This window comes from Chiloscyllium plagiosum, unplaced genomic scaffold (assembly GCF_037043375.1).
Source record: "Chiloscyllium plagiosum isolate Xiang-an unplaced genomic scaffold, Cpla_swu_hap1 HiC_scaffold_40, whole genome shotgun sequence".
Classification (NCBI taxonomy): Eukaryota; Metazoa; Chordata; class Chondrichthyes; order Orectolobiformes; family Hemiscylliidae; genus Chiloscyllium; species Chiloscyllium plagiosum.
The window spans coordinates 29,705,176-29,849,354 of NW_028270178.1; the positions used below are offsets into that span (position 1 = coordinate 29,705,176).

A 144,179-nucleotide genomic window follows, 5' to 3' on the forward strand; every position below is an offset into this window, starting at 1 on the left:
TATCATGTCTATACTTTACATATGCTTCCTTCTTCTTCTTAACCAAGCCCTCAATTTATTTAGTCATCCAGCATTCCCTATAACTACCAGCCTTTCCTTTCACCATAACAGGAATATACTTTCTCTGGATTCTCGTTATCTCATTTCTGAAGGCTTCCCATTTTCCAGCCGACCCTTTACCTGTGAACATCTGCCTCCAATCAGCTTTCGAAAGTTCTTGCCTTATCCCGTCAAAATTGGCCTTTCTCCAACTTAGAACTTCAACTTTTAGATGTGGTCTATACTTTTCCATCATTATTTTAAATCTAATAGAATTATGGTCGCTGGCCCAAAAGTGTTCTCCCACTGACACTCAGTAACCTGCCCTGCCTTATTTCCCAAGAGGATTCGGGATAATCCAAGGTGGAGGACGGGAAAAATTTCTGCCTGCAACAGTTGCTCCTTTTTTGAGGTATTTTAGGTGCTGAAGGTGATTTCCTCGAATTCCAGGAGCAGCACTTCATGTGCTGTTGCATTGTTTTGGAACTTTGGGAAAAAAAGTCAAAACAATAGCAGTTTTAAAAGGGAGAAGAACAGAAAATGGAAGCACATGGTGAGGTCATTACAGAAGAGAGAGAGAGAGAGAGAATCTGCACAGTTACTGCCTTTGCTGTTTGAATTCATATATCGTTGGACGTCGGTGTGCATCTGGGAAAATTAACAAACAATGATATTCATAACTGATCTTGGAGGAACTGTTGGGCGAAGTTCACAGCACAGGATCAGATAAGTTAATCAGATGTGAAGCGGCAAAACATCAAAGTATTTATTAAAAAAAGAACAGAACTGAGATACAACAATATTAATATGAATGTGACAACAACTCAAATAGAAAACAGGAAGCAAGTATGACCAAGAACCGTTTCCAGACACAACCATATTTATATTAACAAAGAGCAGTTCTAATGCTGAACGATATTTATGTTTCAACTAGAACAACTCCAAAGCAAAACAATGTTTAGATATAAACACAAACAGATAAAATGCACAATAATATTTACATGCAAACACGATCAACTCCTATACACAGCAATATTTGTACAGATACACTCAGCTCCAACATATAACAATACTGAATACTTGATATGATATATATATGAAGAATGCAATACTCTGTATATGAATGAGTTGGAGAAAGGAAAAAAAAAGTGCTGTTGCCAAATTTGCAGTTGACACAAAAATAGTTGGGAAGGCAAGTTGTGACAGGTTCTGAGAAAGCGTCAAAAGTCCCGAAGTGTTAACTCTGATTTCTCTCCACGGATGCTGCCAGTCATGCTGAGCAATCCAGAAATGTCTGCTTTTGTTTATGTATGACATTCTTGCTTCAAACATGGACCAAGAGTTCAATCCAAGAGGGGAGGTGAGAGTGACACACCCTGACATCCCTGTGGCTCGCTCAAAATTCACTTGAAGGACAATCGGGGGCACACTCCCTGCTCGTACCTGTCATATCTGGCATACAGGAAGGTGGCTGTCGTTGTTAGAGGAGAGTTAGCTCAGCTCCAGAACATCTCTACAGAAATTCCACGGTGTACTGTCCTCGGACAAGACAGCTTCAGCTACTTCATCAATAAATAGCTGGTCATAATTAATTTGAATATTATTGCTACAAGAGGAGGTCAGAGGCCAGGAAGACCACGGCGAGTAACTCACCTCCTACTCCCCAAAGTCAAAGCAAAAGTAACAAGTGTAACGAAATACTCCCCAGTTTCTTGTTTGGATGCAGCTCCACCAACACTCACAAAACATGACATCACCCAGGATAAAGCAACTTGCTCGAATGACGTCACAACTTCAAACATACGCTTCCTCCACCACTGACACTCAGTAGCAGAAATGTGTCACAAACACATAATTGCATCTCATGAAATATTACCTTGCCTTGTTTAGTTAGTTAGACAATAGGTCTTTAAAACGTTCAGGTTTGAGTAGCTGTGAGGTGGAGAGACTGATGTTTGGATTTTTCCGACGTTCCCACGTCTACTCCATTAAGAACAATCTGTGCACCGTGGCCTGCTGTAGGGTTCATTCGTCCTTTTTCAGGAGAGGGAGTGTTATGACGAGACAGAAATATAACCAGGTCCTGAGAGACACAGAAAGACACCCTGATGCACACACTCGCAAAAGCAAGCCACTCAGATAGAGAAGTGCACCCACACGCCCAAATACACTCAAGTTGAGACGTAGGAAGATACTGAAAAAAACGAAAACAGGAACAAATCCCATTTTGCACCCACAACACATGAACATGCACAGAAACCGAGTCAAACGGCGATATGGGAAACCAACTCCAGACAGAAGTATAAGCCGATCCTAAGTGACATCGAAACACACCCTCACCATCACAAACACACAGAGGATTACAATAACACTAAATTGTGTGACTACACCTACACACTGATACATTAGCACACCCAAATTTCACATACACACGCCCACACAGAAATGCCACCATACTGAGACATGTAGGAACACGCCTGCGTAGATACAAAGAATGCACACGCTTCCACAGACAGAAATACAGTCAGACTAAGGTATACAAGCAGACCAACAGAGATGCAGAACACAAACATACACACATGAAATGTCATCCCAAATAAAGAAACACATGAAATGTCATCCCAAATAAAGAAGGGAAGCCATACTGACAGACATTGCACATCAACCATGTAAGAACTTACAGAAACATTTGTATACACACATGAGCACAGTTAAACACAGTTACAGAACCACATATACAATTATATGTAGACATCAGAAGTGAACAGAGACACGCCCACAGGGAGGAAAACAGAGATCCTGCTGAGGCCATAGAAACATCCTGACACATGGATAGGGAGGAAAACACAGTCTGAACAACACACGCAACTGCTAAAGCAGCAGCACAGGCGGCGAGAGACACAGCCCCACTCCCACAATAATGCAGTGAACGTCAGAGACACACACATATAGAGTCAGCAACCATTAAAACATGCTGACAGTAACACAAACACACAAAAATAACATTGTCACCCGAATGTAACCACACAAACACTGCATACACAGACACAAACACAACAGATGCAATGTCAAAACACAGGCAGATACACATTCACACTGTTACAGTAACAAACAACCACACAAATATACTCCCTATCACAGAAGCATTCCTACATAGACTGACTAACATACCCAAACACATAAACACTGCAATATGTAGTTACCAAAATATTTCTCCAGGTCCACACGCAGGGGGAAACCAAAACACGGGGGCAGAAATGCACTCACAATGTATCACAGGGACATATCCAGAGACAAAACCTGTGAAAGCACACACAGAGTGACATTCCCACAAAGGCAGTGAAACATAGACACACATCGAGACCCTCACAGACGGAAAGTGGATTACACTTTAGAATTGTATGAGCCGCGATATTCTGGAATGACGGATAGACCAGTTCGAAGGGCTGAATGGCCTACTGATCCTCATTGAATGTCTGTCTCCATGTGTGCAAATCCGTCAGTCAATCAGGGATAGCAGTGAGTACCTGAGCATGGTGAATGGTGACCCATCTTGCTTCGCCCCCCGCCATTCACTGCAGGGTGTTCAACTCAATCCATGTGATTTTGTTGATGAAATTCTGTCTGCACATATGCAATTCCTGCATTGGCAACACTGCAGATGCCTGGGGAGCTCGCCCAGTTCTTTTGCTGAGTCATTAAGCAAAGAATTTATGTAACCAATTTTTGCACCGCAGTCTTGAACTTTGTTCTGAACTTGGACAGAGTCACTGCACAAAATAATGTGTTCGTGCTGCAGCTTAAAACCCTCAGCATTTCTGCAGTGTACGCAAAATCCTTTATGCAGCTGTACCTCCAGCGACATTTTTCTTTAAAGCTAAAGTACAAGACGTTAGAACCGTGCACTGTCCACAGATGTATGAAGCTAATGGATATGGTGAAGAGGGAAATCACTGACCTCCTCCGATTCTCCACCTCTGTGTCTTTGTGCCACTCTCCCTTCCTCTGACACCTCAGGCTCGACTGATCAATAAAATGTGTCTGACCATCAGAGTATTCATCAACAGAATTAACACGAATGGTATGAAAGGGGTTAAAATGATGTCAACCCACCTGAATCACAGCCACCTGGGATCTGTAAAATAACTTGACTTTATTCGGCAGTGCCACAGAAAATTGTTAATTATACTGCAAGGTTCAAACCAAAAATAAAAGGGAATGCTGTTTGCAATGAGAAGAATACCAGTTGCATCCATACCCACAGCCAAGGCTTTCTCTGTCCAATATTTTCTCTTCATTTTCAGGCAGCAAATGGCCACAAAACGATCAAAGGTGAAAAGGACAGTGAACCAGACGGAACAGTCTGTGGCTGCACGAGCCATAACATAGACAGGACGGCACACAGAGGTGAGATCCAGGAAACACGTTGGCATGCCAAATAATTTGAGTTTCCACAGTATGATGTCAGTGAGGACAAACAGTCGATCCGACATTGCCACAGCCAACAGGCAGCGCGTTGTGCTGTTAGAGAGACCACATTTTCCCCGTGTGAAAACCAAAATCACCAGACAATTAACTGAAAGAAACAAGAAGTAAAATGCAATTTGGAAATTAATGATCAAGCTTGTCTACGTCGGAGAAGATAGCAATATAAGATCTTCGCAAACAACTGGGGCAGTTGGGAATGTTCAGATGTCGAGTTTGAACATGACAGCTCCAATGGCCTGACCCATTTAGAAGCTGCCTACTCCTGTGTTTAACTAAGGGTGGGCAGGCAATTGTCAGATGTGGGGGGGGGAGTGGGGGGGGGGGGGGGGGGGTTGGGCATACCTTTAAGGTGAAAGTGAAGAGTTTGTGCGGGATCTGAGGAAGAGGCGTTTACCCAGTGAGTGGTGGGTGCCTGCTAATTCAGTGCCTGGGAGAGGTGTAGAAGCAGGAAATGCCACAAACTTTAAAAACGACCTGGATGAACGCTTGAAGCATCATCATATTCGAGATTATGAGGATAGTGCTGGGAGCTGGGATGAGAGTAGATTTTGTGTAGCTTTGTTAGCACAAACGGGAACGACCAAAGGTCCTCTCATATACAGTCTGATTCTATGGTTCTAAGAATTAGTTCTGAGTGGGATTGGAAGTGAAGCATTGTAATGAAATAACTTAAGGCTTTGAATGCTGAAAACATGAAACAGAACAAATCCAACAAGTATGGCAGCATCTGTGGAGAGAGAATTCCTTGAATCACCCGATGAAGGATCGTCACTCCAAAAGCTAGTGTGCTTCCAATTAAACATGTTGGAGTATAACCTGGTGTTGTGTGATTTTTAAGTTTGAACATGACAGCTCCAATGGCCATTTGAAGCTGCTCACTCCTGTGTTTAACTAAGGGTTGGCAGGGAATTGTCAGATGGCAGGGGGACATATTTTTACGGTGAAAGCGAAGAGATTCGGGGGATCTGAGGAAGATGCACTCACCCGGAGATGGTGGGTGTCTGATAATTCAGTGCCTGGGAGAGTTGTGGAAGCAGGAAACGTCACAAACTTTAAAAACTGCCTGGATGAACGCTTGAAGCATCATCATATTCGAGACTATGAGGATAGTGCTGGAAGCTGGGACAAGAGTAGATTTTATGTAGCATTGATAGCACAAACTGGAAGGACCGAAGGCCCTCTCCTATACAGTCTGGTTCTATGATTCGAAGAATTCGTTCCGAGAGGCAGGTTTGGAAGTGAAGCATTTTAATTAAATAAATTAAGACTTTGAATGCTGAAAACATGAAACAAAACAAAACCCAACAAGTATGGCAGTATCTGTGGAGAGAGAAACAGGGTGAATGGAATCATGCTTCATCAGAACTGCACACAATATTCTAAACATGGCCTAAACAATGTCCTGCACAGCCACAACATGATCTCCCTATTCCTATACTCAGTGCTCTGATCAATAAAGGAAAGAATACCAACATTGTCATCAACAACCTCTCTATCTCAGAAATCATTTTCAATGATCTATGATCTTGCACTCCAAGGTCTCCTTGTTCAGCAACAATGTCCAGGACCTTATCAATAACTGCGTATGTCCTGCTCCGATTTGCCTTTCAAAGTGCAGCATCTCACATTCATCTCAATTAAACTCTATCTGTGACTGCTCGGATCATTGGCTCATGTGATCAACCTTCTTCTCTGTCAAATCTCACTTTATATTTGGTGTCATCTGCAAACTTACGATCTAGAATGTAAATTGCCAATTTCAAATCATTTATATCAATGACAAAAAGCTGTGAATCCAGCATCAATTCCACTCACACACCACTGGTCACAGGCTTCCAGTCTGAGAAGCGAGCCAACACCACCACTCTCTGTCTTCCACCTACAAGCCAGTTTTGTACCCAAATAGCTGGGTCTCCCTGAATTCAATGCCAGCTAACCTTACGAATTTGACTATCATGACAAACAAGTTTGAACACCTGCCTGAAGTCCATATCGATCACGTCCATTGTTCTGCTTCATCAATCCTCTGATACTTCTTCCAAAAGCTCAGTTCAGTTAGTGAGACATGATAGCGCATGTACAAAGGCATGTCAATGCCCCAAACAGTCCTTACCACTCCAAATACATGTAAATCCGGAGCCTGCAGATTTACTCTCACAGCTTGCCCACCACTAATGTCGGGCTCACCAGTCTACACTGCCCTGGTTTTCCCTTTCACCTTTCTTAAATACTGGCACTGTGTTCGCCAACCTCCAGTCTTCCAGCGCCTCACCTACTGTCAATGACACAAATATCTCAGCAAGTCCCACAGCAATCAATTCCCCATCTTCCCGAAGAGATTGAGAGGACACCTCATTAGGTCCTGGGGATTTATCCAACCTCATGATTTTTAAGACATCCAGCAGCGCTTTTGATGCAATCTGGGCATTTTTCAAGATGTCACCACCTGTTTCCTTACATCCTGTATCTACCATGCCTTTCTGCGTAGTAAACAATGATGCAAAATGCATGTTTACTATTGCTCACATCTCCTGCATTTCCACACACAGGCTGCCATATGATGCTTCATGAGTCCTGTTTTCTCCTGCGTTACAATTCTGTCCTAACTATATTTACCAAATCCGTTCGGATACTCCTTAACCCTTTTTGCCAAAGATATCTCACGTCAGCTTTCTGCCCTGCTGATTTCCCTCTTAAGTTAACAATTTTTGAGAAGATTTACCAAAACTTTAAAAAAAACAGAAAATGACATCACTATAGGAAATTACGTCACAACAGGAAACTGCATCACCCACCCAAGGAAACTCAAACATGTTCGAAAGTCAGCGAAGACACCAATGCGAAAACACCAGTGCTTCATTCGGAGGCTCGCTGATTATCTTTCTTTGTATGGTGACGACATGTCTGAAAATGCACCTTCCAGCTCAGTGAGCAAGCCTATATCCATTCCCTCTTAAGTATACTCCTACTCCCCTCATATTGTTATAAGTATTGACTCGATCTCTGCTGTCTATCCCTGACATATGCGTCCTTCTTTTTACCAAAACCTCATTTTTCCCATCATCCAGCATTCCTGCACCTACCAGTCTTGCCTTTCAGCCGAACAGGAACATACTGTCTCTGGAACCTTGTTATCTCATTTCAGAAGGCTTCCCATTTTCTAACCATCGCTTCATCAACAAACAGTTCCCTGCAGACAACTGTTGAAAGTTCTTGCCAAGTACTTTCACAATTGGCCAATTTTTAAACTAATAGATTGATGGTCGCTGGCCACAAAGTGCTCACCACTGATACCATAAGACCATAAGACCATAATACACCTCAGTCACCTGGCCTGCCTTATTTCCTGAGAGTAAGTCAAGTTTTGAGCCAGCACGAGTACCTACATCTGCATCCTGAATCAGAAAATTTTCTTGTACACACTTAACAATTTCCTCTCCATCTCAACCCTTAACACTCTGGCTGTCTGAGACTGTGTTTGACTCACTGTTGTAGACTGACACAAAAACCGGCAGCAAAGTTACACTTAAAAACCATGCACTTATCTGCTCCTGTGCTGTGAATTCTTACACACGTGTTACTCCAAGGGCAGCTGTGCTTTTTGCTGTTTTTTTACCCAGATGCACTCCGATGGCCAGAAACACATAGACACAAACACCGAAGGCAGTAGATGTGCGAATTCACTGCTGCATCTCTCTCTCTCTTTCTCTATCTATCTATCTATCCATCTATTTGGGTGACCACGTGGTCTCCAACATTGTCTATCTTCCTTCCTTTTTAAATGGCCTTGCTTTGATATTTCTTTCCCCATTTCCAAAACACTGCACCAACTTATGAAACAATAGTCTTCCAGGAATTCAAGAAAGTCAGCTCTGACACATAAAATGCCACAACTGAGGGAGCAGCTCTGACAGCCACAGTCTTTCCCGTCCTCCATATAGGTTTGCCTAGAATGTTCTGATCAATGTATTACAAAAACATGAGAAGATGGAATGATTTGACGGAGGATGCTAACAGAGCCAAGAAAGTTTGGTTTCATCATTGAAGGGACAAACCACTATCTGTGATGATAAATTGAGGATCTTATAACTCATGGACACCCGCCGAGTTTGTTTCGAGAAAAGAACAATTCCTTGTTATATTTAGAAAATGTTCCATTTGTGCTTGTAAATTCAGTGAACAGATAATGCCAAATGCAAATCAGTAGATGTGACTATTTTATTGCGTTCTCTGCATTGTCTGACTGACATACTCTTGGGGATAGGCTTGTTGAAACTTTTTGAATAAGCGACATAATGCAAAACAGAACAGTCAGTTCACTACTCCAAATACTGAATTTGACGGCTCCAATCCATTGTGCAATGAAATATGACGTTGCAAAATAATCAGGTCACTCTGATTCTCTATTGTGTTCTAATCATGTCAGGTGCAATTAACATAATATAAATTCTCAGCAGTTCATAGACAGTTCAGACAGAACAGAAACACGTCTTTTTAAAAATAAAATCACTTTGTAATGAGAATACCGAAATAAGGTAAGCAATATTAACCTAATGAATTGATTCGTTCTTATTTTCTAAACTTAGTCAGTAATATTCCTCCCCAAGCAAAACTGCTTCATGCAGTGTAAAAATATGAAGCCACAAAAACCTCTTCAGAAAAACAACTGGAAAATAGCCACAATCATCTGAAATTCAATTTAACACTTTGCAGTGTTAAAATGTTGGAAGTGAACAACGCAGAGACAGCCCATTCTGCCCACCGAGTGAATCCACTTTAACAATCCTCAGTCTTTCTTCAATCCCACAGAACTGTAGGAAGGTTATGGCACTGAAAGAGCTTATTCATGTCTGCAACAATGGAGTAAACTGGCTCGCTGCTCTGATCCCATTTTCCAGCAACTGGTCCGCAGCGTTGAAGGTTTCTACACCTCGTGCAGATCCAAGTTCCCTTGAAATGATTGAGGGTTGCCATTTCAAACCACTGTCCAAACTGGAAATTGAATTCCAAATGTACCGTCACCTTCTGAATGAAAGGGTATGCCTCATGTCCCCTACAGAGCTTTCATCAATTATTCACTCTCTGCGTCTCCTGGCAATGGTCCTGTATTTGGGGAGAGAAGTCTCCATTCAAGAGCTTCCTTATTTTGTATATCTCAATCACCTCAATTCTCATTCCACTCTGTTTCAGAGATGACCCAAACATTATCCATTTTTCTTCTTGTAATTCTCTTCTATGCTCTCCTCAGCGCAATTCCGTTCTCACTGCTGGCAGATAACCAGGATTGTGCACAAAACCGCAGCTGGGAGCCAGCCAGTGCATCATGTAGTTCCAGTGTTACAGGTCTGAGGGATTTTTTTTTTTTTGGCGCTGGTACACAGTGAGAAAGTAGTAATGTTGGGAGGAATACCATGGAATTACATCTCAGTGTGAATCTCTGATCGGCGTCTGTGGCATATGATGGATCTGAACGGATATAGTTTGGGCACAATTTATTTGAGGTTTGGGTGTAGTTTATCAGTTTTAGACAATCTACGTGTTTAACAGACTCACTTCTGTTTTGAAATCAGGTGATTAATTACAGAACACGCCTCGATCCTTGATAGAAATCCAAGCTGACGACACATAACCTTGCTTGTGTTGATTTAACAAAGTGATCTCTTGCTGTATCGTAAACACACAATGCTGAAAATATTGCATCCATTAAAAAAAATGAAATTTATTGCTAAAGAAATGACGGTAAAACAGATGAAACCAAACTACGTTTTTATAAAGCAGATAAAAGTCAATGAACACGCCGCAGAAGCAAAAATCATTCATCTCAAAACAACGCATACATGAAACGAAAGGCCACGACATTCATATATTACACAAAACCCGACTCCCAATGCCGTTCAAAACAAAACAGCCCTCAAAAACGATTCATACAAAAATCCCTGTATCTATCACTTGGTTAAATTACTTTTGACGGCCAATTCTCAACTGGAATTGCCGTCAATTTCTTCCTGGAGATACCACACATCTGAACATCAATATACACAGCTTGAAACAGTTTCTTCAGAGCTTTTCTTTTGTCACAACACTACTGTCTGTGACCAACACAAAAGTTTCGCTCTAAGGTCATGTCATTTACTAAAACTTTCATTTCATTTGCATGAGCACAGATCTATGCATCCACTCAGTTTCAGACTCTTACAGGAACAAACCTAAATGACAAAAAATGATAAAATTGAAAGTAAAGCTTTCTCAGTAAGGGTTCCTTCATTAATTGCAAATTCCAGAACTCACCTACAAAGTTTTGAGGCCCCATTAATGCCATGTTGGGTCGCAACCATCAAAACTAAACAAAAGCTAATTCGTGCACAAAGCCATTCAGCCCATCACCAAACTTCAAACGCAATTTTTAAAACAAATTGCTGCAATTACACAAACAAATCCAAGTTAACTATAAACTTTTGATGCACAGAGAAGCCCACTGCTTATTCACTTCAACACCAGACAAAACACACACTCACTAATATTGCATTCTCTACAGAGAATATCACCACTTATATGTTTCCAAAATGATTCATTGCCTTAATTCCATTGAAACTCTCCGTAGTCTCCGATTGAAATGCACATTTCTGGAAGGTTCTCAGATGAGATGAATAATTTCCCAGGCAATTCCTGTGGAATCTGCTATGACACGAATTCCACAGGGTCTCTGTAATCTGACAACAAATTACCCATCTCCTTCCACTGTGTGACGTGTTGGCATAACATGCCCATATATCATTATCCTTGGCAGAGTGAACCCGCAGCCAACCATCCGACAGATTGACACAATTTCATTGGTTTACCGCACTTACCGGGGATTGTTACAGTCGGAAGGGTCATATAAAATAATTTCCACAAATAAAAAAGTGAAAATGCCATTGTCTGCCTCAATCTCTGGGCGCAGGCAATCTCTCTGTACTCAATACGGAGGTGATATAATCTCAAAGCCTTTCATTTATAACTGCTGGCATCGCCTGGGGGACTGTTACATTACAATGTGGTTCACTTCATTTATTTAAGAATTTCAGCAAACAGTTGACAACGGTGAGTTAACTCTCAGTGGACACAGATTATTTTTACAACTGTATAATTGTGCAAATCTCAATCGGTCAGGAGAAAACAGAGGAGAATGTATATTGATTGACATAATAGAATCCTTACAACGTGGAAGCAGGCCAATGGGCTCATCAAGTTCTCACTGACCCGGCGAAAGGTATCCCACCCAGACCCACCCGCTGTCTCTGTGAGGCAGCAGGGCTAACCACTGAGCCACTGTGCCGCCCACTATACCAGCATTGACACCACAATACCATCTATCGAACTGTAAACTCTAATTTCATTCCAGTGTCGTCCTTCCCTTGACTTTCATCATTTGGAAATTAAATTCCAGTTGTTGAGTATCTGTCTGAGAAACATTCTCCTCAACTCGAGGATGTGTTTTCCAGGGTTGTCAGCGCCTGTTCAGGGAAGGGATCATCGTTGGTTAATGGTGAAAACACACTGTCGGTTTTAATGAATACATCACCGCAATACAATTCCTGACCTTGTGCACAGACAGTACTTGTTTCGAACATTATTTCTCCAATCTAGGCAGTAATTGAAACAGGTAAAAATAACTCACTGAAAAATGCCCTCAACGGTTACATAAGCTCCAATCAATACAGAACCTCCTACCAGGGTAAGGGCGCCCTGGACATGTTTCAGAGCTGACTCTGAATCACACACGATCCCTACAGCAAGACATCGGGATGAGATATTCTCTGTTAATCTGCAGTGTACTGCACGTGTACAAAGAAGAAACCTAAAACATCTAAGTCTCACGTCTGTCGTCTGCAAGATGTTAGAAAGGATTCTGAGGGATAGGATTTATGACCATCTGGAAGATGCATGGCTTGATTAAATGCAGTCAACACGGCTTTGTGAGGGACAGGTCATGCCTCACATACCTTATCAAGTTCTTTGAGGATGTGACTAGAAAAGTTGATGAGGGTCGAGCAGTAGATGTGGTGTATATGGGCTTCAGCAAGGCAGTTGATAAGGTTCCCCATGGTAGTTTCATTCAGAAGGTCAGGATGAATGGGATTCAGGGGAACTTAGCTGTCTGGATACAGAATTGGCTATCCAACAGAAGACAGCGAGTGGTAGTGGAAGGAAAATATTCTGCCTGGAAGTCTGTGGTGAGTGGTGTTCCACAGGTCTCTGTCCTTGGTCCTCTACTGTTTGTAATTTTTATTAATGACTTGGATGAGGGGATTGAAGGATGGGTCAGCAAGTTTGCAGATGACACAATGGTTGGAGGTGTCGTTGACAGTATATAGGGTTGTTGTAGGCTGCAGCGGGACAATGACAGGATGCAGAGATGTGCTGAGAGGTGGCAGATGGACTTCAACCTGGATAAATGCGAGGTGATGCATTTTGGAACGTCGAATTATAAAGCTGAGTACAGGATTAAGGATAGGATTCTTGGCAGTGTGGAGGAACAGAGGGATCTTCGTGTGCAGGTACATAGATCCCTTAAAATGGCCACCCAAGTGGACAGGGTTGTTAAGAAAGCATATGGTGTTTTGGTTTTCATTAACAGGGGGATTGAGTTTAAGAGTCGTGAGATCTTGTTGCAGCTCTATAAAACTTTGGTTAGACCGCACTTGGAATACTGCGTCCAATTCTGATCACCCTATTATAGGAAAGATGTGGATGCTTTGGAGAGGGTTCAAGGAGGTTTACCAGGATGCTGCCTGGACTGGAGGGCTTATCTAATGAGGAGAGGTTGACTGAGCTCGGACTTTTTTCGTTGGAGAAAAGAGGAGGAGAGGGGACACAATTGAGGTATACAGGATAATTAGAGTCATAAATAGAGTCGATAGCCAGAGACTATTTCCTAGGGCAGAAATGACTAACATGAGGGATCATAGTTTTAAGCTGTTTGCAGGAAAATATAGAGGTGATGTCAGAGGCGGGTTCCTTACACAGAGAGTTGTGAGAGCATGGAATGCGTTGCCAGCAGCAGTTGTGGAAGCAAGGTCATTGGGGACATTTGAGAGACTACTGGACATGCATATGGTCACAGAAATTTGAGGGTGCATACATGAGGATCAGTGGTCTGCACAACATCATGGGCTGAAGGGCCTGTTCTGTGCTGTACTGTTCTATGTTCTATGATGTATCTGACGGATGATGGGAAAGAACAGTTTCAAGCGAGATGGAGGAGTGAGGTCAGAGAGGGATACAGGATGCAGAAATGTACAATTTTGGAAATGATTGAGAGGGGGTCAATGTTGTCAAAGAGGCCTGTCGAAATAGGGAAATGGGACTTGGTATGAGGACTGATAGAGGACAAAAAACAGAGAGCAGGAGTAAATATGTCATTACCATGATGTCAGGTTGGTGTCAGTGAGTGACACAAGGATCATTTCTTGCGATACAGACAATTATAATCTCTATCAATGACTTAGATAATGGGATCATGCATTATCTTTGGCCAGAACACAATATTAAGTTGACAGTAAAAGGCAAGGAGGACATTGGAGGGCTGAGAAGGGAAAGGGCAGTTTCAGTGAGTAAAGGAGGAGCAAATAGTCTGTGCAGTATAATGTAGAGAAATGTGAGGCATTGTTCATTCATTGCACTCTTGGAAAGGTTTCAGGGCGTCCATAAAGTTTCAGATTATCTTTCTCATCCTAAAGCAAGAGGCAACATGAAGCCTTTCTGTCCATTCATCGCCAGACGTTTCCATTATTCTCTGGAAAACTTTACTTATCTCAGACCTTTCTTAATTCGAGGAATTGAACCATGGGTTTGCGTCATCTCAGTTCCTCACAATTGAACCCTTGTCGTTCGGCTATCAATCTGGTGAATAAATGCAGCACTCAAATGGATGTTGAGCCCCAACTCTCGAGTATTTCCTTTCTGTTTTTTTTTCCCAATATTATAAAGTTAATGCGATGCTGTGTCAACATTAAATGGCAGCAGTGCACAAAGCTAACATGACTCTTTCATAATCATCTGTTCTAACTAAACAGAGTCCAGGATGGTGTATTGTCTCAACAGTGCCTCGCAGGAGAAAGTGAGGACTGCAGATGCTGGAGATCGGAGCTTACCAATGTGTTGCTGGAAAAGCGCAGCAGGTCAGGCAGCATCGGAGGAACAGGAGAATCGACGTTTCAGGCATAAGCCTGAAAGGATATTCCTGAAGAAGCAACACATTTTTCAGCTCAACAGTGTCTCCTGTCGAGAATGTCACAGAACAATTTCAGGACACCTTGGGGTGTGGGGTTTGCTGGGGTGGGACAGGGGTTGGAGTGGGAACGTGTGGAATATGAAGAACCCAAGATCCTGATGCACATTGACAGCAACAATATCTGGGAGTGAAATCAATGCTCAGAGTCTTGAATCTTGTCATTAATCACCCTGTATTTACAAATGCACAGTTTTTGACAGTGGCCTCTCACTGAGTCAGATATTCAACATCTCAATTTCTCTATTGTCGACTTTCAGCAGTTCCTGGTCAAACAACCCTCACAGCGTCGAATACAACTCGGCTGGTAAGCTATCACTTCCACGAGGCGGACTCTTTTCTAAAGAGTCGAGAGCCTTGGTCAGCACCTCCAAAGATAGCGGTAGGTCCAGCCTCTCCCCTATGTTGTCATTTAATACTTTTACAATAGGAAGTAATGACCGAGAGGCTGCGCTATCTGTGAAATTCATGTCATGCAATATGGCGGGAAGGGTTTTGCTTATCCTCTGGATGTCAGGCTGAGATAACGTTACAGAGTAATTTTTCAGGCTGCTGATCATCGAGCTCGCCCTGTGCAATTTCTCAAAGACCAAATGTGAGCGCGTCCCATCCTGCTCCACGGTATGGACCCCGAACCGGGAGATTATCTTGGTGGCTTCGGAGGTAAAGGGTGAGGCTTTCTGGCTCTTCATCTCCTAAAAATCATCTGTGACATCAACACCCATCGTCTGCACCAGGGGTAGATTCTGCACGCTTTTCTGTAGTTTGGACAGTTGTCCCCATTTCTCTCTCACATTCAGAGGACCTTTGAGAATAAACATCCACTTGGTGCTCTCCTTGACTCTTTACTGCAAGTCCGAGGGAGCCTCAAAGAGGTTCTTCACGGTTCTCCAACCATTAATGTGGGAGACTAAAAAATAGGCCACCTTTCTCCAGAACTTAATAGATAGGATTTGTAAAGATAACCCACTCCCACTCTTTGGGGATTCGAGCACAAATGGACATAGTCTGCGATGTCGGGCTAATGTGTTCAGCAGAGATGTTAGGAAGCACTGCCACACAGAAAGGGTGTTGGAGGGTGGGAACTCTCTTCCATAAAGGGTAGTGGATGCTGGATTAGAAGTTAATTTTATATCTGAGGTAGATTTTCTTTTTCTTAAGCATAGTTAGTAAGGAATAAGTCACAAACACAGCTATATGGAGTTTGGCTACAAATCAGGCACTGTATGCTGTGATAAGCTCACGGGGAATAAATGTCCTGTTATTTAGTTCCCATGAGTATTTTCTGCCTCCCACAGCATAGAATACGATCCCTAAAGTGTGGAATTAGGCCCTTCAGCCCAACAGGTCCATGCCTACACTCTAAAGATTAAACCACCCAGCCACATTCCCATGCCCTATACTTACCCATGACGAATGCACCTAACCTACACACCCTTGAACACTATGAGCTTATTTTTCTTACCTGTATATATTTTGGATTGTGGGAGGAAACCAGAACACCCAGAGAAATCCCACGCAGGCACAGGGAGAACGTGCACAGATAGTCGGCCGAGAACAGAATCAAACCCTGGTCCGTGGTGCTGTGAAACAGCAGTGCGAACCACTGAGAAAACATGTCATTTCACAGTATCCACTGCATTGACATGCTTCCGAAAGTGTGATGTGCTGTAGTTGGCAGAGCTCAGGTTTAACATAATGGAAGTCATATGATATTCAAGAGTTCAAATCTGGACTGTTTCCCCCAGCTGTGTCTAAAGCGGTGATTTATACAGGTAAAATAACATTCCCCTTTCCTTTCCATTCCGTTCGACTTTGGATGACTTATTTTTGACAAACGTGCTCAACATTCCCAGTCACTTTCCAAAAAAGAAGTATACACCTCCAAGTCTTGATGTTAAGTCCCCACCAGAATTCAGCCACATAATTTATATTATCTCGACCAAAAAGAATGAATCTTTCTTACTTCCAACATTATCTGCCATTTGCCTGCCCATTTCACTAGTTAAAGGGGTAAAATGCACATGAACATATCCGACGAACTAACAGTGAATAGAGGTAATATCTGGAAAACTGAAAACAGCCTTTATTTAAAATATGGAGAACAAATAGGTAGAGAGTTGGACATTTCACGGACTGATTTTGTTTAAATTCAGGGGATAAAGCATTGCTTAGTTTTCAATGATGAATGAGTCTGCTGTTGGCATGAACACACCCAACAATATTGAATTAGAAGGAGGCCATTCATCCCCTTCTCCGATCTGTCCCACAGGAACAGGGGGAGGCCATTCAACCCCGTCTCCACTCTGTCCTACAGGAACAGGATGAGGCTATTTAGCCCATTCTCCAGCCTACCCCACGGGAAAAAGTCAGCCATTCAGCCCCTCTCCGGCCTGTTAGTCTGGTACAGGAGACCAATCAGATCCTTCTACAGCCTGATCCCTGGGAAATGAGGTCATTCAGCTCCTCTCCGGTCTGTTACTCTGGTACAGGAGGCCATTCAGCTCTGAGTTCTCTGAATAGAAGCTGGAAGATGTGCTGATTTCTTCCTGGAATTTGTTTTTGTTGCTGATTAAGAGCATTAACAGCTCTTTCTGCTCTTATTCAGCCCCTTCTCCAACCTGTTGCACAGGACGAGAGCATAACCGTGGTAGAGCTGATGGCTTAGCAGAATATCGCTGTCTTTATTAAGATAGGTAACCTAGTTATGTTCTGGGCACTCAAGTTCAAATCCCAATGTGGTAGATGATGAAGTTTAAATATAATGGCTATCTAAAATTTAAGAGTCGAATGATGAACCCAAGTCGCTTGTCGACGAGATCATGCTTTTCAGAGAGGAAACTGCATCCTTACCAAGTCAGGACTACACGTGACTAAAGACATACAACAACGTGGTTGACAGCTCCAGTACACAACAATATTTAAATACCAACAGGAACAGCTCCAACACAAAATAATATCGATACACATAAACTGGATCAGCTCCAATTCACAACTTTGATATATAAACTGAAACAGTTCCAATTCACAACTTTGATATATAAACTGAAACAGCTCCAATCCACAACTTTGATATATAAACTGAAACAGCGCGAGTACACAGCAATATTTACATACAGACGTGAACAGTTCTCATTTACAATATTTAAAAATGAACGTGAACAGGTCTAAAATACAATTGATATGCAGAAACATGAACAGTTTTATTCCAAATTCATTGTGCAACAATTTTTATGTACAAACGTAAACACTTCAAAACGCAAAAATATTGAAACATATACATATGCAGCTGAAACGCACCACGAAATTAATATATAATAGAGAACACAACTAAGATGCAACAATACTTAGTTGCAGGCAAGAACAACTCAAAAAGAAAGCAGGCAGCAAATATGACCAGGAACCGTTTCCAGACACAACCATGTTTATATTTACAAATGAGCAATTCTAATGTTTCATGATATTTACGTTTAAACGAGAACAAATCCAAAGTCTTTATTTATAAACACAAACAGATACAATGCACAATAATATTTACATGCAAACATGATCAATTCCTATACACAGCAATATTTGTACAGACACACTCAGCTCCAACATATAATAATACTGAAAGTTTATATGATATACATATGAAGAATGCAATACTCTGCATATGAATGAGTTCGAGAAAGGAAAAAAATGTGCTGTTGACAAATTTGCAGTTGACACAAAAGTAGTTGGGAAGGCAAGTTGCGACAGGTTCTGAGAAAGGGTCACAAGTCTCGACGTATTCAGTCTGATTTCTCTCCACGGATGCTGCCAGTCATGCTGAGCAATCCAGAAATGTCTACTTTTGTTTATGTATGACATTCTAGCATCAAACATGGGCCAAGCGCTAAATCCCGGAGGGGAGGTGGGAGTGACACACCCTGACACTCCTGTGGTTCGCTCAAAATTCACTTGAAGGACAATTGGGGCACACTCCCCGCTAGTACCTATCATATTTGGCGTATAGGAAGATGGTTGTCGTTGTCAGAGGAGGGTCAGCTCAGCTCCAGAACATCTCTGCAGAAATTCCACGGTGCCATGTCCTCGGTCAAAACAGCTTCAGCTACTTCATCAATAAATAGCTGGTCATAATTAATTTGAATATTATTGCTACAAAAGGAGGTCAGAGGCCAGGAAGACCACGGCGAGTAACTCACCTCCTGACTCCCCAAAGTCAAAGCAAAAGTAAGAAGTGTAACGAAATAATCCCCAGTTTCTTGTTTGGATGTTGTTCCATCAACACTCAGATAACTTGACATCACCCCGGACAAAGCAGCTTGCTTGATTGACATCACAACTACAAACATACACTTCAACCACCACTGACACTCAGTAGCAGAAATTTGTCACAAACACAAAATGCACCGAAGTGAAACATCAAGGCTCATTAGAGAGTGTCAATGCTCAGTTCATCAGCTCTGCTGGTGACACCTTACTCTGATTTTTGTTTTCTCCAATGATAAGAGGAGATTGACGTGTTTTTGGAGGGAACCATTTCTGGATCTTTATCTACAACGGATTGTCTCCACTCCTGACCAACTGACCAGTTACACTTATTAAACGCTGTCACCCTCTTCACCTCTCATCAACTTTTTGAAAATTTCTGTGTTCATTTGAGTGTATAGAGTCCTATAAAAGGCCAGAAAGACCTTCCTACACCTATAATCTGCACCGCGACTGATCGAGGCATGTGGTGTATGATGTGCCACCTTAATTATTGTATTAACCTGTCCAGCAACATTCAGGAATCAGTGGGCAAGCATCCCAAGTACCCACTGGTCCTTTGAGATTCCTAGTGCCTTGCATCTCATTAAATATTGCCTTGCCTTGGTTCGTTAGTTAAACAATAGGTCTAGAAACCGAAGAAACAGTTCAGGTTTCAGTAGTTATTAGGTGGAGAGACTGATGTTTGGATTTCTCCCAGATTCCCACGTATACTCCATTGAGAGCAATTGTGCACCATGACCTGCTGTCGGGTGCACTTGTCCTTTTTCAGGAGAGGGAGTGTTGTGACGAGACAGAAATATAACCAGTTCCTGAGAGACACAGAAGCACACCCAAGCGCATACACTCGCAAAAACATGTCACTCAGACACAAAGGTACACCCACACGCCCAAATACACTCAAGTTGAGACATAGGAAGATACTGATAAACAAAAACAGGAACACATCCCATCCTCCACCCACAACGCACGAACATACACAGAAACAGTCAAACGGAGATGTGGAAAACCAACTCCAGACAGAAACATTACCTGATCCTGAGTGACATAGAAACACACCCTCACCCTCGCAAACTCACAGAGGAATACAATCAGACTAAAGTGTGTGACTATGCCTACATGCTGATACATTAACACAGGAGAAAGTGAGGTCTGCAGATGCTGGAGATCAAAGTTGAAACTTTATTGCTGGAACAGCACAGCAGGTCAGGCAGCATCCAGGGAACAGGAGATTCGACGTTTCGGGCACAGGCCCTTCTTCAGGAATGAGCAGAGAGTGTTCAGCAGGAGAAGATAAAAGGTAGGGAGGAGGGACTTGGAGGAGGGGCGTTGGAAATGTGATAGGTGGAAAGAGGTCAAGGTGAGGGTGATAGGTCGGAGTAGGGTGGAGGCGGAGAGGTCAAGAAGAAGACTGCAGGTCAGGAAGGCGGTGCCGGGCTGGAAGGATCGGGCTGAGACAAGGTGGGGGGAGGGGGGATGAAGAAACTGGTGAAGTCCAAGTTCATCCCCTGCGGTTGGAGGGTTCCCAGTCGGAAGATAAGACGCTCCTCCTCCGACCGTCGGGTTGTTGTGGTTTGGCGGTGGATGAGTCCAATGACCTGCATATCCTCGGTGGAGTGGGAGGGGGAGTTGAAATGCTGTGCCACAGGTTGGTTGGGTTGGTTCGTCCGGGTGGCCCAGAGGTGCTCCCTGAATCGCTCCGCAAGTAGGCGGCCTGTCTCCCCAATATAGAGGAGGCCACACCGGCTGCAGCGGATGCAGTAGATGATGTGGGTGGAGGTGCAGGTGAATCTGTGGCGGATATGGAAGTTTCCCTTGGGGCCTTGGAGAGAAGTGAGGGGGGAGGTGTGGGCGCAAGTGTTGCACCTCCTGCGGTTGCAAGGGAAGGTGCCGGGAGTGGTGGTTGGGTCGGTGGGGGGTGTGGATCTGACAAGGGAGTCGCGGAGGGAGTGGTCTCTACGGAAAGCTGATAGGGGAGGGGAGGGAAATATATCCTTGGTGCTGGGGTCTGTTTGGAGGTGGCGGAAGTGACGGCGGATGATGCGCTGTACATGGAGATTGGTGGGGTGGTAGGTGAGGACCAGTGGGGTTCTGTCCTGGTGGCGGTTGGAGGGGCGGGGCTCAAGGGCGGAGGAGCGGGAAGTGGAGGAGATGCGGTGGAGGGCACCGTCGACCACGTCGGGGGGGAAATTGCGGTCCTTGAAGAAGGAGGCCATCTGTGTTGTACGTATTTTGAACTGGTCCTCCTGGGAGCAGATGCGGCGGAGACGAAGGAATTGGGAGAATGGGATGGCGTTTTTACAGGGGGCAGGATGGGAGGAGGTGTAGTCCAGGTAGCTGTGGGAGTCGGTAGGTTTGTAGTAGATGTCCGTGTTGATTCGGTCGCCTGAGATAGAAACAGAAAGGTCTAGGAAGGGGAGGGAGGAGTCCGAGACTGTCCAGGTGAATTTGAGGTCGGGGTGGAAGGTGTTGGTGTAGTGGATGAACTGTTCAACCTCCTCGTGGGAGCACGAGGTAGCGCCGATACAGTCATCAATGTAGCGAAGAAAAAGATGGGGGGTGGGGCCAGTGTAGTTGCGGAAGATGGATTGTTCCACATACCCTACGAAGAGGCAGGCATAGCTGGGGCCCATGCGGGTGCCCATGGCTACTCCTTTTGTTTGGAGAAAGTGGGAGGATTGGAAAGAAAAGTTGTTCAGGGTGAGGACCAGTTCGGTCAGTCGAAGGAGGGTGTCGGTGGAAGGGTACTGGGTGGTACGGCGGGAAAGGAAGAAGCGGAGTGCTTTGAGTCCTTCGTGATGGGGGATGGAGGTGTACAGGGACTGGATGTCCATGGTGAAGATGAGGCGTTGGGGACCGGGGAAGCGGAAATCCTGGAGGAGGTGGAGGGCGTGGGTGGTGTCACGAACGTAGGTGGGGAGTTCTTGGACTAATGGGGACAGGACCGTGTCGAGGTATGCCGAGATGAGTTCGGTTGGGCAGGAGCAGGCTGAGACGATGGGTCGTCCGGGGCAGTCAGGTTTGTGGATTTTGGGCAGGAGGTAGAAACGGGCGGTTCGGGGTTGTGGGACTATGAGGTTGGAGGCGGTGGATGGGAGGTCCCCTGAGGTGATGAGGTTATGGACGGTCTGGGAGATGATGGTTTGGTGGTGGGGGGTGGGGTCATGGTCAAGGGGACGGTAGGAGGAGGTATCTGCGAGCTGGCGTTTGGCCTCAGCGGTGTAAAGGTCAGTGCGCCAAACTACTACTGCGCCTCCCTTGTCAGCTGGTTTGATGGTGAGGTTGGGGTTGGAACGGAGGGAGTGGAGGGCTGCGCGTTCCGAGGGTGAGAGGTTGGAGTGGGTGGGGGGAGTGTGGGAGTTCAGGTAGCGGTTAATATCGCGGCGGCAGTTTGCTATGAAGAGGTCGAGGGCAGGTAGGAGGCCAGCACGGGATACATTAACACACCCAAACTTTACATGCACACGCCCACACTGAAATACCACCATACTGAGAGATATAGGAACACGCCTACATAGAGACAAAGAATGCACACACATCCACAGACAGAAATACAGTCATACTGAGATATGCAATCAGACCAACAAAGATACAGGACACACACATGCACAAATAAAAAATCATTCCAAATAAAGAAACACATTTACACACAGACACATAATCACACACACATCCCTACACACATATAGAAGCGAAGTTATACTGAGAGACATTACACATCAACATGCAAGAACTTACAGAAACATTTGTGCACATATAGAGTCAGTAACCATCATAACATGCTAACAGTAACACACACACACACAAAAAATCACTGTCATAGGAATGTAACCACACACACACACAGCATATTAACAGACACAAACACAGCAGATACAATGTCAAAACACACGCAGATACATACTCACACTGGCACAGTAACGAACAGCCACACGAACATACTCACTGTCACAGAAACACTCCCACATAGACTGAATAACATACCCAAACACATAAACACCGTAATATGTAGTCAGCAAAATACTTTTCCAGGTCCACACACAGAGGGTATCCAACACACGGCAGCAGAAATGAACTCACAATGTGTCACATGGACATATCCAAAGACAAAATCTGCGAAAGCACACACAGAGTGACATTCCCACAAAGGCAGTGAAACAGAGATACACACAGAGACCTTGACAGACCCTGGCAGTGAAACACTTAAACACAAACTCCCTCACATGGACAGGGAGAGAGAGGGAGACAGTCAAAGCGCAGAAGATGAAGGGACACAACATTTACAGAAATGTAACTAATATTATGCCAAGATATTGTTGGATGCGGCAGTGCATTTTGTATTTTCCAAAATCACCTCCTTAGATAAACTCAGTGAAAGAAGAGATATAGAAGTGGTTTGAGACAATTCACATGAGCAAGTGTTAAACTGAGAGAACACGTGTCTGACGTGGTCAACGTGTGAGAATGAAACAGAGCGTGAGACAGAGAGAGAGAGAGAGAGCATGAGACACAGAGACAAGGACAGACAGAGAGAGACAGAGGTAGAGGGATAGAGTCAGAGAGAGACTGACAGCAAGAAATTTAGAAGTGGGGAGAGAGAGAAGCAGACATAGCGATGGAGAGTGAGAAAGAGAGGAAGAGAGTGACAGAGAAAACGACATGCAGAAAGAGGCGGAAAGAGAGAGAAGGCAATATTCCTGTGGCGGAAGTAAGCATAAGAGGGCTCATGGAACACTGTCAAAACTGAACAAATGTGCATGGAGTAAGTAACAATTCAGATGAGGGGATCACCAGCACACGGAGACTTTCTCTTGTTGGAAAAAATGTTTATTTCGAGCTAACAGACAGAGACTGACATTGACCATGGTACAGGAGGCGAAGTTTCTGTCCCTCCTTCTCCTCCCCTGCAGGGGAAATGCAGAAACCCCTCCTGCCGGACTTTATCACTCATTCACAGGGCTCTCCGTGAAGACTCAATGTTCCAGCTGAGTCCATCACTCACAGACAATCCGTCATTTCGAATCACTACTCTAGCCTCTTTTCCTTCTGCACTGCCCCTGACAGTTACTTCTTTTTCCCTTCACTGCTGTACCGTTGTTGCGTCTTCCAATATTTCTTAAAGTGGAAGTGGATGGATGATGTTAAGCCTGGGAGATTAGTATCATTGTCAGGGACAGACAGGAAGGTGGATTACACCTTAGAATTGGATGAACCGTGGTGTTCTGGAATGACAGGTGGACGAGGTTCGTAGGGCTGAATGGACTACTGCTCCTTATTGTTTGTGTGTCTCCATGTGTGTCAATCCGTCAGTCAATCAGGGATAGCAGCGTGTACCTGAGCGTGGTGAATGGTGACCCATCTTGCAGGATGGGTCACCATTCCATTGCAGGATGTACAACTCAATCCATGTGATTGTTGTGATGAAATTATGTCTGTACATATGCAATTCCTGCACTGGGAACACTGCAGGTGCCTGCGGACTACAGCCAGTTCTTTTGCTGAGTCATTAAGCAAAGAACTTATGTAACCAGTTTTTGCATCGCATTCTTGAACTTCGCTCTGAACTTGGACAGAGTCACTGCACAAAATAATGTGTTCGTGCTGCAGCTTAAAACCCTCAACATTTCTGCAATGTATGTAAAATCCTTTATAGAACTGTAGTTCCAACGGTAAGTTCCTTTAATGCTAAAGTACAAGACGTTTGAACCGTGCACTGTCCACAGAAGTATGAAGCTAATGGATATGGTGAAGAGGGAAATCACTGACCTCCTCCGATTCTCCATCTCTGTGTCTTTGTGCCTCTGACACCTCAGGCTCTTGCAGACACGACTGATCAACAAAATGTGTCTGACCATCAGAGTATTCATCAACAGAATTAACACGAATGGGACGAAAGGGGTTAAAATGATATCAAACCACCTGAATCCCAGCCACCCGGGATCTGTAAAATACCTTGACTTTATTTGGCAGTGCCACAGAACATTGTTAATTATACTCCCAGGTTCAAACCGAAAATAAAAGGGAATGCTTTTTGCAATGAGAAGAATACCAGTTGCAGCCATAGCCACTGTCAAGGCCTTTTCTGTCCAATAATCTCTCTTCATTGTCAGGCAGCAAATGGCCACAAAACGATCAAAGGTGAAAAGGACAGTGAACCAGACGGAACAGTCTGTGGCTGCACGAGCCATGACATAGACAGGACGGCACACAGAGGTGAGATCCAGGAAACACGTTGGCATGCCAAAGAATTTGAGTTTCCACAGTATGATGTCAGTGAGAACAAACATTAGGTCCGACATTGCCATAGCCAACAGGCAGCGCGTTGTGCTGTTCGAGAGACCAAACTTTCCTCGTGCGAGAACCAAAATCACCAGGCAATTAACTGAAAGAAACAGGAAGTAAAATGCAAATTGGAAATTAATGATCAAGCTTGTCTACGTCGGCGCAGAGAGCAACATAAGATCTTAGCAGTTGGGAATGTTCAGATGTTGAGTTTGAACATGACAGCTCCAATGGCCTGACCCATTTAGAAGCTGCTTACTCCTGTGTTTAACAAAGGGTGGGCTGGCAATGGTCAGATGGCATGTGGGGTGTGTGGGCATACCTTTAAGGTGTAAACGAAGAGCTTGTGCGGGATCTGAGGAATAGGCGTTCACCCAGAGAGTGGTGGGTGTCGGCTAATTCAGTGCCTGGGAGAGTTGTGGAAGCAGGAAATGTCACAAACTTTAAAAACTACCGATGAACGCTTGAAGCATCATCATATTCGAGACTATGAGGATACTGCTGGGTGCTTGGATAAGAGTAGATTTTGTGTAGCTTTGTTAGCACAAACGGGAACGACCAAAGGTCCTCTCATATACAGTCTGATTCTATGGTTCTAAGAATTAGTTCTGAGAGGGATTGGAAGTGAAGCATTGTAATGAAATAAATTAAGGTTCTGAATGCTGAAAACATGAAACAGAACAAATCCAACAAGTATGGCAGTATCTGTGGAGAGAGAAGTCTTACGAATTTGTCTACCATGACAAACCAGTTTGAACACCTTCCTGAAGTCCACATAGATCACATCTACTGTTCTACCCCATCAATCCTCTTTGATACTTATTTACAAAACTCAGTTAAGTTAGTGAGACATGATAGCGCATGTACAAAGGCATGTCAACGCTTCATCAGAACATCTTCATCTGAACATGGGTCACTGAACTCAAAATATCATCTCAGACTTCTCCCGACACACAAAACCCTATCATTGCAACAAAAAGGCAGGGAATCATTCCAAAAAGTGAAGTCAGATTTAAAGAAATTCAACTACTATGGAACATTTGTTCGATTGTTCTTAGCACTCTGGCCATGGTTAAACACATGGAGTAATATAGCATGGAAACACACCCTTCAGTCCAAATTATCCATGCCGAATGCATATCCTAAATTAACCCAGTCTCATTTGCCCATGAATCCCTCTCAACTCTTTCTATTTATCTACCCATCCAGATATCTTTTACATTTTGTAATTGTCCGAGCAACCACCACTTCTTCTGATAATTCATTCCATAGCCGCACCACGTCCTCTGTGAAGTAGGTGCCATTTGAGTTCCTTTTAATTTCATGCCCTCTCACCGTAAACCTATCCCCTCTCTTTCTAGACTCCCCCATAACAGAGAAAATACCCTCTCTGCTACCACTTTCAATGTCCCTCATGATTTCATAAACGTGTATAAGGTTACACCTCAGCCTACAACACTCCAGGGAAAACAGACCCAGTATATTCAGCCTATCCCTATACTTCAAATATTCCAAACCTGGAAACATCTTTTCTGAAACTTTTAAGCTTCCGACATTCTTGGAGGGGCACTAGAACTGCAGACAATATTCTAAACGTGTCCTAAACAATGTCCTGCACAGCCACAACATGATCACCCAATTCCTATACGCAACGCTCTGATCAGTAAAGCAAAGTATACCAAACATTGTCATCAACAACCTCTCTATCTCAGAAATCATTTTCAAGGATCTATCATCTTGCACTCCAAGGTCTCCTTGTTCAGCAACAATGTCCAGGACCTTATCAGTAACTGTGTATGTCCTGCTCTGATTTGACTTTCAAAGTGCAGCATCTCACATTCATCTAAATTAAACTCTATCTGCGACTGCTCGGATCATTGACTCATGTGATCAACCTTCTTCCCTGTCAAATCCCACTTTAAGTTTAGTGTCGTCTTCAAACTTACGAGCTAGAATGTAAATTGTCAATTTCAAATCGTTTATATCAATGGCAAAAAGCTGTGGATCCAGCATCAATTCCACTCACACATCACTGGTCATAGGCCTCCAGTCTGAAAAGTGAGCCAACACCACCACTCTCTGTCTTGCACCGACAAGCCAGTTTTGTATCCAAATAGCTGGGTCTCCCTGAGTTCAATGCCAGCTAACCTTACGAATTTGTCTACCATGACAAACCAGTTTGAACACCTTCCTGAAGTCCACATTGATCACATCCACTGTTCTGCCTCATCAAGCCTCTTTGATTCTTCTTTACAAAACTCAGTTAATTTGGTGAGACATGATAGTGCATGTGCAAAGGCATGTCAACTGCCCCTAATCAGTCCTTGCCACTCGAAATACATGTAAATCCTGTCCCTGCAGATTCACTCTCACAGATTGCCAACCACCAATGTCAGGCTCACCAGTCTTTACTGCTCTGGCTTTCCCTTCTCACCTTTCTTAAATACTGGCACCATGTTTGCCAACCTCCAGTCTTCCAGCGCCTCACCTACTGGCAATGATACAAATATCTCAGCAAGTCCCACAGCAATCCCGAAAAGATTGAGATGACACCTCATCAGGTCCTGGGAATTTATCCAACCTCATGATTTTTAAGATATCCAGCATCGCTTCTGGTGTAATATAGGCATTTTTCAAGATGTCACCATCTATTTCCCTATCATTCTGTATCTACCATGCCTTTCTGCGTAGTAAACAAAGATGCAAAAAGCTTGTTTACTATTGCACACATCTCCTACATTTCCACACACAGGCTGCCACATGATGCTTCAGGAGTCCTATTTTTACCTGTGTTACAATTCTGTCCTTAATATATCTATGATATCTGTTCGGATTCTCCTTAACCCTTTTTGGCAAAGTTATCTCATGTCCGCTTTTTGCCCTGCCGATTTCCCTCTTAAGTTAAAGAGTTTTGAGAAGATTTACAAACCCTTTAAAAAAGGAAATAACATCACTATAGGAACTGATGTCACCACAGGAAATGACAAAATCCACCCTAGGTAACTCGGACATATAAATAGGAAACCGGTGACAAGACCAATGCTTCATTCGGAGGCTCACTGAATATGTTACCGTATATTGAGTTTTTCTTTTAATAAGTAACAAAGAAGATTGATGAGGGCAGAGCAGCAGACGTCATCTATATGGACGTCAGTAAGGCGTTGGACAGGGTTCCCCATGGGAGACTGATTAGCAAGGTTAGATCTCATGGAATAAAGGTTGAACTAGCCATTTGAATACAAAACTGACTCAAAGGTAGAAGACAGAGGGTCGTGGTGGATGGTTGTTTTTTAGACTGGAGGCCTGTGACCAGTGGAGTGCCACAAGGATCGGTGCTGGGTCCTCTACATTTTGTCATTTACATAAATGATTTGCATGCGAGCATAAGAGGTAAAGTTGGTAAGTTTGCAGATGACACCAAAATTGAAGGTATGGTGAACAGCGGAGAGGGTTACTTCACATTACAGCAGGATATGGATCAGATGGGGTAATGGGCTGAGAAGTGGCAGATGGAGTTTAATTCCGATAAATGTGAGGCGCTGCATTTTAGGAAAGCAAATCTTAGCAGCACTTATACACTTAATGGTAAGGTCCTAGGGACTGTTGCTGAACAAACAGACATTGGAGTGCAGGTTCATAGCTCCTTTAAAGTGGAGTCGCAGATAGATAGGATAGTGAAGAAGGCGTTTGATATGCTTTCCGTTAATGGTCATAGTATTGAGTACAGGAGTTGGGAGGTCATGTTGCGGCTGCACAGAACATTGGTTAAGGCAATGTTGGAATATTGCGTGCAATTCTGGTTTCCTTCCTATCAGAAAGATCTTGTGAAACTTGAAAAGGTCCAGAAAAGATTTGCAAGGATGTTGCCAGAGTTGGATATCTGAGCTACAGGGAGAGGCTGAACAGGCTGGGGCTGTTTTCTCTGGAGCGTCGAAGGCTGAGGGGTGTCCTTATAGAGGTTTACAAAATTATGAGGATCATGGATAAGATAAATAGACAAAGTCTTTTCCTGAGATCAGGGAATCCAGAACGGGAGGGTATAGGTTTAGGGTGAGAGGGTAAAGACATAAAAGAGATCTAAGGGGCAACATTTTCACGCAGAGTTTGGTACGTGTATGGAATGAGCTGCCAGAGGCTGTGGTGGAGGCTGGTACATTTGAAACATTTAAGAGGCATTTGGATGGGTACATGAATAGGAAGGGTTTGGAAGGATATGGGCCGGATGCTGGCAGGTGGGACTAGATTGGGTTGGGATATCTGGTCGGCGTGGACAGCTTGGACCGAAGGGTCTGTTTCCATGCTGCACATGGACGGCATGGTGGCACAGTGGTTAGCAATGTTACCTCACAGTGCCAGAAACCCAAGGTTCAATTCCCACCTCAGGCGACTGACTGTGTGATGTTTGCACATTCTCCCCGTGTCTGCGTGGGTTTCCTCCCGGTGCTCCAGTTTTCTCCCACGGTCAAAAGATGCGCATGGCAGGTGAATTGGCAATGCTAAATTGCCCGTAGTGTTAGGTGAAGGGGTAAATGTAGGTGTATGGGTGGGTTGCAGGTCGGTGCGGACTTGTTGGGCCGAAGGGCCTGTTTCCATACTGTAAGTAATCTAATCTAATCTATCCAAAATAAGCATGACTCTATGTTTGAAACTGAATCTTCCAGCTCAGCGAATAAACCTACATCCATCCCTTCTTAAGTATGCTCATGCTCTTGTAAGTATTGACTTGATCTCTGCAGTCTATCCCTGACATATGCGTCCTTCTTATCACCAAAACCTCAATTCTTCCCATCAACCAACATTCTTGCACCTTCCAGTCTTGCCTTTCAGCCGAACAGGAACATACCGTCTCTGGACCTTTGTTATTTCATTTTAGAGGGCGTCCCATTTTCAAACCATCGCTTCACTGACAAACATTTTCCTGCAGTCAGCTTTTGAAAGTTCTTGCCAGGTACTTGAAAACTTGGCCACTGTTTAAATTGATCGAATTATGTTCGCTTGCCACAAAGTGTTCTCCAGTGACGCCTCACTCACCTGGCCTGCCTTATTTCCTGAGAGTAGGTCAAGTTTTGAGCCTGCACGAGTATCTACATCTGCATACTGAATCAGAAAATTTTCTTCTACACACTTAACAACTTCCTCTCCATCTCAACGCTTGACACTCTGGCAGTCCCAGACTATGTTTGAAACGTTGCAATTCCCTACTATTACCACCCTGTTATTCTTACAGATCACTGATATCTCCTTACGAATTTTTTCTCGACTCCGCACTTACCATTCACGGGTCAATATTACAATCCCAATAAAGTGATCTTTTTTTCTTATTTCTCAGTTCCACACAAATATCTTCCCTGGACATAATCGCAGTATTCTCCTGTCTAATTACAGCTTAATGTTATCCATTATCAAAAACACAAATTCCCTCTTCTCTTAGCTCCCTTTCTATCTTTACATCAGCCTTTATATTCTACAGCATTAAGCTGCCAGTCCTGTCCTCTCCTGAGCCAAGTTTTTCTAATTGCTACGATATTCCTATACCATCTTCCTAACCATCCCGAAGTTCACCTGCTTTCCCTGCTGGTCCACTTGTATTGCACCAAGCGTAATCCAAAATCACTACCCGCAAGCACCTCCTTTTTAATTACTGCCGAACTTCTTATACTCCACATTCTGTATTTTATCCTTTTGCCTTCGTATGTCAATAGCTCCACTGTGTACATGACCTCCTGTTGGTCCCTCTCCCCGTTGAGAACATTCTGCACCCTCTCCGCGATATCCTTGATCTTGGCACCAGCGATGCAACATTCCATTCTGGTTTCTCAATGTTTGTCGTAGAAAACTTTGTTTATGCCTCTGACTAGACAGTACCTTATCACAACTGATCACTTGGAACCTGAAGTGCCCCTGATACACATTAGAGCCAGTATTGGTGTCAGAAACCTGGCGGTTCATGCCACATTCTCTAAGAGTCCATCACCTCCGACATTTTCCAAAGCAGCATACTTGTTTAAGATGGCGATAGCCACCGAAGACTCCTGCACTACCCACCTCCCTGTCCAACTTTTCCTGGAAGTGTCCCATCTACATGATTATATCTGCGGTTTTCGCTTCTTCATGTAAATGCTTGCCATCCCACTCTCTACCTTCTGTAAATTTCTCTTTACCTCTAACTGCTTCTCCAATAGATCCATGGCGATTTGATAGGATTCACAACCAAACACACTTACTGTAGACATAATCTTCAGTAAATGGAAGCTTTCCCTTACCTCCCATCTGACATGAAAGGTGTATCAGTCCACTAAATGTCATCTTTGCACCTCAATAATCTACAGATCCAGAAAATACCACAGCCCTAGAGCTCTAAAAGACACTTCTCCGAGCTAACTTATTTCCAATGACTTCTACCTTTACAATTTAATCAAGAGACAGACCTCAATAAAACAAATACCCAAGAATGAACTCGCTCGACTCGCTGTTGTAGACTGACACAAAAAAGGCAGCAAGGTTACACCTAAACACCATGCACTTATCTGCTCCTATGCTGTGAACTCTTACACACAAGTTCCTCCAAGGGCAGCTGTGATTTTTAGTTTTTTTTCCCAGATGTCCTCCGAAGGCCAGAAACGCATGGACACAAACAGCAAAGGCAGTAGCTGTGCAGATTCACTGCTGTGTTAGACAGCAGTAATAGTTACTCTCTCTCTCTCTCTCTCTCTCTCTCTCTCTATTTTTCTCTGGCTGACCATGTGGTGTCCAACTTTGTCTATCTTCCTCCTTTTTAAATTGCCTTGCTTTGATATTTCTTTTCCCCAAATTTCCAAAACAATGCACCAACTTATAAAACAATAGTTTTCCAGGAATTCCTGAAAGTCAGCTCTGACACGTAAAATACCACAACGAGGGGAACAACTCTTACAGCCACAGTCTTTCCCGGACTCCATATACGTTTGCTTGGAATGTTCTGATCAATATATTACAAAAAACATGAGAAGATGGAATAATTTGACGGAGGATGCTAACTGATCCGAGAAAGTTTGGTTTCCTCATTGAAGGGACAAATCACTATCTGTAATGATAAATTGAGGATCTGTTAATTCATGGAATCCCACAGAATTTGTTTTGGGAAGTGAACAATTCCTTGTCATATTTAGAAAATGTTCCATTTTTGCTTGAAAATTCAGTGAACAGATAATACCAAATGCAAATCAGTAGATGTGACTATTTTATTGCGTTCTCTGCATTGTCTGACTGAAATACTCTTGAGGATTGGCTTGTTGAAACTTTTTGAATAAGCGACATAATGCAACACGAAACAGACAGCTCATTACTACAAACACTGAATTTTGCGGCTCCAATCCATTGTGTCAGAAAATATGACGTTGCAAAATAATCAAGTCTCTCGGACTCTCTGTTGTGCTCTAATAATGTCAGATGCAATTAACATGAAAAGTGATAATACAAATGCTCAGCAGTTCATAGACAGAACAAGATTTCACAACTCATATTTTTTTTTAAAAAAACTTTATTTTATAATGAGAATACCTAAATACGGTAATCATATTAGCCTAAGGAATTGATGAATTCTTACCTTCTAAACTTAGTAATATTCCTCCCGAGGCGAAACTGCTTCATGCAGTGTAAAAATATGAAGTCACGAAGACTTCTTCAGAAAAACAACAGTCATCCTAAATTCAATTTAACACTTCTCAGTGTTAAAATGTTGGAAATGGACAACGCAGAAACAGCGCATTCTGCCCACTGAGTCAATCCACTTTAACCCCCCTCAGTCTTTCTTCAATCCCACAGGACTGCAGGAAGGTTATGGCACTGAAAGAGTTTATTCATGTCTACATCAATTGAGTAAACTGGCTACCTGCTCTGCATCCTTAACAAAATGAAACTTATTGCGAAAGAAATGATGATAAAACGGAATAAATCAAACTACGTGCTTATAAAGCAGATTCAAAGGCAATGAACACGCAGCAGAAGTATAATTCTTGTTAATCTCAAACAATGCATGCATGAAACGAAACGCTACGACTTTCAAATATTACGCAAAACCCGACTCCCAACAATGCCGTTCCAAACAAAACAGCCATCAAAAACCAGAATCCCTGTATATATCACTTGGTTAAATGACGTTTGACGGCCAATTCTCAACTGGAATTGCAGTCAATTTCTTCCTGGAGATACCGCACATCTGAGCATCAACGTACTCAGCTTGAAACAATTTCTTCAGAGCTTCTCTTTTGTCCCAATACTACTGTCTGTGATCAACATACAACTTTCGCTCCAAGGTAATGTCATTTACTAAAATTCTCATTGTATTTGCATGAGCACACAGATATGCATCCACTCAGTTCCAGGGTCGTACAGGAACAAAACTAAATGACAAAAATGATAAAATTGAAAGTAAAGCTTTCTCAGTAAGGGTTTCTTCCTTAATTGAAAATTCCAGAACTCACCTACAAAGTTTTGAGGCCCCATTAATGCCATGCTCGGTTGCAACCAGCAAAACTAAACAAAAGCTCATTCGTGCACAACGCCATTCAGCCCATCGCCAAACTTCAAACGCAATTATCAAAACAAACTGCTGCAATTACACAAATAAATCCAAGTTAACTATAAACTTTAGATGCACAGAGAAGCCCACTGCTTATTCACTTCAACACCAGAACCAAACACAAACTCACTAATATTGCACTCTCTACACAGAATATCAACGCTCTCTGTTTCCAAAGCGATTCCTTGCCATAATTCCATTGAAACTCTCCGTAATCTCCGATTCAAATGCGCATTTCTGGAAGGTTCGCAGATGAGATGAATAATTTCGCAGGCAATTCCTGTGGAATCTGCGATGACACAGTTTCCACAGGGACCCTGTAATCTGACAATAAATTACGGAGCTCCTGCCACTGTGTGAAGTTTGGGCACAACCGATCTATATATCATTGTCAGTGACAGAGTGAACCCGCAGCCAACCATCAGACAGATTGACACAATTTCATTGGTGTACCGCACTTACCGGGGATTGTTACAGTCGGAAGGGTCATGTAAAATAATTTCCGCAAATAGTAAAGTGAAAATGTCATTGTCTGCCTGAATCTCCGTGCGCAGGCAATCTTTCTGTACTCAAAGCCGAGGTGATATAATCTCAAAGCCTTTCATTGATATCTGTTGGCATCGCCTGGGGGACTGTTACATTACAATGTGGTTCACTTCATTTATTTGAGAATTTGAACAAACAGGTGACAGCGGTGAGTGAACTCCCAGTGGACACAGATTAATTTTTAACTGTGGTTTATATGATTGTACAAATCTCAATCGGTCAGGACCAAACAGAGGGAAATGTATATTGAATGACATAATAGAATCCTTACAACGTGGAAGCCGGCCAATGGGCCCATCAAGTCCACACTGACCCTGCAAAGGGTATCCCACCCAGACCCACCCCCTCTCTCTGTGAGGCAGCAGGGCTAACGACTGAGCCACTGTGCTGCCCTCTATACCAGCATTGACACCACAACACCATCTATCGAACTTTAAACTCTCATTTCATTTCAGTTTCGTCATTCCATTGACTTTGATCATTTGGAAATCAAAGTCCAGTTGTTGAGTGTCTCTCTGAGAAACATTCTCCTCAACCCTGGGATGTGTTTTCCATGGTTATCAGCGACCTTCTGTGCATCGTTGGTTATTGGTGACGACACACTGTCAGTTTTAATGAATACATCATCGCAATGCAATTCCTCACCTTGTGAACAGACAGTGTCTGATTCGAACATAATTTCTCCACTCCAGGCAATAATTGAAAGGTAAAAATAACTCACTGAAAAATGCCCACAACGGTTACATAAGCTCCAATCAATACAGAACTTCCTACTAGGGTAACAACGCCCTGGACATGTTTCAGAGCTGACTCTGAATCACACATGATCCCTACAGCAAGACAGAGGGTGAGATATTCCCTGTTCACCTGCAGTGTACTGCACATGTACAGAGAAGAACTCGCACAGAGTCGAATACAACTCAGCTGATACGCTATCATTTCTGCGAACCTTATTGTTTTCTAAGGATTCAGGAGCCTTGGTCAGCACCTCCAGAGATAGCGGCTGGTCCAGCCTCTTCCATATGTTGTCAGTTAAAACCTGCACAATAGAAAGTAATGACCGGGAGGCTGCACTGTCTGTGAGATTCTTGTCATGTAATATGGCGCAAAGGGTTTTGCTTATCCTCAGGATGTCAGAATGAGAAAACGTTACAGAGTGATTTTTCTCCCTTTCAGGCTGCTGACCAGCCAGCACTCCCTGTGCAATTTGTCGAAGACCAAACGTGAGCGCGCTCCATCCTGCTCCACGGTGTGGACCCCGGACGGGAGATTATCTTCGTGGATTCGGAGGTAAAGAGTGAGGCTTTCTGGCTCTTCACCTCCTGAAAATCCTCCCTGACATCGACACCAATCGTCTGCACAAGGGGTAGATTCTGCACACTTTTCTGTAGTTTGGACAGTTGTCCCCATTTCACTCTCACATTCTGAGGACCTTTGAGAATAAAGATCCGCGTGGTGTTCCCCTTGACTCATTATTGCAATTCTGAGGGAGCCTCAAAGAGGTTCTTCACGGTTCTCCAACCATTAATGTGGGAGACTACAAATTAGGCCACCTTTCTCCATAACTTAGAAGATAGGGATTATGAAGATAACCAATTTCCACTGTTTGTGGTTTCAAACACAAAGGGACATCGTCTGCAATGTCGGGCTAATGTGTTCAGGAGAGATGTTAGGAAGCACTGCCACACAGAAAGGGTGTTGCATGGTGGGAGCTCTCTTCCACAAAGGGTAGTGGATGCTGGATTATATGTGAATTTTATATCTGAGATAGATTTCTTTTTCTTAAGCATAGTTAGTAAGAGATAGTGCACAAACACAGGTATATGGAGTTTGGCTACAAATCAGGCACTGTATGCTGTGACAAGCTCACGGGGGCTGAATGTCCTGTTATTTAGTTCCATGAGTATTAACTGCCTCTCACAGCCTAGAATACGATCCCTAAAGTGTGGAATTAGGCCCTTCAGCCCAACAAGTCCATGCCTACCCTCTGAAGAGTAAACCACCCAGCCACATTCCCCTGCCCAATACTTACCCATGACGAATGCACCTAACCTACACATCCTTGAACACCATGAGCAGCTCAGCCTGGCTCATTTTTCGGTCCTGCATATATTTTGGATTGTTTGAGGAAACCAGAACACCCAAAGAAATCCCACGCAGGCACGGGGAGAACGTGCACAGATAGTCTCCCGAGGTTAAAATCATACCCCGGTCCCTGATGCTGTGAAGTAGCAGTGCGAACCACTGAGAAAACATGCCATTTCACTGTATCCACTGCATTGACATCCTGCCTAAATTTCTGTGCGCTGGAGTGGGCAGAGCTCAGGTTTAACCCAATGCAAGTCTTCTGATATTCAAGAGTTCAAATCTGGGCTGTTTCCCCCAGCGGTGTCTCAAGCGCTGATTTATACAAGTTAAATAACATTCACCTTTCCTTTGCATTCCATTCTACTCTGGATGGCTTATATTTGACAAACCTGCTCAACGCTCCCAGTCACTTTCCAAAAAAGAAGTATACACCGCCAAGTCTTGATGTTAAGTCTCCACCAGAATTCAGCCACTTATTTTATATTATCTCTCCCAAAACAAATGAAGCTTACTTACTTCCAATATTATCTGCCATTTGCCTGCCCATTTCACTAGTTAAAGGGGTAAAATGCACACGAACATATCCCACTAATTGACTGTGAATAGGGGCAATATTTAGAACACTGAAATCAGCCTTCATTTAAAATAAGGAGAACAAATAGGCAGAGACTTGGACATTTCACGGACTGATTTTTTTTTAAAAATTCAGGGGATAAAGCTTTGCTTAGTTTTCAATGCTGAATGAGTCTGCTGTTGGCATGAACACACCCAACAATATTGGATTAGAAGGAGGACATTCATCTGGTCTGTCCGACAGGAGCAGGAGGAGTCCATTCAACTCCTTCTCCAGCATGATCCCTGGGAAAACGAGGCCATTGAGCTCCTTTCTGGCCTAATACTTTGGTACAGGAGGCCATTCACCTCTGATTTCTCTGCATAGATGGTGGCAGATGTGTTGATTTCTTCCAGGAATTTGTTTCTGTTTCTGATTAAGAGCATTAACAGTTCTTATAGCTTTTACTCAGCCCATTGTCTAGTCTGTGACACAGGAGGAGCCTCTTACAGAGGTAGAGAGGATGGCCGGCAGAATTATCGCTGAACTGGTTAGCCAGGTCACCCAGGCATGTTCTCGGGACCCCAGTTGAAATCCCACTGTGGCAGATGGTGAAGTTTCAATTCAACGTGCGTCTACAATTTAAGAGTCTAATGATGAACCCCCAGTCGCTTGTCGATTCGCTAATGCCTTTTCGAGAGGTCAGGCCTATACGTGACTCCAGACGTACAACAATGTGTTTCACACATAACAGTCCTCGAGGCAATTTAGGATGGGCAATAAATGCTGATGCTGGCCAGCGATGCCCTCATCCTGTGACTGAATTTAAAATAGAAACATTCTTGAGAATGACACAGAGGAAATGGAAGAAGCACTTTCGCCCATTCTGAATTGGTAAAGAAGAAGAGCAGAAGGCCTTTCAATCCCACTCCTGAGCACAAGAATAGCAAAAGGGCATAACGTCAGTCCATACTGTTCTACATGACAAAGCACAGGCAGGAGGTAAAGGGAAGGCATGAGGAGTAGGATATTATGGGGTGTAATGACAACTGGTATGTGAATGAGAGAGCAGTCGGTGAGGTGGGAAGAGGTAGTCCTGGGAGACGGTGCAACATGGATGCACCTGATTGTGTGAATGGACGCAGTGAGCGCCAACGTTCAATGATGATGTCTGGAAATTTGAAGAGAGGACTGTGACCATCACCACCACCGCCCCAAATTGATTAAAGCTAGAAACAGTTTCCCTTACCCTGTACTTATTCATCGCTATTGCCAAGTATTTTGCCACTCTATGTCCCTGTATTTAAGTATTTATGTTTCCCTGTATGCAAACCTCTCCCTGTTAATCTGCATTTACTTGTATCGTTGTTCCCTTGTATGTAACCCACACTTTTTCCCAGGGTTTAATTCTCTGCTGTTTACTGTGTCTTTCATCTTTTTGCTCTCTGTATTTGACACACTCCCTGTTATTCTGTATTTAAGCCGTGATCTGTATTCAGTCCTCTCTATTCCCTGCCCTGTATTTAAACCTCTTACTCTTAGTCTGCCATTAGTCCTCACCCATTACTCTTTCCTTAATCCTCTCTTATTTACGTTCAATGCTTCCTATTCCCCTGTATCTAACCACCTCTCTCTTACCCTGTTTTCAATCCTCTCTGATATTTGTGATTTTATCATGTTCGTATTAGTTTACATTAAATCCTCTCATAACTACTTTCCACTGAACCCGCTAAATTTAAACTCTGCCCATCACAATCTTTTGCCATCTCTGTATTCAGTGTACTCCCCATTGTTCTCTAATTAACCCTCTCGCTACTACTTTCTATTCAATCTTCGACACTCTGTATTTAACCCTCCCCTTTCCCCTGAACTTAAACCTCTCCCTAACCTCCTGCACTGAATCCTCACCTCATTACGCTCTATTTAGATTTCCCGCATTTCTTTATATTACATTCTTTCCCTTTTCTGTGTTCAACCATCTCCCAGTTGCCCTGTTTACAATTTTGTTTCTTTACATTCCATTTCACCATCTTTATTTCCTTATATTGAATGTACTTCACATTACTCGACTTAACCCTCTCCCCGCTACTTGATACTAATTCCTGCCCCTTTTCCTGGAAATAACCCTTTCCTCCCTCAACTAAATTCAGTTTTTTTCTATAAAACTCAACTTACATCTTCCCCTATTACTTTGCATTAAAACCCATCCCCTTATCCTCTATGTAAACATCTCTCTGTTACTCTCTATTTAACCCTCGCGTCATTATTGTCTATTTAATCCAACCCCATTGCTGTCTGTTGAATTCTATCCGTTTCACAATCTTTAACCATCTCTCTATCTTCCCCGATGCTCTTCAGTTCTTGTTCCCCCTTCCACAATGTGTCTTCTGCCCCACAATAACCAGAGACCAGCTGTCATGTCCAGAACATCCCATCAACTGCAGACACGTGTGAGCTGCTGCTCTTTGTTGCCGTCCCACTGCCGGGCACTGGTGCAGCAAATTCACCCCAAAGCACTGGAGGGGCTCAGCAGCCGAACCACACATCAGATATAGTATTGCTGATAAGAAGGAGGCAGCCACAACTTCAACATACACTAATTCTTACATATAAACAGCAATGGCTCCAAAACACAACTGTACTTATACAACAACTGGAGCAACTCCAACACAAAATAACATCTATACACATAAACTGAAGCAGCTCCAATTCACAACTTTGATATATAAATTGGCTGAGAGGCTTTGATATATAAGAGAGGCTGAGCGGTTGATAGATAGAAGCTGCGGGGACATACTTACGCCAGAGAACAGAGGTAGCTGGGTAATAGTTAGAGGTGGGAAGAGGAGGAAGCAGGCAGTGCAGGGATCCCCTGTGGACGTTCCCCTCAACAATAAGTATACCGCTTTGGGTACTGTTGGGGGGGAAGGCCTAGCAGGGGTAAGCTGCAGTGACCAGGTCTCTGGCACGAGGTCAGGCTCTGAGGCTCAGAAGGGAAAGTGGGAGAGGAGGAGAGCGCTAGTTATTGGAGACTCTATAGTTAGAGGGATGGACAGGCAGTTCTGAGGACATGGGCGAGACTCTCGGGTGGTTTGTTGCCTCCCGGGTGGCAGGGTCCAAGATGTCTCGGACCTTATCTTCAGAATCCTTAAGGGGGAGGGTGTGCAGTCAGAAGTCGTGGCGCAAGTTGGTACCAACGACATAGGTAGGAAGAGGGGTGGGGAGGTCATTCAGGAGCTCAGGGAGTTAGGCTGGAAGCTAAAAGCTAGGACGGACAGAGTCGTCATCTCTGGGTTGTTGCCGGTGCCACGTGACAGTGAGGCAAGGAATAGGGAGAGGGTGCAGGTGAACACGTGGCTGCAAGGATGGTGTAGGAGGAAGTGATTCAGGTATTTGGACAATTGGACTGCATTCTGGGGAAGGTGGGACCTGTACAAGCAGGACGGGTTGCACTGAACCAGAAGGGCACCAATATCCTGGGAGGTAGGTTTGCTAGCACTCCTCGGGGGTGTTTAAACTAATTTGGCAGGGGGATGGGATCCGGACTTGTAGTCCATCAAGTACGCTCGCTGTTTGTCAGGATGTCCAAGAATGTAGGGAGGCTGTGGAGAAGGAAGCATTGACAGGGAATACTTGCGGACACAGAGATGGGTTCAAGTGTGTATACTACAATGCAAGGAGTATCAGAAATAAGGTGAGTGAACTTTAGGCGTGGATCGGTACCTGGGACTACGATGTTGTGGCCATCACGGAAACGTGGATAGAAGAAGGACAGGAATGGTTTTTGGAGGTTCCTGGTTACAGATGTTGCAGTAAGATTAGGGAGGGTGGTAAAAAAAGGAGGGGGTGGCGTTGCTAATTAGAAATGGTATAACGGCTGCAGAAAGGCAGTTCCAGGGGGATCTGCCTTTGGAGGTAGTATGGGCTGAAGTCAGAAATAGGAAAGGTGCAGTCACCTTGTTGGGTGTTAACTATAGGCCCCCCAATAGCAGCAGAGATGTGGAGATACAGATTGGGAAACAGATTTTGGAAAGGTGCAGAAGCCACAGGGTAGTAGTCATGGGTGATTTCAACTTCCCAGACATTGATTGGAAGCTTTTTAGATCAAGTAGATTGGATGGGTCGGTGTTTGTGCAGTGTGTACAGGAAGCTTTTCTAACTCAGTATGTAGACTGTCCGACCAGAGGGGAGGCCATATTGGATGTGGTACTTGGTAACGAACCGGGACAAGTGATGGGCTTGTTAGTCGGTGAACATTTTGGTGATGGTGACCACAATTCTGTGACTTTCACCTTGGTTATGGAGAGAGGTAGGTGCGTGCAACAGGGTAGGTTTTACAATTGGGGCAAGGGTAAATACGATGCTGTAAGACAGGATCTGAGGAGAATAAGTTGGGAGCATAGGCTGTCAGGGAATGATGTCGTGGAAATGTGGAACTTTTTCAAGGAACAGATACGACGTGTTCTTGATATGTATGTACCTGTCAGGCAGGAAAGAGATGGTCGTGTGAGGGAACCTTGGATGACGAGGGAGGTTGAATGTCTTGTAAAGAGGAAAAAGGGGGCTTATATAAGTTTGAGGAAACAAGGTTCAGACAGAGCGTTGGAGGGATACAGGATTGCCAGAAGGGAGCTGAAGAAAGGGATTAGAAGAGCTAAGAGAGGGCATGAAAAATCTTTGGCGGATAGGATCAAGGATAACCCCAAGGCATTTTATGCGTATGTGAGAAACATGAGAATGACGAGAACGAGGGTAGGTCAGATCAAGGACAGTAGTGGGAGACTGTATATTCCGTCCGAAGATATAGGAGAGGTCTTGAATGAGTACTTTTCTTTAGTATTTACAAACGAGAGGGATCGTATTGTTGAAGAGGAGAGCGTGAAACGGACTGTTAAGCGAGAGGAGATACTTGTTAGGAAGGAAGGTGTGTTGTAAATTTTGAATAACTTGAGGACAGACAAGTCCGCGGGGTCTGACGGGATATATCCGAGGATAATGTGGGAAGCAAGGGAGGAAATTGCTGAGACTTTGGCAATGATCTTTTCGTCTTCACTGTCAACAGGGGTGGTACCAGGGGACTGGAGAGTGGCGAATGTTGTGCCCCTGTTCAAAAAAGGGAATAGGGATAACCCCTGGAATTACAAGCCAGTTAGTCTTACTTCAGTGGTAGGCAAAGTAATGGAAAGGGTACTGAGGGATAGGATTTATGAGTATCTGGAAAGACACTGCTCAGCCAGCACTGATTTGTGAAGGGTAGGTCTTGCCTTACAAGTATTATTGAATTCTTTGAGGAGGTGACCAAGCATGTGGATGAGGGTAGAGCAGTGGATGTAGTATACATGGATTTTACACGGCATTTGATAAGGTTCCCCATGGTAGGCTAATGTGGAAAGTCAGGACGCATGGGATAGAGGGAAATTTGGCCAGTTGTATAGAAAACTGGCTAACCGGTCGAAGTCAGAGAGTGGTGGTAGATGGTAAATATTCAGCCTGGAGCCCAGTTACAAGTGGAGTTCCGCAGGGATCAGTTCTGGGTCCTCTGCTGTTTATAATTTTTACTAATGACTTGGAAGAGGGAGTCGAAGGGAGGGTCAGTAAATTTGCAGATGATACGAAGATTGGTGGAGTTGTGGATAGTGCAGAGGGCTGTTGTCGGCTGCAAAGGGACTTAGATATGATGCAGAGCTGGGCTGAGGAGTGGCAGATGGAGTTCAACGCTGTCAAGTGTGAGGTTGTCCATTTTGGAAGGACAAATAAGAATGCGGAATACAGGGTTAACGGTAGGGTTCATAGTGAGGTGGAGGCTCAGAGGGATCTTGGGGTCTATGTTCATAGATCTTTGAAAGTTGCCACTCAGGTGGATAGAGCTTGTAAGAAGGCCTATGGTGTATTAGCGTTCATTAGCAGAGGGATTGAATTCAAGAGTCGTGAAGTGATGTTACAGCAGTACAGGACTTTGGTTAGACCACATTTGAAGTACTGTGTGCAGTTCTGGTCGCCTCACTTTAGGAAAGATGTGGAAGCTTTGGAGAGGGTGCAGAGAAGATTTACCAGGATGTTGCCTGGAATGGAGAATAGGTCGTACGAGGATAGGTTGAGCGTGCTCGACCTTTTCTCATTGGAACGGAGAAGGATGAGGGGTGACATGGTAGAGGTTTATAAGATGATCAGGGGAAAAGATTGAGTAGACAATCAGAAACTTTTTCCCAGGGTACAACAGAGTGTTACAAGGGGACATAAATTTAAGGTGAAGGATGGAAGGTATAGGGGAGATGTCAGGGGTAGGTTCTTTACCCAGAGAGTGGTGGGGGCATGGAATGCGCTGCCTGTGGGAGTGGCAGAGTCAGAATCATTGGCGACCTTCAAGCGGCAATTGGATAGGTACATGGATGGGTGCTTAAGCTAGGATAAATGTTCGGCACAACATGGTGGGCCGAAGGGCCTGTTCTGTGCTGTATTGTTCTATGTTCTATGTTCTTTGTTCTATGTTCTATGTTCTATGCTCTAAAACACATTAGACTAAGTTAGACTAATACAACATCAAACATTAGAGCGCACTGAAGGCCCTTATGTCGAAATGCACTGCTATTAAATTAATTTAGACCTAGATCATGGAACATTACACATCAGTACAGGCCCTTTACCTTACCGCTGGGCTAATAAAGGAAGTTAGACTCAGTGCATGGAACATGACAGCGCACAATAGGCCTCTTATGGAAGTGCTCGTCTAATAAACGAAGTTATACTCATAGAACGAAGAGCAATAAAGCGCAGTACAGGCCCTTTATGGCACCGCTCGTCTCATAGAGGAAGGTAGACTCGTAGAACATAGAATATGACAGCGTAATACAAGCCCTTTATGGAACTGCTCGGCGAATAAAGGAAGTTAGATCCATACAATTTCGAACATATCAGCAGAGTACAGGCCCTTTATGAAACTGCTCGGCTAATAACGGACGTTCGACTAATGCAACGTCAAACATTACAGTGCAGTACACGCCTATTATGGAACCGTTCGAATGAATGAAGTTAGACTCATACAACATGGAACATGACAGCGCAGTACAGGGCGCCTTTGAAACCGCTTGGCAAATAAAGGAGACTCATAGAACATAGAACATTATAGCGCAATACAGTCCCTTTATGGAACCGCTTGACTAAAGTAGGACGTCAGACTAATACAAAATGTAACATTAGAGCACCATATAGGCCCTCTGTGGAACCCTAAGGCTAATAAAGGAAGTTTGACTCAGAGAACATAGGCCATCACAGCGCAGTACAGACCCTTTATGGAACCGCTTGGATTATAAAGCAAGTTAGACAATAGAACTTAGAACATTACAGCACAGGACAGGCCCTTTATAAAATCACTCGGCTGATAAAGGAAGTAAGACTAACACAACATAGAACATTACAGGCCCTTTATGGAATCGCTCAGCTGATCAAGGAAGTGAGACTAATACAACATAGAACATTACAGCGCAGTACAGGCCCTTTGTGGAACCGTTTGGCTAATCAAGGAAGTTAGACACACGAAACACAGAACATCACAGCGCAGTGCAGGCCCTTTATGGAATCGGTCAGGTAATAAAGGAAGTTAGACTGATAGAACATCGAATATGACAGCGCAGTACCGGCCCTTTATGGAACCACTCCACTAATAAAGGGAGTTAGACTCATAGAATATCGAATATGACAGCGCAGCACAAACCCTTTATGGAACCACTCAGCTAACAAAGGAATTTACACTAATAGAACATAGAATGTCACAGTGCAGTATTGGCCCTTTGTAGCACCGCTTGGCTAATAGAGTGGGCGGCACGGTGTAACAGTGGTTAGCACTGCTGCGTCACAGCGCCAGAAATCCGGGTTCAATTCCTGCCTCTGTGTGGAGTTTGCACATTCTCCCCGTGTCTGCGTGGGGTTCCTCCGGGTACTCCGGTTTCCTCCCACAATCCAAAAATGTGCAGGTTCGGTGATTTGAACGTGCTAAATTGCCCGTAGTGTTAAGTAAAGGGGCGAATGTAGGGGAATTGGTCTGGGTGGGTTGCGCTTCAGCAGGTCGGTGTAGACTTGTTGGGCAGAAGGACCTATTTCAAAACTGTAAGTAATCTAATCTTAAAAAAAGGAAGTTAGACACATAGAACGTGACAGCGCAGCACAGTAGCTTTATAGAACCACTCAGCTAATAAAGGAAGTTAGACTAATGCAACATAGAATATTACAGCGAAGTACAGGCCTTTTATAGAACTGCTTGACATACAAAAGAAGTCAGACTCATAGAACGCAGAGCATTAAAGTGCAGTAGAGGTCCTTTATGGAATCGCTCCGCTAATAATGAAAGTTAGACTATTGCAACATAGAGTATGACAGCACAGTACAAGCCCATTTTGGAACCGCTTGGATAATAAAGCAAGTTAGACTCATAGAACTTAGAACATTACTGCGCATTATCGGCCCTTGATGGATGATTAAGGAAGTTAGACTATTACAACATAGACTATGACAGCACAGTACAGGCACTTCATGGAACCGCTCATCTAATAATGAAGATTATACTCACAGAACATAGAACATTACAGCGCAGTACAGCCCATTTGTGGAACTGCTCCGCTCGTAGAGGTCGTCAGGCTAATACAACATATAATGTTACAGCGCCATACAGGCTCTTTATGGAAAGCCTAAGCTTATAAAAGATGTTTGACTCAGAACAAAACACATCACTGCGCAGTACAGGCACTTTATGGAATCGCGCGTCTGATAATGGAAGTTAGACTCGTATAACAGCGAACATTACAGCGCAGTACAGGAACGGCTAATAGTGAGAGATACACGCATAGAACATAGAAATTTATAGCACAGCACAGACCTTTTATGGAACCTCTCGGCTAGTAGAGGTAGCCAGACTAATACAATTTATAATGTTCCAACGTCATACAGGCTCTCTATGGAACCTCTCGGCTAATAAAGGAAGTTTGACTCATAGAACAAAACACATTACTGCGCAGTAAAGGCTCTTTATGGAATCGCTCCGCTGATAAAGGAAGTTAGACTCATGCAACCCAGAACATTACAGCACAGTACAGGCCTTATTCTGGGACTGCTCGACTATTAAATGAAGTTAGACTCAGAACATAGAACATTACAGATCAGCACAGGCCCTTTATGGAACCGCTTAGATAATAATGGACGTTAGACACATAGTATACAGAATATCACAGCGCAGTACAGGCCCATTATGGAACTGCTCGGTGAATAAAGGAATTTGATTCATAGAACAAAACAAAGGCCCTTTAAAGAATCCTCGGCTGATAAAGGAAGTTAGACTAATACAATTTTGAACATTAGAGCACAGGACAGGACCTTAATGGAGCTGCTCGGCTAATAATGAATGTTAGAATAATACAACATAGAACATAACAGCGCAGTACAGGCCTTTTTGTGGATCTGTTCGGTTAATAAATGAAGTTAGACTCAGAACATAGAACATTACAGATCAGTACAGAGCCTTTATGGACGCGCTCAGCTAATCAAGGAAGCGAGACATATTAAACATAAAACAACGCAGCGCAGTACAGGATCTTTATGGGACTGGTCGGCTAGTGCCAGGCGTTAAACTCATACAACAGAGAATATGGAAGCGCAGAACAGGCCCTTTGTGGAACCAGTCTGACAATAAAGGAAGATAGACTCATAGAACATAGAACATGACAGCGCAGCACAGGCTCTTTATGGAACCATTTGGTTAATACCTCAAGTTACACACGTAGAACATTAAAACCATGACAGTGCTCAGCTAACAAAGGACGTTAGACTAAAAGAACATAGGCCATCACAGCGCAGTGCAGGCCCTTTACAGAACTGCTTGGCTAATAAAGGTAGTTAGACTCATAGAACGTAGAGCATTACAGCGCAATATCGGCCCTTCATGGAACCCCTTGGATAATAAAGCAAGTTAGACTCAAGGAACATAGAACGTTACAGCACAGAACAGGCCATTTATGGAATACCTTGCAAATACAGGAAGTCAGACTAGGAGTTACATTAATGCAGCATAGAACATTACAGCGCAGTACAAGCCCTTTAAGAAACCACTCTTATAATAAAGGTAGTTAGATACATAAAACATAGGGCAGGGTACTGCACTGTAAGTTCTTTATTAAACAGCTTCGCTGATAAATGAAGTTAGACTAAAATAACTTTGAATACGACACTGCAGTACAGGCCCTTTATGGAACCGCTTGGCTATTAATGAGTTCTACTCATAGAACATAAAACATTACAGCGTAGTTCAAGCCCTTCAAGGAACTGCTCTTCTAATAAAGTCAGTTAGACACAAAAAACATAGGACCTGTACTGCACTGTAATGTTCTTTATGAAACCGCTCGGCTAATAAAGGAAGTAAGACTAATATAGCACAGAATATGACAGCGCAGTACTGGCCCTTCACGGAACCGCTCGGCAAATGCAGAAAGTTAGATTCATAGATCATAGAACATGACAGCGCAGTACTGGCCCTTTATGGAGACGCTCGACTAATAATGGAAGTTAGACTCATAGAACACATAACATGACAGCGCAGTACCGGCCCTTCATGGAACCACTTGGTAAATAATGCAAGTTAGACTCATGGAACATAGAACAGAACAGTGCAGTCCAGGCTCTTCATGGAACCGCTTGGCAAATAATGGAAGTTAGACTCATAGAACATAGAACATTACAGCGCACGACAGACCCTTTATGGAACCGCTCGGCTAATAAAGGAGGCTGAAATCATAGAACAAAGGAGGTTACATCACCGTACAGGCCTTTTATGGAACAGCTGGGATAATAAAGGACGTTAGAGTGTAGAACATAGAACATTACAGCGCAGTACAGGCCCTTTATGGAACCGCTCGGGCTAATAATGAAAGTTACACTCATGCAACATTGAACATTACAGCGCAGTATAGGCCCTTTAAGGAATCATGGTGCCTCGGTGGTTAGCACTGCTGCCTCACAGAGCCAGGGACACGGGTTCGAATTCAGCTTTGGGCAACTGTTTATGTTGAGTTTGCACATTCTCCCAGTGTCTGCGTGGGTTTCCTCTGGGTGCTTTGGTTTCCTCCCACAGTCCAACGATGTGCAGATTAGATGAAATGGTCATGCTAAATTGCCCGTATAGTCTAATACTTAAAGTGCAGCCGCATCAGAGTTTTGTACAGCTGCAACATGACCTCGTGGCTCTGAAACTCAATCCCTCTCCCAATAAAAGTTAACGCACTGTATACCTTCTTCACAACCCTATCAACCTGGGTGGTAACTTTCAGGGATCTATGTACATGAACACTGAGATCTCTCTACTCATGCACACTACCAAGAATCTTACCATTAACCAGCACTCTGCATTCCTGTTACTGCGTCCAAAGTCAATCACCTCACACTTGTCTGCATTAAACTCCATTTGCTACCTCTCAGCGCAGCTCTGCAGGTTATCCTTGTCCCGCTGTAACCTGCAACATCCTTCAGCACTATCTGCAACTCTACCGACTTGAGTGACATCCACAAATTTACCATCCCATCCTTTTACACCCTCATCCAGGTCATTTATAAAAATGACAAAAATCAGTGGCTGCAAAACAGATCCTTGTGGTACACCACTCGTAACTAAACTCCAGGATGAACATTTCCCATCAAACACCACCCCATCTTCTTTCAGCTCGCCAGTTTCTGAACCAAACCGCTAAATCGCCCTCAAGCTCATACATCTGCATTTTCTGCAATAGCCTACCATGGGAAATGTTATCAAAAGCATTATTGAAATGCATATACACCACTTCAACCGCTTTGCCCCATGCATCTGTTTGGTCACCTTCTCAAAGAACTCAATAAGTTCTTCACATAACCGTGTTGACTATCCCCAATCAAAATATTCCTTTCTAGACAATTATAAATGGAATATTGGTGGCTGACCCCAAAGTGTCCCCCACTGACACCTCAGACACCTGCCCTGCCTTACTTCCCAAGAGAAGATCAAGTTTTGCACTTTCTCTAGTAGCTACATCCACATATTGAATCAGAAAATGTTCTCGTGCATACTTAACAAATTTCTCTCCTTCATCTCAACCTTTAACACTATGGCGGTCCCAGTCTATGTTTAGAAATTTAAAATCCACGACCATAATCAACAAATATTCTTACAGATAACTGAAATCTCCTTACAAATTTGTTTCTCAATTTCCTCCTGACAATTGGAAGGTCTATAATACAATCCCAAAAAGGTGATCATATGATTCTTATTTCTCAGTTCCACCCAAGCAGCATGTCTGGATGTCTTTCCAGGAATATCCTCCCTCAGTACCGCTATAACACTATCCCTTATCAAAAATGCCATGGCCCCTCCTCTCTTGCCTACCTTTCCATCCTTCCTGTAGCCTTTCTATCCTGTAACATTAAGCTGCCAATCCTGTCCATCCCTTAGCCATGTTTTTGTAATTGCTATGATATCCCTGACTCATGCTCCTAACCATGCCCTGAGTACATCTGCCTTCCCTGTTCGGCCTCTTGCATTGAAATATATTAATTTATCAGTCCTACCTTGTTCTCTGCTTTGTCCCTGTCTGTCCTGACTGTTTGACTCGCTTCTTTTCTCAACAGTACCAGTCTAAGATTGATCTCTTTCCTCACTATCTCCAAGGGTAGCATCCCCCTCCTCACCAGTTTAAATCCTGTTGAGTACTTCTTGCAAATTTCCCTGTCAGTATCTTAGTCCCCTTCCAGATCCGGTGCAATCCGTCCTTCTTGTACAAGTCACTTCTACCCCAGAAGAGATTTCAATGATCTAAAAATGTGAATCCTTCTCCCATGCAACAGCTCCTCAGCCACGCATGCATTCGGCCCTATCCTCCTATTCCTACCCTAACTAGTTTTGAGCACCGGGAGTAATCGATCGCTTGTGTTTGGGAACCTGACGTACCCATCATTATAGAGCCAGTCTCAATACCAGAAACTGAGTAGTGCTACAAACAGTGTGACAATGATTATGAGTGACTGTCTGACCCAACCTTAGAAATAAAGAGATTGAATTTTTGCACATAAGAAAGCAAGCATTGTTACAAGTTAACTTTTCTGCATAAATCATAAAACGTTTTATATATAGAATATCATTAAATCAACAATGTAACTACATATTATTTGCATAAGCCGAAATCAATAGACGTTTTAACCACCATGGAGGGTGATACTGTATGGAAAGAGCTGCCACAGGAAGTGGTGGAGGCTGGTGCAATTTAAAAGGCATCTGAATGGGGATATGAATAGGAAGGGTTTGGAGGGATATGGGCCAGGCCCTGGCAGGTGGGACTAGATTGTGTTGGGATATCTGGTCGGCATGGAAGAGTTGGACCAAAGGGTCTGTTTCCATGCTGTAAATCTATAACTATGACTCTACATATTTCTGGTAAGACCCCATGTTATCCAAGGAAAGTGCGAGTAGGCCATCTAGTGGCTATTTGCTAGTATTGTATCAGCTGAAATACTTTATAAATCCTTGTAGCCGATTGTATTTTGGAGCACTTTATTGACTGCTTCCCATGAAATATATATCGTGAATAAAGTTGGTCAATACTGAAGGTCTGTTTCCAAGATTTTCTTCAACTCTCAAATAAATGCTTTTCTTTCTCCTTCATAATTGTTTGATGTGCTTGTCCAAAAACTATTATTTGATTGTATAGGCCACCCAGACTGTCCTGTATCTCAACATTCTCCAGTCATCTTCAGTTAATGAATATTTTGCTTGTCCATGTTGAATACGAGATGGACAATGCACAATATTATACTCCATCTGCTATTTTTTGTTTACTCATCTTCACTAAATGTTCCTGATGGAGACTTATTGTTCAACTCACCAATTTCCTTCTTGACTCTGTATTCGTGTGAGTACAGTTTGTGATGATGAATGTACAAGCACTGATGTCTCGTTAGAGTTTAACGATCTGCAAATGACCCATTTTTCCTCAATCTGTTTCTCATCATGACTCAATTCTCGCTCTAAACTAGCATACTAACACCATCACCATGTGCTTCGAGAACGGGCTGTAACATTATAAATGTTCTTTAGAAACTCAAATGCGCTACATCTGCAGGCCATTCTTTATCCATCTGGCTTGATTTATCCTCATAGGTTATGGACTATTTAGCCACATTTTGCTTTTCAGAAAACACTGCTGGCTTTGCTTCAATTCGAAATATCTTGCAACAACTTCCTTTAAAAACGCGTTGTAGCAATGTTTTCGCTGACAGTAACTGTTAGACTGACACAGACATTATTTCTTGGTTCTGATTCCCATCCTTTTTTTGAGGAGGAGTGTACTTTGTCGTAATCTCTGTCAGTGAGAGTGATTGAACCTCAGTCAGTGATAGGGATTGAATCCATTCTGTTGTCATCAGTGTGCATCATAAACCAGCTGATAGCGAACCAACCTTCTCTAAGAAGGTTCAGGTAAGAATAGAATCAGAAGCTGGCAGTGCCATCCATCTGGCAAATGAAGGTGAGGCTGTGCAATTCAGAGGACTGAATGACTGTTCAGGATTAAAACAGCGATGCTGCTGAATGAAAATAGGTCGTTGTGATGTTAGCCCCTGGCAGGTAAAACAGTGATAATGATTTGACTGAACAGAGGATAAAGACCATGACGACTATTTCCCCCTGAGAAATGAGCCGGTGTACAGCATGAAAAAAAAAGTATTTTAAGAACATTTAATATTCACAAGTGCAATCCTCAGCCACATCAGAATAGGCTGTTCTGAGTGAGAACACGGGCTGATATTTACTTAGTTTATGAAGAAAGGTTTGGTTTAACTTTTTTCTTAACCAACGTCAATATCAAAAGGAAAGGATATTTCATCATCTTCGTCATCTCTTCCCTTAATTAGGTTTTTTAGTTGTATAAATACGTGGGTTTGTACAGGAACTCATGAGAATGTACCCAGATTCAGTGGCAAAATATGTTGGAGCTGTGTTATCACCTCGGTAATACGCTGTTGTTGTGAGCTCGCTGGTTAAAAAGTTAACGACTGCTGTTAGCCACAATAGGACAAAATTGCCTGATACACTGAGCAGTAACACGATGGATTTCCTTCTGCTTTTCATCTCAGGGTCAGTGCTATTCTCTTTTCTGAGACCCCACAGTGCGCTCCATACATTGCTGGTCACTAAAATACGCTGGAATGTCAAAGAGTTAAGCAATAATATCAAACAAAAAGGCAGCCATGCAGCTAAAATAAATTTCTGCCAAGAGTAGGCCTCGCCTGAAGGCGATATATAAAAGGCCATATTGGAGCGACAGCCCCAGGCAACGCTTGAAATTATTCAGCTGGGGTCATAGGCAAACCAGAAAAAGAAATCAGGGCAGACAGCGTGATTGAAATCACAGTGATAGTTCTCACTGTGCAGTAGTTTAATTTGAACTTCTGACAACAGATTGTTACAAACCGGTAAATTGCAAAGAAGATAGGGAACCACACAGACATATCCAATGTGGCAGGATTAACACAGAGAATGAATTTACAAACAGCATTATAGGATAGAAATGAATGTGGAAAGTGATAATTCAAAATATGATACACAATTACATTAAAAAATGTCACCAGGAAATCTGTAGTTGCCATGGCAATTATGTAAGGCAAGATACATTTAGAAAGTGCATAATTTCCACTGGAGAGATTGACGATGGTCAGTAGGTTTGCTGTAAGAATGAAAGAGAAGAGATTAGAAGTCGGATTCCATAAAGAAATATCACGGAAATGTTTGGGAAATAGTTGGAGGTGAGTTTACTGCGAGTTTCCCAAAGATTTGTGTATAATGTAGATGAACGGACTGACATTTTGAGGTCAAAACAACATTGAAAATTTAAAGTCTGTGCTCTTCCAATAAACTTTATAATGCTGTTTGTAAAATCATTCTCTGTGTTAATCCTGCCACATTGGATATGTCTGTGTGGTTCCCTATCTTCTTTGCAATTTCCCGGTTTGTAACAATCTGTTGTCAGAAGTTCAAATTAAACTACTGCACAGTGAGAACTATCACTGTGATTTCAATCACGCTGTCTGCCCTGATTTCTTTTTCTAGTTTGCCTATGACCCCAGCTGAATAATTTCAAGCGTTGCCTGGGGCTGTCGCTCCAATATGGCCTTTTATATATCGCCTTCAGGCGAGGCCTACTCTTGGCAGAAATATATTCTAGAAATTAATTCTAGATAATTGCTAAATATTTCTTGATTCCAGTAAAACATTCTGTTTGGACACAATCGTTGCATTAGCATCCAAGAATTGATTTTCTTTGCTGATACCTATCCTGGAGGAGCTGCTCAATAAATGTGCATCACTGAGTCTGTCTTTCCCAGTTCCTCCTGATGGATAAGTGACTCTGCTGTGAGGATTATTACTAAAATCTGTTCCATGAACACCATGACATTCACTGTCTAAGAAGAAAAATAACATTGTCTTACCAAGAACACCAAAGGCTGCAATAAGAGGATAGTAAATGTTCTTTATTTGGAGAATTCTCACCAAAGTTCCATGAAGAATAAAAAAAAAACCCTTACATTATCTGGCTTCTTGTGAAATCCATCTGAGGTCATTAATTTCACCTCCTTTATAAATCAAGCCATCTCTCCCTCAGATTAAATGAGACCATATAATAACTGTGTCAAAACAATTAGTGCCAGTCCATTAGCAAACAAGGGATGGCTTTCTACCTCAGCGTGGCTGGTTCATCAGGTGGTCAATTACAAAGCTCAGGCCATGAATTCCCAAACATTAGAGCTTCTTTGAGTGTCTGTGTGTGTCTGTGTGTGTCTGTGTGTGCGTGTTCCCCAGAGGAAGGGAAGATGAACCCAAAGTGTAGGAATATTTTGTGAAGGCTGGATAGATCATTCCACTCGTCATTGCTGTTGTGGAATGATGCTTATTTAAGAAAATCTTCAATAAAATGTTATTTAATAATATTGTTTAGTCTACGAATGACAGTGTAATATAATGATACTGATCTGCTGTTAATTTCCTCACAGTACAATGCATTGTGTAACGTCATTAGCATTGATGGGAACTGTTATGTAAGATTACTCTTGATTGGCACCTACTCATATTCCTGGCGTTGCACAAAATCTAGCATTATCGTTAACTCTAACAGCGCACAGGAAATACTCTAACATCGTGTGAAGGATAAACTGTCCAGACAGCGTGGTGATGTGCACACATGCAGACACTCGCACACACATCCATGTAAGCACATGCACACGCACGCAAACACACATACACACACACATACAGTTTCAAAGGAACTTTGAATGCAAAGGATTATTTAGATTTCTGCAATCCCTGTGTGTCAGATTAAAACAGGAAATTCATCCAGCTCGGTCAGGCTCAAGATTCCCCTCCCAGATAATCGAAACTGTTCAAGTGGACATTTGGAAACGGGAATCTAACAGAGCAGAACGGAGAGAATCAAACAAGGAAATTTGCAGTGAATGTATAGAATGCTTCCATCCAGTTGAGAATGTTGAGAATGTGATATCATAGAATCATCGATTAATACCGTACAGGAGAGGACATTCTATCCAACAAGTCTCTGCCACCAATAGAACACTCATCCCGAAACAAATCCCATGTTCCACACTAGGCCGAGAGCCTTGACTGCAACATGTGACCAACCAGGTGCTTTTTAAAGTTTGGGAAGTTTCCCATCTCAATTACCCACTCACACAGTGAATTCCAGGGTCCCACCGCTCTCTGGTGGGAACATAATCTTCAAATTCACTTTGAAAACTCCTGCCTTTCACTTTATAAGTGTGCCCCTTGTTATTGACTCTTCAGTCAAGATATTTGACCATATGGTTGATCAGATTAAACTGTGTGCATGTGTGACAATGTGTCTCTGCACAAGGGTGTGTGATAGTGTGTAAGAGCATGTGATTACATCTGTGTGAGTGTTTGAGTGAGCAAGGACAAGAATGTGCATTGTGTGTGTGTACGCGTGTGCCGACAGTGCACTCTGTCATTTAATGAGAGTGACTGAATAAGAGTGAGGGGGTGTGAGTGTGAGGGTTTTCGCTGCAAAGTATGAGAGACTGAGAGCAGGAAATTGAGTTTGAGAGAGTATGTGGGTGTTTCAGAGTCAGTGACTGTGTGTGATACAGTGAGAGCAGTGGCATCGAGTGTGAGAGACTGTGAGAGTATGTTTGATTGTACAGTGGTCTGTATGTTTTGTGTATTATTACTGGGGCAGAGACAGGTTGGGGTTATGGACAGTTACACCATGGGATCATCGACACTCAGACTGTGCACTCGGATGGACACATGCAGGCAGACAGGCACAGTCTCACATCAACATACTTAGGAACACCATTAGAAATACACACACACTCACTCTCCCGCTAATATACACACACAAATGTAAAATAACAGGGTTCAAAATTACTGCTATTAATCATAATAATAAAAATTCAGATATCGAATTATTACACAGAAACACATGAAACTGGAATTGAGTCGGTCACTTGCGTACTGGAACTGACTCCACCATTTCAGAATTCACCATACCCATCGTCCCAGAGTAACGTTAGATTCTTATTATGCAAGGGAATACATCTACCTGTAACTTAAATATATTCGTTGTCCCAGAAAGTGATGGGATGGGGACAATCAGTTCCAAAGTTACACAGCCCTAAAAACTAAATTCTCATCTGTGTCCAAAAAGGGTGACCCCCGCCCCATTAATGTTCAAACCGTGCCCACAGTCTGAACTCACCAACAAGGAGAAACATCCATTGCCCATCCACCATATCCAGATCATGAGAGGACATTATAGACATTGATCAGGTGATACTTAACTCGTCTGAACTCCAGCAGGAACAATCCCTGTCTGTCCACCCATCCCCAAAGGTCAAGTCACTAAATCAAAGGATTATTGGAGTAAAATATGAGAGGCGTGGAGAAAGTTGACAGCCAAGCGCTTGTCCCCATGATAGGAAAGTCTCAGACTAGAGGGCATGGAAATGTTGGGCTGAAGGGTCTGTTTCCATGCTATCAACCTCCATGGCTCTTTGACTTTGTGAGAGCCTATGGTACAAGACAATTGGATTGCCAATCAGTGATCCCGGTGTCACCAAATTCCCCGTCACATCAAGCCTATGGCTCAACTGCCCATGAGACAGGGCTGAAATTTATCAGTTGTTACAACACGGGATAAACCCCTCTGCAAATGTAAACCAGACACACAGAAGCTGACCGTGTGCCATAAACGTTTACATTTCAAGAGGCAAAGATTTATCCCAGATGTGACTATTTGAAGTAAAAACTAACAATTTTATTCTTTAATTCCCACAGAGAACCTTACAGCAATAGCTATTGACAACTCACTTCTCTTAAATCTATCTTTCACCTTTCACTCTACAATACTGGTCCAATTTTTTTAAAAAACTGAATTAAGATTTACAAAAGAAATCATGTTTCAAAACTAGCCAGCATTGTAGATTTTCCTCTGTATTTTCCCGAGTCGTCTTTTCTTCCGTCTTCTCTTGCACAACGTTTCTTATTGACAGGTACCATTCAGAGAGCTAGACATCACTATTAGGCATGGGAACACCTCCCACCTTGTACATGGCAAGTACTCATGTGACTCAACCCACGTTGTCTATCTTATACGTTGCAGACCAGGATGCCCGGAGGCATGGTACATTGGGGAAACTGAGCAAAGGCTTCGTCAATGGATGAATGGGCAGCGCACAACAATCAACAGACAGGAGGGTTCCCTCCCAATTGGGGAACACTTCAGTGGTGCAAGACATTCAGCCTCAGACCTTCGAGTGACCATCCTCCAAGGTGGACTTCTGGACAGGCAGCAGAGAAAAGTGGCCGAGCAGAGGCTGAAAGCTAAGTTCGGTACCCATAGGGAGGGCCTCAACCGGGACATTGGGTTCATGTCACATTACAGGTGATCACCATTGCACTACACACACACACAGATATTCCTACACATACACACTCTCACATACACACGGACACAGGTACGCACAGACGCGCACACAGACACCCACACACACCCTTATAGACACACACACTCCCACACTCACGCATGCACTCCCTCACAGACTTAAGACCCTCTGCACTCACTACAGACACACACACACACTTTCTCACATTCACAACTCCCACCCCAGACAGACACACACACACACACAGACAGACAAAGACCCACATGCACACATATATTTTGTGGGGTGAATTTGTACTTGCAGACTTATATTGTACTTTGCTCAAAAACTGAATGCATTCATGTAGAACTCTGAGCTCAAAATCTGCATGAATTTATTTAAAACTTTGTTATCTCACTTTTTAGATTAGAATCAATCTAAACATAATGGCATAGACAGAGAACACAGGTGGCCAACACCGTCAACATATTGTCTAGCTATCACCACTGTGAATAGCTAACCTGCGAATGCAACTTGAAAAAAAAGGTTTTGTGATTTACACATGAAAGAAGTGAAACTATTACTGTATTCGAACACATGAAAGGCTTAACATACAATCAATTTCTTTATGGATAATTTCAGTTACATCACACTGTAAGTTTTTGCTATAAACTCTGTGTTACGATCGAGTCCTCCATTATTACCTGATGAAGGAGTGTCGCTCCGAAAGCTAGTGTGCTTCCAACTAAACCTGTTACACTATAACCTGGTGTTGTGTAATGTTTAACTTTGTACACATCAGTCCAACAACGGCATTTCCAAATCATGAGTAAAATTCAAATTGGATTGGATTTTGATATCTGAGGCATAATTTAAACGGATTGGCCAAATTTGAATTTGTTTTTGTTCCCTGGCAACGCAACTCCAGTTATTTGTTTCAAGCAAATGTTCCCTTTTTAAATTGTTCAGCACACTCTGTGCTTTCAGTCAGTCCTTGCCAGCTTCCTCTCTTTCTTCAAGGTACAGCACACATCTAAACCTTCATACCACCGTCCCCTAAACAAAAAAAAAGAGTCTTCATAATGAAAACATGGCATCTTTTTTTCTCTATCCCTTCGCCACATTAATACAACATACATATGACTTTAATCTAAGTTCATTTTAACTGCTTCCCGCATATATATAAAACATTGAATAGATACCAATCACATCTATACTTTATCAGCTAAATCCATTATAACGCATTTGCGATGACATTCTTACGACCAGCAATATGCACGATTTGTAAATTGAAAGTCTGTAACATAAGACTCCAGTGAAATAGTCTTATGCTGTTGTCTTTAAAGCACTCGAAGAATGTAAGGGGACGATGATCCTTGCACACAACCAACTCTGACACGTCATTTGTGACATGCATATTAAAATGCTGTAAGGCCAGTACCAAATTCAACAGTTCATTTTCGATCGTGGAGTATTTCCTCTGGTGGATGTTGAGTTTCTTCAAAAAGTAACCAATTGGCAGTTCAATCCCATCCTCATTTTCATGCAGGAGTACAGCTACAAATCCTGTTAGTAGCATCAATGACAACTTTGAAGGATTTCGAAAGGTTTGGTGTAGCTGAAACTGGTTTGGTAGTTAATATTGCTTTCAAATGGTTGAATGCGTCCTGGAATTGTTCTATCCAGTGACACTCTGTGTTCTTCTTCAGCAAATCTATCAGCGGTGCCACTACATTGCTGAAGTATGGAACAAACTTCCAATAGAATCCACTGAGTCCCAGAAAACCAAGCATCTCTTTCTTCGAGGTTGGTCATGGAAATTCCTCGATGGCCTTCGTTTTTGTGTTCTGTGTGTTCAATCTTCTCTGACCGATGATGCATCCCAAAAATGTCAGCATTGCTTTCACGAATTCAGTTTTGTTTAAGTATATTCCGAGTTTTGCTTCTCAGCGTCATTCTTAGGGCTCGGCCAACTGTACCATGTGATATTTCCAGGGCTGACTAAAGATCGCTACATCTTCCAAATAGACTGCACAGTTTGTTAACCCAGGCACACTCTGTTCATGAGTGTTTGAAATGCGGCGGGTGTGTTCTTCATTACAAAAGGCATCACTTTAAGCTGATATAGCTCATTGGGGTTACAAACGCAAACATTTCCTTTGTTGTTTCTGATAAAGGTAATTGCCAGTAACCCCGCAGTAAGTCCAAATCGGTGATTATAACTGGCTTGTTGGACTTTCTCGATACAGTTTTCCAATCTCGGAATTGGACATGAGTTTGATTTTGTAACAGCATTGACCTTCCGATAATCCATGCAATGCCGTTGAGTCCCGTCTGCATTGAGAACCAAGACAATCGGCGAATTCCCCTTGCTCTGGCTTGGTTCTTTGAAATTGTCATTGAGCACGGCCTCCACCTCCTTCTGGACCTGTCTGCCTTTGAGAGAATTAAGCCAGTATGACTGTTATTTTATCAGAACAGTATTCCCTACGTCTACTTCATGTACAACAGCATTCGCCCTGTCTATCTGACTCTTACATATATCCTCATATTCAGTGACAAATCTTCCAACTGTGTTCTTTGTTCCTGAGACAGATAGATCAATAACCAATCCCACTCCTTTAGGATTTCTTCATATTTAAAACATTTCAATACATATAAAAATCCACACCATCTGGATTTGATTCCTCACTCTGCGGGGCAGTAACTAACAGGTGTTTCTCCAGTTTTTTCTCTCCAGTCTAACACTTATTCAATATCTTCACATGGCATGCCTGATACAGGTTATAACCCGCATGAAAGGTTCTTCAAATGTGGGAATTGGCAACAAAGCTGCTGTTTTTATTACCACCTGTGGTTTACCTACCATTTGGCATTAACAACACATACAGCTGAAGGGAACCACACCCTTGTACATTCCAGGCCAATAAAAATTATTTTGTATCTGAGCCTGAGTCTTTTATACCCCTCGGTGACGTCCTACTGGTAGACCATCTGCTATCCATAACACATCCTGTCTATATGCTACCAGCAACACAATCTGGTGCACTTCGGCCCATTGCTCTTCTGTACTAACCTGCCATGGTCTCCATTTTCGTCTTAGGATTCTATCTTTCAAATAAAAATCCTCAGAATTATTCGCTGCATCCTTTTTAGATTACACATCCACATATATAAATATTTTTTTTCATCTTGTTCTCCTGTTGCAAGTCCCTTAGCCTTTCAGGCCTAAACACTTCTGTCTGACCCTCTACCTGTTCAGATTTTTTTTCCCTGAACCATTTCATCAAACATGATATCCGCTAACTGAACATCAACTCCTTCAGCTTTCTCTTTAGTTTTTACTTGGTGCTGTGATTTATGAAAGTGGGAGCTGGTTCCCACACAGTCTGGTGAAATACCTGATATTTCTGTTTTAACTCCTCAGTTTCTTGCTCTTCCTTGGGCTTCTCCTTATCAAGGGACCACCTTGGACCCTGCCAAATCTTTCCCAAGAACAAACTGGATTCCTGGAACTGACACTCTGTCAATCACTCCTACTGCAAATTACCCAGTCTTCAGTTGGCACTTCAAAATAGATCTGACATATTCCACAAATTGCCACACTCTCGTGTAACAGATCAGAAAGGGTGCATATTCACTCATCTCTTACTATCAGCGATTGGTTAGATTATGTATCTCTCAAAATTATAACTTCTTGTTCTACTCCCCCTTGTTCTTTCTGAGTAAACTTTACCCACAGAGGTGAATTCGTTGTAGAGATCAGATACTAACTCCATACCCAGCCCCTGCCCAGACTGTGCACTCTCCTTCAGCTCCTCGGCTCTTCTTGGGGTTTCCTTTTGTACTTTCACTAATGCTACTGGCTTAGCTTATTTTACCACATCTTTTCCCACAGTGCCTTTCTTCAACAACCAGCACTGTGACTTTATGTGTCCCACTTTACCACAGTGGAAACACCTGAGGCCTTTCAACTCCTGTCCACCCTCTTTGGCTTCTTTTCTGTCCTGTGGTAAATTCTTACCAGTGCTCTCTTCTCATGGTTTTGCAGTGTAGGATCTTCACTTCTCCCAACGTCTGTATCTCACAGTACAAGATTCTGGCCGGAAGCTTGACTTATGCACCAACATGTATCCATCTGCTAATCTTGCTGCCCTTCTCACTTCCTGATCTTTCTGTTCTCCACGTGAATTCTTAACATTTCTGGTAGAGAATTTTTAAACTCCTCCTGCAGAATAGCCTCCCGTAAGTCCTGACATATCCTCTATTTTTAAAGCATGCAGCCATCTGTAAAATGGATATTTTTAATTCTTTCGAACATGGCATAAGTCTGACCTGGATCCTTCTTTTTGTTTCTGAAACACTGTCTGTATTCTTCTGGTATCAATTCATAAGCAGTTAAAATAGCGTGTTTGACCTCTTCATAATCTCTTGATCCCTCATCTGACATGACTTGCTCCTCCTCCCAGTTTAGTCTTAACAAACATGGGACTATTCCATCTTCCCAGACAACGTTTCAAATGAAATAAAGAATGTTTCGACATCTTTCTGATCAAAATGCGGCAGAGTTTTGACATATTTGTATATAAAACTATCATCTGTTTTAATCTCCATCCTGGTAACTTGCGTTTGCTGACGAAGTCGCAACCTCTCAAGTTCAAATTCTCTCTCCTTTTGCTCAGTGAAGAACGGTCTCTCTCTTTCTTAATCCTCTCTCTCTCTTTCTCTCTCCCTTTCGTCTCTCTCTCTCTCTCTCTCTCTCTCTCTTGCTTTGTTCAGCTAAGAAACATCTTTTTCTCTTTTGGCTCTCTCTCTCTCTTACTCCTTCTCTCTCTCCTTCTCTCTCTTCCTTTTCTCTCTCTTTGTTTTTTTCCTAACTACATTTTCCTCAATTGTAATTAAAGTTTTTCCACCTCGACTGCAATTATCTCTTTCTCTAATACACCGAAGTGTTTGAGTAATTCCCTTATAATTTCCGCTTTAATTTAATCCTTGGTCAAACCCAAATCTAACTTCTTTACTAATTCTAAATGTATGGCCTTTTTCTTACTTTTAAAACTTTCTTGGCAAATTTGAGAAACATCTTCAAATTCCAGAATTTCTTTGGCAATTCTAAGAGCTATTTCTCTCACTTGTCGTTTAACCAACCACAAGTCATTGAAATTAAACAAATTGTCCCACCCACATTTTATTTAAAGATCTAGGACAGTAACCTGCAAGTAGTTAAATCCATTGGGTTTTCACACTCCCCAAATCTATTAAAATCTGTCCAAATCCCAGCGCGGATCTGTCTAAACCTGTTCAAATCGTGCACAAATGCCCCCAAACTGTTATGGCATGGGGTAAACCCTTCTGCTAATTTGAACCAGCAACACAGAAAAGATTCACCCCGTGCTGTAACCTGTTAAAATTCAAGAGGCAAAGAACGATCCCAGATGTCACTATTTAAAGTAAAAATTAGCAACTTTATTCTTTAAGTCGAACAGAGAATATTGAAACCAACATCTATTTACAACTTCTTTATCTTAAACTTATCATTTTCCTCCCACTCTACAAAACTAGTCTGACAAAAAAGTCCTGATAAAGATTTACAAAATAAAATCCCGTTTCAAACCTCGTTAGCTTTGTTGCATCTCCTTGTAGATTTTCCTTTGCAGATTCTCACCAGGTCGGCCTCGATGTTCTGCTGTGCAAACCCCTTCCCCAGACAGGCACCTTTCAGAGACCTCTTGTGCGAGCAGTGTCCGTGCCAGTTCTCTCTCAACTGTTCAACAATGTCCCGTCTTATATCCTAAAACATCAGATCGTTTCATTGGTTTTAATGTTATTAAAATATTAAATTCAAACTTGATTGGAGTTTGGTATCTTTGGACATAATTTAAACTGATTGGCCGAATTTCAATTGCATTTTGTCTCATGGCAACCTATCTGCTCTATTTGTATCGACCACGTGTTACATTGTCACCTTGTTCAGAACACTTTATGCTCTATCAGGTTGTTTTGTTAGCTTTTCAACTCCCTTAAAGGTACAGTACATCTACACCTTCATAACACTTCCTACCATCAAGCCAATTTTGTATCCAGTTGGCGAGCTCTCAAGGATCCCATGAGATTTAACGTTACTTAACAACCTACCCATACGATACCTTATCAAAGATCTTGATTAAGTCCATGCAGCAAATGGTTATTGCACAGTATTCATCTACCTCGTGGTTCCCACTTCAAAAAAACAGAATCAATCAGGACTTTGTTTCAGCCAGAGTTGGAGAATTGTGTGCAGTTCTCACTGAACCCAGAGGATGGATGTGATTGGACTGGAGGAAGTGCAAAGGAGATTCTCCATGAATGTTGCTGGGGGTGTCACAATGCAGCTGTGAAGAGGGTGGTTCATATGCTCGGGCTGCTTTCTTTAGAGCAGGAATCGGGGTATATAATATTCTGTGGGGCATGGGCAGTGCGGATAAACAGTAGTTGTTTTCCAGTTGTCGAATGTCCAATAACAAGGCGGGATAATTTTAGACTGAAATGCTTAGGGGGGAGCATGAGGAAAACACTTCTCTCCTCGAGGATGGAAGGGCACTGACTGGGAGGGTAGTTGAGACGGGAAACCTCTCAACATTTAAACAATACTTGATGAACAGTTGAAATGTCATAACATTCACGCCTACGGGCCAAGTGCTGAAAAATAGAATGAATGTGGATTCAGTATAATTTCGGTGGGACAAACATGATGGGCTGCCCAGCTATTTCTGCTCTATGTGATTCTGTCATTCTGTAATTCTGAAGGGCAGGTTCCGAATTAGTTTCTTTTCTCGTATTTGTCTGAGCATCAGTTCCCAATTCTTGATATGATCAGTATCAGCTTCAAATTCTGTATTAGAGTGCTCGTTCACAGATAGAATTTCCCAAATGAGTTGTAAAACTGAATGAACAAGAACAACAATGGGACAACAGGGTGCAGTAGAACAGCTCTCAAGGAGCTCGACAGCATGAGGTACTGAATGAATGGATAACCTCAGCAAAATTAAGGGCTTCACGAAAAAAATATCAGAAGATATTTAGATATGTATGGCATTGTTAGGATATGGAACAATGCAAGTATTTTCATTTGAACATAAATTGAAATTAACTTTGATTCCAGATAGTTTCAGATTAATCTAGTCTTTAGGGTATTCAATTACAGAGGAAAATCTCAATGATATCATATCTCTAAAATAAACCTGTTGTCATACTTTGTTTGTTCAAAATGATATAAAAACTTCTCTGTGGAGATACAATACAGTATCTAAAAAAAATTACTGGAACTGTGTCAGTTCCAATTTCGAGGGAATGCTCCCGTTCCAACAGATTTGCAGCAGGAGGGAGAGGTTGTTTCACAAACAACAAAATGCATCTTGCAATACGTAAGGTCGTCAAAGTATATTGCACCATCCTTGCAGTTGTTGGTATTCCTGGTAAGTCTTATAACAACTTAAGTTGCGTACATCTCTGCACTAAATCAGACTTATTCCACTCTATAACTCTTAATCATTTTATTTCCATTTAGCAATCCAAATACTGATGCCAAATTCCAGTATCCTCACTTATTGAGTTTAAAGAAATTTGTTTGATTAGTAGGTTCCTCAGTCATGTGCAGCATTACATGTTTCTCTATACTGTGCAGAATGGGTTTACCCTGAGCCCACATTGATGGGGTTGTGCTGAGCACCAGCCCTGCCTGGTCTAGAAAGTGTTTAGCAAGGCCACTCTCTCTCTGTGTGGGAGTCCAAAGCCTACTATTGGTCAGATGGGTTTTATAACAACCCACTTGTTCGTGATACCTGGTGTTTTCCATTCCTTGATGTGAAGGGATTGTGCTAGGGGTCTTGCTCAAGCAGCTCGCTCGAAATGGGCCCAGATACAACAGGTGGGCAACGATGGAGTTGAACAAGTCATTGCAGAGTGAGAAGAGAATGTCAGCATGGATAGCTTTGACCATCTTGTCTGTGTTTTTTTTTTCATTCAGTGGATATGTGGGGACATGATATTTGTGAGGATAGTTCACTGGGAGGGCCGCTGAACATAGGATTCCAGTTATGATGTGTAATGTTGGATTATTTGATTGGCAAAAAGACGAGAGAGTTGTGCCATTTGTAAAACGGTGGACAGTGCTGTGGTGTGGAGTTTACTAGGACAAATACTGAGATCTGGAGCACAGTGGTAGCAGCTCTCATACAGAGAATCAAACAACATTGTCTAACAGGATGTTTCCCATGTTGCACTTTGTTGCTGTTACCCTTTGATGCTCCTGGAGCAATACTGGTCAATGTGAAGGGGCTCCCATGTACATTCGTTTGGGATTGTTATTTGGACTTTGATTACCAGTTTGGATAAGTGTTATTATTATTTTGATTATTGTTATGGTTATTTGTGCGTATCTTTAGGTGAATCCTATGGATATATTTTAAAACCAATTCAATGTGAGGCCATAGAGTTACACCATGGAGGGCAGTATCCCGTCAACTTTGTGAGATCTCTGTTCTTCCACCAGGTCCACGGGGCTCAGAACGGTGGAGATTGGGTGGTACAATAGGGTTTTTCACTGATGAATGGCAAGTTGGTTTCGGGTGACTGGTGTGCGATTTAGGATATTTGTTATTGTTGTGTTGCTCCGAGGTTCCAATCGGGATCAAAAACATCCGGCCATACGGACTGATAGTAAGCTCTGCTGTTGGGATGTTCAGTTGACCTGATGTTCAGGACTCAGGGACTTGTTGAGTTGGATAATATATCTGGGTCACCGGTTGATTCATGTCCATCAGCTGCTAAAATAATATGAATTATAGATGTACATTGTTGAATCCTTTGATTGTCAAAAAGATATATATATATTGTACTGCCTCATTACCCTGGATTGAATGATGTTCTTGGCCCCACAGCATGGCACATCATTGCACCAATTGTCACACGGGATGTCTGTCCAAATAGTGAATGTGGTTTATCGGTGGGATGTTATAGGAGGTCACATTTCGATACTGAGTAAAGGCACACTGTTTTTTAGCTGTTGAAGGATGGAAATTGTGCAGGGCGGGTGGGTGTGAGTTCGTATCGAAGGGATTCGTTGTTGCCAGCTCACAGTTGGATGTTTATAAATGTTTGCAGTATTGTAAACACTGAGCTGTTCATTCCCACAGCACACTGTAAATGTCAGGACTGCTACACTAACCCTGCTGGCTGGGAGTTATCTGGCACAGTGTGTTTTACATCAGGGGAGTAACACAGTGGATCAAACACTTTGATGCAATAACGTCCCCTTTCTTCAATTCCAAATTAGTTCACTTGACAGAAAATGTTATTTTTGGAGTGTTGGGTGGAAGAATATCAAATGAAATTCATGTGGTATTCGATAAGACTGTAAGAATGAGAGAACATGACTGCCATAGTGCCACAGGTTAGTGCATTACAGAAGACTGAGTCAACAGCAATAACAACAACAAAACAGATACTGCTGGAAAAGGTCAGCAGGTCTGGCAGCATCTGTGGAGAGAAATCAGAGTTAACGTTTCAGATCCAGGAACAGTTTGCAATGGATTGCAAATGGGAAATCTTTGCGGCAGGCTGCATATGTTTGGCGCTCAGTTTACAAAGTGAAATGTCCCAGTAGATATAAACAGATGTGATAGTTTTTTTGTGAAATTAAAATGGCAGATTAACAACATTAGTCCAATGAAGTGCCCTGTACAAATATTTTGTTGACCCAAATAATATTTTTGGTACTGATTAATCTTCCAGCAAGGTTAGGGCAAGCAAGGGGATGTGGCTACATTAATTTACTACTTTTACGTTATTATGCATGGATTTACTGCTGGACTGTTTCACATCAGTATTTGATTGGAACTGGATGAATAATTGTTGAATCTGCTTTTCATAACCTGCCCACAGTTAAATTTCGAGTGATCGCTGCTCTTCACTTTGAGGTGTGTGTTCTCCTTGGGAGGAGGAAGTGAACCGTTAATCAGTGAAAAGTCAATCAGCTTTGAGACAATATATAAAAATAAAAACACCAATGAATGGGAATACAAATGTCTGTTTCACTAAATAACTAACTTTACTAACTGCAATATTAAGATTATGGTTTATAATTAAATTGGGGAGAATCACCACGAATTGACAGTCCAGAATTCCGAACATTTAACATGGTGCTTTAATATACCTCTCTTTCTACCAAGTGCTCTAACGCTGAATAAGTATTCCACATTAATGAACTTCATTTGCCATTTCTCTTATTAGTGCAGATATTATTTCCATATCTCCGTCACAAAGTTCTTTATATCTGGATGCGTCTGTGTACTCTATGTCAATAACATTGCTCACAAGTCCAGTTTCCAGCATTAGGAGCATATCTCTTACTTTAGTGTGGTAGTGATAAACGTTCCGACTCGGCCAGGAGCCCAAACTCTGTCACTCGTTGCTTGTTTATTGTACTGTAACCTCTGGCCTTCCGACACAGCCACATGGTGCCTGATCTTTCCAGCTCCACATTCTATCCACTCTGACTTCCAGCATCTGCTATCCTTACCATCTCCACATGTTAACTCTGTCATGCACCAAACTCAGAATTGTTTGCCTTGCATTTACAGAAGGATTGATGATCTGTTCCTCAATCACTGATTTTTCCAGTTAACGTTAAATTCCTGAAAAGAAATCTTCAGCTCTTAAACATATTAATTCTGAGCACATGTTCACAATAAGGAACCCTTGAAAAACTGAACTCAATGAGATTGCAACACTCTTTTGTTTCATCCTGACCTTAGGTGGAATTGGTTAGGGGTTTTGGAGGTCAGTCATCTTCGTCACCATACATCTCTGCTGGCTTCTGCATGGTGGTACTTTGACCCTAAAATCTGCAGCTGCCTCAACGATGCTCTTCCTTCGTCATAATTTCAAAATTAGAGATGTAGATGTAGCTTTAATTCCAAAATCAACAGATTTCTGTCTTTATCAATACCCTGGACCAACCATTGACGAGAAAATGACCTGGCCCAGCCACACAAGTGCTGTAGCCACAGCAGTATGTCAGAGACTCTGATAACTGTGACAGTAAGCTCGCTGACCGCTTCAAAACTCCATGTCCACCATCCAGAAGCACAGGTCAGGGCTGGGATGGAATGATCTCCATGTACTGGCTGAGTGCAGCTCAAATGGAGCATTGAGTGTAACACTCACAGATCTCCACATTGTACAGGACAGACAACCGGTGCTAGTGATTGGCACACAGATCATTCAGTACTCACTCTCTTCACCAATGACACCATGACCAGAAATCAAAATCATCAACATGATGCAAACCAGTGCAAGTCTCATTTGAATAGCACTTTCCATGATCTCTCGGCAGAACAAGGACTGCAGATGCAGAGGAACGCCATCACATGCAAGTTCTTTTTCAAACTAGATTTAATTCTGACTGAAAAATATTGTCATTCCTTCACTGTTGCTGGGTAAAAAGATGAGATTAGATTTACTACAGTATGGAAACAGGCCCTTCGGGCCAATAAGTTCACACGGACCCTCTGAAGAGTAATCCACCCAGACGCATTCTCATAACAATTTAGGATAGCATGACAATTTAGCATGGCCAATTCACCTGACCTGCACATTTTTGGATTGTCGGAGGAAAGCCACGCAGACAATGTGCAAACTCCACACAGACAGACGACTGAGGCGGGAATTGAACTCAGGTCCCTGGTGCTGTGAGGTAGCAGCGCAAACCACTGAGCCACCATGCCATCATGATTCTCCAATTGTACCCCAGAACACATTGGGCTTCCTGTGTCTCAGGCAATGTAGATGTTCAAAAAGGTAGATCTCCAATCCCATCACAAAGGTGAATAGAGCTGGGCAATGAATATTGGCCCAGCCACGAAAGCTCACATTCCAGTGGGGCATTTAAAAATAACCCCCATTACCACATCTGCAAGAGGATATTTCTGAACCCGAGAGGTGGCTAGTGTGTCGGGAATGTTTCGTTTGGCAGAGAGAAGGAGAAATGTCTTGGCCAAAAGGGTGGATGCTTGGTACTGAGCGGATAATCCCTATAATAGCTTATTTTACCAAATCACATAAATTTCCGAATTTTTAATGATTTCAAAGCCAGGAGACCGATTTATTGCCTCAGTTTTCTTTGCTAAGTACTGATCTTTGTGTTAATGTTTCAAACTCCGGTAAACTACGTTGATTTGAGTGGTCAATCCCTTGTCTTCAAAACTGGATCAAATTTGGACTGGATCATTTCATATCTGTGATAATGGACTCAGTATGGAATATCCAATCCCAGATAAAGATCTAAAAAGGGAGCAGTTGGCGGCAGTACAGAGTTGGCTGTGCATGTGGAGCTCCATTTTCATTTTTTCATTGAAGGGATGTGAGTGTTGCTGGTTTGGTTATTATTCACCACCTTTCCCTAATTGCCCAGCGGGCAGGTAACAGTTAATCAGGTTGTCGTGGGGCTGGAGTCACACGGCGGCGACACGATGTAAGGATGACATATTGTCTTCTCTGAAGGACATTAGTGAACGAGATGGGTTTTCTTCCTGACAACTGTCAATTATTTCATTGTCATCATTAGACTCATTACAATTCCACCATCTGCTATGGGGAATGTTGAACCCAGCTCCCCAGATCATAAGCGAAGTCTATGAATTAACAGTCTCGATATTGTCCCATTAGGACATTGTCCTCCAACATCTTTAGTAATGGTGCGAATCCACAGAGATTTAACATTGGCACAGTAGTTAGCATTGCGGCCTCACAGTGCCAAGGACCTGGGTTTGATTCCATCCTTGAGTGACTGTCTGTGTGAAGCTTGCACATTCTCCCCGTGTCTGCATGAGCTTCCTCTGGGTGCTCTGGTTTCCCCACACAATCCAAAGTTGAGCATATTAGATGGGTTGGCTAAGCTAAATTTCCGAATAGTGCCCAGGATATCTGGTTAGGTGAGTTAATCATGATATAACCACATTCATTGGGTGAGGTCTGGTTAGAATGCTCTTCAGAAGAGTGCTGCAGATTCGATGGGCCGAATGACCACTTTCCGCACGATAGGGTTTCTATGATGCTATCATCGAAACAGATTCGATTCTGATGATTGCCATGGAGAATGCTGGTTAGGTGATGAAGATTCCTAGCCCCAGTGTCTTCTCTGAATCTGAGAGGGGATCTCTATTCACAAGGAGAGGAGTTGGTAACATGAGCCTGGGCACCAGGCAGGAAGCTTTGCTTCAACTCTGATAAAATGTGTGATTTCTAAACCAGAAAGTCGCAAGGAACAATGCAGCATGGATTCAGGTTATATTTGGGTGGGAGTTGTACTACACGGTGTACGGCTATGTGGGAGAGTCCCTGTGAAATGTTGCAGTGCTTATGGTTTCGGTGGGTATGCAGCTTGTGATATGGTGATTCGATTCATTGGTGAATACTTCTGTGGTACAGATTGCCAGGATGCTCAATCCTGTCCATGAGGGAGGGACTCAATGCCCAATTATTTGTTCATCAACATTCATTCCTGGACAGTGTGGAGTGATTTAATGTCGTTCATATAGTGTGGGTATACAATTCAGGGGACAATCTGAGCTGTGGAGGATCCAAAACCAAAGACAGAAATTTTGCAATCAATGTCCATGTTAGGTGTATCCCATTCATTGTTTTATTGATTTTAGGTGTCCTGATGTGGTTGTTGTGATCTCAGGAGAATCTCCAGCCAGTCAGAATAAACTATAAACCAGGTGAAATCAACCACTGCCAACCCAAAAATATTCATTGAGTTCATGACGGTGTTTTGTGTGCACAATTTGCCGTTCTCATTCTTCCCCTTCTTTTTAAATTGCAAATGATTCATTTTGAGAGAGCTTGCTGCTGTGGTTCAGATTGTTTAAAGTGCATATGACATGCAGCAACATTTATCTTTGTGCTATTATTTTAAGTCTAAGCTCAGGCACGGAGAATGTTTGATCATTAACTTAAAGTCTTTCTCTCTCTCTCTCTCTCTCTCTCTCTCTCTCTCTCTCTCTCTCTCTCTCTCTCTCTCTCTCTCTTGCAGTTAATCTAGTGGTGATTATAATCCTGGCTCGGCAGAAGTGTGGTCTTTCTACATGCACCACTCACTATCTGGTGGCCATGGCAGCGTCTGATCTACTGTTCACTATTGTTTATTTCATCTTTCGGCGATTCCCTTACTATTATTATCCACTGTGTTTCCTGGACATCACTCCTGTTTGTACTGTTATCTATGTCCTTCACCTCTTGCTCATTGATTGCTCTGTCTGGTTCACTGTTGCTTTCTCTTTTGACCGATTTGTTGCGATTTGTTTTCATCAGATGAAAGCTAAGTACTGTACAGAGAAAACTGCATTGAGGGTTGTAGCAGCAATCTGCATTTTCTTTTCTTTAAAGAACATTCCCAACTTCTTTCGATATATACCTCAAAAGATTATCAACAATGTTCCATGGCACTGTAAAACAAGGCGCAGTTATTATAATGACCGGTGGGAAAGTTTTCAATACTTTGAACATTTTTTAACACCAATGTTACCATTCTCTTTTATTTTCTTTCTCAACTTCTTAACTTCCAGACACATCTTCGAGGCTGTGAAGATGCGTAAGGGACTGAGGGGTCAGAGAAAAACAGAAAATGATCCAGAGATAGAGAGCAGAAAAGATTCTGTGATTTTATTGTTTGCCATTACCACCAGCTTCATACTTCTGTGGTTTCTGTGTGTTTTAAAGTTCTTTCGAGCTGGTGATTCCTTGAAATCCGCTAATTATTTGCTCTTTAAAGAAGTCGCATATATGCTGCGGAACCTCAGTTGCTGCACAAATGCGCTTATTTATGTGGTGACACAGAAAAAGTTCAGAGACCAGTTAAAGTATGCAGCGAAATATCCAGTTATAAAAATAATTCAATTGGTGAATAAATCCAACTAACTGACAGATAACATGAGATACAGCAGATAATGGAATGAAGAGTCCACGTGAGGCATGTTCAGAAGGAGAAGGAGGAAAACCAACGTGACAACACTCATTTTCTAATGGGCAAGGAATGACTCCATCTGAGGGACAAAACAAAAGCAACTGCAGGAACAAAGCAAGTGTAAAGTACAGTCAGCAAGGAGCAACAGTCAGTAGAAAGCTGGACAACAAAAGCAAAACTGAAAGAGGAGTTAGACATGCACCAAAGATACAATCATTCAAAGCAATCCGTTCTCAATAGGTGACACGGATACATAAATAAATGTGCTGGAGGAAAGGATCATCGTTCACTATCGGCCCAGAGTGTAAGACGCAGCGACAGAGTCCTCTCCACTCTTCCTCACTGAATTAACTGATCCACACATCGTGACAAAGGGAGGAAAACATAAAGAGTGTTATAAGGAGAAAATAATGTCTTGTAAAAATATTCTGAGGCCTTTGATTGTAAGTTTATTTTCAACAGTAATTTACTTCATTTCCATTCAATCCCTGGTATCATTCTGTTTCTTTAGTCCTGCCTTTCCATGAACCAGCTGATGGGTTAGTGGGGAATCCAAGGCCAACCAGACGGACTCCTGGACACTCTCTCTCTCTGCACCTCCCTCTGACCCAGCTCCCCTTTCGATTTAAGATGCTCCTTCCAATCTGCCTCTTTATATCAGTTACTGTCACCTGACCTAATATCACGTTCGGTGGGTGAACATCAGCTCTGTTTAAGTTGTCATGTTAAATGTCTTTATAAAATGTCTTTGGGGATTATGTTGAGTTAAAGTGGACAGTGATGGTACTTTCGTGGTGAGTATAACTGCCTTCCAAGCAGGTGTACGGGGTTTGATTCCCGGCAATGGCAAGTTGTGATTTTAACATTGATCAACCGGAAATGGAAAAGAGGAATTTGATCAGGATGAGAATATATACAGTTTTCATCCCAAGACAATATTTTCCCACAACGCATCCCTCCCTCCTTCTAATCCTTCTAATCCCACCAAAAATGACTCTGGCTGTGATCCATCTCTGGGGAAGTCGACCCACATGGAGAGGGAGCTGGAAGCTGATTGGATGAGCTGGGACTTGGGTGGAATGGGCGTCTATGAGTGACAGACCTGGGGGTATTTCAAATAGTTCTGGCAGCCACTGTACCTTTCACCATGTGCACTGAGCAGGGAGTGAGTATCTGTGTGTTTCTGTCTGTATCTGTGTGTGATGGTGTGGTGTGTGTTTGAATGTCAATCCCAGTTTGATCCTTTAATACCCCACATTCCCTCCCTGAACCAGCTCCTCCTGAAGCAAGCCCCTGGAGCAGGGTATGTCCGCAATGGGAAAGAGGGAGTGTGAGAGACCCTCGAGTGAGCTGGGACCAACCTGAATAGAGAGTATCACCACTTTAATCTCATCATGTCTTTCCTTAACTCTGAGTGTTCCTCTTTTCTGCCTATCTCTCATACATTCCACGTCTCTCTCAATCTTTTTTTCTTTCTCACACTATCTCTCTCTTTTTACTGATACCCTTTCTTTTTTGTCTTTTTCTCTCCTACTTCGTCTTTCAACTTGTGGATATTTACCCCACTCTCTTCCTTTCTATCTTCTTGTTTCACTTTCTCTCTATCTTTCTTTCCTTCCCTATTTTTGTCTTTCAATCCTGAAACTGCAGCCCTCCAACAGCAATTTTGCGCACCCCACTTTGGCAAATTTTGCAGTCCCACAAACTTAGCACCCCCCTTCCATTTTCCTTGTCTAATGCCGTGTGTCTTTCTTTTCCCCTGAACTGACCATTCTGTACTTCCTCCATTACACATCCACTGTATATCAGAAACCCTCTGTGTCTCCATCCATCCACAATACTCTCCATGTCATGTCACTTCCCCTGTGGTGTATGACAAAAGGAGCATTGTAGAGACAAACCTGTCTTTTGACTGCCTGCTGTAATGTCAGAGAGTTATACAGCACAGAAACAGACCCTACAGGTCAATCTGTCCACACTAACCATATTCCAAAAATATGAAGTTCCACCTGCCTGTGCTTGGTCCGTATTCTTCCAAACATTTCGTATTCATTAACTTATCCAAATGCACATCTTGAGAAGGCAAATCTTAATGGTGAGATCCTGGGAGTGTACTGATCAAACACACCTTGGATTTCAGGTTCACAGTTCCTTGAAAATTGAGACACAGTTAGATAGGATCGTGAAGAATGCATTTGGTATGCTTTCCTTTGTTGGTCAGAGCATTGAGTATAAGAGTTGCAAGGTCATGTTGCAGCTGTACAGGGCATTGGTTTGGCCAGTTTTGGAATACTGCATTCAGTTCTGGTCTCCTTCTTATTGGAAGGATGCTACGAAAACTGAAAGGGTTAAAAAAAAGTCGGACAAGGATATTGCCAGTGTTGAAGACTTTGAGGCTGTATAGTCTGGGGTTGTTTTCCCTGGAACATTGGAGGCTGAGGAGAGACCTTATAGAGATTTATAAAATCATGTGGCATGGATAGGTTCAAACAAGAGGTGATAAGGGAAAGATTTAAAAGGGACCAAAGGAGCAACGTTTCCATGCAGAGAATGGTGTGAATATAGAATGAGCTGCCCGAGGAAGCGGTGGAGGCTGGTAAAATTACTGCATTTAAAAGGCAAGGAGAAACTGAGGACTGCAGATGATGGAGATCAGTGTCGAGAGTGTGGTTCTGGAAAAGTACAGCAGATCATTCCTGATGAAGTCTTATGACCGAAACGTCGATTCTCCTGCTCCTCAGATGCTGCCTGACCTGCTGTGCTTTTCCAGCACCACAATCCTGACTACATTTAAAAGGCATCTTTATGGGTATATGAACTGAAAGGGCTTAGAGGGATATGGGCCAAGTGCTGGCAAATGGGACAAGATTTAGTTACGATATCTGGTTGGCTGGAACGAGTTGGACGGAAGGGGTTTTCTCTTGCTGTTGATTTCTATGACACTCTGCCTTTTAAACGTTAGAACTGTAACTGCATACATCACTTTCTCTGGCAGTTCATTCCAGCACGCAAACCACTATCTGTGTAAAAAAAAGAGTTGCCCCTTATATCCTTCTTAAATCTTTCTCTTCTCATTTTAAAGTATGCCCCCTACTCTTGGTAGGGAAAAGACCCTCATCATTTCCCTTATCTATACACCTTACGATTGTATAAACCTCAATAAGGTCATCCCTCCACCTCCCAACTGCTATACTCAATGGTCTGAGCAATGAAGGCAAGAAATATAAATGCCTTCTTAACCACTCTGTCTACCCTCTAACTCAAATTTCAAAGAATTATGTACCTGAACCCCGAGGCCTCTCTGCTCTACAACACTGCCATTAATTCCTGTCCTTGTGTGTTTTACTAAAATGCAAACCCTCACACGTTTCCAAATTAAACTCCATCTGATACTCCTCAGTCCATTGAACCAAATGATCAAGATCTCTTTGTAATCTTTACTCGCATTCTTCACTGACCACTTCACCACCAATTTTGGTGCCATCCGCAAACAAACTAACTATGCTTTCTGTATTGTCATCAAAATCATTTATATAAATGACAAACAAAAGTGGATCCTGAACCGATCCTGATGGAACACCGCTGGTCACAGACCTCCTGTCCAAAAAAATACCTCTGCTATCAGTGACTGTCTGTAACCTGTCATGAAGCCAAATTTGTATCCAATTGGCAAGCTCATCCTGAATAACATGTGATCGAATTTTAACTAACTGCTCACCATACAGAGCCTTGTCAAAGGCTTTGCTGATGCCCAAGTAAACAATGTCTACCATTCTGTCTACATCAAATAGTTTGGTCACTTCTTCAAAACTTAATCAAATTTGTGAGATATGATTTTCCTCACACAAACCCATGCTGCCTATCCCTGTTCAATCCTTACCATTCAAAATGCATATAAATCCCAACATTCAAAATCACTACCAAAGTCAGACTCACAAGTCTATAATTTCCTGGCTTCTCCTTACATCCCTGCTCAAACAATGGCACAACATTAGCCATCCTCCAGTCGTCTGGTATTTCAAACGTGTATCTGGATGATGCAAATAATTTTGTTGCTCCACCCCCACAACTTCCTCCCCCGTGCCCACCATGTCATGGATACACTTGATTAGTCAACGAGATTGATCTATCTTTATGTGTTCGAAGGCCTCCAGCACTTTCTCTTCTGTCATGTTAAACCTGTTATCAAAACATCAATATTTATTTCCCTCGGTCCTCTATCAAAACTAATGCAAAATATTAATCTCCTGAGTTTCAACACAAAGAAAACCTTGTTAATCTTTAAGAGGCCTTGCTCTCTGGAGATGCTGTCTGGCTCTTAATGTCGTTGTAGAATCTTTTTGGATTATCATGAACATTATCTGCCAGGGCTATCTCACATCTCTCTTTCCCTTCCTAATTTATTTCCTCACAATGCTCCAATACACTTTATAGCCTTCAAGAGATTCAGTTTATCCCAATTGTCTGTATCCAACATATGATTATTTGTTATTTTTGACGAGAACTTCAATACCTTTATTCACCAATTGTACCATAATCTTACCAGCATTGACTTTCACTCTGACTGGAGCAACATGGTCCGAACACTCCTTACCACGCTTTTCAGGTTGGTGCCGGATTAGGAAAACTAAACTCACCTGCTATTACAACATTATTATTATTACATACGTTTGAGATCTCAACATGTTTTCTTCTCTATTTCCTTCTGACTACTGGGGGGCCTGTGGTCCAATCCCATTAAGGTGAACATCTCTTTCTTATTTCCCATTTCAAAACATAGATCTTCACGAAATGGCCCCTCAGTTATATCTGCAGTATGTACAGTCGTAATTGAGTATCTGTGATTCCATATCTAAACAACCTAAACTCGTCCGTTAGATTCCAATCTGCAGTTCACTCCCGAGTGATGTTTAATCAGATGTAAACCATACCATACCCTTCGACTATACTCTAACCTGGAACTCACTCTGTGGTACCTGTTACTCTGTATATTGATCCTCCTCCTCCCTTCCTCAATTAAAAATGCTATCCCCCCTCCTGCTTTGCCTCTCTTTCTATCCTTCCTATAACATCTGAAACCCAGAACATTGAGCAGATTGCCTTGTCCTTGCCTCAGCCATGTTTCTGTAAACACTCAAACAGGCTAGTTCTATGTTGCCACACATACCCTGAGTTCATCAGCCTTATCTAGATAGAAATAAGTGCAGTTTAATTCTTCAGAAATACTTTGGGCTCTGAATTGCTGTTGTCTATCTTTTCTAATTATCTTGTTCTTTTCCGATTCAGAACCATTCACATCTTTCTGTCTATTTTCAATGTTACATAGGAAAGCCCCACCCTGCCCCCTCCCCAACAAAAGGGTTCATAGCCTCTCGAAACAGAACCCACCAGGATATTAGTCCCTTCCCTGTTCAGGTGAAACCCTCCCTTTGTGAACAGGCCATTTCTGTCCCAGAAGACATCCCAATGATCCTCGAAAATGAATCCCTGCACATTGCACCACCTCTTCAGCCATTGATTTGTCTGCCCTGTTCTTCCCTCATTTGAAATTGGGACCGGAAGTAAACCAGAGATTACTACTTGTGATGTTCTGTTTATTTCACCTTCTACCCAAGCTCTTCGACTCACTCCACAAAGCCCTAACCCTTGTTCTGATGATGTCATTCCCTCCCAATGTATACAACAACTTCCGGCTTCTCACTCTCCGCTTTGACAATCTGCTTCACATCTTTTGATATATGTTTCACCCTGGCACCATACTGGGTTCACACCGACTGCTGCTAAATCTCTTCTCTGTGCCCCTGACAGGACGGCTCTCTGTAACAATCATTCTTTACATCTTCACAAACCCATTTAACATAAGATTCATACTGAGTTCCCAAGATCTGACTCGTACTTCTGTTTTCCTCTGAGGGACTTTCGCTTTCAACAGTACACAAAATTGAATATCTCTTTAAAAGAGGAATAGCAGACGTCTGGTCTTCCCTCTTATCTTTCCTGACAGTCAATCATCTATCTTACTGACCCTGCTGTGTAATCTGTTCTCTGAATATACTTGTCATCACACTCAGTGTCTCCTGTATGCCCTCAGGATGGCGGCACGTTGGCTCAGTGGTTAGCACTGATGCCTCACAGCGCAAGATCCCAGGTTCGATTCCAGTCTCTGGCAACTGTTTGTGTGGAGTTTGCATATTCTCCCCGTGTCTACGTGTGTTTCCGTCAGGGGCTCCGATTTCCTCCCACAGTCCAAAGATGTGCAGGTCAGGTGGATTGGCCATCGTGTTCGGTGCATTCGTCAGAGGAAAATGGGCCTGGATGGGTTACTCTTCAAAGGGTCGGTGTGGACTTGTTGGGCTATATGGAACCTAATCAATAAAATTAATACTAATAAAGCAGCTCTCAACAGTACCTTATATATAAAACTAAATGAAATCACAAATTAATATGAACCATACAGAGAAAATATTAGATTTAAAACATTAAAACGAAATCAAACACTGAACTGAACAAAAAAAACTCCTCCTCAAATAATCCAACAATCGGCTTTTAATCTCTGGATTAAAACAACCTTTCCAAGCCATCCATGTGAAGGATCTCTGGAAGCTCTGTGTGTAAACCGTCTCTCCCCTTTCTTTGTTTTTTTATCCATCATTTTGATTTTGTCAAATTCTACCCACCACTGATGATATGCTCACGGAACTGTCGATCCCTGGCTTTTCCTTACTACTTTTATTCAATAATGGCACCACCAGGCACCACCCAGTATTTCATCACCTCACCCGTGGCTTTCAATTATACAATTATATCAGCAATAGGGCCAGCAAACTCTTCCCACAGACTGACATTATTAAAGATCTGAGATTTGTTTAATGCAGGACAGTGTGAGGTGAAGTGACCAAACAGCACAGCTTCCCATCCGCTCCCAAACGACATCACGGACAGCACAGACAGTAACATATTGGAGGATCAGGACAAATCACTCACCCTGGAGAATTCTTTCAGAAGAATAAAACTCCCAGAATCAGTGAACCAGTATGTTGCATTTGTCTCGATGGGACTTGACCAGCCATGACTCGCTCGTGGTTTGTCAGACCAGAACTCTGCTTGGCAGCATGTCTGAATCCATGAGAAAACGCATCGTCATCCCTGTCTACACGTGGAAGCGGTTAAGGCAGCAGGCCGACCCCACTGAGCCCACTGTGTGTCTATCACTGATCCGTACAAGAGCCCACTGATCCCACTGTGCCTCTGCCTCTGACCCAGGGGTGACCCCACTGTGTCTCTGTCACTGACTCAGGTGAGACCACACTGACCCCACTGTTTCTCTGTCACTGTCCAAGGGAAGACCACACTGACCCCACTGTTTCTCTATCACTGACCCAGGGCTGACAACACTGTGTCTCTGTCACTGACCCAGGGGAGTCCACACTGATCCAACGTGTCTCAGTCACTGACCAAGCGTAGGTGACACTGACCCCACTGTGTCGCTGTTCCTGAACCTGGGAGACGACACTGACTTCACTGTGTCTCTGCCATTGACCCAGGGTAGTGCACACTGACCACATGGTTTCTCTGTCATTGAACCGGGGAGACCACACGGACCCCATTGTGTTTTTGTCACTGACCCAGGGGAGATTACATTGACGCCGCTGTGTCTTTGTCACTGACACAGGAGAGACTGCACTGACCTCTGCTGTGAGCATCAATCTATATCACAAAGCAACCATCCAGCTAACTAAGAATCATACAACGGGGAAAGCGGAGTAATTCCTGATGAAGGACTTATGCTTGAAATGTCAACCGTCCTGCTTCTCGGATGCTGGCTGACTGGCTGTGATTTTCTAGCACCGCATGTTTTGTTTGAGAATTATGCAATCCTGTCACGACACAAAGGGGCCATTTGGTATATCAAATCCGTACCAGCCCATCGAATAGCATTCCACCAGACCCATCCCCTCCCCACACTATCCCTATAACCCTGCACTGCCCATGTCTAACCCAGCTAGCCTGCACAACTCTGAACAATATGGACAGCAATGTTGAAAGTTTTCATACTTCTGAGGCTCCTAACAGTGACACATGTTCTGTGTTATAGCATTGAAATAATTCATGTTGGTATTTCAGGGGGTAGGTGCTGCCTTCTCAAAGGATGGTGAAAGGAAGATAGAGGACGCAGTGTACATTTCTATGAAATAAAAGTTTTATTCCTTGAGTAAATGGCGGCTTATTCCTCCTCCTTACCACCAGGGGGAGAGGATTTGCCTTCATAGCCCTGTCTTGGTCTCCTTTTGCCTCCTCCCCCGCCTCCTTGTCAGTCCTTCTCCATGGGGGCGGCCATCTTGGGGTGACATCACTGCGCAGCCTCTTGCGATTTTGCGTCACTCAGGTCATTGTGAGACTGTCAGAAATAACAGAATTAATTGTCCCAGAAACAAAAATCTTCAGCTTGTGTAGTGGGTGGCGAGGCCAGTAAATGGTGGCATTGTATCACTTTAAACACAAGAGGGACAAACAGACAGGGAGAGTCAGAGACATCAATTAAAAAAGCAATGAATCAAATAGTTAATTCAAACTTCACTCCAGGACAAACTATGTCCCATTCCAGGCAGAGGTGGGCACACACACAACTCACGCAGATCCACGTCAACATGACCAACAACATCGTATCACTTTAAACACAAGAAACATGAACAGAGAGACATTTCAAATGATGCAAACCCCAAAACAACAGAGAGTCCATTCTAGAGAGATACAGACAAGGAGTGACTCACAAACAGAGACAAATATTAGTACAACTGTGAGACATATTAACACACAAACACGTACTCACACAAGCACAGATAGTCAGATAATTAGACAGATTCACAGACATACACAGATTCAGAAAAACACATGAATATACATACATTCATGCAGAAACACACACACACACATACATAGGGTCTTATGCAATAACTGACACTTCCCTGAGTTCCCTGCAACACAAACTGTGTCAATCAGCTCATCAATAGCTTTTACAAATGAGAAAGTGGAACAGTAGTGTGATGTCCCTCAGACCATTGTTAGGGGATGAGGTGAATCTGTGTAACATTTCATGATCATTTGTAATATTAGCAGGCTTGTACAACAGATTCGTGTAACCATTAGATGTCCATCTGTGAAATGGATTGATGATAATGGAGAGTAGTTGTGCTCTTTATATTTAGGTAGAATACACTTGCAGTGCAGCTTGCTCAGCACCACAGCCACAAACATCTCCTGTCTCCATCACCGACACTCAGTGGTAGCAGTGTGTACCATAGATAAAATGCACTGCAGAAATTCACCAAGGTTCCTTACAGGGCAGCTTCTCGACTCACGACACTATAGTCTAGAATGTCAGGCACATCAGATACATAGGAACACCATCAGTTGACAATTCCACATCAAGCCACTCTCCCCCGGCTTAGAAAACGTCTTGAGTCTGCAAGTGCCATTGGTTGAAAATCCTGGAACTCCCTCCTTTGGTGCGTTAACCTGCACCAAATGATTGCAGCAATTCAAAACAATAACCCATCGTCATCTTTCCCACAGCAATTATGTTTGAGCAATAGCTGGTGTCCCAGCCAGTGGTTACCCAAATACATTAATGAATCTTAAAAAATAATCTTCACTATTGAGTACTCGATGTGTTCCTACGCTGAGTACCAGAATAAATTGAGTCTATATTCTAGAAAATAGGAAGGCAATTTCATTAGAATGTATCAGATTCTGAAGGACAAAGGTTTGATAGAGTAGATGCTGAGAAATTATTCCCAGGGGTCCAGGAATCTGAAACACAATGACACAATCTCAGGAGTTGCTGGAAAAGCTCAGCAGCACTGGCAGCTTCTGAGAAATGAAATCAGAGTTAACGTTTCTGGTTGGGTGACTGAACGGTTTCACTCTGATTTCACTTCAAAGATGCTGCCGGTAAAGCTGACCTTTACCAGTCAATTCTGTTTTTATTTCAGCCCAATTCACTTGATGATGATCACAGTTTAGTTAATGTGTTTGGGAATACTGACAAGCTCGCTGTCAGTGATGGTGTTAAAGTGGTGCACATAGCTGCCTTCCAAGCAGTTGACCCGAATTTGATTTCCAGCCATTGCAATGTTGCAACTTTAAAGCAATTTCAAAGGAAAAATCTCAGGATAAGATTTATTGGAAATGCATAAATGTATCTAATAGATCCATCAGATTGCTGCTCGATCTTTCTGATGATGATTTCTGTGAAATTACAATGTGGCACCAGGCAACGCTGTTCGGTATCTCGGAAACTTCAGAGTCAAAAATATGGTGCTGGAGAAGCACAGGTCAGGCAGTATCCGAGGAGCAGGAAAATCGACATTTCGGACAAAAGCCATTCATCAGGAATGAGGCTGGGAGCATCCAGTGTACAGAGATAAATGGGAGGTGGGGTGGGGCTGGGTGGGAAGTTAGCTGAGAATGAGAAAGGTGGAGGGAGGTGGGAGTTATGGTGATACGACGGAGGGCATGGTGAAGTGGGAAGGAAGATAGATAGGTCATGATGGCAGTGCTGAGCTAGAAGGTTGGAACCGGGGGAAGATGGGAGGAGGGGAAATGTGGAAAATGGTGAAGTCCAACTTGATGCGATTGGGTTGGAGGGTCCCAAGTTGGAAGATGATAGAGGAGGCCCAGGACCTGCATGTCCTCGGCAGAGTGGGAGGGGGAGTTGAAGTATTCAGCCACAGAGCGGTGGGATTGGTTGGTGCGGGTGTCCTGGAGATGCTCTCTGAAGCACGCTGCAAGTAGGCGTCTTGTCTCCCCATTGTAGAGGAGACCACATCGGGAGCAACAGATGCAGTAAATGATGTGTGGAACTGCAGGTGAAATTTTGATCGATGTGGAAGGCTCCTTTGGGGCCTTGGAGGGAGGTGAGGGGAGAGGTGAGGGAGGAGTTATGGGCCCAGGTTTTGCAACATCTGTCTCGGTAGAGGAAGGTGCCAGGAGGAGAGGGTGGGTTGTTAGTTGGCATGGACCTGACTAGATAGGTTTGGAAAAAGTGAGGAATGCAGGTGTTGGGGATCAGAATCGAGAGAGTATTGTGATGGAAAAGCACAGTAGATCGAGAAGCAGGAGAAACAACATTTCAATCGTAATTCCTGAAGAAAGGCTTATGCTTGAAACTTTGACTCTCGTGCTCCTCGGATGCTGCCTGACCTGCTTTGCTTTCCCAGTGCCACGTTCTCCATCTTCAAAGATTTCCTCGCCGCTGCTTCCCATTCCTTATTTACATATTGATGGCAGCACAGGGATTTGTGGAGCACGACAAATGAGATACTGCTCCCTTTGGGACCTGAATTAATGACCGAAGCTACTGGAAACACTGAAGACTTCCAACAGTGACTGCACAGATGGGGAAAGAGAACTAATGTGTCAGATCCAGCTTCAAAATAATCAGCGGTACTGAGTTTTACATTTTATTATGAAATTAACATTTTCTCTATTTCAACTCTTTCAGACTAATGCTTAATTATTTTGCAAAATTGTGCTCAATTTTGAATAAAATTGAACTGGACAATTTCACAAATATCCAAACAATATTCTTTATAATGTACAGCCTGTTTTATTTCTCAATCTGAACGTATTACAAACTGAGTTGTCAGTGTACAGACATAATCTGTTTGCTCACATGAGCTGGTTTATTGACCCTAACAGACTCTGAGCATTTCTGCAAGGTGGCTGCAGTTACCATTCCTGGAAAGTAGAGATTTCTAGCCTGCGGAACAGTGAAGTTCCCGAATCAAAGAGATCGCGACAACAGACCATAATTATTACCCGCGTGTTGGACAGTATGAGGGAGGGAGAAGCAATAATTGTCGCCCTCGTGTTGGACAGTGTGAGGGAGCGAGAAACAACAATTATCGTTCTCGTGTTTTACAATGTGATGGAGGGAGAAAGAATAATTATTGCCCTTGTGTTGGAAATGTGCGGGAGGGAGAAGCAATAATTATCGCCCTCGTGTTGGACAGTGTGAGGGAGTGAGAGGCAAGAATTATCACCATCGTGTAGGACAGTGTGAGGGAGCGAGAGACAATAATTATCGCCCTCGTGTTGGACAGTGTGACTGAGCGAGAGATAATAATTATCGCCCTCGTGATGGACAGTGTGAGGGAGGGAGAGACAATGATTATCGCCCTCGTGTTGTACGGTGAGAGGGAGGGAGAAACAATAATTATTGCCCTCATGTTGGACGGTGTGAGAGAGGGAGAAACAATAATTATGGCCCTCATGTTTTACTGTGTGAGGGTGGGAGAGATAATTATTATCGCCGTCGTGTTGGACAGTGTGAGGGAGGGAGAGGCAATAATTACCGCCCTCGTGTTGGACAGTGCAAGGGAGGGAGACAATAATTATAGCCCTCGTGCTGGACCGTGTGAGGGAGCGAGAGACAATAATTATTGCCCTCGTGTTGGACAGTGTGGGGGGTGAGAGCCAATAATTATCACCATCGTGTTGGACTGTGTGAGGGAGTGAGAAGCAATAATTATTGCCCTCCTGTTGGACAGTGTGAGGGAGTGAGAGGCAAGAAATATCACCATCGTGTAGGACAGTGTGAGGGAGCGAGAAACAATAATTATTGCCCTCGTGTTGGACAGTGTGAGGGAGTGAGAGGCAAGAATTGTCACCATCGTGTAGGACAGTGTGAGGGAGCGAGAAACAATAATTATTGCCCTCGTGTTGGACAGTGTGAGTGAAGGAGGGAGAGACAATAATTATCGCCCTCGTGCTGGACAGTGTGAGGGAAGCAAAGAAAGACAATAATTATCGCCCTCTTATTGGACAGTGTGAGGGAAGGAGGGAGAGACAATAATTATCGCCCTCGTGCTGGACAGTGTGAGGGAGCGAGAAACAAATTCAAGAATCTCTCCGCTCTCCCCCACAATAACCACCATCATTAACATCAGGAACGGCATTTTACGGACACAGTCCTCTCTTCCTCCGACTCTGCTCCTTTCTGGCTGGGACCAGCCGTCGCAGCCATTTTAGCTCCAGGCCCCGCCCCCTCGGGCACCGCGAGATGGCGGTTAACGGCCGCTCTCGTGCCCCGAGTGACCGTTAGCAGATGCTTCAAGGGAAACTCTTTATAGAGAAACAAACCTTTCAGGGGAGAAAACACAAAAGCGGCCGACTCCAGGTGCGGCCAAACACAATAATATGGATCAGAATGAAAACTCCTCACATTCAGAGAGGTGAAAGAATATTGAGGAATTGTGTGTCTCCGCATCAAGTCTCAAAACACATTGCCGCGAAGGTCGGCCAGCCCCCGTGACTCGAAACGTTATCTCTGCTTTATCTCTCTCTGGGCAGATGCTGCCAGACCTGAAACACAGTAACAGATACTCAGTGGGGTGAGTCCTCGTTCAGGATTCACTGAAGGTTCAGTTGGCGGCTGGAATGCAATGGGGAACGTACGTGTGAGCTTACGCACTGGATTAAAAGGAGAGATGGTCCTCGGGGCGGTGGTACTGAGTCCTCCTTCACACATCTCTTTCTGGAATGTGATTTTGCAAAGGAAGTCTGAAAAATATGCAGTGCTTCTGGTAAGGTTTATCCCAACACCAATAGCATGACACATTAGAGGTACAGTTTGCAGATGACACCAAAATTGGAGGTTTGTGGACAGCGAAGAAGGTTACCTCAGATTACAAAAGGATCTGGACCAGACTGGGCCAATCGGCTGAAAAGTGGCAGATGGAGTTTAATTCAGATAAATGTGAGGTGCTGCATTTTGGGAAAGCAAAACTTAGAAGGACTTATACACTTAATGGTAAAGTCGTAGGGAATGTTGCTGAACAAAGAGACCTTGGAATGCAGGGTCATACTTCCTTGAAAGTGGAGTTTCAGATCGATAGAATAGTGAAAAAGGCAGTTGGTATGCTTTCCTTTATTGGTCAGAATATTGATGACAGGAGTTGGGAGGTCATGTTGCAGCTGTACAGGATGTTGTTGAGGACACCTTTGGAATATTGTGTGCAATTCTGGTCTCCTTCCTATCGGAAGGATGTCATGAAACTTGAAATGGTTCGGAAAAGATTCACAAGAGTTGAAGGATTCGAGTTGTAGGGAGAGGCTGAACAGGCTGGGGCTGTTTTCACTGCAGCATCAGAGGCTGAGATGTGACTTTGTAGAGATTTCTAAAATCATGAGGGACATGGATAGCGTAAATAGATGCGTTTTCCCTGGGGTTGGGGAGTCCACAACTAGAGGGCATGAATTAGGGTGAGAGGAGAAAGATATAAAAGAGTCTGAAGGGGCAAATTTTTTTCACGCAAAGTGTGGTGCATGAGCTTCCAGACAAAGTGGTGGAGGCTGGTACAATTACAACATTTAAAAGGTATCTGATGGGTATATGAATAGGACGGGTTTTTAGGGATGGGACCAAGTGCTGGAAAATGGGACTACATTGGATTGGGATATCTGACTGGCATGGACGAGTTGTACCGAAGCGTATGTTTCCTTTGTGTACATCTCTATGGCTCTGTATTATGTGGTCTGTTCCCCAGGGTGCACACTGAGACAAATATTTACTGTCCCTGGAGGAGCATCAACTCAGTGAAATATACTCTTTCGTTTGCCTGGAATTTGTTGGATTTCCAGAGCCAGGGGTTGACCCTGACCGAATATCACAGACTGGAACATTGCCTTGTCCAGGTCAACATGCTGTGGGATGTAGACCTAAAGCTCAGATCAGCAGCCACCAAGGCACAGTGGGGAAAGACCACAGCTTGAGAAATTTCTGTTGAACTTAAAGGTGGGATCTGATCATTTATGGGATCCTTCAGGTAGGTCATCTTTGTGTAAATATAGACTTCTGAACGTAAGAAATGCTTTTTAACTGTTTGGTAGGGTTGAGTCAAACTGCGATGTTTGTTTGGTTTCTTCACCAAAGAAATGTTTTTGAAAGAAAAAGTAACTACTAATCTGAAGGAGTTGGGCGATAAGACCAGGGTGAAGAGCCGACTCAGGACGATCTTTTGGAGAAGTGTTCCCATCACCTGTCCTGTGGAGAAGGGCGAGCTGCCAGGACATCAAAATCTCACTTCCATTAATGTGACCACACACCAGTCAGAATATTTCAGTCCCGAAATAAATCATTCACTCTGATGGAGAATAGGGAAACCACCAACCAATTAGTGAAGAGCTTTACTATCCAATTCTTGAAACTGTTGCTCGTCCAGGTGATTCATCGTTCTGCCCTGTGTATTGGAAGATAACAGGTGGAGGAGCTGCATTAAAAAGGGAGACAGAAAGCAGGAAAGATATGCCAGTTAGCTTATCATGTCACATGGAATCTGTTGGAAGGTATTAGTCAACCAGGGAGAGCAGGACATCAGTACAAGTTTCTGACAGCTTCAACATTGTTTGGTGTTTCTATTGAATTTCTTTGAGGATGTAACATGTGTCATTGATGAACAGGAATTTACTGAGGCTTAGTTTTTCTTTTAAACTGTGGGCAATTTAGCATCGCAATTCACCTAGTCTGCACATCTTTGGACGGTGGGAGGCAACCAGAGTACTAAGGGAAAACCCACGCAGACATAAGTAGAATGTGGGAGTTTGTGTATTTTCCCTGCTTCTGCGTGGGTTTTCCCTGGGTGTTCTGGTTTCCTCCAGAAGTGCGGGTTAGGTAAATTGGCTATGCTAAATTGCTCAAACTGTTTCGGGATGTGTAAGTTAGGTGCATTAGTCATGGGTAAATTTAGAGTAATAGGGTAAGGAAATGGATCTGGGTGGGTTATTCATCGGAGGGTCAGGGTGAACTTGTTTGGCCAAATGGCTTGTTTCCACACTGCAGACATTCGATTATTCTATGATAATATAACGAGACACATCAAAGTTTATGGCAGAAAGTAAAGGCTTGACCTGTCTCGGAAAATAATTGCATGGGAACGCTTGGTTTACTGAAGTGGAAGGCATTTGGAAGAAACATTGGCATTCACGATTCTTCTTAGACTTTAAGCAAGTTACAAAGTTTCTTTTCTTTGCCTTTGGACCTAGGTGCCTACTCTTCACCATAGATATGCAATCCCTCTGCACTTTCATCTCCCATCAGGATGGTCTGAAGTTTCTTTGCTTCTTCCTCAATAAGAGACCTGAACAGTCCCATCCACCACCATCCACTTTCGCCATGCCAAGGTCATTCCTTGGTCCAGTACTATTTAAGGGAGAACATAGAACAATACAGTGCAGAACAGGCTCTTCGTCCCTCCATGTTCCGCCAACACGTGAACTATTCTCAGCTCATCCCTCTACAGTATCCCATCAACATCCATGTGCTTATCCAATGACTGTTTAAATGCTCCTGATGTGGCTGGGTTAACTAAATTGGTAGGTAGGGCATTCCACGCCCTTACCACTTTCTGACTAAAGAAACTTCCTCTGACACTTGTCTTAAATCTATCACCCCTCAATTTGTAGTTGCACCCCCTTGTACAAGCTGACATCATCATCCTGGGAAAAAGACTTTCGCTGTCTACACTATCTAATCCGCTGATCATTTTGTATGTCTCTATCAAATCCCCTCTTAGCCTTCTCAGCCTTTCCTCATAAGACCTTCCCTCCAGACCAGGCAATATCCTCGTGAAGCTCCTCTGCACCTTTTTCAATGCTTCCACATCCTTCCCGAAATATGGTGACCAGAACTGTACACAATATTCCAAGTGTGACTACACTAGCGTTTTGCACAGTTGCAGTATAATGTTGCGGCGCCGGAACTCAATCAATCCACAAATGAAACCTACCACACTATGACTTCTCAACAGCACTATCAACCTGGGTGGCAACTTTCAGGGATCTATGTACATGCACTCCGAGATCTCTCTGCACATCCAAACTATCAAGAATCTTTCTATTTACCCAGTACTCTCCCTTCCTGTTGTTATTCCCAAAGTTCATCACCTCACATCCACCCAAAGCTCTTTGTCTAATACATTGGTGATCCGACTAGTGCTATCCCTGCTCTTGCCAGAATTAGAAAGAAATACACTAATTCGCTTCAAATTTCTATCTTTCTCTCATGGCCACCTGCTCTGTTTCTGACTTTTCCTTTCCTTGATCTCTCTGTTTCCATTTCTGGGGAATGGTTGTCAACCAAAACTTAGTTCAAACACACCGGTTACCTCAGATGCACTTCCTCACATCTTGCTCCCTGTGAGGATGCTGGTCTATTCCTGCTGTTACTCCATCTTCATACATTGGTGATCCTTTAGCGCTTATCCAATGGGAGCATGAGCTCCTTTTCCCCCAAACTAAGGATTCCCCTTCTCCACTCTGCTTGAATCCTGGTCTCTGGCGCTATGAGGCAGCAGTGCTAACCATTGTGCCAACATGCCGCCCCTTATTTGAATCACTTTGAACCATAAAACCGTTTTTATGATTTATTCCACGGTGATGAACGTCAACCTATTGTGGTGAAGATCTGTGTGAAAAATTTGTATAAGGGTGCACGTCATGAATTGGCATTGAAATATGCTTGCCTTTGACCAAAAAACTGCATCAAGGAATGATAGATCAGAACAAAAATACGTCCCCTCCTATTGGAATGGCCACGTTTAGGGAAAAGATACCCACCATTCACCTTATTTCTTCCCTTCATGAATTATGAAACATTTATAAAAGACACCTCAATGGGTATATAAATAGAACAGGAAGAGTTTAGAGGGATGTGAGCCAAATACTGGCAAATTAGGATAGGATATCTGGTCAGCATGGTTGTGTTGAACCGAAGGGTGTGTTTCCGTGCTGTACTTCTCTGTGACTCTATGTCACTATAAGGTCACCTCTCAACCTCCCACACGCCAGTGAAAAAATCTCCCTGCACACCCAGCCATTCACTGTATCTCAAACCATCGTTCGCTGAGATGTCTTAGCAAATCTCTTCTGAACCTTCACCAGCTTAATAGTATCCTTCCGATAACAGGGCAATCAGAACTAGGCACAGTATTCCAGAAGAGGTCTCACCAATGGCTGTTTTGAATAACGAGATACAGGTGAATGAAAATAAAGATGGGGGAAGAAAAATGCTTTAAATTTTTCTGTGTGTTTTAAGTTGTGTCAACCAACTACTCCGGATGAAGCAGATTGAATATTTCTTAAAATTGGGTTACTTCAACAACAGTTTCTGTCAAACTGAATGAGTCATAAAAAACATTGCAATTGGTCAAATAGAAATGGTGGTGGAGGGTATACAGAGGAACAAATTAACTGTCCCATTAAAAAGAATTAAAATATGTATTGGTAAATGGAATGTCTAGGGGCAACTGATACAAGGGAGGAAATGATTGAATGTTTTGAAAAGGCAACAATGTCATACAGACACAGTGATATTACTAAGTGGAGGAATTATAGTGACCACCAGCCTTGTACTAACAAGAATTAGGAATTACAGTCATTTATGAATGAATTTAGTACAGTGCTGTAAAAAGGTTAACTTCTGAATATATTATTATTATGCATATTAAGTTTGGATATTGTGATTCACTGGATATTGTTTTATTTCATGGTGATATATGTTTGCTTAGGAATTGCTGCCTGATACAATTCGAATATATTTCTGCTGACAAACTATGTATTAGGTTAGTATTTATTATCTGAATATGGCGACAGAACTAAAAGCAGCATCTGTTGGCCCCTCAACTGTTCACTCTCAGCCAAACAGGCACAGCCTGACCTCAGCTGGATTCTGCAATTATGTATTGTTTTGCTTCCAGACATGTTGATGTTGAAATGGAAACATTAAAGAGTGGTTTGCTGAGTTCAGTATCTGAACCCAATTTATATTTTAAGAAAAATTAATTTTTAGACAGCATGTTCATTTTTTCTATTTGATAATCTGTCCAATACGTGATTCATAGGGTCATGGAAATATGCAACACGTAAACAGACCCTTCTGTCCAACTGGTACATGCTGACCAATAAGTCTAGTGCCAGTTGCAAGCATTTGGCCCAAATCCTTCTGAACCCTTCCCATTCATATTCCCATCCAGGTGCCCACTCAATGCTGCAATCATACCAGCCTCCACCACTTCCTCTGGCAGCTCATTCCATACACATACATCCCTCTGTGTTAATAAGTTGCCCCTTAGACACCTTTAAAATATTTCCCCTCTCACCTTAAAACTATGCCCTCTAGTTTTGACTCGCCCACTCCACATAAAACAATTTAGTAATCTTACCCATAACCCTTCATGGTTTTGGAAACCTCATAAGGACACTTGTCTCCAATGCTTCAGGGAATATGGCCCCAGCCTATTCCGCCTCTCCTGACAGCTCAAACCCTCCATCTCTGACAACATCTCTGTAAGTCTTTTCAGAACCCTTTCAAATTTAATGCTATGCTTCCCACAGCAGGGAGCTGAGAATAGCACACAGTATTCCAAAAGTGGCCAAACCAATGTACAGTACAGCCACAACATGACTCCCCAGCTCCTATACCCAGTGCAGTGGCCAGTAAAGGCAAACATACCAAATGCCTTTTTCACTGTTCTGTCTACCTTGGATTCCACTTTGAATGAACTATGAAACTGCACTGAAGTTACACGCTGTGGTTAAAGTTGGAATTCATTTCTGCACGATGGAAATTTATGTGATTTATTTTATTTACAGTTGCACATTTGCTCATAATCCATCAGTGTAAACTTTCATGGTATGTCCTTATTTCTGTAATGCTTAAATTAAAGCCAAATGTTGTCATTGCCTTTGAAGAACGAGCTGAAACTATATACTTTCATATGGTGTAATCTTTAATGATACAAAAAATACAATCCCCCTTGCTACGTTCAAGAATTGAATAATCGCCCACTCCACTCTCTGTTTAACAGATGTAATGTACATTGCAGAAGCTGTTGCTTAGTTGCTTAACAGAAAATAACTAGGCCAGAAGCTGGAAGAACCAGCAAGCCAGGCAACATCAGGAGGTGCACTGGAGAAGGGTTATACACGAAACTTCAACTTCTCCATCTCCTCATGCTGCCTGGCTTGCTGTATTCTTCCAGCCTCGTGCCTGTCTATTTTGGATTACAGCTTCTGCAGTTTTGATTTTGCCTTAGAAAAAAACCTATTACCGAACAGAAAGGAAAACAATGCAGTAAAGACGAATGATATGTAACATAATCTGAAAAATCACTTATCTCATTGGTCTATCACTGGGACTAGAGTGCAAATGGCAGAGCTAACACATATCTCCTCAATGTTATAAATCCATCTCAAAATACTATTGGACTCTGAATACTACATACAATGTGTAATTATGCTTTTTCATTTCCAGAGCCATCTAACATCATTTCATTCAATACAGCTGGACACATCTCAGGTGCAATACTCAGCAAGAACAAATCAAGTTTTAAATTGCTTTTAATTCCCTGTACTTGATTATCTGAGCAGAACACTTTCCGTGATTACATTAAAGCTGAGGTAGAATTCCTTACGAGAAAACCTTCCATTAGAAATCATTCTCGTTCTTGTCATGTGATAAATATTTCACGTTTGCTAATATGGATTTGCTGCAAGATTCTAAAACTACAATGCACGAGAAATTAAAAGTATTTTGTCTTGTTGGGTAAATATGAAAGAAGGACTGAGTTATTTGATTGGAATCTCCATTACCAGTGTTGAAATACGTTGTGTAATTTACAAATGATCAGAGGCCTTCGTCAAATTAGTCAAATATTAGCAATCAAATAATTAACTGCAAGAAATGGGGAGAAATGTACTGCTTTGGCTCAATTCCCCTGACTTACGTAAGCTTAACTCTTGAAATCTGTTTTTGTAATGTTATGCCCATGTGTTTGTTTTTGTTATGAAGGAATGAATAGATAGCTAACAAAAACAGCTCTTGTGACTTGAATAATACCAAACTGTCATAATTTAAATCCTAAACACATAATTATTTCAAATTCATGGTTGAGAAATCCTGTAATGTTGAGAGGAAAAAGAAACAGTGAGGGTGGTGTGGTGGAGACAGAAAGTTTGAAAAACAATTGAAGTGGAACACATGCGTGCGAGTCAAACTAGATATATGCTGTGGATTGAACTCAGGCACACTGATGGGATTGCACATTTACAGTTCAGGAAATGCTTTCTGATGTCTAACTGATTTCAAATCGACAAATTATATTGTTGTAGTTGGGGAGATCACTAATATGCTTGGAATCGTGAACTGCAATTGCACTTTATATCGGGCGGAATGCTTTGATTTGATTTTTTAACATTTTAACCAAAGTCAAAACATATGTCCAAGGAATTTAGCTTGCGTCACTGTATAGATGCAAATGTTTACACAAGACTTCAAGTACGTCAACATATACCTGATGAAGTGGCAATATATGCAGGGGCTTTATAGTCAAGTCGGGAACGCTTGAGCAGAGTCCATTGGCTTACCACCGATGTGAGACTTAGTAATATGAAATTTCCCGACACAACGAATCGTACATTAATAAATTTCCTTCGGCTCTGCATCCCAGCATCTCGTGCATTCCCAGTCTTAACAGCATGGAGTCTCCTGCGGGCCTTATTGGTTACAATAATGCACCGGCCTGTTAAACAGTTAAACCGTAATATAAAAGCAAAAGAAATCAATGAAACAAGAACACTTTGCACATTAAAGTAAGCTCTACCTGCAGCTGCTATGAAAAAAGCCACACTCGGGTGGAAACCCCAAGATATGTTGTCAATTATTTGTTTATGTTCATATGCAAACCAAAAAGGAATGGTCTCGAAATACATTAATATAGACACAATGAATATGACAATTAATGCCGTCTTGGCTATGCAATATTTTGGTTTCCGTTTCTGACAACAAATAGCTGCACAACTATCAAATGTGAAAGAGAATGTAACGCACTGAGATCGAGATGGCAGAACTCAAGTATAGCAAAAAACCTACAAACGACAGTGTGGGAGTGGAATGAATGCAGGAAACATTTGCTGAAAATCAGCAACGCAATTCTATGAAATAGGATGACCAGCAGATCTACTGTCACCATGGCTACCATGAAGATGGAAATCGATTTGGAGAGACCACAATGCCTTCTGCGTAGGGTCACAATTGTCAATAGGTTTACGTCTGAAAAAGAGAGGTAAGGAAGAAGGCGCCAGATAAATCGTCTTGGATATTATGCGGCAATCTGTCATAGAGTCATACAGCATGGAAACAGATCCTTTGGTCCAACTCATCCAATCTAATCTAATCGATTCTCATTTGCCAGCATTTGGCCGATATCCCTCTAAAACCGTCTTATTCATGTACCCAGCCAGATGCGTTTTAAATGCATAATTGTAACCACGTTCTCCAGCTCGTCTGGCAGTTCATTCTCCAAACGTACTAACATCTGCCTGAAAAGGTTAACCCTTACATCCATTTCAAATCATTCCCATCTCACATTAAATCTATGCTGTCTGGTTTTGGACTCCCCTCTCATGGGAAGAAGAACTTGTCTATTTACACTATCCATGCCCTCATCATTCCACAAAGCTCTTTCGGGTCAACCCTCAGCTGCCGCAGGGAAAACAGCCCCAGCCTATTCAGCCTTTTCCTGAAGCTCAAAACCCCCCAACTCTGGCAACATTCTTGTAAATGTTTTATGAGCCCTTTCAAGTTTCACAATATCTTTCCTGCGGGTCAGAATCAAATGTTTTTATGATCTGAATAAGAATTCAGTAAACGTTTTTCCTCTCTGATTATAGGCAACTATTAATTGTACTTCTTTCAATGTTGATAAATCAATTCTGGCGGAATATCCTTCAAGTGTATTTAGTTCAGCGAGTAACGGTATTGTTTGATTTTGGAATGGTAATTGTTAAATTAAAATTGAAATAATTCATCTGCCATCTGCTTTTCCATTGCTATCACATTTTGACGCAAGTCAGGATTCATTTTGTTAACCATAGTGAAAGCCAAATAGCCAACAGGAACATCTATAGTTTACCGTTGTATCTGACCATTTGCCGAATCAAGAACGAGAGGCGTTTCATGATGCAATATAAAGTAGAGCGAGTCGTGAAAACACATTCATATAAGTGACTTTTACATCATCAAAAACATGCAGTTTGTGGAATGTCTTGAAATTAGGGGTTGGTTGTTGGGGGGGGGGGCGGGGGGTGGAGTGGCTGGTGATGGTTAATGATGACTGAGAATTTTCTGTTGGCAGTCGCAGAGGTTAGGGCCTGGGCAGCGAAGCTCGACCCAAACAAATCGCGATTTTCCAAAATGAAACAATTAGATTATCAAATGTGGTTACAGTTTACGGTTCAACAGGAAGTCTTGTATTGACAATAGGAGAGTCGTGGGTGGGTTAGCTTGCAACCCACATTAATGAACATTTCCGAGGTCCTGTTGATTGTCTGGATGTGTGATCAGAAGCTCATTTTTGTGGGAAACATGAGACTGACCTTCCAGGCAGCTGAGTGTAGACATAAACAATTGGCCTGCAAGATAATCGCAAAGAAACTGAGTGAAGATGTGGATCCACGGAAAACTGCTGTTGTATGTCCAGTTTAGATTAGATTAGATTACATTACAGTGTGGAAACAGGCCCTTCGGCCCAACAAGTTCACACCGACCCGCCGAGGCGCAACCCCCCCCCTTACCCCTACCCCTAACCTAACACTACGGGAAATTTAGCATGACCAATTCACCTGACCTGCACATCTCTGGACTGTGGGAGGAAACCAGAGCACCAGGAGGAAACCCACGCAGACACGGGGAGAACGTGCAAACTCCACGCAGTCAGTCACCTGAGGCGGGAATTGAACCCGCGTCTCAGGCTCTGTGAGGCAGCAGTGCTAACCACTGTGCCACTGTACCGCACCGTTGTACGGGGAAAGATGTTGTAGTAATTGAGCAGTTGGTTCTGGTCAATTTAACAAAGGTGACAAAACGGGAGATGGGGTTTACAGAAAGAACAAGGTGCCATCTGTAACTGTTTAGTGTAATATTATGTAATGTCGAAAAAGGACATTATCGAGATGGGAAACATGAAGAAGGTAAGGATTAGTGCCAGAGGTAAATGAGCAGAACATGTTTTGAGACTCTTGTCATTGATGTTATGGAAATGACTAGATGAATAAAAATGTCTTCATAAGCAAATCAGCTGCAGAGCAATTGAAAAAATTCGAGGATGCGAAGCCATAATCAAGAAGGAGGAACACACAGAGTTTAATATTTTACAGCAGTGAGAATTTAATCTTTCCTTTTCATATGACTCATTTTGGTGGTCTGGCAGCAGGGTTTTTTTATTGCAGGTGTGCAAACATGGAATTCCGGGAAACATTCGAGGATGTGGAGCCATAATCAAGAAGGAGGAACACACAGAGTTTAATATTTTACAGCAGTGAGAATTTAATCTTTCCTTTTCATAGGACTCATTTTGGTGGTCTGGCAGCAGGGGTTTTTTATTGCAGGTGTGCAAACATGGAATTCCGGGAAACATGGACAGATAACGGAGGCAACAGCTCACGTGTGGAACAGAAAGAAAGGCCGGGTAACCGGAAATTTAGTCAGAATGAAAAACGAGAAAAGAAGATATAGGACTCCATGCGCAAGGCAATTTTTAATGGCGGAATATTGGAGAAGGGAGGAAACTGTGGGAGCCCAAGTTTATGGCAATGAAATTTATTGGAAGTGCAATTATCTTGGAATTGGTTGAATACATCTTGTTTTCCAAATGATCAATGTAACGTATTAATTTTTCGATGTCAATTCAAGAAACAAATTGCTTTACATATACCTGAACACATAATCCATTGCCATATTCAGATCAAATGTAACCGAACATGCAACATGCATATTATAGATCATTGAGCGAATGATGGGCGGCTCCATTGCGGGACCTTGCGGTAACTATACGTTTGAAACTTCGGTCCTATAGTTTATTTGGAGATGAGAATCACAGGAACAACTGCATTTAACATAATTCTCAACCAGCACGAGAAAGTTATCAATTCATTAAGATAAGAAAAGATTTACAAGGATGTTGCCAGGATTGGAGGATTTGAGCTATAGGGAGAGGTTAAATAGGCTGGGGCTGTTTTCCCTGGAGCATCGGACGCTGAGGGGTGACCTTATCGAAGTTTCTAAAATCATGAGGGGCATGGAATAGGGTACATAGACAAAGTCTCTTCCCTGTGGTGGGGAGTCCAGAACGAGACGGCATAGTTTTAGGGTGACAGGGGAAAGATATTAAAGAGACCTAAGGGGCAACCTTTTCACTCAGAGGGTGGTACGTGAATGGAATGAGCTACCAGAGGGAATGGTGGAGGTTGATACAATTCCAACATTTAAAAGGCATATGAATAAGAAGGTTTTGGACGGATATGGGCTGGGTGCTGGCAGGTGGGACTAGAATGGGTTGGGATATCTGGTCGGCATGGATGATTTGGACCAAAGGGTCTGTTTCCATGCTGCACATCTCTGTGACTGTATGAGAGACGAACATTCATTCGCATTTCAAAATGGGAGATTTTCGCAGTTGCAATTAATCAAAAGTAACAGGCTGCGAGTGGAATGACAGAGATTCGTTCCAGGAAAAGGTTTCAAACAGCAAAAACAATTGTAGAATTGTCACTGGACCTGACACGTTAATTCTGATTCCTCTTCACAGATGCTCCCAGGCCTGCAGAGTTTTTTCCAGAAGTTTATGCTTTTTTTCTGATTTACAACATCCGCAGTTCTTTCATTTTTGTTTTGTTCAACAAAAATAACATTATCTTTCAAAATCTTCTGCAGATTGTACATGTCTCCAGTCAACAAAACAATTTAAGTCATCAAGGCTGAAACAAAGCAATGAACTAACAGAAACCACGCCACCACTTTCTGGAGACCAATCATGGGAAACAATAAAATTTGCCCTCTTCAGCAATTCCTACATCTCCTCGACCAATAAACAACGCGTTGCTTGTTGATAAATGATCAGCAATTGGAACTAAAACCGGAATTGGTGGAGGAACTCAGCTGCTTTGGCAGCATCTGTGGAGATAAAAATGAATTAACGTTTCCGATCCAGTGACGCTTCATCAGAGCGGACCACCGCTGTGCATTGTACAGTTTGGCGATGAGAGGAGGTGAGGGAGCTGATAGAAAGGAGCAAGCGGATAGGTTGAGACGAACCATTATATAGCATTGGAGAGAAATGTTAGGCAGACAAATGAATTCTCGACAGCAAATCATTAAAAAAATGTTTATTTATTAACTATTGGACTTATAAGGAATCAGCATTTTCATCTCATATTATGAGTATTCTGCAATGTTTAACATTGAATTCTCTCAATGCAGTGATCAACAGAGCTTTCATCAGCTGCAAGAACTCAAGATTTAAGCATTGTCAGTTACCAAGATATCCTTCCATATAAATTACTCTTTAAGAAGGATATTCACATACTCTGCAACATAATCAAGATCAGTGAGATAACCAGAAGCTATTCTATAGCAGGGTATACTTACAAACCGGGAGTACGAACTGCGACTAGCAAGGGATAGTAAATGTTCTTCGTTTGTGGGATAAATGGTCTTTCCATTCTTTCGGAACATCTTTACTTGCTGCTCTGCCTTGTTTCTTAGTAACAACGAATCTTTTCTAAAATTCTCAATGTTCCTTTCCATTTTATAGCACAACTGCGGCTGAAGTGAAAGGAATAGCTTGGATCCCGCTTGTGTCATCTTTCCATCAGGGAGGAGAAAGTGAGGGCTGCAGATGCTGGAGATCAGAGCTGAAAATGTGTTGCTGGAAAAGCGCAGCAGGTCAGGCAGCATCCAAGGAACAGGAGAATCGACGTTTCGGGCATACGCCAGATTCCTGAAGAAGGGCTTATGCCCGAAACGACGATTCTCCTGTTCCTTGGATGCTGCCTGACCTGCTGCGCTTTTCCAGCAACACATTTTCAACTTTAACCTTTCCATCAGTTACAGTCACTTAGCAAACAATGAACAATTTTCCGTTTCACTTCATCCAGAATGGCAATGGAGAAGTTGAGAATTGTGTTATTAAAATTCAGCATAAATATATGTCTCAGAGGATATGTGTCTCATGCATGTCGGTAATCGAATACATGCAAGTTAGTGTTGTAGATAATTAGTGCTGACCATGCAAACAAGAGATTGCCTATTTTAAGTCTAGCAGGATGCAGTGTGAGAGATCTAATTGATAATTCTATAGAAAAATATTTCCTATGGAAGGCTGAATATAATATTGCATAAATGTACGTTAAGTTTAACAGTACTTTAGTTTACTTTGAAACAATGACAGGAAAGATAAAAGCTGCAAACAACGTAGGTTTGGGATCGATTTAACAAACTATCAATTCTATCTTGGAATAGCGCTTTCAAGATGTGACTGCGGACGAACAATGGACACCACTAAAATAACAGTTACTTGATTTTAGAACCGTAAACATTTTAAGGCACAGTCAAGTCAACGAGATACAAGAAGATGGCACATCAATGAACACCAAGCATAGGGAGGAAAATTGTAACATATTATTTTCAAGAGCAATAGAAAACCTTAGTCATCAACAGATTGTGGGAATTCAGAGTAGGGATGGAGTAAAGCTTAATGTAAAACAATATACTGCAATATGTATGTTTCTGTCAGGTATGTAAATAGAGAATAGCAGGTGAAGGTGTACACAGAAGTATGGGTAAAATGTTAGTAGAGATTGAGAATTGATGGAATGATAGAGCAGGAGTAAAAGTCAAATTTCAATTTTGGGGCAACAGGCGAATAAATACATGGGACTCTGAGACAACCATTTATTGTCTGAGTGAGAAGATAGCATTGAGTGTGAGTTAACCATGTAGCCAGATGACAAAGGTGATGTGTTTGGACGAAAACACAATGAAGTGATAAAAGAAGATGGACGGATTGCTTGAGTGTTCCAAAAGATGGAATATAATGGCAAACTGCAAAAGAAAACTGCTTCAGCAGTGGAATTGTAAAACAAAGACAGAATAGAATATATTTTGAAATGTGAAAGCCTGAGATATATTTGGGCTATACCTGAAAGAAGATAAGTTAACAACAAGCAAAAATGTTAATTAGCAATGTGAAACGATGTGAAACTTTTCGTTAGAGAAGGATTACACCAGTAAAGCACTCCGCATCAGTGAGACGACAGCGGGCATTAATAAATCATATATGGAATGTGGCCTGTGGTTTGTCTCTTGTCTGAGAAAGTGTATTATTGTCTCAGCAATACATCTCCACTGGAAGCAGGCGATAGTGTGTGAAGTGATATTGTTGACTGAGGTTTAGCTGAGAGTCCTATTTTTGAAAATGCATTATCAATAAAATGATTTAAACCCCATAAACTTCAGCTGAAAGTGTAAAGGAATCCACGGTGGGAGAAATTACGCTCACAGCTCGAACATAAATAGATTAGATTCCCTACATCATGGACACAAGCTCTTCGGCCCAATAAGTCCACACGACCCTCCAAGGAGTAACCCACACAGACCCATTCCAATATGGATCGACCAGTTCAGAATCTGATCAAAGATACCGATAAGATGCTTGACACTGAGGTTTTCAATGATGACCGTCACGGGGTGATGGTAGATTCTCGGTTAGTGATAGTCAATGCATGGCAAATGCGTGGCACGATTATGGTCACAGGTTAGAACAAGGAATGAACGACATCTTAAAGGTTTGATTTCCTGGAATTTAAGACGGGGTTTCATAATATAAAAGCAAAGTTGCAGGCAGCAATATGAATAAAGTATTTTTTAAAAAAAGATAGAAAGGGGAGGATATGTGTGATATATCCACAAAGGAGGATACATGCGTTCACAAAATGATATTACCCATTTTGCAAGAACTCAGGGAGTGGAATTGTACACGTTGGTGGTAAGTTCCTGGTAAGTTGAAAACAAAACAAGAATACAAATACAGTAATATTATGAGTCCTTACATGATTTATACATAGTCAGTGAAATTGCATGAATACTCTACTTCAGATTTTAAATATACAACACTATTAACCAGCCTGTGACAATCCAATGGTGCAGCTGCTAGCGTTTGGAAATTCCAGATTTATATTTCGGAGACTGAGATGGAACAGCTCAATTGAGTATTAGTAGGAGAGCTTATGTTTGTGGTAGGTGACGCAATTCAACATATTTCAGCATAATTGTGGGGAAAAATGTGCAAAATAAAAGTTAATTTTCTGTCAGGGGAGTTCAAACGTCCTTGGTTGAGAAGCATGTGAGCTGGAAATAGCAACAATAATGGAAATCTGTGATAGTCCAAGAGGTCGCTGGCAGAAAGGTAAGGAAGGAGATTTCGGCTGAACATGATCTGATCAATCAAACGCATGGAACAACAAACTCTATACTTTGCTCTACTGAGCAACTGCATTAAGGATCCAATTTCAAAAAGGCAAGAAAAATAATATCCAGCAAAGTGAACGAAATACTGCAGAAAATCAACAATATTACAATAAGCATAAAGGTGAATTACAAAAAGAAGTTCAGGAAAGAAAAGCAAACATAGATCAGGAAAACATATGGAGAAGATACACAAAAAGAAAACAATTTCTTTGAGTTAGAACTATATAAAGTACAAGGATAAATGAAACAACAATTATGATCAAAGTGGCAGTCTATCTATGTATGCAGAGAATATGAGTAAGGAACATCTTGAAGACTTTGAGCTTGTCTTCACCGAAAATCAGGTCGATTATCACACTATAATTAAAATTAGAGTGAGAAATATGGGAAGAGCATGTTAACAGAGGAAACCTTATTATGTTTAACTTATTGAAAAACATATACATCCCCACTTCTGAATGAATTGAAAGTCTGGATGGGATATCTGGTCGGCAAGGGCGAGTTGGACTGATGGGTCTGTTTCTGTGCTGGACATCTCTATCACTCAGATGGAGACCTGGAAGAACCAGTACGCAGAGGGAGCTTCACTTCCTGTGCTGGCTGAAACTTTCTTCGCGGCGCCATCGTATATGTTCTACTCAAATAGGAACCTGGCATCACATGGGTGGAAATGGAACAATTTCACGGTGAGTAATTACTATAGAACATAGAAAGTCCCATTGCACTACACGTTCTTTAGCCATTGATGTTGCACCGACCTGTGAAACCAATGTAAAGCCTACATAACCTACACTATTCCATTATCATCCATATGCCTATCCAATGACAATTTAATTGCCCTTAAATTCAGCGAGTCTACTACTGTTGCAGCCTTTAGTACTCTCTGAGTAAAGCAACTACTTCTGACATCTGTCCCATATCAATCAACCCTCGGTTTAAAGCTATGACCTCTGGTGCTAGCCATCACCATCCAAAGAAAAAGGCTCTCACTGTCCACCCTACCCAATCTTCTAGTCATCTTGCATGTCTCTATTAAGCCACCTCTTAACCTAGTTCGCTGCAACAAAAACAGCTTCAAGTCCCTCAATCTTTCCTAATAAGACCTTTTCGTACCAAAAAATATCCTGGTAAATCTCCTCTGCACCCTTTCAAATGCTTGCACATGATTCCTAGAATGTGATGACCAGAACTGCACACAACACTCCAAGCGTGGCTGCACCAGAGTTTTGTACACTTGCAACATGACCTCATGGCTCCGAAACCTAATCGCCCTGCCATTCACTCATCTGTGTTAGGAACGTTGTTGTCCTGTCGGAGCTGCCATTTGAAGTTAAGATAGTGTAGATCTGGTGTAGGCATTAGCCATGGCCATGTCCAATGCTCATTACCAATGTTCTCATCCATGGGATGAGAGCACATTGCCGTTTTGTTGGAACAAATGTATGTGAGCATCCAAATGTCAAACTGTCCTGCCATTTTCCAAAAATAATGTTTGAGCATTCCAGTTTCATGCCTGTATTTTCCCAACGTCATGTTTACACAGAGGTTTGCTATTTGAAACTGAAAACTGGAAAAATACCTTTAAAGTAATGAAAGTAGAAGTTTTCCAAATGAAAAATGCCAAAAGTGTATATTAGAAAAAAAAACACATTTTGCTTCTATTGTCCACATTACGCATTTGAATATGAAATATGGGAGTGGATTTGATCAGATAGAGACCCAAAATAATTCGACTCTGAAGGATAAACATTGGCTGGTTTGAAGTAATCTGTGTGAATGTTTCCAGACAATTCGAGGCACATTTCGCAACCCTAAACTTATAAAAGTGTAATTTATATTGTTCCATTGTGCGCTCCTTCCACCCACATCCACTGGGAACAAGCTTTGTTAAATTGGTACATGTTGTATTCCATGTCCACTTTGAATTAATTGAGACGCTTAAAAGTAGAATTTAACGTTGCAGGCAATGTTGTGAAGAATAAAATTAACAGACTGAAACACTGACTATATTTCTCTCTCCGTGGTTGGTGTCAGAGCTGCTGAGTTTCTCATGGCTGTCATGATCACCTTACCTTGGATCAAGGCAAGTTCATGTCACCAAAATAGAATAAACAAACTGGCTGCAGTAACATTACTATTTTATCTGAAGGTATTGAAAGAAGACATCTGAGTCAGCACCAATAAAGGTGTAAGGCCTTGCTAACTCACATCTGTTTGCTAAGTTTTAATTATTAGAGAATAAAGAGCTGCATGCAACTTTTCAGATTAGAAAGACAAAAAAGCTAAATTCAGGAATACTTAATGAGTGATATTAATTTAATATTTTGAACAACAAAAGATGAGCGAAGAATGTGGATTCATAACAATGATACTCTGCGATTCTCTGTCTGTATCTGGTGAAAGACGGAGCCCAGTGGAAAACCAACTTGGAAAACTAACTATTCAGGGATAACGCTGAGATCGACCGATGTGAATCAGAATGAGATCAAAATTCTTGAGGGTGGGTTTGTTAGTACTGTTGGGAGAAGCTCAGCAGAGGGAGAGGACACAGATTATCTGTACAATAGGGACACAGCATTTTCTGAAAAAGGAACCAAAGCAGAGAGAGTTCAGCCATAGAACATAGAAGAATACAGCGCAGTACAGGCCCTTTGGCCCTCGATGTTGCGCCGATCCAAGCCCACCTAACCTATACTAACCCACTATCCTCCATATACCTATCCAATGCCCGCTTAAATGCCCATAAAGAGGGAGAGTCCACCATTGCTACTGGCAGGGCATTCCATGAACTTACGACTCGCTGAGTGAAGAACCTACCCCTAACTTCAGTCCTATATCTACCCCCCCTTAATTTAAAGCTATGCCCCCTTGTAATACCCGACTCCATACGCGGGAAAAGGTTCACACTGTCAACCCTATCTAACCCCCTAATCATCATGTACACCTCAATCAGGTCACGCCTAAACCTTCTTTTCTCTAATGAAAACAGCCCCAAGTGTCTCAGTCTTTCCTCATACGATCTTCCTTCCATACCAGGCAACATCCTGGTAAACCTCCTCTGCACCCGTTCCAGTGCCTCCACATCCTTCCTATAGTATGGCGACCAAAACTGCACACAATATTCCAGATGCGGCCGCACCAGAGTCTTATACAACTGCAGCATGACCTCAGGACTCCGGAACTCAATTCCTCTACCAATAAAAGCCAATACGCCATATGCCTTCCTCACCGCACTATTTACCTGGGTGGCAACTTTCAGAGATCTGTGTACATGGACACCAAGATCCCTCTGCTCATCCACACTACCAAGTATCCGACCATTAGCCCAGTACCCCATCTTTTTGTTATTCTTCCCAAAGTGAATCACCTCACACTTAGCTACATTGAATTCCATTTGCCACCTTTCTGCCCAGCTCTGCAGCTTCTCTACATCCTGCTGTAACCTGCCACATCCTTCCTTACTGTCAACAACTCCTCCGACTTTCGTATCATCCGCAAACTTGCTCACCCAACCTTCTAACCCCTCTTCCAGGTCATTTATAAAAATGACAAACAGCAATGGTCCCAAAACAGATCCTTGCGGAACACCGCTAGTGACGGCACTCCATGAAGAAACTTTGCCATCAACTACTACCCTCTGTCTTCTTCCATCCAGCCAATTCCTAATCCAAACCTCCAACTCACCCTCAATGCCATATCTCCGTATTTTCTGCAGTAGCCTACCATGGGGAACCTTATCAAACGCCTTACTAAAATCCATATATACCACATCTACCGCTATCCCCTCATCAACCTCCTTCGTCACCTTTTCAAAGAATTCAATAAGGTTTGTGAGGCACGACCTGCCCTTCACAAAACCATGCTGACTGTCCTTGATCACATTATTCCTATCCAGATGTGCATAAATCCTATCCCTTACAATTCTCTCTAAGACTTTGCCCACAACAGAAGTGAGACTCACCGGCCTATAGTTACTAGGGTTATCCCTACTCCCCTTTTTGAACAAGGGAACCACATTTGCTATCCTCCAGTCTTCTGGCACTACTCCTGTAGACAAAGAGGACATTCAAAATCAAGGCCAATGGCTCTGCAATCTCCTCCCTTGCTTCCCAGAGAATCCTAGGATTCCCTAATCCTACCGACTAAGGACCTTTCATGTCCCCTCCTTGCTGCTCTTAGCTCTCTCTTCAGGTCCTTCCTGGCTACCCTATAACTCTCAATCGCCCCAATTGAACCTTCACGTCTCATCTTGAGATAGGCCGCCCTCTTCCATTTAACAAGGGATTCCAATTCCTTATTAAACCACGGCTCCCTCGCACGACCCTTTCCTCCCTGCCTGACAGGTACATAATTATCAAGGACACTCAATAGTTGCTCCTTGAACAAGCTCCACATATCATTTACACCCTTGCCTTGGAGTCTACTTTTCCAAGCCACACATCCTAAGTCATGCCTCACCGCATCATAATTTCCCTGACCCCAGCTATAACTCTTGCCCTGTAGTACACACTTATCCCTCTCCATCACGAGAGTAAAAATCACCGAATTATGGTCACTATCCCCAAAGTGCTCACCTACCTCTAATTCTAACACCTGGCCTGGTTCGTTACCCAGAACCAAATCCAGTATGGCCTCACCTCTTGTTGGCCTGTCTACATATTGTGTCAGGAAACTCTCCTGCACACATTGAACAAACACTGACCCATCTAACGAACTTGAGCTATAGCTTTCCCAATCAATATCAGGAAAGTTAAAGTCCCCCATAATAACCACCCTATTACTGTCACTCATCTCCTGAATCACCTTCCCTATCCTTTCTTCAATGATTCTAGGACTATTAGGAGGCCTGTAAAAGACTCCTAACAGGGTGACCTCACCTTTCCTATTCCTAACCTCAGCCCAAACTACCTCAGATGGCAAGTCCTCATCCATCGTCCTTTCCACCACTGTAATACTATCTTTGACAAGCAATGCCACACCTCCCCCTCTTTTACCCCCACCTCTGACCCTACTAAAACATTTAAATCCTGGAACCTGCAACAGCCAATCCTGTCCCTGTTCTAGCCATGTCTCCGTAATAGCCACAACATCGAAGTCCCAGGTACCAACCCACGCTGCAAGTTCACCTACCTTATTTCGTATACTTCTTGCATTGAAGTATACACACTTCAAGCCACTTTCCTGTTTACAGGCACCCTCCTTTGAAATTGATGCCATGTTCCTAACCTCCCTACACTCCAGGCCCTGCACCCTGAAGCTACAATCTGGGTTCCCATGCCCCTGCAGAGTTAGTTTAAACCCCCCCCCCCCCAAGAGCACTAGCAAACCTCCCCCCAAGGATACTGGTGCCCCTCAGGTTCAGGTGTAGACCATCCTGTTTATAGAGGTCCCACCGTCCCCAGAAAGAACCCCAGTTATCCAAAAACCGGAATCCCTCCCTCCTGCACCATCCCTGTAGCCACGCATTTAAGTGTTCTCTTTCCCTATTCCTCGAATCTCTATCACGTGACACGGGTAATAAACCAGAGACAACAACTCTGTTCGTTCTAACTCTGAGCTTCCAACCTCGCTCCCTGAAAGCCTGTCTAACATCCTCGGCACTCCTTCTACCTATGTCGTTGGTGCCAATATGGACCACGACTTCGGGCTGCTCCCCCTCCCCCTCCAGGACCCGGAAAACACGATCAGAGACATCACGTACCCTTGCACCTGGGAGGCAACATACCAAACGTGAGTCTCTCTCGTTCGCACAAAACCGCCTATCTGTGCCCCGAACTATCGAGTCCCCAATTACTACTACTCTGTTCTTCTTCACCCTTCCCTTCTTAGTAACGGGGACAGGCTCCGTGCCAGAGACCTGAGCCCCGTTACTTACCCCTGGTAAGTCACCCCCCCCCCCCCCACAAGTATCCAAAACGGTATACTTGTTCTTGAGGGGAACGGCCGCAGGGGGTCACTGCACTGGCTGCTTCCTCCCAGTCCCCCTCACTGTCACCCACCTATCTGCCATCTTTGGAGTTACTACTTCCCTATAACTCTGATCTATGACCCCCTCTGCCTCCCGAATGATCCGAAGTTCATCCAACTCCAGCTCCAGTTCCCTAACACGGTCTTGGAGGAGCTGGAGATGGGTGCACTTCCTGCAAGTGTAATCGGCAGGGACGTCGATGGCATCCCTCACCTCATACATGTTGCAGGAGGAACATTGCACTGCCTTCACTGCCATCCCTCTAAAGCTAACTTTTATTTTAAAAAAAACTGGGTCCAAAGAATACAACAAGCAAAATTCAGCACTTACCTACTTACCACAACAGATGTTATTATTAGGTTAGAGGAGGAGGGCGGGTGGGAGGCACTACCCGTGTAGTGCCTCGGGTTCCTCTCCTTCGCGCTTTTAAAGGGGGAAAAAACCTACCCAGGTAAGCTTACACTAACTGCTTCCGGGTCTCGGCTGCCCCTCTGGTCGTCGTCACTTCCACCTGGTGCTCCCGCTCTTTCTGTGAAGAGAGAGTGAAAGAGAAAAAAAAACACCGCTGCCCGCTACCGGTAAGTACTTTTAAAACCAAACGGTCTTACCTTCGCTGCTGCTCGCACTGGAAATGTTGAAATTCAAAGGGTAAGGTGTGGCTGAAAGGCCTGACTTTATTGCTGAGCATATCAGACGTGAGACAGATGAGTTAAGATGATTGATATACAGAACTGCGATGTTATTGCCATTACAGACACTGGATAGAGAGTGAGGCAGGACTAACACCTTTCTGGGTATGGGATATTCAGACAGACGGGGGTTGGGGGAGATGTGAAAAGAGGAGATGCTGTTGCATTATAAAGAATTCAGTTACAACAGTGAGGAGGTGCATATTCCAGAAGAGTCATGAAAACAGTTTTTATGACTTCACTGGATAGGCCAGTATTTATTGCTTGTCCACAGTTTCCCCTTGAAAAGGTGATGGTGAGCTGCGTTGAACTTTTCCAATCTGCATGCTGCAGCTTGACCCACATAGGGAGGGAGTTCCAGGATTTGCATACAGTGATACACTTCCAAATCTAGGATAGTGAGTGGCTTGGAGGGGAACTCGAGTGTGTAAATGCTCTGTTTTATGTGTTGTACATGTCTTTATACATGATGGTGTTCATTGTTCATGAAGGTGCTGTCGAAGGACCATTGCTAAATTTCTGCAGTCCATCTTGCAGAGAGTACTGAGCTTTGGTGATTAGAGGGAGAGGAATCTTTTGGATATGGTGCCAATCAATCAGACTGCTTTATCGAGGTGTCAAGCTTCTTGAGTGCTGTTGGAGCTGCACCCATCCAAATGAGGAGTGAATATTCCAACACACTCCTGACTTGTGCCTTGTCGATGGTGTTCAAGCTTTGGGGAATCAGGTGGTGTCTTCTAACAAGAGATATTCAGCTCGTCACCTTATATTTATCAATGTTTGCCCCACTCTCTTTTTGAACTGGGCGACATAATGACAGTTTTCAAATCCTCCAGTACTTCTCTCGAATGCAAGTTGTCTTGTAAAATTACAACCAGTGCATCTATTGTCTGTGTAGCTGTTTTTTTTGACATCCTAGGATTCGAGCTATGAGGACCAGGGGTCTTATCTTGTTGGGACGAATGGCATGGTTCCATAGTGTGGGGAATCGAACCTGCATTCGTCTGCGGCACGGTGTCACAGTGGTTCGCTCTGCTCCCTCACAGCACCAGAGACCTGGGTTCAATTCCCACCTCAAGCAAATATCTGTGTGGACTTCGCATATTTCTACCCGTGTCTGCGTGGATTTCCATCGGGTGCTCCAGTTTCCTCCCACCGTCCATAACTGTGCATGTTAGGTGAATTGGCCATGCTAAATTGCCCATAGTGTTAGGTGAAGGGGTAAATGTAGAGGAATGGGTCTAGGTGGGTTGCTCTTCGGAGGGTCGGTCTGGATTGTTGGGCCGACGGGCCTGTTTCCACATTGTACGTAATCTAATTTAATTAGTCTCTGAGACAGTAAAGAAAATGGTTTTGCACATCCATTCCTTATATTTTCTATCGGATATTTCATTTGGTATTTTTTGTTCGTTATGATTAATTATTGTCATCTTATAGATCGGCTATTCCTTCAAAGACAGCACTTGTGGATCAAAGTTCAAAGCAATGGACTACAGCAGTTACGTCTGATTTATAAACAGATACTGCGAACCAACGTGCCAATTTGTTTGTAGCAAGTGGCCTTCACGATTGATCACAACTCCTCTTTGAGAAGTGGGGCTGTGATTTTCCAATATGATGGATAGGTTTTTCGTCAGTACCCTGAGAGACATGCTCCCATATCTCTTGGAGGAGCTGACACACGGATAAAACAGTCACTGCTGGAGAGCACATGTAATCCAGTGACCCAGAACAAGTTCAGAGAAGAGCTGTAAAATGTAGAGGAATCTCCACAGAGGCCAGTATAAAAATAGCTGAAAAAATGTGGACAAGGAAATGCTGTTTCAGCAAAACGTTCTTGGAGTTGAGTTTATCTGGTGCCAAATATACCCAATCGTCAGCGTGATGATGTCATGCAAATACCCAGATGGCCAGTGGGGTGCAGCAGTGCGCCTCTGTGCGGTCTGCCATTAGGAACTGCGCTTGGTGTCAGTAGTCGCAGCCCATGAACCAGTTGATTGTTGTTCACTTGTTCCTGCACGCATTGTCTGCAGGATCAGTCCACGACACTGGCTGAGCAGTGGCATGCTGCACCTAACGCGGTTTTTGCTGTGCTGAGTTGCGCCTGCATCCAGTGTTGGCGTAATTGGGACACTGAACTTGGTTCAGCGGTGTTTAAGTATACTTGCATAGTGTCTGCGGTGTAGAACTGCGCCTGTGCGTGGTATTGCTGTGATATAAATTGACTGACGGTTATGAAACAAGAACAGAAGAAAATAGAAGGAGTAGTGGGCCATGTAGCTCGCTCCAATATTCAATAAGATCATGGCTGATCTATTCATTAACTCAGCACCACCATCTCACCCACTCACCTTAACCCTTAATTCATTTCCTGTTCAAAAAGCTATCTGTGTCTTAAAAAGTACATTCAATAAGGTAGCCTCAACTGCTTTCACTGGGCAGGGAATTCCACCAATTCACGACCGTTTAATGAAGAAGTTCCTTGTCAACTCAGTCCTAATTCTGCTTCTCCTTATTTTGAGGCTATTCACCTAGTTCTAGTTTCACCCACCAGTGGAAACAACCTCCCTGCTTCGATCTTATCTATACTTTTAAAAATTTTATATGTTTCTATAAGATCCCCACTCATCTAAATTTCAATGAGAATCGTCCTGGTCGACTCAATCTCTTCTCATGATGTTTCCACTGGTGGGTAAAGCTAGAACATGAACACACAAATAGGTGGAGCAGATTTAGGACTGCATTGAAGAGGAACGTCTTCGCCCAAAGGGTTGTGAATCTGTGGAATACCTTGCCCAGTGAAGAAGTTGAGATTTCCTCATTGAAAGTTTGTAAAGCTAAGATAGACTTTTGTTTTGAGAAGTTAGGAATTCAGGGTTATAGTTAGAGGGTGGGTAAGTGGAGCGGACGCCACAGAAAGATCAACCATGACCTTATTGAATGGTGGAGTGAGCTTGAAGGGCCAGATGACCTACTCCTGCTCTTGGCTTTTATGTTCTTATGCGTTGACCCTCTCAATTCGGAAATCAACCCAGTGAACCTCCTCTGTACTGCCTCCAGTACCAGTACATTCTTTTCTCAAGTAAGGAGACCAAAACTGTACACGGTACCTCAGGTGTGGCCTGCAAACCAATGTTTTTTGTGATTCATGCACAAGAACACCCAGGTCCCTCTGCACAGCAGCATACTGCCATTTTTCACCATTTAAATTATATTCTAATCTGTTGTTATAACTACCAAGATGATTGACCACACATTTATTAACTTTGTAGTTCTGGTTGTCCCACAGTAGAAATGATATTATTAAACTTGAAAGAATGGAGAAAAGATTTACTCGGTTGTTACCTGGACTGGACTGTTTGCTTATTAGGAGAGTTTGGATAGGTTCAACTTTTTTTCATTAGAGCATAGGAGACAGAGGGGTGACCTAGTAGAAATTTATGAAATCATGAGAGGCATAGATAAGGTAAACAGCTAATTGCATTTCCCAATGTTTGGGGAATCCAAATCTCGAGGGCTGCGTTTTAAGGTGAGAAGAAGAGGTACAAAAGGATCGAGAGTGTCAATTATTTCATACCGAGGGTGGTGAATGTCAGGAACGGGCTGCCAGTGGTAGTGGTGGAGGCGAGTACAATTTCACCATTTAAGATATATTTAGACAGGTACGTGAATTGAATAGGTATGGGGACATGAGGACCAAATGGAGGCAAATGGATCAAGTTCAATTCTGAAAATAGGGTGACATAGGCAGGTCGGGCCAAAGGGCCTGTTCCCATGCTGTAAACCTCGATGACTCTATGACTGTGTGACAATTGGATTGCATGCCTCCAGACCAAACCATTGAACCACATGTCACCAAATGCCCCACAGTATCAAGTGGATAATTTAACCAACAATGAGACTGAGGCACACATTGTTTGAGCATGAGGCAACTCCATATATTAGCCCCATCATCTGGTTGGACCCCATGTTGGGAGTGAGGGCGAAAATTGGTTTAATCACAGGAAGGTCTGATCAGTAGAACACACCTAGTAAGATCACCCTGTCAGGGTAATGTGGCAGGAGCTGTATCTAACCATATATAAGCCCATGCAGTACCCGAGTTCCGACATGGGTGAACCCCTCGGCTAACTTAAACCAGAGACACATTAAAGCTCACCTCGCACTATAATCTGTTTAATTTTGAGTGGCAAAGAACTATCCCAAATATCACTACTTACAGAAAAAAATAGCAATTTTATTCGTTAAGTCCAAAAAAGAACATTGGACAACAACTTTTACAACTCCTTTCTCTTAAACCTATCTTTTACCTCCCACTCTACAATACAGGTCCGATTAAAGCCCCACCCCCCTTAAAATTTGCAATAAAATCACATTTCAAAACCAGCCAACTGTCTCGATTCTCCTTGGGAGAATTACCTCTGTAGATTTTTCTGGGCCAACTTTACTTTCGTCTTCTGCTGCATAAATGTCTTATGGGCAGGTACCTTTCAGACAGCTATTCTGCGAGCAGTCTGTTGGTGATTGGCTGCTCTTTGCTGTTCTGGATAACTGTTCGAAATCCCCAATTTTATATACTCCAAAACACTGAACCGTCTCATTGGTTTGATGTCATCAAAACACTAAGCAAAATTCGATTGCATTTTGGTATCTTGGGGTATGATTTAAACTGATTGGTCAAATTCGAATTACTTGTGAACAATGGCAATGAAGCTATTTGTTTCACAACCAAATATTACCTTTTTAAATTGTTCAGCACACTCTGTGCTTTCAATCAGTCCTTGCCAGCTTCCTCTCTTAAATGTGCAGTACACGCCTATACCTTCATAACAACCTGTCCTTGGAGTGCTCAATAGTGACACTGGATATGAAGAGAGAGAGGCTGAATAGGCTGGGGTTAATTTCCCTGGAGCACTAGGGGCCAAAGAATAATGGGTTTTGAGAAGAATTGTAGCTTATGTTGAAGTTCTGGATTTAAGGTTTCTCGCTGAGCTGGAAGGTTCGTTTTCAGACGTTTTATCACCATTCTGGTAACATCATCAGTGAGCCTCCGGTGAAGTACTGGCGTTACATCCCGCTTTCTATTTATGTGTTTAGGTTTTCTTGAGTTTGTGATGTCATTTCCTGTTCTTTTCCTCAGAGTTGTGTTTAAAATTCCACGGTTTGAACAATTGCATTCCTCCTGGAATATCCGTGTTACATCTACTTAAAACAAGAAGCAAAGTTAGGGTCTGGGGCACTTTCTTGAAATGGTTTGAGAGGGTCTGTCCTGATCCAAAACAGATTGGGAGCTCTTTGCGGGATTCGTTCTATAGTTCCAATTTGGGATGTGGGTTGTTGGACTCGAAGGCAGCGAGTGGTAGGTCTAAGTATCTTTTGTACTGGATATTGAAATCAGTTGGTTTAGACAGTGCTTGGGATAGCAATGGCTCTTTCAGTTACCAAGAGCTTTCTGAAGGTGGAAGGGGTGACCTTGGGGTATGTGCAAAAGGTGATTAAGACTAAGATACTAGAATTAGCAGGCAGGCTGGGGTTGGAGCTGCCTCCTTCCGTGAGGAAAGGACGGATATTTACAGCAGTAGTTCAGCATTTAGATTTACTGGAAAAACTGTCAGAATTGTTAAAGGTGGCTAAAGTTCGATTGAAAATGAAGCAGGCTGAGTTGGAAGGCAAATAAAAGGAATTACGATTAAAAGCAGAAGAGAGAGAGAGAGAAAAGGAGAGAGAGAGGAATGGAAGAGAGGGGTGATCGTAATGAGAACATACCACAGGGTAAAAAGGGAACCCTTGAAGAGGAAAGAGAAGTTAAAAAGCTCCAGTGTTTTCAATTGAATTGAATTTAATTTATTGTCACGTGTACCGAGGCACAGTGAAAAGCTTTGTCTTGAAAACATTGCACGGATATCGTAGAGTTAAATAGCGTACATAAGTAAATAATGCAATGCATTATGTAGACCACATGAAATCACAGTGTTGGTGGGTTAGGAAAAGCATTGGGAAGCCAGATGTAGGAAAACAAGATAAGCCAGTCAATTTTGTTGGAGTGATAATGGAAAGCATAACGAAGGCTGGAACGCTGCATCAGATTGTAGAAGCTGGTTGGTTGAGGAGGAAATGCTCGATCTTCTTAAACCACATACCTGCAGAGATAAAGTTTATTCGCATAGGCCAGGAGCAGGTGGTAAAGAGGTAACAATGTTGAGAGATACAGGATCCTCTCAATCTGTGAAGTTAAAAAAATGAGGAGATATGTACTTCTGAAGGACTATTACCAGAAAGGGTACTCGTAAGGGGAATTCACGGTGATATAAGAAGCAGTCAATTATGTAAAAGTGAGGTTACAGTGTCCAGTGAAGAGTGCAGAAGTCATGGTAGGAGTACTGGACAAACCCTCTGTTCCAGGAATAAAATCTGCACTTGAAAATGATAAACAGTAGCTGGTTCATAGATGGGAGCGCTGCCTACTGTCTTTGAAAAGCCATAGAAACTCAGGCAACTGAACTATTGCAATACACATATCCTGGGGTTTTTCAGGACTGCTTGGTAGCATGGTCACAAAGTCAACCGTTGAAACAGGACAGATCAAAAAGTACAGATCAGAAAGTTAAGTGGAATTAGTAGAGACCTTATTTGATCAGATTGTTGAGATAAATCAGGAGGTAGTTTGATTACAATGCAGACATTTTTAGCTTAGGTACATTAATTGAGTTACAGCAGGAGGATGAATATTTAAAACAGTTGTATTAAAAGGCATACACAGAAAAAGAATAAGCACGCATTCCTGAATGTTATTATCTTAAAATTGTTGTATTAGTGAGGAAATGAAAGCCATCAGATATTCAAAAAAATGAGAAATGGACAGAAGTTCATCACGTTGCATTGCCAGTGGGTTATAGAAAGGAGATTTTGCATATGGTACACAAACTACCATGAGGGAGTCATTTAAGAGTGCCAAAAGCTCAAGCTAAAACACAAAAACATTTTTACTGGCCTGGACTGCACAAGGATGTAGTTGATCTTTGCCAGATGTGTAATACATGTCAAGTAATTGGAAAACCACAGGCAGTGATAAAACCCACACCTTTATTACCTATTTCTGCATTTGAGGATCCTTTTACAAGAGTCTTAATTGATTGTGTAGATCCACGACATGAAAATGGGAAATCAGTATTTGTTAATAATAATGGATATGTCCACTAGTTTTCCAGAGGCTGTCCCATTACGTAATACCACAGCTAAAAGAATCGCAGAGTACTTCGTTAAATTTTTCAATAGATACGGACTACCCCAGAGGTACAGTCAGATCAAGCGTCAAACTTCACATCAGAATTAGAATGGTCAGAATAAAACAATTCAAATCTACTGAGTCCCAACCAAAATTTCAGGGAGTGAGGAAAGTTGGCATCAGACATTAAAGATTGGTTGAGGGCTTTTCATCACAGCTATTCAGATGATTGGGACAAGGGAATTCTGTTTGTGCGTTTTGCCATCAGAGACACGCCAAGTGAATCTATCAAATTCATTCCATTTGAATTAGTTTTTGGACATGAACTGAGAGGTCCGTTAAAATTCATTGAGGAGAAATTGCTAAGTCAGAATTCAGAAACCACATATTTGGATTCTGTGTCAAATTTTCCAGAACGATTAAATAGAGTGGGAGAGTTGGCTAGACAGAATTTAGAAGTATCACAGCATACAATGAATGGGGAAACAGGCAAGAAATCAAAAATTTGCAATTTTGCTATCGAGGATAAGGTATTAGTGTTGCTTCCAGTAGTAGGTGTACCTTTGAAAGCAACGTTCAGTCGACCTTATCAAGTTGTAAGGAGATTGAGTGAGGTGAATTATTTGAAAATGACTCCAGACCGAAAGAAATCTCACAGAGTTGGAAATTGTCAAACATTGGAAGAAGTTATTAAGTTCCTTCAAAAGGAAAATCGAAATGATTTGAAAGAGTTGTTTTCATCATATGGGGGCATTTGTGAAAATAAGCTTGGAAGTACTAGCCTGATTACTCATGATATAGATATGGGGGAGATGCTATTCCGATTACACAACATCCTTACAGGCACAACCCTCGAAATGATTCAAAGGGAGATTGAACGCATGCTCCAAGACGACCTAATCAATGTGTGTTACAGTGACTGGAGCTCACCCATAGTAATGGTGCCAAAACCAAATGATACCCAATGGTTATGTGTGGACTATCGCAAAGTCAATGCAGTTACAAAGACTAATGCATATCTAAATCTATGTTTTGAAGACTGTTGAGAAGGTGGGACAAGCAACTTAAATTTCTAAGTTGGACTTGATCAGAGGATACTGGCAAGTACCTTTTTCAGAAAGAGCAAAAACAATTTTGGATTTTGTAATGCTGATTGGACTGTATCAGTTTAAAGTTATGCCATTTGGCATGAAAAATGCGCCAGCCACATTTCAGAGACTAGTAAATCAAGTCATTGTCGGACTCCCCAATTGTGTCGTGTATATTGATGGCCTGGTGATTTTTAGTAAACACCTGGAAGGAACATTTACAACATTTATCAAACTTGTTCAATTGACTTCAGAAGGCAGGCTTGGTGATAAACTTGGCTAAAAGTGAATTTGCAAAAATTTAAGTCACCTTCCTGGGGCATGTTATTAGACACGGACAAATGGCTTCAAGAAATGCAAAATAAAGGTAACTGGGGAGTTTTCCATACCATCGACCAAAAGAGCGGTACTACAGTTCCTGGGATTGAGTGGATTGTATTGAAAATTTGTACCAACTTTTAGCACTGTGGCTGCTCCCCTCACTCAATTACTAAAGAAGGCAAGAGGTTTCAGTGGACAGTGGACTGACAGAAGGCATTTGACAGCCTGAAAGCTGTTTTAACCACTGCCCCAGTATTAGCCACAACCAATTACGCAAAGTCATTCAAGGTGTCTGTCGACATAAGTGATATGCTGTGCTCCTGCAGGAAGACAACGAGCAGATAGAAAGACCTAGCGGGTATTTCTCCAAGAGGTTGAACATTCATCAGCAAAAATACTCCACAGTTGAGAGCGAGACGTTGAGCTTAGTTCTGGTGTTACAACATTTTAACGTTTAGATTACCAGTAACATATCTGAAACAATCATATACACTGACCATAACTCACAGGTTTGTGCAGAAAGTTAACGACAAAAATGTCAGACTGTTTCGATGGAGCCTGTTGTTACAGCCATTCATTTTGAAAATTTTGCATCTGGCAGGATGAGAAAGCGTGATTGCCGACGCATTGTCCAGATTCGAATGAGAAACACAGACGTTCGGTTGCAACAGACTGAAACGGAATGTAGTTGTGCATGTTAGTGTGTCTCTTGTCAATATAATATATGTGTGTTTTAGAGTACAAACAAATTATTTTAAGGGTTTTTGAAATGAAGCCATCTTTGGATATTGATGGTTCTTTTTTTAAGGGGAGAGGTGTGAGGTTCTGCAGTCCTTGGCTGTTGTTCAGAGTGGTTGTAAAAGCACAGGTTACAAAAAGTCTGAGTTTGGATGGGTTTTCAGGCCAATTTGTTTACAGCTATCAGATACTCCCTCAGGCAGTAAGCTTTGATGTTAAAAAAAAACAACCCTGCATAATGAAATATGAGTGACTAATTCTCCCAGCTCAGTTTTCCTCTGGTTTGGTTTGGTTTTTAGCAGTAGTGTGGAGAAGCTGCTGGAACCAGAAGCAGCTCCATGCTGATTTCTCTCTGACTTCACTCCTGTGAGAACTAGTTTTATTTTCCCCTTTTGTGCAAAGCGTTAATGGGGATTGTTGCAAGTATCTGGAACAGCATCATTAAATTCGGAAAGTCTACTGGTTTTCAGATAGGGTAAATTATTCGGTATTCTGTTTTCTGTTCTTTGTGTTTCATTTAGTAATTTTGGAAATAAATTGATTTGTTTAAAACCAAGTGTGTTGACCTGCTGATTTTCTCCTGGAATATCCACTGTACACCAACTTAAAACAACCAGCAAAGTGAGGTTCTGGGCTACCTTCTTGAAATGTTTGGAGAGATATGGCCTGATCCATAACATGAGCCTGGAAAGCAGTCACTGCAGCATAATCTGATCCCCATGTGCTGAATATGGGCGAATATATTGTAAAGTCAGGGCCTGAAATAGGCCATTTCACCCTCAAGCAAGGTTTATCCATCAACTTTACCTCAGAGTTATTTTGAGGACAGCAAGCAGTTACTGGGCGATGTACTGACCCATTCTGACGAGAAGTGAAGTAGTGAAGAGCAGAAGTGACCCATTTAAACCCTCAAGCTTAATTATTATGGTTAAAATGAAAATATATAAAATTATGGTTCAGTTCAATGGCCTATTTTTCTGGAAATCACTTCACTTGCTTGCCTCATATCTTGTGCAAAGTCACACTGTCATTGTTTTGAAAGACAATTATTTCAGCGCCAGACCATGACTATAACAGTTTCTCAACAGTGTGTACTTTGGCCAACTGTGTTAAACCATGTGCAGTAAGTCCTGGATGACAGCCAGGATTGGGTGAACAAGTGGGAAGGAATGCCTCTGGCACAGAATTGTGAATGAATCACTTTGTGCAATAACATACGTTACCACCTACCTTTCTCATTCAATCCCATAACCATCTCCAATTTACCTACTATCACACTGAGCCTGATGCAAATACATCCACCACTAATCAGGTGAAGACAAGGGAACATGAGGAAGTGCACAGACTCAGATGGAACAAAGATTTCCAGTGATACAATATTTTAAAGTGGCTGAGAAAATGTCTATCTGAATCTGTATATGCTTGTGCTCCGGTTTGGAAAATTTAATAGCATTCTCCCTTTGTTATCTGACTCATGAAGGTGGGCAGAGTGACAGCCAAAATCATTGCAATTGGTGGCTTGATCCAGTCAATGGACTGGTGTAATGTCACTGGCCCAAGTTAATACGCTGGGACACAGCAGCTGGGGGAACTTAAGTTCAATTCATTAATCAGAGCTGGAATTGAAACAGAGACGAGAAACGATCACTCACTGTTGTAAAATCCCATCTAGTTCACTAATGTTGTTTAAGGACAGCCAAGACTTCCTTAACTGCTCTGGTTTGCAGTTAAGGAAGTAATATTTTAAATTGGAAATGCCCACTGAATTGGCTAAGCCAGTCACTCAGTTCATGAACAATTAAAGGGCAACATGGTAGCTCAGTGGTTAGCCCTGCTGACTCACAGCGCCAGGGACCCGGGACAATTCCAGTGGACAACTGCCTGTGTGGAGTTTGCACATTCTCCCCGTGTCTGCATTGGTTTCCTCCCACGATCCAAAGACATGCAGATTAAGTGAATTAGCCATGCTAAATTGCTCAAAGTATTCAGGAATATGTAGGTTAGGTGCATTAGTCAAGTGTAAGTGCAGAGTAAGAGAGTAGGGGAATGGGTCTGTGAGGGTTACTGTTCAGAGGGTCGTTGTGGACTTGCTGGGCCAAGTGGCCTGTTTCCATACTGTACCGATTCTATGATTCTTGAGATGGGTAATAAATGCCAATAATGCCAACAGCCCATGAAAGATGTTTTTTTAAAACGCAGTGGTTCTTTCCCTTCCCTCTCAACTCACTTCAAGTACCCGAGAACATGAACACTACCCTCCTGCTCAAGGCCATTACCTGCGTTGATCTGCCTCATATTCCTCTCTTTGAACACATCAGTGAAAAATGATCCAGAAATCATCAACCTTCAATCCTTGTCTATTCCTTCTCATACTTAATTAGAATATTCCTTTGAGAAACACAATGGTTTTCCCTTTAGTACCAAGGAGGTGACTTACCATTCATGAGCTGGTCACAGTTCATGTCTTTGTAACACTCCTTCTCGGTCTCCTGACTATACAGTCTCCAACTATTATCTTTTTCCTTTTCTTTTGCCCCAATTGCCTCTCACCAATGCCCCACATGGGGCGGCCTCCTTGATGTCTCACTGTTGTACAGGATGGCCCTGTTCTAAATCACTACTTTCATCCACCTTCCAGTCACAATACCAGTTACGAGCTGGATAGTTCCAGTACTCAGGAACTACCCGCCCCCAACCTATGACTTAACAGCTTTCAATATAGAGTCAGAGACATACAGCGGAGAGCAGGCCCTGGGCCCATTGTGTGTAACTACTACTAAAAGTGCACAAAACCCAATTTCCTGCACTTCTCCCATATCATTGAAGCCCTCATTCAAATACTTTTTGAACGTTATAAGTTTTATGGCCTCGACTACCTGTCCAGGCAGTATATTCCAGATTTCCACCACCCTCTGAGTGATAATTCTTTTTCCTCAAATTCCCTCTGAATCTCCTGCCCCTTACCAAAAACTATGACCCACTTGTGACTGAGCCTTCAACCCAGGGGAGCAGTTGCTCTATATTCACCCTTGCTATACTCCTCATAATCTTACACATCTCAATCATTCCCCACTCAGTCTTTGCTACTCTAAAGAAAACAACCCAAGTCTGTAAAAAATGTCCTACAGCTTAAAAGCTCCATCCCAGAGAATATCCTGGTGAATCTCTTCTGTATCCCCTCAAGTGCGATCACATCCTTCCTGTACTCCAGCTGGGGCCTAACCAACATCCTGTACACCACTACCATTACCATACTTGTCTTAGTCTGATGAAAACAAGTGTCTGCTTTTTAACTATCCTAGTCACGTGCTCTGCAGATTTCATAAATCCGTGGACAATTAGCCACGATCCCTCTATTCCTCTAAGCTACCCAGTGTCCTGTCAGTCATTAAACACTCTCTCATCTTGTTTCTTCCAAAGTGCATCGCCTCGCTCTCATCACTGTTAGATGCCACCTGCCACTGCTCTGCCCATCTGACCAACCCATCTACATCTTCCTGCTACATGCAACCATCTCCTTCACGATTAAACATTCCAGCAATCTTGGTCTTGTCTACAAACTTGTTTAACATTTCCCCACAGTTTAATCTGAACCATTTATGTATATATAAAAAAAATAAGGTTCATAGTACTGTTCCTTGTGGTACATCGCTGGACACCATCCTCCAGTCACTCGCAGCCTTCTGCCATGATTGCCCTTTGTGACCTATTACTAAGCGAGTTTCTGATCCATCTCGCCATGCTTCCTAAATTCCTTTTGCTTTAACTTTCTCAATCAGTCTCCCAGTAGGACCCTGTCAGAAACATGACAAAAATCCATATAAACAACATAACTGAACTTTCCTCGTCCACACACTTTTCAAACTTTTTAACAGATTTGTTGGGCCTGATCCCCCTCTAACAAAGCAAGGCTGAATATCCTAAGTTAATGCCTTTCCAAGTGGATATTCATGCTTTCCTTCAGTATTATGAAACTCAGCAGTCTGTAATTTCCTGGTACATCCTTCTCACCCTTCTTGAAAAGTGGACCACATTAGTTATCCTCCAGTCCTCTGACCCTGTAATGGGAGAGGAATTAAACATTTGTGTCAGAGGCCCTGTAATTTCCTGCCACGCCTCCCACACAGCAACAGACTTGTGCGTTTTTAAGCCAGACACAGCCTCCAATCCCTCCCATTTCCTATGTTAATCTGTACAAGTTCCTCAGAGTCCCCTTTCCTGAATCCCATGCCAATGTTCTCCTTTTCAACGGTGAAGACTAAAGGTCGTCACTCACTTCCCCCTGTCTACACAGTTCATCTTGTTCCCTCTTCCTGTCTGAGCTACGGGTTCTTGTGCATGTTCAGGCGACCTTTTCAAGGTAAAATGACGCATTACTGCAGCTTGTGAACCTACCTGGGTCCATTCTAACACTTCTTCCCTGTTTAATCCTTCAGCAGTGTTGGTGACAGGTGTTCCCAGATTCTGTAATAAATGTATATCAATAGAAGGGGTAAACAGAGAATATTGTAGTAAGGAGAATATTGCTGTGTTAAACAATAAAGCATTCCCTCCATTCCCCTATCAGTAAATCATTGAAACTTATGATGAATTCTCTTGATCAGATTTTGTTTTGTATTCATTCAAAGGATGTGGGCATTGTTGGCTAGACCAGCCTTTACTGCCTATCCCTATTTACCTGGATGGCAGTTTAGAGTTAACCATATTGTTGTGGGTCTGTGGTTACGTATAGGTCAGACTGGATAAGATGGCAGTTCCCTTCCCTGAAGGAGATCAGTGAACCAGATGGGTCTTTCTGACAAATGACGATGTTTCATGGTCACAATTAAGACTCTAAATTTCAGATTTTCGTTGAATTCAAATACCACAAACTGCAATTGCAGTGTTCAACCCAGATATGCAGGGCATTATCTGGTGTCTCTGAATGAATAGTCTCGTGATAATGCCTCATCTGTGACAGTGATAGCTGCCTTGTGAAATCCTATCAGTCCCACTGATCTCCACAACACACTTCCAGATGCCCACACTCAACACTGGGCAACTTTCATTGGCAAACAGTGCAAGGTAAAACCAGACTTATTCCCGGCACAGAATATTCTGCAGGCAATTCCAAAGGTACTGCAATGTGGAGAATTGTTAACTGACTCTGCGGTGGCTCAGTTACACAAAACAACGATGACATATTAACGGAAAACCAAAAATAGATGAATCACTAGACATTGACTCAGGCAGTGGAAATGAGAATCAGCTGTTGAGTCTAACCAGCACAATCCTCTTCAATTCAAACTAGGAACTGAAATTGGAGATACAATCCTGTCTTCACTTTGGGAGTACCCTCCATTGTGCTGTGTGGCACTATCACTGTAGTAAGTAGGTTGGACTCAATACAGATCCAGGAAGTGAAACCTGATAACCAAGAAGGTTTGTTGAAGGGTCAGAGCATAGAAGAATTGCATTCAACTGTAATCTATAATGTCATGAACTGACAGATCTTTCACGACTCAGCGTGAGACCAACACGAATGGAATGGAACAGAATGGAATGTCACCCCCACAGTTTGGAAACAGGCCATTTGTCCCAATAAGTCCAAACAGTAACCCACCCAGGCACATTTCCCTTTCCTATTATTCTATACTTACCTTTGGGAGACAGTGAGGTCTGCAGATGCTGGAGATCAGAGTTGAGTGTATGTTGCTGGAAAAGCACAGCAGTTCAAGCAGCATCCAAAGAGCAGGACCGGATGCTGCCTGACCTGCTGCACATTTCCAGAAACACACTCTCAACTATAATCCCCCCTGACAAATGCACCAACCTACACATCCCTAAACACTAATCGCATTTAAGCATGGCCAATTCACCTAACCTGCAAGTTTTTGGATTGTTGTCGGAAACCAGAGCACCCGGAGGAAACCCACGCAGACAAGGGAAGACGGTCCACACAGACAGTTTCTCGAGGCTGGAATCGAACCCAGGTCACTGGCACTGTAAGGTAGAAGTGCTAACCACTGAGCCACTGTGTTGCCAGGAGAGCAGATCAGGAGACAAGAAGCAGCAGTGAGAAAACAGATACGAATCTGTTGAATATAAACCACTAAACTCCATATCAAACAACACTGCAGATTCCAAAACCCACAGATGCACTGGATGAGCTCTGCTTCAGTCTCATTGGAATCAATACCCTGCCAGGTCACATACTGTTAGATCTCACTGGGATCTCCATTCTACCTGGGGTCACAAACTGTCTAATTTTACTGGGACCTCCATTTTCCCCTGGTAACATACTGTCTAATTTCACTGGGATCGCTATCTTCCCCAGGGTCACACACTGTCTGATCTCACCGGGATCCCAATTTTCCCCGGGGTCACACACCGTCTGATCTCACTGGGATCCCATCCTCCCTGTCTGATCTCACTGGGATCTCCATCCGCCTCTGGGGCCACACACTGTCTATTTTACTGGAATCTCCATCCTCCCCGGGTCACACACTCTGGTCTCACTGTGATCACAATCCTCCTCAGGGTCCCGCACTGTCTGGTCTCACTGGGATCCCCATCATCCCAAGGGTCCCACACTGTCTGATCTCACTGGAATCTCTGTCCTCCTCAGGGTCCCACACTATCTGATCTCACTGGGCTATCCATCCTCCCAGGGCCACACACTGTCTGATCTCACCGGGATCTCCATCCTCTTCCGGGGTCACACACTGTCTGATCTCACTGGGCTCACCATCCTCCCCAGGGACACACACTGTCTGATCTAACTGGTTTCTCCATCCTCCCCAGGGTCCCACAGTGTCTAATCTCACTGTGATCTCCATCCTCCCCAGGGTCACACACTGTCTGATCTCACTGAGATCTCCCTCCTCCCCAGGGACTCACGCAGTCTTATCTCACTGTTCTCCATCCATCCCAGGGTCACACACTGTCTGATCTCACTGTGATCTCCATTCTTCCCAGGGTCACACACTGTCTGATCTCACTGGGACCTCCATCCTCCCCAGGGTCACACACTGTCTGATCTCACTGTGATCTCCATCCTCCACAGGGTCACACAATGTCTGATCTCAATGGGACCTCCATCATCCCCAGGGACACACTCTGTCTGATCTCACTGTGATCTCCATCCTCCCCAGGGTCACACACTGTCTGATCTCACAGGGATCACCATCCTCCCCAGGACACACACTGACTGATCTCACAGGGATCACCATCCTCCCCGGGGTCACACACTGTCTGATCTCACTGGGATCCCCACCGTCCCCAGGGACACACTCTGTCTGATCTCACTGAGATATCCCTCCTCTCCAGGGACACACACTGTCTGATCTCAATTGGATCTGCATCCTCCCCAGGGACACCCACTGTCTGATCTCACTGTGATCTCCATCCTCCCCAGGGTACCACACTGTCTGATCTCACTGGAATCTCCATCCTCCCCAGGGTTATACACAGTCTGATCTCACTGGGATCTCCATCCTCCCCAGGACACACACTTTCTGATGTCGTTGTGGTCCCCATGGTCACAAACGGTCTGCTCTCACATGAACCTGCATCCTTCCCGGGGTAACACGCTGTCTGATCTCACTGGGATCCCCATCCTCCCAGGTTCACTCACTGTCTGATCTCACTGAGATCTCACTCCTCCCCAGGGACACACACTGTCTGATCTCACTGGGATCTCCACCCTCCCCGGGTCACACACTGTCTGATCTCACTGGGATCTCCATCCTCCCCCGGGTCACACACTCTGATCTCACTGGAATCCCCATGCTCCCCCGGAGTCATAAGCTGTCTGATCTCACTGAGATCCCCATCCTCCCCATGTTCACTCACTATCTGATCTCACTTGGATCTCCTTCCTCCCAAGGGTCTGATCTCACTGGGATCTTCATCCTCTCCGGGGTCACACATTGTCTGATCTCACTGGGATCTCTATCATCATCCGGGTCACACAATGTCTGATCTCACTGGGATCCCCATCCTCCCCAGGGTCACACACGGTCTGATCTCACTGAGATCCCCATCCTCCCCATGTTCACTCACTATCTGATCTCACTTGGATCTCCTTCCTCCCAAGGGACACACACTGTCTGATCTCACTGGGATCTTCATCCTCCCCGGGGTCACACACTGTCTGACCTCACTGGGATCCCCATCCTCCCCGGGGTCCCACATTGTCTGATCTCATTGGGATCTCCATCATCCTCCTGGTCACACAATGTCTGATCTCACTGGGATCCCCATCCTCCCAGGGTCACATACGGTCTGATTTCTATAACCTGATATTATGTGATGTTGTCCACCCCAGTCCAACACCAACTCCTTCTCATCTTGACCTCGTTGGGGTCCCCACCCTCCTGAAAAGGGATGGTCGGTATTTTTCCCTCCAAACTGTATTTGGCCTTCCCGTACCAGTCTCTGTTTAGAATACCATTATAGGATGACACGTTTCCTCACTATAATCCTCCCAGAAACATACTCAGAGAGAACATTATTCTCATTTCTCACTTTCTCCACGATCCACCCAGAAACCTCCCACCCACTACAGCTGACACCCGCATCCGGGTCTGCGCACTAGCCTCCAGTCCGTAGGCGGGGCATCCGTCAGGGTCTTTTCTGCTTGGTCCATTGTGCTGCCATGTACTAGGCTGTAACCAATAGGCGGGCCTTTCCCGTGAAAGTCCGTGAGTTCCAATGATCTGATTGGCCATTGTTTGAAGGACCGGGGTTAGGGGGCAGGATTGGTTAACAATTGGAATGTGGAAGGTAGGGATGGGTCATGGAACAAGATCTGCAGAAGGTTCCATGGACCCGAAACGTTTCATCTGAAGTTTTTCCGCAGATGCTTCCGGACCTGTTGAGTTTTTTCCAGCAATTTCTGATTTTGTTTCTTGTTTCCATCATCTGCAATTATTCATTTGTTTTTTGTAGTGGCTTCACTCGAGTTCAGAATGAGGTCGAGAAAGAGATTAGCTTTAAAATTACAAAGTGGGAGATGAAATCATAGTTTCATTTCCAGAACAGAAACGTAATGTTCAGCCCATTACATCTGTGACAATCATCAAATATCCGCCTGGAGTTACTCCTACCGTTTTCTATGCTGTGAAGCTGTAGGATCATCTAAATGATTCTGAAGTAGTTGTGATGGTTCACTTCTCTACCATCCTTCCAGATAGTGCATTCCAAATACTCACCACCCTTTAAATCTCCTGCCCCTTATTTTAAATTTCCTCTCATTACTGACATCACCCACACAAGGGAAAAGTTTCTTCCTTTCAGCCCAATCTGTGCCCCTAATGATTTTGTAGACCACAATCTGGTTTTCTCAGTGTCTTCTCTGCCCGAAGGAAAACAACCCCAGACTATCTCGTCTCTCTTCAAAGCTGCAACGTCTCAGCCTCGGCAACATCCTGGCCAATCTCCTTTTTTCCCCTGCAGTGCAATTCCATCCTTCATATTGTGTGGCGACATTGCACATAGTACTACAGCTGTGGCCTAGCCATTGTCTTATACAGTTCCCCAGCTTCCTTGCTATTGTATTCAATACCTCGTCTCATAAACGTACGTAGCTGAAAATGTGTTGCTGGAAAAGCGCAGCAGGTCAGGCAGCATCCAGGGAACAGGAGAATCGATGTTTCGGGCATAAGCCCTTCTTCAGGAAGCCCCGAAAAAGGGCTTATGCCCGAAACGTCGATTCTCCTGTTCCCTGGATGCTGCCTGACCTGCTGCGCTTTTCCAGCAACACATTTTAAGCTCTGATCTCCAGCATCTGCAGTCCTCACTTTCTCCTCATAAAAGTACGTATCCCATATAGCTTCTTAACCACCTTGCGTACCTGCCCTGCTGCCCTCAAGGATCTATGGAGATGCTTACCATTATCTTTCTGCTCCTCTGTACTTCCTGAGGTCTTACCATTTATTGTGCACTCCCTTCCCTTATGAGACCTCGCAAAATGCATCCCCTCACATGATTCAGGGTGAAATTCCATTTACACTGCCCTGTAGTCTAAGGCTTTGGTCCCCATTATTTGCTACACGAATGGTCATATAACCTGCAAGTTACTAATCAAGCCCACATTTGCATCAAAAACGTTCATGTACATTAAAAAAAAACAATTTGGGACTGGGAAAGTGCAAGCAGCCAGCATTAGAGGAACACAGAAATCTTGGAACACACAAGAAATTGAAATCACTGGAAAATCTCAGCAGGTCTGACGTCATCTGTGGTGAGAAATCAGAGCTAACGTTTCTGGTCCAGTGTCACTGGACATTTAAAACAAGGATCCCTACTTCAGAGGAATCAGTCGAATGATTTATATCTGACCTATTTCCAATGCAAGTATATCATTTTAATAAAGGAAACCGAAACTATATGAATATCTGAGTTGGGAGGTCATGTTGCGGGCTGTACAGAACATTGGTTCGGCTATTTTTGGAATACCATTTTCAGTTCTGGTCTCCTTGCTTTAGGAAGGATGCTGCGACACTTAAATGGGTTTAGCTAAGATTTACAAGGAAGCTGCCAGCTTTGGAGAGGCTGACTATTTAGGGTGGAACTATTTTCCTTGGAGTGTCGGAGAAGAGGGTTGACCTTGTTAAGGTTTATCAAATCATAAAGGGGGTACACAGGGTGTAGAATCAAGGTCTTTTCCATAGTGTAGGGGAGTCAGAAACTAGACAGCATAGGTGTAAGGTGAGAGTGGAAAGAAGTAAAAGGGACCTAAGAGGCAACGTTTTCATGCATAGGGTGGTACATGTATGTATGACAGAGGAAGTGAAGGCTGGTACAACGAAAACATTTAAAAGGCATCCGAGTGGGTACATTGAATTATATATGGGCCAAATGGTGGCAAATGGGACTAGGTTAATTTAGAATATCTGGTCGGCATAGACGAGGGTTGGTTTCCATTCTGTACACATCTATGACTCTAATACTTGAGGACGAGGTCAGGTTTTTCAACAATGATATCATCTTTAGACTCCAGGTATTTTAAAAACTTGAGCTCAGCTTCCACAATCTACCCTGGGGGATTTCAGCCGAGAATGTTGCATTGATCTCTGGATTAATAAATCTAGCAATAGGGTCACTAGACTATCGCCTCCCCATAAATTGAATGGCGGGGCATGTGGTCAAACCCTGCTCCATATTCTTAGGATTTTCATATTCTGACTGGAGAGTAATGCCCCACCACAAGGACAGATGCTTACAGTCCATTGCCTGGAAGGCAAGAAGCGAAAGTCCAAATGTGGTCCAGAGCCAAATTGTTTCAATCGCTCTGCCAGAGGACTGGAGGAGAATTAATGTTGGTCCAGTTTAAAGGAATTATCGTGGAGCTAAACCAAGGGACTCTAGATCAGTGAGTCTAACATTAATAAGGGGGAAACTATTGGAGAAAATAGTGAAGGAGACAATTAATCTCCATTTTGAGACACAAGACTTGATTAGAGGTATGGATTTGTCAGAACCAGGTCATGCCTAACAAATCTGGTGGCAGTTTACAAGATGGCCATATATTTGATTGAGATTAGGATAGTTGATGTAGTCTACATGGATTTCAGCATTGCCTTTGACAAGGTCCTACATGGGAGACTGATAAGAAGTTGAAAGTTAATGGAATCCAGGCTAACTTGGCAAGATTAATGCAAAATTGTCTTTGTGACAGAAGACGAAGCGAGAGAGAGAGAGAGAGAGAGAGAAATAGAGAGGGTGGGGGTGGGGGAAGAGAGAGAGATAGACAAGTGGGGGAAGAGAAAGAGGGGATAGAGAGGGAGGGGGAGCGGGGCAAGAGACAGAGAGAGGGAGAGAGAAAGGGGGAGGGAGAGAATGAGAGGGGAGGGAGAGCGAGGGAGGAGACGGAGAGAGAGGGGGACAGGGAGAGAGAGAGGGAGGGATAGAGAGAAGGGAAAGAAATTGAGAGAGGGGGTGAGAGTGAGAGTGAAAAGCTTTTATTTGTCATTTTGGCCATATACAACTGATACAGTAAAAACAAGACATTTGTCCTCCTGGACCGAAGGTGCTACACAAACTATACAATCACACACAACATAAAGTACGTAAGAAGTGCAAAACACACAAGTTCCGGTGTAACAGAAGAATGATGGATAATAGGCATTTTTTCTGTCAGCAGTACGAAAGAATTTCAGATGGGAAAGAGTCTGATTATATTGGGTTAAGAAGCCTGATGGCTTGGGGGCAGACACTGTTGCACAGTCTGGCCGTGAGAGACTGAATGTTCCGGTATTGTCTGCCAGATGACACGAGGGAGAAGGGCATGAGTGAGGGGTGTGTGGGGTCTTCCATAATGCTCTTAGCCTTTCCGATGCAGTGCGTGTAGTGAATGTTTATAATGGAGGAAAGAGAGATTCCAATGATACTCTCAGCTGTCCTCTCTCTCCGTTGTAGGCTCCTAAGGTCCGAGACAGTGCAATTCCTGCAAAGGGCAGTGATGCAGCTGTCCAGGGTATTTTTGGAAATGAAGGTGGCCACCAATCATCCCAGAAGGTAATCCAGGTGCAACATTAATACACCAGAGAGTTTTACAATGTGGACCTCACTACAGCAGGAATTGGTCAGATGAATACATGGATGAACGCTGAATAAATAAAGGGACGGTTTACAGGAATACAGGTTTGAGAGGGTATGTGAGGAACACTTGAGCCAAATGACCTATTCCACGCGTAGACCTAATGTCAATTTGGGGAGGCAGGGACCTCAGGGTATTAAAGTGAGACTATTAATCCAAAAACTCAATTCATGTTGTGGGGATCTGGGTTGAAATCCTGTCACGGCAGATGGTGGAATTCAAATTCAGTTGAGAATCTGGAATTCGGGATTAACGAAAACCATGAATCCATTGTCGATTGTTTGGAAAAGCTCTTCTGGTTCACTAATGTTATTCACGGAAGGAATTCTGTCAATCTTCCCTAATCTGTGTGAGATAGTAGACTCACAGCAATGTCGTTGACTTTTACCTACTCTCTGGGCAAATAGGGATGGACAACAGATACTAGCTGGGCTGGAGACGACCACACTCTAACAGCGAATAAAGAATGTTTCAATTCACTTATTTTCAAATTAATTAGCAGCGTTGTCTCGACTCGCCTTCTTGGAGCATCGCACGGTGAAGGGTCCGTAATGAGGGCGTGCTGCTCTGTCAGAGGGTCAGTACTGAGGGAGTGCTGCCCTTCGGAGGGTCAGAACTGTGGAAGTGCCGCACTGTCGGAGGATCAGAAATGTGGGAATGCCGCAATGTTTGAGAGTCAGTACTGTGGGAGTGCCGCACTGTCAGAGTGTAGGTATTGGGGGAGTGCTGCACTGTCAGAGGGTCAGAACTGTGGGAGTGCCGCACTGTCGGAGGGTCAGTAATGAGAGAGTGCTGCAATGTGGGAGGGTCAGTACAGAGGGTGTCCAGAATTGTCAGAGGGTCAGCACTGAGGGAGTGCTGCACTGTCGGAGGACCAGTACTGAGGGAGTGCTGCACTGAGGGAGGATCAGCATTGCAAAAGTGGTGCATTGTCAGAGGGTCAGTACTGAGAGAGTGCTGCACTGTCAAAGGATCAGTACTGAGAGATTCCCGCACTGTCAGAGGATCAGTACTGAGGCAATGCTGCACTGTCAGTGAGTCAGTACTGAGGGAGTGGTGGACTATCAGAGGGTCAGTACTGAGGGTGTGCTGCACTGTCAGATTGTCAGTACTGAGGGAGTGCTGCACAGTCAAACGGTCATTACTGAGGGAGTGCCGCACTGTCACAGGGACAGTTCTGAGGGAGTGCCGCACTGTCAGAGGGGCAGTACTGAGGGAGTGCTGCACGGTCAGAGGGTCAGAACTGTGGGAATGTCCCAAATTGAGAACTGCTGGAATGAAATGTTAAGTGTGCAATCAAATTAATGGATTAGATCAGATTCCCAGCAGTGTGGAAACAGGCCCGTCGGCCCAACCAGTCCAGACTGATCCTCTGAAGAGGAACCCACCCACATCCATTTCACTCTGACTAATGCACCTCGCTCTATGGGCTATTTGGCCAGGCCAATTCACCTGACCTGCACATTTTTGTACGATGGGGGAAACAGGCGCACCCAGAGGAAATCCACGGAGATGTGGGGAGAATGTGCAATCTCTACGCAAAGCAGTCACCCAAAGCTGGAATCGAACGTGGGACCCTCGTGCCATGAGGCAGCAGTTCTAACCACTGAGCCACCATGTCACTGTGTTGCACTGTCAGAGGGTCAGTACGGAGGGTGTGCTGCACTGTTGGAGGGTTAGAATTGAGGGAGTGCCGCACTCTTGGAGGGCAGTACTGAGGGAGTGCTGCACTGTCAGAGGGTCAGTACTGAGGGAGTGTCGCACTATTGGAGCGTCAGTACCAAAGGAGTGCGGCACTGTTGGAGGGTCAGTACTGAGGGAGTGCTGTACTGTCAGATGGTCAGTATTGAGGGAATGTTGAACTGTTGGAGTGTCAGTACTGAGGGGGTGCTGCACTGCCAGCGGGTCAGTACTGAGAGTGCTGCACTGTTGGAGGGTTAGTACTGAGGGAGTGCCACACTGTTGGAGGGTCAGTACTGAGGGAGTGCTGCACTGTTAGAGGGTCGGTATTGAGGGAGTGCTGAACTGTCGGAGGGTCAGTGCTGAGGGAGTGCTGCACTGTTGGAAGGTCAGTACTGAGGTACTGCCATTGTCGGTGGGTGAGAACTGAGGGAGTGCTGCACAGCCAGAGAGTCAGCACTGAGGGGGTGCTGCACTGTCAAAGGATCAGATCTGAGGTAGTGTTGTACTGTGGGAGGGTCAGTACTGAGAGAATGCCGCACTGTTGGAGGGTCTGTACTGAGGTAATATCTTCAATGATATATTGTACTCGCCTCCATAAATACCACTGGCAGTTCATTTCAGAGACTCACCACCCTCTGCATGAAAACAAATGCCCCGCTGGACACTTTTGAATCCATACCCTCTTATCTTAAACATATGCCCTCTAGTTTCAGTCTCATCTGGCTGTGGAAAAAGCAGGATCTCCCTTATCCATGTCTGTCATGATTTTATAAATCCTGATAATGTGAGCCCTGAGCCTCCTACGCTCCAGGAAAGAAAGTCCCAGCCGATCCAGCATCTCCTTCTAACTCAAACCTTCAGTCCAGGTAGCATCCTTACAAATCTTTTCTGCACTCTTTCTAGTTTAATAATATCCTTTCTATCGTAGGGCAATCAGTACTGCATGCAATACTCTAAATGTGGCCTCACCAACATTTTGTACAGCTGCAACAAGGCATCACAACTCCTCTACTCATTGCTCTGACTGATGAAAGCAAGCTTGCCAAATGTTTTCTTCACTGCTCTGTCTACCTGTGACACCCATTTCAAGGAGTTCTGATCCTGTACCCCTCGGTCTCCTTTTTCTATAACACTACCTGTGACCTCACTTTCAAGGAGCTTTGATCCTGTACCCCTTGGTCTCTTTCATCTATAACACCACCTGTGACCTCACTTTTAAGGAGCTATGATCCTGTACCCCTCGGTCTCCTCGTTCTATAACACTACCCGTGAACTCACTTTTAAGGAGCTATGATCCTGTACCCATCGGTCTCTTCGTTCTATAACACTACCTGTGACCTCACTTTTAAGGAGCTATGATCCTGTACCCCTCGGTCTCCTTGTTCTATAACACTACCTGAGACCGCACTTTTAAGGAGCTATGATCCTGTAACCCTCTGTTTCTTCAATCTATAGCACTACCTGTCACCTCACTTTTCATGAGCTATGATCCTGTACCCCTCGGTCTCTTTGTTTTATAACACTACCTGAGACCGCACTTTTAAGGAGCTATGATCCTGTACCCCTCTGTCTCTTCAATCTATAGCACTACCTGTCACCTCACTTTTCATGAGCTATGATCCTGTACTCCTCGGTCTCCTTGTTCTATAACATTACCTGAGACCGCACTTTTAAGGAGCTATGATCCTGTACTCCTCTGTCTCTTTGATCAATAATACGCCTGAGGCTCTACCATTGACTGTGTAACTCCTGTCCTGGTCTGCCTTACCAAAATGGAACACCTCACTTTTATCTGAATTAAACTCCATCTGCCATTCTGCAGTCCACGGATACAGTTAATGAAGATCCCGCTGCATTCCCAAGTAACCTTCTTCACTGTCCACAATCTTGGCGTCATCCACAAACTTACTAACCAGATCTCCTAAATTCTCATTCAAATCATTTTATATAAATGACAAGTAACAGTGGCCCCAGCAACAATTCGTGTGGCACAGGGATCCAGTGTGAAAAACAACCCTCTACCGCCATCCTCTATCTTCTACCATCAAGCCAATTGTGTATCCAATTGGCTAGCTCTTCCTGGATCCTTACTCAGGGAGAGTAACCTTACTCAGCAACCGAACTTGTCAAAGGTCTTGCTAAAGTCCATATAGGCAACATCTACCATAATGCCCTCATCTATTTTCTTGGTCACCCTTTCATAAAACGAAATTTCATGAGACACCATTTCCCACGCACAAAACCCAGCTGACTCTCCCAAAGGAGTCCTCGTCTCTCCAAATTCATGTAGATCTGTGTCTCCGAATCCCCTCCAACAACGTACCCATCACAGACATTAGGTCTGTAGTTCCCAGGCATTTCCCTGCAGCCTTTCGGAAATAATGGCACAACATTAGCCACCCTCCAAACTTCTGGCTCGTCACCCGTGGCTCTCGATGGTATAAATATCTCCGTTAGAGGCCCAGTAATTTCCTCCCTAGCCTCCCACAAAGTCCTGGGACACGTTCCATCAGGTCTCGGGATTTATCTACTTTTATGCATTTTAAGACTTCCAGCACCTTCTCTTCTGGAATGTGCTCTCTTCAAGACTGCGCTGTTTACTTTCCCAAATTCCCGAGCATTGATACCTTTCTCAATGGTAAATACTGACGATAACTATTCATTTAGGATTTCACACAGCTCTTGTGGCTCTGCACAAAGACAGACTTGTTGATCTTTAAGAAATCCTAGTCTCTCCCTAGTTAATCTTTTGCTTTTCATGTATTTGCAGAAACTCTTTGGATTTTCCTTTACCTAGTGTCCTCTTTATGACCTCCCGGTTTCTCTCCGAAGTGTTTTCCGACACCCTCTACACTCCTCAAGGAATTCACACGATCCCAGCTGTCTATACATGTCATACGCCTCCTTCTTTTTCAAGGCCAGGGCCTCAATGGCTTTAGTCATCCAGGTTCCCTATTGCTGCCAGCCTTCCCCTTCACTCGAACAGCAACATGCTGCCCCCAAATCCTCATGAACTCGCTTTTCAAAGCCTCCCACTTACCAGACATCTTTTTGCCTGCAAACAGTCTCTTGCAATCAACTTATCAAAGTTCCTGTCTTAGATCATTAAAATTGGCCTTGCCCCAATTTAGAACTTTATTTGGTGTGCCAAAGCTATTTTAAAGCGAATAAAATTATGGTCACTGGTCCCAAAGTGCTCCACTGCGACAATTCCGTCACTGGCGCTGATGAAGAGCCATCTACATATTGCATGATAAATTCTTCCTGAACACACTTAACAAGTTTCTCCTCATCCAGGCCCTTAACACTATAGCAGTCCGAGTTGATGTTCGGAAAGTTAAAAACCCCTTCTATTACAACCTTTTATTCTTGCAGTAACTTGCAATCTCCTTTTGTAATTGCTCCTCAATCTCCCGCTGACTATTAGGGGTCCTGCAGTACAATGCTATCAAAGTTATCTCCCCCTTTTTATTTCTTATTTCTACCCACATGCACTTAGTGAACGAGTCCTCTAGAGTATCTCCACTCAGTCCTGCTGTGATATTCTCCTGAATCAAGTTGTATCCTCTCTGATATTTGGACTATGTCCTGCCCAAAATGTTGATACTCAGCTAAAGTCCCAGATAGCGTTGGTGTTTACATCATTGCGGTGTATATTGTGATTGTCTATGCTTCCTGAGCATTTGTATCCTGAAGCATGAAGCTGCCAGTCCTGTACATCCCTGAGCAATCTCTGTAATTGCTATGATATCCCAATCCCATGTTCCTAACCATGCCCTGGGTTAATCTGATTTACCTGTTAAGCCTCTTGCATTGAAGTAAATGAAGTTTAATTTGTCAGTCCAATCTCATTCGCTGCTTTGTTCCTGCCTGCACTGACTGTTTGACTTGCTCCTTTTTCCAATTGCACCAGTCTCAAACTGATCTCTTTCTTTACTAACTCCCTGGGTCTCATCCAAAGTCCTTACTAGTTTAAATCCTCCCGAGCAGCTTGAGCAAATCTCCCTGCAATATATTGGACCCTTCCACTTCAGGTGCAACCTGTACTTCTTAAAGCGAAGGGAGATAGAGGGCTTGGTAATGTGGTGCAATGACAACAGCCTCTCTCTCAATGTCGTCAAAACTAAAGAACTGATCATAGACTTCAGAAAGAATGGAGAAGAAAATGCTCCCATCTACATCCCTGGAACTGAGATTGAGAGATTGGAGACAGTTAAATTTCTGGGAGTGACAACGATCTGTCCTAGACTCCCATGTGAATGTGACGATCAAAAGAGAACAGACCCCACCCTTCCTCAGGAGGGTCAGGGAACTTAGCATGTCCATAAGGATCCCTACCAACTTCGACAAATATACCATTACATGCCTGATGTCCAGGTGCATCAAGGCCCGGTATGGCAACTGCTCTGGCCAGGAGTGTAACAAACTACAGACGTTGGTGTGCACAGCAGAAACTACCTTTCCAACCATGTACTCCGTTTACATGGCTTGCTGCCATGGAAAGGTTGCCAGCATCATCAAAGACCCATTGCATCCCGGTAATGAACTCCTACAAACTGTTCCATCAGACAGAAGATCCATAAGCCTGAACACACACACGAGCGGATTCAGGGACAGCTTCTTCCCGGTGATTATTTGATTGATGAATGGCCGCTCTATCCTCAAATAATGCTGACCTTGCGAACGCTGATCACATCCAATGTGCGCCCTGTGCAATGCAACCTGTGAGACTTTGTCTAAGTTTACAGCACGGAGACAGGACACCTTCTTGTGGAACGTTTCAGAGAACATTTCTGGGACACAAGCAACCAACAACCCCACCGCCCCGTGGGTGAACACTTCAACTCCCCTTCCCACTCCGTCAAGGACATGCAGATCCTGGGCCTCCTCCACCGCCAAGCCATTACCACTCGCCACCTGGAGGAGGAGCACCTCATAGCCTGCCTTGAGACCCTGAAAACACACTGGATAAATGTGGACTTCAATAGCTTCCTCATTTCCCCTCTCCCCACATTATCCCATTCCCAAACCTCCAACTCAGCACCGCCCTCTGGACACCACTACCCCCTCTGACCTATAATCCTCTCCCTCACCTTCATCCACCTGTGTTCCCAGCTACTTCCCCCCCCCCCCCCCCCCCGACCCCCGCCACACCATCCACCCTTCCATTTACCTCTCAGCCTGGACCCACAAGCCTCATTCCTGATGAAGACCTTATGCCCGAAATATCAATTCTGCTACTCCTCAGATGCTACCTGACCTGCTGAGCTTTTCCAGCACCACACTCTCGACTCTGATCTCTAACATCTACAGTCCTCACTTTCTCCTTTGTCTAAATTTGTTCATCTGTACATCCTTTGTTACTATTGTCTACCTGTAATTTTCGTAAACAAAGCTTTTCACTGCACCTTGGTACATGTGACAATCAATCAATCAATCAATTATATAGGTCACGTCTACCCCAGTGATACACCAATGAGTCAAAAATGTGAATCCATCTCCCCTACATCTACTCCTCAGCCACACATTCATCTGCACTATCCTTCTAGGACATGGCACTGGTAGTAATCCAGGTATTGCCACCCTGGCGGACCTACGTTTTAAATTCCTGCCTAATTTCCTATATTCTCTACTCATAACCGTGTCCTTTTCTTGCCCTATGTTTTTTGTTCTAATGTATACAATGACCTGCTGCTGGTCTCTTTCCTAGTTGAGAATGATCTGTATCCTCTCCAAGATAGTCAAGGGATATCTATTGTGACAAAGCTGCTCCTTTTACAAGGTCATGCAGTCCTTGGTGCTTTTTCTTAGAGAGGTCGGAAAGGACACAGCCTCCGAAATGTCTGAGGTTGAGGAGTTTTAGGACCAGTTTGATTACAGCTAACAGATACTCCCTCAGGCAACAGGCTTTCAGGTTTTTGAAAATAAACCCCTTGTACAATGAAAGGGGAGTGGCGAGTTCTCCCAGCTCAGCTTCAGTCTCGTTTAGTTTAGGTTTTAGCAGTAGTGGTTTGAATCTGCTGGACCCACAGAAGCAGGTCCGGGCTGGTCCTCTCTCTCTGACTTCTCTCCTGTAAGACCCTGCGTTTGATTTTCCATTTTGTACCAAGGGGTGTTTATGGGGGTTCATGCAAGTATTGGGAACAGCATCATTAATTTGGGATGATCTGTTGGGTTTTCAGAGAGGTTAAGTTATTTGATATTGTGTTAACTCTTGTTTGTGTTTCATTCAGCAATCTTGTAAATAAAGTCAGTTTTGTTGAAAACTAAGTGGTTAGGCCAGCAGCATCTCTCCTGGAATATTAATTTTACACCGGCTAAAAGCAGCTTGCCTACCTTCCTGAAATGCTTGGTGGCCGGTCGCCACATTATCAAATGGGTGTGGATACTTTGGTGAAGGTGCAGAGGAGGTTCACCAGGATGTTGCCTGGTATGCAGGGCACTAGCTGTGAAAAGAGGTTGAGTAGATTCGGATTATTTTCATTGTAAAGACGGAGGTTGAGGGGAGACTCGATTGAGGTCTACAAAATCATGAGAAGTATAAACAGGGTAGATAGAATAAGCTTTCCACAGAGTGGGAGACTCAACTAGTAAGGGTCATGAGTTCAACGTGAGAGGGAAAGTGCAAAGGAAGATATGCTTGGAAAACTATTTATGGAAAAGGTGGTGGGTGCATGGAACACGTTGCCAGTGGAGGTGGTAGAGGAGGGCACAAAAGCGTTACTTAAGTGGTATTGAGACAGATACATGAATGGGCAGGGAGCAGACGGATACAGATCCTTAGAAAATAGGCGACATTTTTAGATACAGGATCTGGATTGGCACAGGCTTGGAGGGCTGAAAGGCCTGTTCCTGTGGAGTTCTATGTTCATAACACTATGAAATGGCTGTATAACTACCTGGATTAATTTTGGAAGCTCTCTGGACAGAATTAAGAACCCATAAATGAATCACACTTTCCTTGTGGGACATTGAGATGCATTGATATTTGAACTCAGGCCTTTACAAAGCCATTTTCAACGTGTTGGTACTGCAATGTGCTGTGAACATGAATCAGGTGTTTACTGCGTTATTGAACTGAACAAAAATCAGCTGATTGCTACAGTTACTAAATTGAGCAGTGTAATTACGTGTGTACTCTGATTATTGAAGTGAATAATAATTAAATAATCTTCAATTGACAAAAAAGGTGTGCTTTGATTTTAAGATTCAAAGAAATGAAAAGGTGTGACCTCTTTACTTTATCAAACTTAAAACTGGCGCAGATAAAACAGTATAAATTGGAGGAAGATCACAACAACAGCACTTTATCAGGAAGCTACACACCACTGAAGATAGCACCCTGGATGGAGACAAAACATTTGCAAGAAAACCAACAGCACAGAAAACCGATCAACAACTTGGTCAGATTGGGATGTCTGGACAGCATGGATGAGTTGGATCGAAGAGTCCGTTTCTGTGCTGTATGACTCTCTAACTCTATATCTCCCATTTCACCATTACCATCAAGGCATGGATTCAACCCTAGTTCAATGAAGAACACAAAAGAACATGCAAATAGCAGGACTGAATACAGTATATGATGTGATAACATAGCGAAGCTACAAAACAGGATTTAAATGGCTGTAACATAATGTCCAACCCACCAATACACTAAAACAGCAGCTCATTAGCTTGAAAGATCCCATACAGACAATAAGTAAAATTATTGTTATTTACAAAGTACCGTGCACGAACTGAAACAAACACTACACTGGACAAAGAGGAAGAAAATTAGCCACCAGGATACATGAACATCAACTAGCCACAAAACGACATGTCCCTCTCTCACTAGTATCCTAACATAGAGATGAGGAAGAATACCACTTCGTTTGGGACAACACATCCATCCGAGGACAAGCCAAGCAGAGACACGCACGAGAATTCCTAGAAGCATGGCATTTCAACCAGAACTCTATCAACAAACACATCGAACACCCAGTGAGAAAAAGGGCAGGAAATGACATCACCACAGGAAATGACATCACCTCCCGAAATGACATCACTGACCCAAATAACCCAAACATATAAATAGAAGGTAAGATTTATCAACAGTGCTTCGCCCGGAGGCCCACTGAAGATGTTACCTCGTAGTTGACGAAATATCTGGAACTGACCCTAACAGCTCAGCGAGTAAACCTACATCCAGAACCTCAACCTGAGCTACGAATCTTCTCAGAACATACTAATCATGCCTTGTACATTCACATCCAGATCTTTGATATAAATACCAAACGGCAAACGTCCAAGCAGTAACCCTTGTGGCTCACCATTAGCTTGGGCCAACAGTCCAAGTAATGACCTTCAACAATTACCCTCTGCTTGCGACAATTGAGTCAATTTTGAATGCAATTAGCTCGCTCTCCCTATATGCCATGTGACCTAACATTCATGACTAGCCTGCCATGCGGCACCTTACTAAAGGCCTTACTAAAGTCCATATAGACAACATTCCCCGGCCTACCCTCATCTCTCCTCTTGGAGGTGAATTTAAAATTGGAACCTTGCAATGGCCAGGAATCAACCCCGGATCGACTGCTCGGAAGTAGCTATTCTCAAAACACTATACTAACATTGCTCATTGAAAGACCTCTGAGTGTTCATTGATGAAGCAGGTGAAGATGATTAAACCTAGGATATTTCCTGAGTAGTTCTTGCAGGGATGTCCTCAAAGTGAAATTGCTGACTTGAACAATAACAACTGACTTCCTTCTTGCTGCAACCAGCAGAGAGTTTCGTTCTGGATTCTCAATGACTGTGGTTTTTCCTAGGTCTCCTAGTGTCACACTCGGTCAAATGGTGCCTTGATGTTAAGGGGAGTTCCTCTCCCTTCTCCTCCGAAGTTCCACTTCTTTGAACCAAGGCTGTAATCAATGGCCCTTGGGGCATCCAAACTGGCCATCAGTAATCAGGCTATTGCTTACTGATTGATAGCCCTGTTAATGACACCTTCCTTCTCATTTACATGTTAGAGAATGGGCAGATGAGGCGTTAATTGGCAACATCAGAATTGCCTCATTTTTCTGCGTAAAACGTGCTTGGGTAATTTTTCACATTCTCGGTCCATGCCAGTATTGTTGCTGCATGAGAACACTTTGGCTTGGCAGGTAACAAGTTTTTGATACTTATGTTGTCAGGATCCACAACCATTTTTGTGTCTAGTGCCTCCTGTGAATTGAATTGGCTGGAGACTGGGATCTGCAAACTCGGGGACCTCAAGAGGAGGCTGAAATGGGTCAAACTCTTGGTATTTTTGGTTGAAGGTTGTTGCAAATGCTTCAACTTTATCGTTTGCACTGATGTCCTGGACTCCCCCATAACTGAGGGTTCAGTTGTTGGAGAGCAGACATCTCACCCAGTGCTTTAATTATCCACCACTTTTTATGACTAAATGTGCCAGAATTTAAATTTGCAGAATTTAGATGTAATGCAAAAATAAAAGTTACTGGTGGAACACAGCAGGTCTGGCAGCATCAGTGGGGAGAAAGCAGAGTCTCATTGGTTTTGTGATCACTAAGCTCTGTCCGTCACTTATTACATACAAAAGTCGTTCTGTTTTGTCGTTTCACCAGGTTGGAACCTTAAATGTTGGTTTTCAGTGCTGCTGTTTGTTTGTGCTGTTGTACCCATCATTGAACCAGTCCGAAAACTTCCTATTCATATCCTCACCCAGATGCTTTTTCAATGCTGTAATTGTACCAGCTTCCACCATCGAGCCATAGGGTCATACAGCATGGAAACAGACCCTTCGTTGCAAACAGTCCAAGCTGAACATACAACCAAATTAAACTGGTCCCACACGCTTGCTCCTGACCCATATCCCTCCAAACCCTTCCTATTCATGTATCCATCAAAATGACTTTGTTCCACACATGCATCACCCTCTGCATGAAGGAATTGCCCCTCAGGTCACTTTGAAATCTTTCCCCTCCAAGTTTAAACCTATGCCCTCGAGTTTTCTACTCTGTTACCCTGGGGAAGACCTTGGCTGTTCACCCTATCCATGCCCCTCATGATTTTATGAACCTCTATAAATTTTTCGCTCAGCCTCTAATACTCCAGAGTAAACAAAACCCAGGCTATCCAATCTCTCTCTGTAACTCAAACTCTCCAGTCAGATGTGTCGGGCAGATAGTCTATGACTGTCTGTGCAAGGTATAATTCTGATACTGCAGATGGCCCACTGAACGTCATGGACACCTCGGCGTCATGAACTGGTACATCCGATTGATGTCTGTCCGATTTCACACAGAGACAGTGCCACACTACATGATGCAGTGTCTATAAAATTTGGGGCAGGCAGATTGGTGACAATGCCTTTGGAATGTCCCAGCTCTGTCAGCAGGTGGTGCTGCTAAGACTGTCTTGGTGATCGACACTGAAGCTTCCTGCAGGGAGTACATTCTCTCTGCTTTCCACCTTCAATTTGAGTTCAAACAGGGAAATTCGAGGGATCAGCTGATTGATAATCAGCAGAATGTTGCTGTGTGTGTGCTTAACCTGATGCCATGAGGCTTTAAGTAGACAGGCATCAATGCTGAGCACTTCCTTGGTACCCTCACCCCCATTGACTGTATCCCACTGGTCTGCTCCCTCTGCTGGCTCTGTCCTGCTAGTGGGACAGGACCTACCCTGAGATGATCATAGTGTTGTCTGGGACATTGACTGGAAAGTGGGATTCTGTGAGTGTGACTATGTTCGGTTGTTTCTGGATTAGTCTGTGAGAAACATACTGCAGGTCAGGATTAAGTTTTATACAACAAAGAGTTAACCTCTCTTTATTTCTTTGGATCTTAAAATCAAACCAACCTAAATGGGTTTTTTTTTCAGTTGAAGATTATTCACTTCAATGATCAGAATGCACACCTAATTATTACTAAATTTAGTAACTGTAGTAACCAGCTGATTATTGCTCAGTTCAATAACCACAGCAAACAGCAGATTCATGTTCAGATGAGTAAATACATGATCTTTGCAATGCCATGTACATTAAAGATACAATTGAAAAGGCCTGAATATAAATATAGTCTTGCTGGACAACACGGCACCTCCAGTAAAGAGTGACCAGCTCCTAAATATCTCCAGACAGCTCCCAAACTGGATCAGGACAGTTATTCAAATGTTTTCTCACAACTGACAATTTAGACTCGTCCTTGACCAAGGGGGAAGTGCATGGAGCAGATTGGCCAATGGACTAGCACAAGGCTCAGTGCAATTTTCACCATTTATACAAATGAGCTACCAATGACCATGTCTTGTAAGTTTGTCCATGTTGATAACATCTAGTGTGGCACGTAAGCTTCATAATCCTCCTCTTTGAAGCAGATTCTTATTGAAGGTGTTAGAAAAGTGATGGATTACGTGGCATCTTGCATTGAATCCCTCATCAACAATATCCAGTGCATGTCAGCTCCACAATCCCAGTGACCAAACAGAATTGTGTATCTACATTGATGGCCAGCATGATCCCAACTAACATTATTGTGTGTGACTCAAACTTGAAATTATATGAAAATGTTTTCAATATCGTATTGATCATTAAGAGGAAAGTGTCATTATTGAAGATCATAAATCCTTTGATCATAGCCACTCGTTTGTTTAGTTCAATTAATTTTAAGACAGAAATCAAATGAAAACATAGGGCCCAAATTATGAGTCTGGTTATCGCTTCCAGGCTCAAATTATTATTTAGCGCAAGCACTTTGAAAATATCCAATTATTTTTCCCTTGAATGCGAATATTTCAAGCCGAATTGTTTCCATTGCAAAAATTGTATTATGTTTTGAAATATTCCAGCTACAACGACATATTAAATTGGTTCTATCTATCTCACATGCGAGTATTCTGGGATATGAATCTCAGCGTCCATGTGATGCTATGTATATAGGCCGTGCCTCTGAAAGACTGACAGAATTTTCCAAACAGCATATCGCTTCAGCTCCGCACAACAAGCAAGGGACTGCTTGCACACAAACAGCTGAGACTCAGAAAACCTCAAACCCAGTGCCCACCATGTGTCATGATTGGACAACATGTTTAATGAATTCCACTCCATTCATGGGCATCGCTGCCTGAGCCAGCATTTATTGCTCATCTCTAGTGGCTGTTGACAATGTGTTGGTGAGCTGCTTTCTTCAAATGTAGTTGTCTTTGTGCTGTACATAGACTTACAATCCTATTATGAAGGGCTGTCAAATACATAGGCAGGAAGGTAGAAGATTAGAGTGGTGCTGGAAAAGCTCAGCAGGTCAGGCAGCATCTGAGGAGCAGGAAAATAGACGTTTTGGGCAGAAGCCCTTCATCAGAAACACCAGGATTTCCTGATGAATGGCTAGTCCTTGAAACGTCGATGATCTTGCTCCTTGTATACTGCCTGACCTGCTGTGTTTTTCCAGCACCACTCCAATCTTGACTGTAATCTGCAGCATCTGCAGTCCTCACTTTTG

At 43.1% G+C, this 144,179-nt stretch overlaps 1 pseudogene; it reads right to left on the minus strand.

The window, feature by feature from the left end:
- Window positions 1–51,896: 51,896 nt before the first annotated feature.
- LOC148138434 (uncharacterized) lies at window positions 51,897–96,902 on the minus strand (annotated as a pseudogene).
- Window positions 96,903–144,179: the final 47,277 nt, after the last annotated feature.